The sequence below is a fragment of the Prosopis cineraria genome, unplaced genomic scaffold (assembly GCF_029017545.1).
Source record: "Prosopis cineraria cultivar Desert tree isolate PC_DT_omini unplaced genomic scaffold, ASM2901754v1 PC10, whole genome shotgun sequence".
Lineage (NCBI taxonomy): Eukaryota > Viridiplantae > Streptophyta > Magnoliopsida > Fabales > Fabaceae > Prosopis > Prosopis cineraria.
In genome coordinates, this window is record NW_026555341.1 from 37,813,520 (window position 1) to 37,940,382 (window position 126,863).

The 126,863-nt window shown below is 32.6% G+C and overlaps 15 protein-coding genes and 1 pseudogene across 27 annotated transcripts; 6 read left to right on the plus strand and 10 right to left on the minus strand.

Annotated features, from left to right (window-relative positions):
• Positions 1-960: 960 nt before the first annotated feature.
• Positions 961-2,543, minus strand: LOC129323192 (photosystem I reaction center subunit psaK, chloroplastic). The gene is made up of 3 exons (XM_054969792.1): positions 2,385-2,543; positions 2,178-2,255; positions 961-1,247 (listed from the first exon to the last, which is right to left on the minus strand). The coding sequence occupies exons 1-3, from the start codon at positions 2,463-2,465 to the stop codon at positions 1,032-1,034; spliced, it is 375 nt and encodes a 124-aa protein (XP_054825767.1). The 5' UTR covers positions 2,466-2,543; the 3' UTR covers positions 961-1,031.
• A 15,511-nt stretch (positions 2,544-18,054) lies between these two features.
• Positions 18,055-21,582, plus strand: LOC129321207 (B3 domain-containing protein REM16-like). Its single transcript, XM_054966892.1, has 4 exons — positions 18,055-18,325; positions 19,644-20,136; positions 20,398-20,576; positions 21,072-21,582. The coding sequence occupies exons 1-4, from the start codon at positions 18,215-18,217 to the stop codon at positions 21,324-21,326; spliced, it is 1,038 nt and encodes a 345-aa protein (XP_054822867.1). The 5' UTR covers positions 18,055-18,214; the 3' UTR covers positions 21,327-21,582.
• Positions 21,583-22,516: 934 nt separating this feature from the next.
• Positions 22,517-25,792, minus strand: LOC129322995 (vacuolar iron transporter 1). Its single transcript, XM_054969487.1, has 4 exons — positions 25,341-25,792; positions 24,896-24,981; positions 24,661-24,775; positions 22,517-23,046 (listed from the first exon to the last, which is right to left on the minus strand). Exons 1-4 carry the CDS (start codon positions 25,589-25,591, stop codon positions 22,749-22,751), a joined length of 750 nt encoding a protein of 249 aa, XP_054825462.1. The 5' UTR covers positions 25,592-25,792; the 3' UTR covers positions 22,517-22,748.
• A 1,875-nt stretch (positions 25,793-27,667) lies between these two features.
• Positions 27,668-30,844, plus strand: LOC129284356 (uncharacterized). Of its 3 annotated transcripts, XM_054919810.1 has the most exons (7): positions 27,669-28,444; positions 29,197-29,283; positions 29,437-29,481; positions 29,611-29,706; positions 29,830-29,931; positions 30,198-30,352; positions 30,438-30,844. In XM_054919810.1, exons 1-7 carry the CDS (start codon positions 27,878-27,880, stop codon positions 30,517-30,519), a joined length of 1,134 nt encoding a protein of 377 aa, XP_054775785.1. In that variant the 5' UTR covers positions 27,669-27,877; the 3' UTR covers positions 30,520-30,844. The 3 variants fall into 3 exon arrangements, with proteins under 3 accessions (XP_054775786.1, XP_054775787.1, XP_054775785.1); XM_054919811.1 differs by lacking the exon at positions 29,830-29,931 and having other exon boundaries at positions 27,668-28,444; XM_054919812.1 differs by lacking the exons at positions 29,611-29,706; positions 29,830-29,931 and having other exon boundaries at positions 27,668-28,444.
• Positions 30,845-32,046: 1,202 nt separating this feature from the next.
• LOC129322658 (uncharacterized) lies at positions 32,047-35,131 on the minus strand. Of its 2 annotated transcripts, XM_054968976.1 has the most exons (7): positions 34,980-35,104; positions 34,726-34,834; positions 33,680-33,730; positions 33,557-33,575; positions 32,869-32,946; positions 32,674-32,778; positions 32,047-32,445 (listed from the first exon to the last, which is right to left on the minus strand). In XM_054968976.1, exons 3-7 carry the CDS (start codon positions 33,682-33,684, stop codon positions 32,329-32,331), a joined length of 324 nt encoding a protein of 107 aa, XP_054824951.1. In that variant the 5' UTR covers positions 33,685-33,730; positions 34,726-34,834; positions 34,980-35,104; the 3' UTR covers positions 32,047-32,328. The 2 variants fall into 2 exon arrangements, with proteins under 2 accessions (XP_054824951.1, XP_054824950.1); XM_054968975.1 differs by lacking the exon at positions 34,726-34,834 and having other exon boundaries at positions 34,980-35,131.
• On the minus strand, positions 34,742-34,829 carry LOC129284695 (small nucleolar RNA Z159/U59; annotated as a pseudogene).
• An 8,577-nt stretch (positions 35,132-43,708) lies between the features above and the next one.
• On the plus strand, positions 43,709-48,393 carry LOC129323222 (cyclin-SDS). 2 transcript variants are annotated; one of them, XM_054969831.1, is made up of 7 exons: positions 43,709-44,857; positions 45,122-45,292; positions 46,535-46,701; positions 46,916-47,044; positions 47,190-47,367; positions 47,786-47,830; positions 48,006-48,393. In XM_054969831.1, the coding sequence occupies exons 1-7, from the start codon at positions 43,778-43,780 to the stop codon at positions 48,033-48,035; spliced, it is 1,800 nt and encodes a 599-aa protein (XP_054825806.1). In that variant the 5' UTR covers positions 43,709-43,777; the 3' UTR covers positions 48,036-48,393. The 2 variants fall into 2 exon arrangements, 1 of the variants encoding a protein (XP_054825806.1); XR_008596387.1 differs by having other exon boundaries at positions 47,190-47,830.
• Positions 48,394-49,192: 799 nt separating this feature from the next.
• LOC129321418 (binding partner of ACD11 1-like) lies at positions 49,193-54,877 on the minus strand. The gene is made up of 6 exons (XM_054967179.1): positions 54,744-54,877; positions 53,287-53,370; positions 52,746-52,849; positions 51,966-52,041; positions 50,750-50,833; positions 49,193-49,941 (listed from the first exon to the last, which is right to left on the minus strand). The coding sequence occupies exons 1-6, from the start codon at positions 54,747-54,749 to the stop codon at positions 49,393-49,395; spliced, it is 903 nt and encodes a 300-aa protein (XP_054823154.1). The 5' UTR covers positions 54,750-54,877; the 3' UTR covers positions 49,193-49,392.
• A 1,880-nt stretch (positions 54,878-56,757) lies between these two features.
• On the minus strand, positions 56,758-59,841 carry LOC129321264 (uncharacterized). Of its 2 annotated transcripts, XM_054966979.1 has the most exons (5): positions 59,777-59,841; positions 58,923-59,680; positions 58,209-58,527; positions 57,147-57,205; positions 56,758-57,059 (listed from the first exon to the last, which is right to left on the minus strand). In XM_054966979.1, exons 2-5 carry the CDS (start codon positions 59,227-59,229, stop codon positions 57,025-57,027), a joined length of 720 nt encoding a protein of 239 aa, XP_054822954.1. In that variant the 5' UTR covers positions 59,230-59,680; positions 59,777-59,841; the 3' UTR covers positions 56,758-57,024. The 2 variants fall into 2 exon arrangements, with proteins under 2 accessions (XP_054822954.1, XP_054822953.1); XM_054966978.1 differs by lacking the exon at positions 59,777-59,841 and having other exon boundaries at positions 58,923-59,693.
• Positions 59,842-60,557: 716 nt separating this feature from the next.
• LOC129322784 (mitochondrial import receptor subunit TOM40-1-like) lies at positions 60,558-65,212 on the minus strand. Its single transcript, XM_054969164.1, has 11 exons — positions 64,875-65,212; positions 64,610-64,691; positions 64,426-64,525; positions 64,255-64,350; positions 64,032-64,082; positions 63,767-63,832; positions 62,577-62,678; positions 62,099-62,167; positions 61,938-62,021; positions 61,122-61,217; positions 60,558-60,985 (listed from the first exon to the last, which is right to left on the minus strand). Exons 1-11 carry the CDS (start codon positions 65,005-65,007, stop codon positions 60,929-60,931), a joined length of 936 nt encoding a protein of 311 aa, XP_054825139.1. The 5' UTR covers positions 65,008-65,212; the 3' UTR covers positions 60,558-60,928.
• A 4,512-nt stretch (positions 65,213-69,724) lies between these two features.
• LOC129322627 (clathrin coat assembly protein AP180-like) lies at positions 69,725-71,002 on the plus strand. The gene has a single exon (XM_054968915.1). The coding sequence runs from the start codon at positions 69,725-69,727 to the stop codon at positions 71,000-71,002; it is 1,278 nt and encodes a 425-aa protein (XP_054824890.1).
• A 720-nt stretch (positions 71,003-71,722) lies between these two features.
• Positions 71,723-76,056, minus strand: LOC129321887 (receptor protein kinase TMK1-like). Of its 2 annotated transcripts, none has more exons than XM_054967835.1 (2): positions 73,609-76,056; positions 71,723-72,916 (listed from the first exon to the last, which is right to left on the minus strand). In XM_054967835.1, exons 1-2 carry the CDS (start codon positions 75,818-75,820, stop codon positions 72,438-72,440), a joined length of 2,691 nt encoding a protein of 896 aa, XP_054823810.1. In that variant the 5' UTR covers positions 75,821-76,056; the 3' UTR covers positions 71,723-72,437. The 2 variants fall into 2 exon arrangements, with proteins under 2 accessions (XP_054823810.1, XP_054823811.1); XM_054967836.1 differs by having other exon boundaries at positions 72,737-72,879.
• An 8,176-nt stretch (positions 76,057-84,232) lies between these two features.
• On the minus strand, positions 84,233-88,831 carry LOC129321905 (receptor protein kinase TMK1-like). 4 transcript variants are annotated; one of them, XM_054967870.1, is made up of 3 exons: positions 88,730-88,831; positions 86,194-88,312; positions 84,233-85,239 (listed from the first exon to the last, which is right to left on the minus strand). In XM_054967870.1, the coding sequence occupies exons 1-3, from the start codon at positions 88,772-88,774 to the stop codon at positions 84,773-84,775; spliced, it is 2,631 nt and encodes an 876-aa protein (XP_054823845.1). In that variant the 5' UTR covers positions 88,775-88,831; the 3' UTR covers positions 84,233-84,772. The 4 variants fall into 4 exon arrangements, with proteins under 4 accessions (XP_054823845.1, XP_054823846.1, XP_054823847.1 ...); XM_054967871.1 differs by having other exon boundaries at positions 86,194-87,219; positions 87,304-88,755; XM_054967872.1 differs by having other exon boundaries at positions 86,194-86,892; positions 87,019-88,755.
• Positions 88,832-90,858: 2,027 nt separating this feature from the next.
• On the plus strand, positions 90,859-93,219 carry LOC129322141 (60S ribosomal protein L7-2). Its single transcript, XM_054968223.1, has 7 exons — positions 90,859-90,978; positions 91,543-91,719; positions 91,816-91,913; positions 91,993-92,050; positions 92,433-92,512; positions 92,591-92,693; positions 92,794-93,219. The coding sequence occupies exons 2-7, from the start codon at positions 91,543-91,545 to the stop codon at positions 93,007-93,009; spliced, it is 732 nt and encodes a 243-aa protein (XP_054824198.1). The 5' UTR covers positions 90,859-90,978; the 3' UTR covers positions 93,010-93,219.
• A 263-nt stretch (positions 93,220-93,482) lies between these two features.
• Positions 93,483-103,272, plus strand: LOC129322140 (geranylgeranyl transferase type-2 subunit beta 1). Of its 4 annotated transcripts, XM_054968220.1 has the most exons (11): positions 93,483-93,833; positions 93,917-93,974; positions 100,113-100,178; positions 100,323-100,473; positions 100,570-100,676; positions 100,831-100,937; positions 101,034-101,182; positions 101,860-101,993; positions 102,085-102,183; positions 102,298-102,373; positions 102,843-103,272. In XM_054968220.1, exons 3-11 carry the CDS (start codon positions 100,125-100,127, stop codon positions 102,935-102,937), a joined length of 972 nt encoding a protein of 323 aa, XP_054824195.1. In that variant the 5' UTR covers positions 93,483-93,833; positions 93,917-93,974; positions 100,113-100,124; the 3' UTR covers positions 102,938-103,272. The 4 variants fall into 4 exon arrangements, with proteins under 4 accessions (XP_054824195.1, XP_054824196.1, XP_054824194.1 ...); XM_054968221.1 differs by lacking the exons at positions 93,483-93,833; positions 93,917-93,974 and adding an exon at positions 98,200-98,506 and having other exon boundaries at positions 101,878-101,993; XM_054968219.1 differs by lacking the exons at positions 93,483-93,833; positions 93,917-93,974 and adding an exon at positions 98,202-98,506.
• Positions 103,273-105,076: 1,804 nt separating this feature from the next.
• Positions 105,077-115,489, minus strand: LOC129322210 (phragmoplastin DRP1C). Its single transcript, XM_054968370.1, has 16 exons — positions 115,096-115,489; positions 114,910-114,973; positions 114,420-114,524; positions 113,696-113,797; positions 113,103-113,153; positions 112,932-112,993; positions 112,303-112,393; positions 112,118-112,182; positions 111,798-111,992; positions 111,540-111,659; positions 111,378-111,448; positions 110,622-110,847; positions 109,870-109,920; positions 107,460-107,691; positions 106,930-107,069; positions 105,077-105,467 (listed from the first exon to the last, which is right to left on the minus strand). Exons 1-16 carry the CDS (start codon positions 115,225-115,227, stop codon positions 105,342-105,344), a joined length of 1,833 nt encoding a protein of 610 aa, XP_054824345.1. The 5' UTR covers positions 115,228-115,489; the 3' UTR covers positions 105,077-105,341.
• Between the last annotated feature and the right edge of the window lie 11,374 nt (positions 115,490-126,863).

Genomic DNA, 126,863 nt, shown 5'->3' on the forward strand with positions numbered 1-126,863 from the left:
TTTGATAAAAGTTCATTTGATAAAAATCAATTTAATAAAAGTTAGTTGTTGTAATGAAATTTGTATTTTGATATATTTTTTTAAAAGTTAGTTTGCTACACTAAAAATTATTTGGTTTGTGATATTAAAATGTGTTTTTAAATGTACAATTATTAAAAAAGACATTAATTTATGACGATTTATAACTTTTATTATACAAATATAATATATTTAAAATATTTAAAAAATGTGATAAATATTTTAAATAACATAAATTTTAATCTATAATGTTAAAAATTTGATCTCTAATTTTTTATATTTTTTTAATTTATAATTTTAAAAAATATGATAAAGATTTGTATTTTTTATTATACATTAATGTTAAAAATTAATATAATTAATTATTTAATTTAAAATGCTAAAATCAGATACTTAATTATTATTATTGAAATAATAATTATTTTTTAATAAATTAATAATTTTTTAAATAAAAAATAAGAGATTAAATTTAAAGTAGTATGATTAAATAACATTTTATTTTTTAATTTATTTTTTAAAAATTTTAAATAATTATATTTTAAAAATATATTTTTAATTACTGTTTGAATATACTTTTAAAATATATTTTTTTATAAAATATTTTATTTAAATAATTTTTAATTTTATAAAAATAAAATTTTATTTTTTGAATGTAAAAAGTAAGAAAATCAAACGGATCCTATGTAATACCCCGCAAAATTCATATCAAGCGTTTAATACCCTATTTGGTGCATTGAATTGACTCTTCTATACGTTCTCTAGAGAGAGAATTCTGTACGTGGCCACCAGTTCTTGAGAATTATATTCATATTCTCAAAAATGGCGCTAAAAATGAATCCAATGCACTTCGGCTTGTTCTCTTCCTCTTCACATCAAAATAATTTTTACTGTTTAGATTTTAAATTTCTACGACGTTGGGACAGGTTGAGACGATGATCAAAGTAACGAGGAAATGAAGAGTAGATTAAGAGATGGATTAGAAAGAAAAGTATATTGCGATGTTTACAGAGCACCTATGTTTTTGAGACCAAGAACACGCCGACGCCGATGATGTGGCCGACGGTGCCGCAGGCCAAGGTGTCGGCGAGGGTGAAACCAGCAGGGTCGCCGGTCTGCAAGCCGGAGTCCCTGACTTCAAGCTTGAGCCCCGCCGTGGCCTTCCTGTTTGCCGACGGAGCCAACCCGAACCTTCCGGCAAACAACATCAAGGTTGTTGACGCCACCATAATCTGCTCATCCACATTCACACACACACACACAACAATCTCATCATTGTCCACCCTTTCTCAACCATTCATCTACGAATTTGTAATTATAAAGAAAGGAAAAATTAAATTCCAATATTAATTATACTCAACCTTGAAATTTTGAAATTTCAGACTACGGTAGCTCATCATACTCAGCTGGATTTAAATTTTATTTTCAATACTTACATTTCATCAGTTATTTTTAAATTTTTCAATAGTTATCTTGTATGTTCTTAATACTCATTCTTCACGTTTATTTTCAATACTTAACAATAAAAAATAAATGTTGAAAATATAAAAATGAGTACTCATTCCGTTAAAAAATATAAGGTATTTTTTTTAAGGATTAGATGTTTAAAAATATAAGACATTTTTAATTTTTAATCTTTCGATGTATAATTATGATTTTTTTTTAAATGACCATAATGACTTTGTATTTATTGTAGGATGTTTAATAGAATTAAATATAAAAAGATAAGATTAATTTAAAAATAAATAATTATTTTTAGTAAAATTTGATTAAAAATATTTTATATTTTTATATTTTTTAACAGAATAGTATTAAAAACGTTTAGGATAACTAGTGAAGAATTCAGCATCGAAAATGATAAAACTAGCGTTGAAAATATGCAAGGGAAAAATATATACACTTAACTTTATAAATTTAAATCAAGACATAATTATCTTTTATAGATTATTTAATTTCTAACAAATTTTTGTAATTAATAATATTAACATAATAAAATTCACATGGGTCGATTTGATAGGAAAAAATTAGAAGACTATGGTTAAAATTAGAAGTACGGGATGAGTGGTTTAAAAAAAGAAAAATTCAGTGAAAAAGCTTTTAATTGCTCTTTTTAAAAAGATAAAAATTTCAGTATCCTTTCCTGGAGAGCACTAAAGAAATACCAGATTTGTGGGGGAACCAATGAAATCACAGCGAGCTCCCAAAGCTCCTTGCCCCTTCCTCCTCATGGGCACAGCAACCTGCAAAATGAACATGTTTCTTCATTCTTTACCCAAACCTGAAAATCAAATTCCTTATAGCTCACGAACAAGTGGATACAATTACATCAGAAACGCAGAGAAAGTGAAGATCAGAGGACGGAGACGAACCAGGTTGTGAACCGGAGCAGCAGAGACTTGGGGTCTGAGGCCACTGAATTGAGGGAGGGAAGTCATGACGGAGGTGGCCATTTCTGGAATCTCTAGAGATCAAATCTTTGCGATGAGGGATCTGTTCGGTTGCTGATATAACAACCCACTCATTTTTATTCTCGACGCAGCCACATGACACATTTGTGGCTTCAGAGCCTGTCACCGTTTGGATAGACGGAGATACTGCGCTCTGACGTGGCCCTGTTTCATTGGACTTCTCGAATGGATAAGATCTTGGGCTGCCGTCCCTGCGTTTCTCGATTACAAGCTAGCAAGTTCAGTGGACATGTCAGCACTATCTGGCTTTCCTTCATATTTCAAATCCCACGTTAAATCGCATGCTCTTACCCTAAAGTTTAAAAATATAAAATATTTTTTAGTAATCATATATTTAAAAATATAAAATATTTTTAAATTTTTTGAAACATAATTACTATTTTTTTTAAAATATTTCTATTGATAATGATTTTTTTTATTGTGAAATGTTTAATATGAGTAAATATAAAAAGATATGGTTAGTTTGAAAGCAGGTAATTACTTTATTAAAAAGTAATATTTAATTAAAAATATTTTATATTTTTCCTTGAACAGAGGGAGTATTTTTTAGTTAGAAAAATAAAATAACTGATCTATGTACTCCTACCATGTTTTAGTATTAATCCATGTAATTTTGTCCTATAAGTCTTTTAAGTTTTATTAATCTGTAATATTAGTCCTTATTATTATTGATGAAGTCAAATTTACTTATAGTTATATGGATATAACTACATCTAACCATATTAATCTTTTTGATCTATTTTTAATGTCTGGACGACATTTAATTTTTTTTTTTCCTTACAATGCTTTTTTACTGTCTCAAAGAAACCAAGCCAAATTTTAAATTACAATTTCTTTCATATAATATTGCTTAACTATCCCAAAAGTTAAAATTTAAATTTAGTATTTTTTTTATACAAATGAAATTTAGAATTATTTGACTTGTTTGTTTAAAAAAATCGTGGTAATAAATAGTCTTTTAAATGTGAAATAATTTGTTTTCGTAACGCTTCGATCCGTAGCCATGAGGTCCGTGACACAACTTTTTTTGACAAGCCATGACACAAGTTTATGGCAAGAGTTGTGTATTTAATTTTATATATTTATATTTAATTAAATAAATATAGGTAAATTTTAATGTATTAATAATGTTAGTATTAAGAATTTGTTAAAAAATAAATAATTGATTAAAAAATATAAATGTCTTAATTTAACTATTAAAAGCAAGTAATTTAAATATATAAGACTAAACAGATAAATTTTTCTCGTAGCTTTATTAGCTTGTGAACATGCAAAGCATTGGTGAGAATTATCTGTTTTTGAGTAAATGGTAGTAACATGATCCTACCCCTTGAAGAAAGAGGTTAATGGATTAAATCACCGCGTAACCTTGGAATCTATCATTTGGGTATATTCATTGGGATATCTGTACTACAAGTTGTAACAAATTTGTTGGCTTTGAGGAGTTAGCTGAGAGCATTTCTCTACTAAAACTGTGTCTTCAGGGCAGTCATGGACGTGATCTTGCTCTCTCAAACTGAACAAAAAGAATTGAAGTAATAGGAGGAGCGCTTTGTGAAGTTAAACACTAATGCTTTTGTTTGAAGTGACAGGAGGGTGAAGGGGTCATGAATTTCTGTTATACTCTTTCCACACTATAATGTAAGTTATTAATAACTAAATTATGCTTTTAAAAAAATTGATTAGAATCTTGATTTTCTAAAAAATTTTATATCTTTTCACTTATACTCTTGAGTATAATAAATATGATATTAATTATTCAATTAAGTAAGGTGTAATTAGAAAAAATATATAATATCTATTCAAAATCTTATATTTTGAATCAAATAAAGCATATAGAAAACTTATATTATAGTTTAGAAGGAGTAATTTATAATAACAGTTAAAAGGAGGAACTCAAGTGATGACTTTCAATATTTTACAAAATTTATTAGTATTTTTAATGTAATTGAAAGTCATTTATTTGAATTGATTAGCAAAAATATGATTGAGTGGATGCTTATGTATGAGAATGGGCATGGAAATGTGATTGCAAGTTAGTGGATTAGTTTTATCATTAATTTTGAGTTTTTATACATGTAAGGAGGCCCAATTAATGGGCCTAAAGATGAAAATTTCATGTCCCAAGTCCAAGGAAGTAAATCTAAAAAGTAAATCTAAAAAGAAAATCTAAATAGGTCATATTTGCTGCAGCAAAAACACATTTCACTGCAGTGAAGTACAATTTTAATAAAATGTATAGTTTTGATCTTCAGCAAACTTTTAGGGTTGAAGACCTCATTTTTTTACTATTACTCGCTTCCAACAGCTACAGAGCATCTAAGTAGAGGAAAAAGAGTTAAAAGAGGGTTGGAGAAGCTTGGGTTTAGTGAAAAATTAAGTGTTTCGCTCAAGATTGCTTCGATTAAGCTTTTTTTCTCCTTCTTCTCTTTAATTTACTATATATATATATATATTGCTAATTTTTGCTGTCACTAGAACCATGTATGGCTGATTTTCTCTTAATATAGGGTAGCTATGAACTAATTCTTAAATTAGAGCATGTTTGAACAACTTATTTAGGTTTAATATTAGTTTTGTTTACTTAATCTTGTGCTTATTTATCTACTTAATACTTGACCATAATTGAGTGTAAAATTAGGGGTTTAGATTTTGCTTTAGGAGAGAAAAATTTAGATTAGATCATTAGCTTGAGTAACGTGAGATTATAATTATTTCTAATTTTCTAATAGTATAGGAATATACCTATTGGACCCATATAATCACATTAGAGTGAGTTTGTGCCTTTTTTCCTCTTGATTATTTGTATTAGAAATAGCATATTAATTCAAGAAAGGGGTAATTAATTGGAAGATAATTATCCTATTAATACTCTAGATTAACAAATTAATATTTAATAAATTTATTTGGGTCATTACATGATCTATGATTTGAAAAGGGAATTAGCCACCTTAGGTTGTCTTGATTAGCTATGGTTGTTGAAACTTTAATTGTAGTGCAATTTTATAACTTCAATTTTTATTTTGCATTATCAAATTTAAATTTTGCTTTGCTCAACTTAAATGAAAATGAAATTTTTTTGCTAAGTCGCTATTTTACTTGATTTCTCGTGAAATCAACGTTAACATACCAACATATTGCATATTAACTCGTACACTTATAGTAAAACATATTTATGTGCATCAAGTTTTTGGCACTATTGTTGAATAATCTAGGCAATTGGTGATTAAAAATATAGGACCTTGAGTAATTTTAGCTGAGCATTTATTTTGATATCTTATTTTCTCTTGTTCGTGCAGTTAGATCTTTGATCTACTTCTTTTTTATTATGCAAGTTGAAAAAGACACTTATGAGAACAAGTAGTCTTAAAGAAATCTTGAAAATCACTTAACCTCAAACTGGTAAAAATGTTACGAAAGAAGAAATGGGTGAGGATGAGAATGATAGGCCTTGTGTTAATGGTTTCTTGGATAGACAAGCTAGAGGATATTAGTATAGGATTAAAATGCCTGACTTCCAAACAAACAACTTTGAGATTAAGCAAACCATACTTAAGATAATTGAGATGAATGGCCAATTTGTACAAAATCTAGATAAGGACCCTAATAGACATTTGGTCAACTTTTTTGATATTTGTGACTCTTTTAAATAGAATGGAGTTCTTTAAGATGTTATTTGTCCCTGTAACACCCTCAAATTTACAAACCGTTTTTTCGCAAATTATTAAAACCATTATCATGGTAGAAAATTTTCTTACCATGAAACATCCAAGACATAACACAAGTCTTAAATATCCAAAAAGGCAATTAAAACCATGAGGGACAGACATAATCCTCATGGCATGATATTCAAATCAGATCATAAATCAAGAGGGACAGACATAATCCTCTTGGTCATATAAATACTTTTAATTAAAAGGATTAGAGTTTACATGCTTCACAAAGAAGATATGTCCTAAGTTGGCACAAGATACATTGTATAATCCAAAATAAGAGGCAACGTAAAAGATGGTGTCTCATACACCATAGTTACACCTCTGGTGCTTTCTCGGCCGGACTCGATCCTGTAAAAATATTAACCACAGGGAATGAGACTTAAAAGTCCCAGTAACCAAAAATTAATATGTAATAATGCATGCGGTTGTAACTAATCATGCGATTGCTAAGTGGGTACACAAAATATTTAACCGAACAATATTTTCAAACAAACCGAACAAGTATTTAATTTGCATGACTGCACCTTATATCCTCCTTTCGCCATGCTCGGACGCCAAATCACCCGGCCAAAGGTGAGTTGGACCAAGCAACACGCACTCATTGGGTCTAATGAGGGCTTACCATGTGGTAATAATTAACCGAACAGAAATTTCCATTAACACCATACATTAAAATACCCTGACAAGTCATGCATCATTCAAATATCTGAATAGGAATATATCCGAACAATAATATCTCATTATGATAAACAAAAATAAATTTTTAACCCACTTGGCAATAATTTCAAACAAGTATATATAGTATTTATTTTCAATAAATTCATAATTTTTCTAAATAATAAAACAATACATAACCATTCACAAACACACCCATCACAACATATTAATAATGGTTACCTTGTGTCTTGAATAACAAGTTCCCCTTCACAACTCCTTTTTCACCACTATCTTTGTCAATATAATCTACATAATTATTTCACAATACTATATATTAATTTTACATTAAAATAAATAACTCTAATTTAAAGAGTTAGAAAGTCTTAGATCTATAATCTATATTAACACTAATTTAAGATTTATACCTCATTTAACTTTTCAAATTCTTTTCTAAAATTCTCGTACCCTAATAAACTATTTTTTTATCCTCAAATCACTTCTAGTATCACAATTTCATCCTTTTATATTCTAAAAATTCATCCAAAAATAAATTAAAAATTTTAGAATTATCCTGAAGCCTCAAATCACCTTTTTATAACCTCAAAAATACCTATTTATACTTAAATAAATATTTAATAATCATAGGTTTATCCCTACATCTCAGATTCCACATAAATTCAACCATATAGATCTAGATTTTAACTCAAAAATTTTTAAACATGAGTTTTAACCTCAAGAAAATATTTTATAATATTTATTATATCCCTAAGAGTTTTAACCTATATTTTTAATCCATCATATCATCAGATTAACTATCCTATAGAAAAATTCTAATCAAAATATTTACTCTATCCTACAAAATAATCATATCACTAGAAAGCTAATATTATTTAGAAAATAACTATAAAATTAATTTTGTAATTAAATAAATTTTAAATGCTAATCTAAATAGGAAAGTTAGAACATACCTAAAGAAAAAGAAAATAATCCTCCCTTGCGAGAAAACGCAGAGCAACGTGAGAGGAAGAGAGAAAAATAATATAAAAATGGAATTGTGAGTCCCAAAATTATATTAAAAAAATTATATGTCTGAATTTAATTATTCAAACCTTTGGGCTATAAGTTACAATTTCCTCTATATTGCATCTTAGCCTCTCATACTTTCTAATGCACACACCCCCTCCTTTTTATACATGAAGGCACCTCATCTCTTCCTTCATCTAACCAATATGAGACTTAGAAACAACAACCTTCCACCCTTTTTTTTTATTCCTTCTACTTTCTCTTTTTTTTAACACACACATAAAAAAAATTATTTATGTATTATCTCTTAACTAAATATTGCTTATGTGGTTTTAAATTTAAATTTTTAAATTCATAATTAAATACCTAACCATAATATTATTTTTAAATAACCTCAAATAATATAAATTCCTATTATTATCATTTTTTTTTCAAAACCTAAATTTTACAATTTCTTTATTATATAAAAATCAGGATGTTACAGTCCACACCTCTTCCCTTACTATCTACATGAAAAAGCTAAAAATTGGCTCAACAACTTAAAAGAGGGTAGTGTTTCATCATGGGATGAATTAGAAGGAAGGTTCAAATCTAGATTCTTTCTGCATAAAAAAATGGTTGATGCTAGAGCCAACATTATCAACTTCAATCAATAGTTTGGGAATACTTGTATGAAGCTTGGGAAAGATTCAAGCAACTAGTTAAGAAAAGTCCTAGGCATAATCAAGAGATATGGGTTTTGATTCAAGTTTTCAATAGCTGATTGATACCTAAGTCCAAGTTTGAAATGAATGCAATCATAAATAGTAAGATTATGAAGCAACCAGTGAACTATGATTGGAATTGTTTGGATGATCTTCCTGCTGATTACATCTAAAACAATAGTGAGAGGAGACTTGGGAGACTACTCGATAGAGTTGCTGATAAGTCTTTATCTTCCTAAGTTATTGCTATGCTTCAAACCCTTAGTAAGAGATTTGATCACCTAGAAGCACGAGTTGATCAATTCAATGGTAGGTGTATAGGAGTTCATGCTATATATACCTTATTGAAATGCACATGTTACTAAAAAATGCCCTTTCTCTTAACAAATAAAGATAGTGGACTATGTTGGAAATTATTATGGTAACAATTATATCAATCACTACTTAAACGCTTACAATGTTGGGTGGCATCACAATCATAATTTCTGTTGGAAGAATGATACATCTCTCAACCAAGTATCTATTTCTAGTGCAAGGTCAACTAATCCTCTTGGTTTCTCACAAATTGAAAGGCAATCTATTCCTATCTAACAGCTTAAAGTTGATTTAGAGGATATGCTAGCCAAATTGATGATTGCATAGATGAATAATTAGGAGCAAGCAAACATTAATACAAGGTTTGACTCATCTCTAAAAAATATAGAAACTTAAATTGGCTAGTTAACTATTGCTGTAAATGCCTCAAGACAAGGTGACTTTCCAAGTGACACAACTCAAAATCCAAGACAAGAAGGCAAGAACCTATAGAAGAATGCAAAGCCATCATGATAAAGAATGAAAAAAGTTAGTAAATAACCCATCAAAACTTTAAGTTGTTGAAAAGAAAGGAGAAAATGAAATAATGGATGTTGAAAAAAAAGGATGAAGTCAAGGCTTATCTCATGATGTCAAGAGTGGTGAAAATTTTTCTCAAAAGAAGAATGACAACAAAGAAGAAGTTCACATAGGAGGTGGAAAAAGAAAGAAATAAAGTGTAATGGAAATAGAGAAAGAGGTGAAATTAAAGCCACTATTTGTTCTTACTTTACCTTTTCTTTAAAGATTTGTTAAGAAGAAGATTGATAAAGAATATGCTAAATTTTTAGAAGTGTTGAAGTAGTTGAATGTCAATATTCCATTTGTAGAGATGCTTGAGAATATGTCAAGCCATGCAAACTTTATGAAGGATGTATTATCTAAGAAGAAAAGATTCTATAAATTTGAAATAACACTTACTGAAAATTGTTCTTCCATGATAAAGCAAAAGATTTCACCAAAGGCTCCAGATCCAGGACAATTCATAATTCCATGTGATGTTGGAGATATTTTTAATGGTAATGCACTTTGTGACCTAGGAGCAAGTGTAAATTTGATGCCACTTTTTATGTACAAGTAACTAGGTATTGGGATTGCTAAATCCACTATTGTTATTTTAAAACTAGCAAATCAATCCTTACAATATCTAGTAGAGGTTCTTGCAGATGTCTTGGTGAAGATAGATAACTCAATGATCATGATAGATTTCATTATAGTTAATTTTAAGGAGGATAAGGAAGTTCTACTAATTTTTTGTCATACTGCTTAGCAACAGCAAGAACTATTGTAGATGTTTGTAAAAGACAAATTACTATAAGAGTATTGGGAGAAGATGTCAAATTCAACATTCTTAAAGAAGCAAAGGGAAGAAATAAAAAAGAGAGTAAAGAATGATAATACACAAGAAGGAGAACAAATTTGTTCAGGAAGCCTTGCAAATACAATGGTGTCTAGCTAGAATGAATGGAATCCACCTTGATAATTTGATAAAGTTTGGCTGAGGACTATAAACCAAGTGTTTTTTTTTGGGAGGCAACCTAAGTTTTAATTTCCTTTTACTTGTGTTCTTGGCTTGTTTGTTTTCTTTATCTTTGGTTTGAGCTTCTTTTATTTAGTGTGTTTGTAGATTGCAGAGTTCCTGAAGAATTTGGAAGCTCAAAGTCAAGTTTTAAAATTAAAGAACAAGTGAACAACATTTCAAGGAAGTATCCTTTCTTTATGCTCTATCGTTGATAATTTCTATGTATTTTTACATACTCAATGCCTTTTGTTGATGAGTGATTGGATTGAAAGTTATCGATTAAATGTTAGAAGGTGTGGAAGAGGGTATGGTATAATGGTTGTGTTGATTGGGAAGTGTTTAGTCTATTTTCTTGGTGCGTATTTGCTTTGTTTGCGTATCTTTCTAAGGTTGTGATTACTTGTGCTCTTTGTTATGTTTGCCCTAGTGAAAGAAGATTTTGCTCTAGCAAAAAGTCTCTCTGTCTTCCAACAAAATTCTAAAGAGCACCTTTGCCACGGTGAAAATGTTTCATTGACTTTCCACCAAAATTTCATATAGCACTTTTGTTGCAATGAAACTTTATTTTGCTAAAGCGAAGGGTGATTTTGTGAAATGCTTGCCTAACTTCCAAAGACTACCTTTGCTGCAGCGAAAAGTAAAAAAAAATCTTAAAAAAATTTATGATTAATACAAGTGTAATAATAATAAATTTATAAGTAATTTTAAAAAAATTGAAAAAAAATTACTTCAAAAATATTTTGTCTTCTTTATTTTAATTACTTTGAAATTAAAAAAATTGAAAATTAATTATTTTTGTGTGTGTTTTTTCCCATACATTTAACATAAAAAAATATTTTTTTCTTTTTACTGCTTGCACCTTTCTTGTTTTTAATTTTATCCTAGAGATTTGCTCTTCTCTTGTTTCTTTAGCCATCAATTACTCCTTCCCTTACTAGTTACTCAACTTTATTTTGTCCTTCCTTCTTCGTCACCAGAGCCACTACCAAAGCTCCTCATTGCCTTAGTCCACTACCATTTTCATCAAGCCTTTGTTCACCGTCACCCTTATTCACTACCCTCCAATATTTGCTACTTTGTTTCATCTTGCCCTTGTTTACCATAGCTTCTTTTTGGCCAAGCACCATGTTCTCTTGCACAGCCATCATTCACCCATAGCTTTACGAATTTGGTCGCATCTCCACCATACCATTAAAGAATGGCTAAGAAAGGGTAGATATCAAAGAAATTCAATTAAATATCATCAAATGAAAGTTAAGCCATTTAAGTGAAGCAACAATTGGATTCCATGAAAGAAATAATAAGAAGAGTGGAAGAGAATTAATGTACTAGACTTTGAGCTTCAAGCTCTATCATTGGCTCCTTCTCCTGCTACTTTTGTTATTGACTTGAACTTCTATTCTGATGAAATTTTGACTTTTCTCTTGTTGTTAGATTTTTTTCCTTTTTCTTTAACTGTTTAGTTTAGCTCTTATTCTTTTGGATTATAATTGATAATTCAAAACTTATTACTTGCTGGTCTGTATCTAAATCCTTTGTCTCTAACTTCTCCATTTTTTTATTTGACATTATTAGAAGGTACTATATTCTCTTAAGGATACGTCACTCCCTTCTCTCTATTAGAGTCTTTATATCTATCAACTTGCCACGTTTGCTAATTAGAAGAGTTTCAGCGTCCTTCTCTCCTTGTTTTTCCATTTTTAAACATTAGGGACAATGTTTAATTTAAGTATGGGGGAGGAGTACTTGCTTTCATATCTGCTATTTTTCTTGCCCTTAATTTGTTTTTTCTTTTTCTAATAGGAGTTAATTGTACATAGTTTAAAAAATTATTGAAAAAATTTGAAAATTTTGAAAATCTCATAAACATTTTGTTTTAGTCATCTTATTATTTTTCTTCTTTTTGAATGTGGCTAAAGTTTGATTGATTTGAGCTTGAAAGAATTAAATTTGATTAAAAGTCAATGCTACCTTCTTAGAATTTTTGTAAATAGAAAATTGATTAAGTTTGGATAATTAACTATAGTTTATCCAAAAAGCTTGTAAAAATTTTGAGTTTAAATGTTCATTTCTTTTAAGAAGGAGTATATTTATTGTAATTCCATCTTTAAAATTTGTTTTGAATCTTTATCGAGACCTATAATGGCTATTTGCATATACAAAAATAATTTAGGCATTCATTTTTGAAGTTAGTTTGACCAAATACTCATCCCTTTTCACAATAAATCCATTGTTTCACCCATTTGAGCCTTAACCTTATTTTAAAATAAAAAAAATATAAGCCCTTGTTAAGTTTTATCCATTTTTCTTTCATTCTTTGTCTTTCCATTGCCTACTATAGAAAGTTCTAAGTGTTAAAATCTAGGAAATGAAGTGAAGGAATTATGATTTAGTTTTGAAATAAAAAAAAAGAGTACAAGAGAAGAAAAGCAAGAAAGTTTGAGGAACAAAAGTAATGAACACAAAAAGAAAAAAAAAGAAGCCTCATTTTGAAAAAAAGAAAAGAAAACAAAATTTGTGATTTTTGTGGATGTGTAAATAATTGTGGTGAATTTGTTATTTTGTAATACGATTTTTCTTGAAATTTCTTGATCATTAACTAGCAATAGTTGATTGAAGGCCGACCGCTGTTGAGTAATCAAGAAATAATTTTGTTGAAATTGTTTATTAAATAATTTGTATTTTAATATTTATAGGTAAATATTCAAGATTTACAACTCAAATTTTTTACATTTATAAATTGACATCTTATAATATTAATAGGTTAATATTTATGATTCAAGCTCGTAGATCAAAAAGTTAAATTTCACATATTTACAAGTTAAATATCTTAATTTATAAGTTAGAACTTTGATTTGTAAATATTAAAGTATTAACATTACAAGAGGTTTGCTTGTAAATGCAAGAAGTTTTATTTGTGAACCTTGAATATTTACTAGTTAATATGTGATATTTACGGAGGTAAGCTAGACTCAATTGAGGCCAATCCGACTTTATAAAAAAATTTATACAACCAAGCTTGACCATAACATTTGGGTATTGTGCTTATTTGGGCAACTTGAATTGTTAATTTTTTAACTTTTAAAAATAAATTTTAATTTTTTAATTTTAAATTAATTTTTATCATCAAAACATATATTTTTTGGATATTTAAAAATGTGAAAAACTCATTTTTTTAAAAAAATTTTTGATTTTAAAGTTTAAAATTAATATTAAAGTATATTTTAAATATTATTTTAAGATATTTTATATGTTAGAAATAATAAAAATATAAAAATATTAATTTTTTTTTGAAAAATGTATATAACAATATACTTTGTTATACTCAAACACTTGGTCTCTTAGTATAAAATGAATGAAAACTTAAATAAGTAATTATTTAATACATTAAATACTTCATCTATTAAAAAATATAAGATATTTTTTGAGGAGTTAGATATTAAAATATGTAAGAAATTTTTAATCTTTTAAAGTGTAATTAAAAAAATGTCTATACTAAATAAATTACTTTATATGTATTTTAGGGTTAAACATCCTATTAAATAAGAGTAGATATGAAAAGATATGGTTAGTTTAAAAATAATTAATTACTTTATTAAAAGGTGAGATTTAATTAAAAATACCTCATATTTTTTAATAGAGAGAGTATTAAAAAAAATTCAAAGTGTTATTTAGGTGCTTGGGTGAAGTTCAAACCTAATTGGGCTTAGCCTAAAATTTTTCTCACATAAATTACCAACTTTAATAATATTTAACTTGCAAATATTAAGTGTTAATATTTTATTAAAAGTACTTTTTTACTATTCAGCATCAGCTTGATGGTCTATCAATATTAGTCAAGTGAAAGTCCAATGCCATTTGCATCATTTTATATGATAAATTAATGAAAAAATATCAACCAAATATCATTGAGGAAAATTTATATCAGTTAAGAATTAATAAATTTTAAAATTATACTACAATCCTTTAGTTCTTGATTGATATTAATTTTTTTACTTAAAATGACCAAATTATTCTTAAAGTTTAAAATAATAAAAAAAAACACCCTCACTATTCGAGCCCTTGCTAGAGATGAGGTTGTTAGAGCCCTTATCGCTGGTGAGTCACCAGAGCTCTAATGCTGATGACACTTTTAATTAAGGGTGATAATTGGCAAAGGAGTAAGGTACAATTCTACCCTTAAGCTATTCTCAAAGGAGCAATATTGTCTTTAAAGTAATTAAATCGAAACAATGTTGTTCTCGCCATTTAAACGTCCGTTACTATAGTTAATGAAATCCACTTTTCATGAGTTAAGATATAATTTTGCCCTTAAACTATTATCAAAAAAGCAATATTACCCTTACTATTTAAAAATTATAAAATTATAATAAAATTAAATAAGATTATATTAAATATATATATATAATAAACATAAGAAAAAAATTTATAGTATGTTAATAAAATATCATAAATTAATAAGATTATAAATTATAATTTTATAACTTATCAAATATAAGTGAATCTTGGTTAAGTTAATATGAGTAGACTTAAAAGTATCTATATTTGTACCCTATAATTATCGATCGGAGTCATCATTAACGCTAGATTTGAACCAAAAAACTATTTTCATGATTAAGCTGAATTGACCAAGAGTTAAGCTACTATTAAGCAAAAAACTAAAGTTGAATTGAGAACCGTAGCTGTTTTTAGAAAACTAGATGGTTTTAAACATAATATTAAAAAATTTTAATTTTTTAAAAAATAAAAAAAATTAAAAATTAAATCCTACTAAAAGCTAACTTTATTTTTAAATAATTCACATGTATAAAATATGATTTGAGATCATTTTTTATACAGATATCGATAGTTATAATTGTAAATAAAAATAGTTTTGAGTCTACTAATATCTAATTTAATCAATATTCATTTATATTTGATAAAGTATAAAATTATAATTTATATTTCTCTTATATTTATTTTATATATACATTTATATTTTATTTATTATAAATTTATATTTATATATACATTTAGTATTATTTTATTTAATATTATTTTAATTTTATTTTTATTCAAATTTATGATTTTTAAAATGTGAGGGCAATATTGCTCCTTTAGGAATAGTTTAGAGAAAAAATTACATCTTAACTTATGAAAAGTGGGTCCTACTAGCTACGGTAATAGACGTTTAAAAGGTGGGGGTAACATTGCTCCGATTTAATTAATTTAGGGGCAATATTGTTTCGATAAATAGTTTAAAGGTAACATTGTTTCTCTGAAGATAGTTTAGAGAAAAAATTATACCTTAACCTATTAGTAAATTAAAGGTAGTCAAGGGAGAATTTGATTTCTTGACTCTTGGCACTATCTAAAAAGCTTGGTGGAAGTTATTTGTAAAAAACTTGGTGGCCTAGTTATTTGTTCACCAAACTCATTTAATTATAGGGTTAAGATTTAATTTTATTTTTGTACTTATTTTTTAAGAGTGTTGGGCACCCTATACTTTTAGTTGGAATAATTTTATCTCTAAACTATTTTTTAAGGAACAAAAAACTTCATTATTAATGAACTGTTAACTTTTTCATTATATGTTGACGTAGCATGTGCGTGGAGCCCACACACAATAACATGCAAGACTTTGACCCTGTCCTTTAGTGCTAATTTATTCCTAAACTCTTTTTCAAGAGTGCTAAACACTCTAAAGTCTTTTTCTAAGAGCGTTGAGCACTTTAGCGTTTTGTTAAAATAAAATTTAATAAATATTATTAAAATATTAAGTATTTTAATATTTAATAATTTAAATATTACTATTTAAAGCATTGCACCACCCAATTTAGTATTTTACAATTTCGTATTTAAAATAAAAGGAATGAACCTTCAAATTAATGGAGAAATTTTTGCTTCTCATTTCTCTATTTTTTCTTGTTAAATAGTTTTTTTATGGCACATTAATGGAATAAATGCTATTTTTCAAATTAACATTTTTATTGTCATTTTGTGGGTCCTAATTGTCATATTTTTGACTTTACTCCTAACATTGCAACATATAGAGACTATTTAATTTGGACAGTAAAATATTTTGAAGGAAAATCATTAGTTGACCCAAAAATTAATAAAATTAATTAATATTAAAAATATAAATAAGTTTTGACAAGCACAAAAAGTGTAACAATTTGGACACTATCTCAAAAAAAAGATCGAAGATCGATATATAAAAAATAAAAATTTATATATAAATTTATAAAATGTTAATTTGAGTTGTTAATATTTAAAAAGTAATTTATAAATTTGGAATGAATATTTATGAATAATAATATTTAAATTATTAAATATGAAAATATTTAATATTTTGACAGTATTTATTAAATTTTATTTTAATAAGATTTTTAGGTACCTAATGCTTTTAGAAAAATATTTTAAAGTGCTCAACACTCATAAAAAATGAGTTCAAGGACAAATTAGCATAAAAGGATACGATCAGAGTCTTACATATCACTGTGCATAGGCCCCTCGCACATGCCACGTCAGCATATAATAACAGAGTTAATAGTTCTTTAATAGAGGGGGTTTTTTGTTCGTTGAAAAAATAGTTCAAGGATAAAATTGCTTCACTTAAGAATATCGGGTGCCCAGTGCTAAAATTCAACCTTAACCTTTTAATTATATATAACAACAACAAAAAAAGCAATAACCCAAACTTCTAAACCATTTTTATGTTCTAATATAATGGTGTGTTATTAATTTTAGAACAACAGTTGTTATTTTTTTAATACTATTTATTAATGTGACATTGACAATCACAAGTTAGGAGTCATAAAACTTTATGTATTTTATTTGTTAAAAGTTTGAATGTATTATTGTTAATCACAAATGGGTTATTGTCAAAATTTAAATGAATACTTGTTGATAAAGGACTAACAAGTACAATTAAGCCCATCCTATCAGAATTCTAACTTGTAAGAACCCAAATGGATTGTTATTAATTTTGAATGAGTTATTGTCAAAATCTAAATAAATATTTATTGATAAAGAATTAACGCATTTACAATTATGCCAATCACATTTGTCTTTATAATTTGTTAAAACCTGAATCAATTGTTGTTAGCTTTGATTAAGTTGTTGTTAAAAAAAATACAAATGAATACTTGTTGACAAAGAACTAACATATATAATTATACACATCTTATTTGTTTTTCTAACTTGTTAAAGCCCGAATGAATTGTTATTAATTTTAAATGTATTATTGTTAAAATTTAAATAGATACTTAATATTAATAATTGAAAACATAGATCTAAACAATGCATTTGGTAGTAGTTTAGTAGTTATAGTTATAACAATAGGAGTGACTTTTTTTTTTTTTTCAATTTAAACTTCAGTGATAAGCTGATCATTTCACATAAGTGTTAATATTAGTTAAAAATTAATGGACTGTAATGCAATTTTAAATTTTATTAATCTTTAATTAAAATAAATTTCTTCTAAGTATATTTGGTTGATATTTTTCCTGCATTACTTACAAAGTTTTTACAAATTCATGGGACTTGTTTGGAAACAAGTTTCTTCTTGGCACCTATTGGCTATTTGTAATTTTTACAATAAACATTCGATCCGTTTTACCTCACGTGGAATGTGCCTGTCTGTGCCCCTCGCTCCCTCCCTCAAGCCTTCTCTCTCTTCCGTTTCTCGGGGTCGGGGCGTTCAAGTTGCAGCAACTCTCGAACTCCTTCCCCACCCTGTTTGTCCTTAATCTCTGCGTTTCGCTTTCTGTTGAAATGGCACAAACCAGCCGAAGCTCTAGATCTTGGGTCGATGGTATTTACTGGAACCATTTCAAATTCACGCATTTTGCCCATCGTCTCCCTCCCGGTTTTGATCAACACCTTGTAAGTCCCTAGTCTTCCTCCTCTTTTCCCTCTTTTTGTGGATCACCTTCTTCCGAAATTATCTGGTGATGATACAATTTTGACTACTGGCTTCCTATAACTTCTCCTGATACCAACTTGCAAGTATTTCGGAGTTAACTCCTCTCTCTTAGCCCTTAAATTCCTTGCATTGCTTCAGAGTACATCGAAGGTCTTTTCACTTTCTTGGTTCTGTAGTCCTTTCTTGTATCTCTTTTCTGATTATAAAGTTATGAACTGTAGATCAGCTGTTATAGTTCCTACAAATCCTCCGATTGCAACCACAAGTGATCACTGCTTTTGTTTCATTTAGTACTCTGAAATAAGTCGAATATTCAGTCATTCCGTTTTTTCCCCACATCAAGGAAGTATTTGTCAACTTTTTTGGGTTCCACCCGTTTGCATGAACCCTAATTTTCTCACTTTAGAGAGGGGAAAAGCGAGAAGGACTTTAGAAGGGAACAAGAGAGAGAAAAAGCAACGAGTAATTGGGTAGAAATGAACCGAAGATGTGTGAATTGAAAATTATTTGGTCCTCGCACTACGACGATATGCCTATGAAGATGTCTAATGACCACTACTCAGCCAATTACTTGCCTTACATGTTACCAAAAAAATTATGTACCGTGTTTCATTAGGAAAAGTTCTTGCATGCTACATAGTGTTTGTGCAGGAGATTGAATCTGTACTTATGTACTTGAGTCACATATGTATGGATTGGATCTATTTAGTCGCGTGTGCAAACACATTATGGCATGTAAGAATTGCTGGAGTAGTCAATCAATGCGCTTGAAAGCTAACTGATATTCAACGTTTCTCAGTCAAAGTTCTGCATTGGAAACTTTTATTCGAGAAAAGAGGGGAAAATTCCATCACTAGCCCTTCAATTTTCTAGCATCCCTCTCATGGACCGATTGCCTATTCAATGTCACTCTTGCATTTTGTTACCATGGCCAAGCTAATACACTATCATTATGGTAGCTACTTGCTGGCTGATAGCTACCTTTATCGAAATCAACCTCCATTGCATAATCACTAGACAAAACGTGACCTTCTCTAGTTCCTAGTTCTTGTCTCTTTAGGAGCCTGCTGTTAGAATCTTGAAGGTTATTATATTGTTATTAACGAATGTGATCAGTTTCTTCTGATCTCTGTGTTGGATATCTATCATTGAGGTTCAATTTGATTTAACAACCTTTGTAATCAGACATATCAAATATATGCTGCCAATATTTCGCTGCAGCACATGGTTTCTCCTATTCTTTTGATGTTATCAAGCTTTTTTGAGTTTATACTGCAGGCACTTCCCAAAAGGTTTTCAGATAGCTTGAAAAGGAAATTGCCAGATAATGTGACACTTAAAGGTCCTGGTGGTGCTGAGTGGACTGTCAGATTGTCAACTAGAGATGACGTATTGCACTTCACAGATGGCTGGCAACAATTTGCGCAAGATCACTTTTTGGAAGAGAGTGATCTCCTGATCTTCAAGTACAATGGTGAATCACAGTTTGATGTTCTAATATTTGACCAGAAGAACTTATGTGAGAAGGTAGCTTCTTATTTTGTTCGGGACAGTGGGCTTACAAATAAGAGAAACAAAGATAACTGTTTGGAAGAAGAAAATATCCCTTCTGATAGCAAAGTAAAAGTGGCTTCGCCTAAGAAATCTGCACATGGTAAAAGTAAAAAGACTCGGAAAGCTACTGTGGAACGCACCCCTGCCCAGCAAACTAAGCGGAGAGGAAGATCTAACCGATCTGATGCTCATGCTGGAGAAATTGACTGGCTTCCTGGTAAATTTATACTTACTCTGAGGCCAACTTTTAAGTCTTTGAAAGCCATTTGATTTGAGAAAACAGGTCTTTTCTAGAATTTGACTTTCCATGTTAGAAGTCCATTTCTCATGCCACAATTTTATTAAAAGGAAGTAGTTAATCTTATGTGAAATAAACACCCAAAAATATATATATATATATATATGGCTGCTGCTTTGTGGAAATGGAGCCTTATTTTGGTCATGTTAATGCTGTTTAACGACAATGAATTATGATTAGATGTTGAACCTGCATCCACGAGCAGAAATAAGATGGTTGAAGTAGTAGATGCTTCAAGCAGAAGGGCTATGATAGATAATGCGAAGAAGAATACCCTCCAATTGGCTCAAGCGGCATGCACCCCAGATGGCTTCTATGTAGTCATGCGACCCTCGCACGTATACAGGAGATTCTATGTGGTAAACTTTGTTTTTTATTCTCTCTTCCCTAGTTGAATGTCCTCTCCAATTGTTCTCTGGCTTCCTTTAGCTTTATATATAACCTTAATGAATTTGGGTCTTTCCCAAATCTTGAGAAATTGACAGCTCAATTTCTGAGAGAGATGCTGTGTGTTTGTGACCCTGTGGAATGGCTGATACCATTTAATTGGAAGACCCCACAACGTATTTGGGTTTGACACGCATCTTTCTCAATGCAGTTACGAATTTTTCAAGAAATTGACAGGATCCAAATCTTTTCAATTATTTTCTATTTGCTAGAATATGGATCTTTTAGAGTTTCTTTCCTCTTGGGTTTGAGAGATAAGAGAGAAGGAAAATAATATTATATACTCTCAACTTTTATGTTACTTTCTTTCCACATTATTCAGGAACTTTACAACAAGAACCCTAGAGGATTTTTGCCCGTGTTTATCTTGGCTTTACCTGTATTTTTTGCTCTTTGTTGCTTATTAGACAATCCCTACCAAGTGGATGACAGAGCATTTTCCTCTACAATCTGAAGATGTGATATTACGTGTGGGAGAGAGCGAATGGCTTGCTAAATATACCTTTGAAGCCACTCGTCACACCGGTGGACTGGCCAGTGGGTGGAAACAGTTTGCTGTGGACAATAACCTGCAAGAATTTGATGTTTGTGTGTTTAACCTAGCAGGGTTAGGCAAGAAGCCACTGACCCTGGAAGTGAAAATATTTAGAGTTGATGTGTAGGGAATTCTGGAGGAGAAAACTAACAGGTCGCCCAAGCATATACAAAGTCCATGCCTCAATGAAAGATATGTAACATAATTCTGTTGTCTAAATATGCGTAGTTCTGCGTGTGTGTGTGAGGGAGGGAGAGAAGCTAATTTGTAGTGATTTGGCCGCAGGCTATGTTTCACGTTTTGCGTGATAGTTTTGGATAAAATGCGGTCTCCCCAGATGTAATTTATCCATTAAATGATCTAGCAGCACTTGTTTATTCTTACCTTTCTTTTTCCCGTTTAGACTTACCAGAGCTCATAATGGAAGACATTAATCATGGGGGCTAGGTTTAGTGCAAGAATAGTCTTTTAAAACGTCACGAATCAAAAGCAAAGATGGTTCCTTTTCCTTTTTAGATCTTTCTACGTTCTAACAAAGAATGTTTATGTTCTGTAATAATATATATATATATATATATTATCTTATGTTCTATTTGTATATTAAAACAAGTTACAAGTTAGCTTTTCATAAAAAAAAAAAAGGTGGGTTTCAGGGGGATAGCATGCACATCTTTACATGAATCTCTAAAGAAATTGGGGGGTTTCGAATCTTCTCAATAATTTTCTATTTATTAGAACACAAGTGTTTAAAAAGCCTTTCTTTCAGAGTTTGAAGAGATTAGAGAGAGAATAATTGAGTAGAAGGAGGCAGTAGGTTCCATGGATACTTTTACATTGTCTTAGTACGTTCTGTCTATTACATTCTGCAGGAGAACTATTCTTTTGTCGGAGGCCTACTTTTTTTTTTTTCCTTGAGTGAATGAAGCCTACTTTTTTTTTGACTTTCAGCAACTTTTCAACTAAGTAGTAAGTAGCTTAGGATGCTTTGGCTGACGACTCTTGTAAAGATTAATTGGACCTCTCGCTGCTGCCGCAGCTAATTAAAATTTAAAAGTCACTTTATCCCTCTAGACACAAAACCTTGTCTTTATTTTTGTTGATAAGGTCTCGAAGCTTTCTTTTTTTTGTTCAAAAAGCTTGCCTCATTTACCTCTTCAAAAAGTATTACCTGTACAACTCATTTATAGATAAAAAAAAAAAAACGTGTACAACTTATTTTATTCTATTATACCGCCTCTCTATTGATGTTTATATAGGTATATTTTAACGATTAAGGTTTGAATACCATATTACTCAACCTGTCATGAACCCATATAATTAATTATAATTTAAAAATATTTCGATTCTAATATGACAGCACACAGTAAAGGTTCCCGACCAAGTTCAAGCTTAGCTTCCATCAACTTCAACGAACACTTCACAAACACATTGAAAAAACAATTATCGTGCAATTCACAGGGCTGTAACAAATGCTAGATTGCAGAATCCTAATTCGAATCTAAAAACACAAAAAAAAGGGGTTAAACTGAGAGAGCAAAAGAGCAATAATCTAAGGGTGGATGACCTTAGCCATGGCAAAGGCAGCTGCGGAGGCGATGGCGCCGATGAAAGCAGTTTGGAGTGCACTTTTGAAGGGTTTGTTACCAGTGAAGTGTCCCTTGGCATAGCCAAAGATAAGCAAAGCAAACAAAGTAACAACAACGGAGGCCACAACTGCATCTGTAGCTTTTGGAATGAACATGTAAGGCACAAGAGGCACAAGTCCTCCTAATATGTATGCTACAGCAATAGTCGCTGCACTATGTAGTGCTCTCCTTGGATCTGGTTTCTCTAGCCCTAGCTCAAACCTGTCAAACAAGTCACTTTATTTATTCTGCATCCATGTTTACAAAATGCAGTATGTATCTCTGTATTGTGGAACTTCACAGAAGTTTCATGAGGAATATTGGATTGTAAAGCTTTGTGTGTACATAACCAAGAGAATAATGCAAAGAAATAAAAGTATAGGCGAAGTGTAAACATAAACATCATGTATTTATTAACCAAACCCGGAAGTTCCAAATCTGAGGAAATCCTGTCTAGCCTTGATGAATAAGTAAGCTGTTGATTATACTATTTTACACTACATTCGCCCATTGGCATGGTCACATCCTTAAAATGATTATTATGCAGCTGTCTCAAGTTCATTCAATATTTCACATCAGATCCAATGGTAAAATGACGCGGACAATATTGTCACGAATTGCCCTGGCCTACATTTGTCAAGGAATAAAATTTAGATTAAAAGCTGTTAAGTTTAGTGTTCAAGTTGAATAAATATAAGATAAAAAGATAACACTTACGTATTCTAATAATTAAAAAATAACCTCCCATCAAGAAATATATTACTTTTAAATTTCATTGTACGGCTACAGTTTTCTTCCATAATAATACATATACGATGCAGAAACAAATGACAATAAACGGATGTAAACTGGCACGAAAATTGAAACAGATGGCCCTCATGAAAGTCACAATTAAAAATTGTCTAAATATTAGTATTGTTGCTAAAATTACAATGCAGTTGTATTCAAAATAAAGTTCTACAAGATAACAATATCTGAAAATAATTCTCTTAATTCAAATAAATGTTTCAGAAAAAGAGTAGTAAATCACTTGCTATTTGCTAATTGACTAACCATATCTTCGAGTACAATATTTGGTTAAATTGTAAACAAATAGCTTAACTTTTCAAAACTGAAATAATTTAGTTTTCTTTTATGAAGATGCGTCCAAAATCTGTGCAGCAAAGAAGCGAGATAGTGATGACCTATCCATGTGCAATCCATGAACCAGTGTGTAAGAGAATTAAGTTGTCACTGTTTGAAAATTGGAACCACCGATTTTGTCTGTAATGGACCACACGCATGAACCGGACTCTGGACCTTTAACTCTTTGTCCACTTTCGAAAAGTTGGATCCCCACTCAAAAAGCCTACTCAACTCGCTATCTATTCTCGTGGATGCCTTACCACTTAAACTTTTTGAAGAACTCACTTTTTATTTTTATAATTTATAATTTGTTACTCTATCTTCCCCTAAATATATTTTACATATTCATAATTTATGTCTTTAATCCTACTCTGTCTTTCAATCTCTCAGAAAATACAAAGAGACAATATGAGAGAATCTTGATTCATGCTGCGGCATTCTCATACTATAGACACAATCCAGATGATTCTGAAGAGAGCAGGAAAAAGCTATTATACTATGGACACCATCCACAAATATTTAAATTGATTTTTTTAAAAAATATTTTCTCTCAATTCATATGGTATGCATGCACCCAAAAATGCTAAATATTAATTTAAAACTGTCAATCTTGACAGCAAACATATTTTTCAAAAAAAAAAAAAACCAAGAGGGAAAAGACAAAAAGTTCAAAGAAGGAAAAGAGAAACATAAATGAGATTGTGAACTTACTTCATCATGAAATCTAGCCATGCTTGCGGCTTCTTTCTAAGAGCATTAACCACAGGTGCATATTCGTGTGGTTCAATTCCATATTGTGCAAGTATTTCCGCTACCTCAGCCGCTTCTAAATTTCCCAAATAAATGAAAGATGATTCCAGAAAAAATTTAATAAATTCAGTTTCTCAACAATTTTCTATTCTTTTCTATTCCTTAGAGTTTCTAAAAATTGAGGGAAAAGAATTACCAGTATCAGGTACAGTGACGATTTCTTCTTGCTCCCTCCTTAATTCTCTCGCGTAATGATCAGCTTCACTCTTTGCCGCAAGATAACTGTGCAATCCATAACTAATTTGATCAACTAAATATAGCAAACTTAGTAACTTGTTTAGTTGCAGAGAAAATTTTAGAAATTGATATGTTCTCCAGTTTGTTTTTTTTTTTGGGAATAACTTTCTCCATTTTTTTTAATAACTGTTCTTCAGTTTGCATAAACTTTACTGTTTCACAAAACTGAGCGACTAACAGACTCTGAACATTCGAGTTTTAATTACATCTCATACACAGCCCAGAATTTTTCATTTCATTTTCTCTTCGAACCATGGAAGCGTGAATGTTCTGAGTCAATTTCAGAATGCGAATCGGAGATAGAAAAAGAAAAGGAAAATAAAAGACGGGAAGGAGTCAAGTACCCGCCGAGACCCATGGAGATGGCGCCGGCGGCGACTTCGGCGATGCCGGCGGTGAGGACTATGGAGGAGGAGGCATTGGCGCCAGAAAGGCCCGCGGCGAGAGCGAAAGGAACCGTGAGGCCGTCAGAAACGCCGATGATGATGTCACGGACGATCTCGCCGGCGGTGAAGTGCTTCTCCGTGTGGTGCTTGAGGAGCCTCTGTTTCTCAGGCTCTAAATGCGTTGGTTCTCCGGTGCCACTGCCGGCCATGCTCCGAATCAAATGGAATGAAATGAATGGGCGTCGCTTGACAGTGTTCAATCTTCAATTCTATTCGTATGAGACGAAACAGGCAACGAAATGACGAGATTGTGATGTTGCCCCCATCCCACGGTGCGGTTATGGTAAGGCGCACATAGGTATTCAGTGTTTTATAATTCCAATGTCCAAAGCGCAAGTGCACGTTCAGAGTTGCGTTGCAGACGAGGGAACTTCTAGAGTCAAGATATATTTACGCCAGAAGACATTTAAGTTTAAATTTTGTATGTTTTACTTTTTTTTTTTATTAAAAAATATAAAATATTTTTAATTAAATGCTACCTTAATGAAATAATTATTTCTTTTTAAATTAATTTTATTTTTTATATTCATTTTTATATATAATTTAAAATAAAAATAAAAATAAAATAATTTATTTAATATGAATATTTTAAAAAGAATAATTATATTTTAAAACATTAAAAATATTTTATATTTTTTAAAATTCACTCTCACAAAAAAATGCTTTAAATTTTTTTTAATTGAGGGAGTACATATTTTATAATCTGAGAAGCATAGTAAAATTTAACTATCATTACATTATTTACTATAAGTATAAATTGTGAAAACTTATGCATTTTCTCTAAATCAACTTACTCAAAAAAAAAATACACTTTAAAAAAATAAAAATGTCTTATATTTTTTAAAATTTATTTTCACAAAAAAAATTTCTTAAATTTTTTTAATGGAGAGAGTATATTTTATAATTTGAGAAATATGGTGAAATTCACTATATTAAAAATTATAACTATCTGTTTGCACCTAAATTATAAATTTAGAGGCTCAAACCCAACTCAACTTAATTAATTTTAAAATAATTATATAAAAAAATTATTTATGAAACTCTAACCATTAAGTTAAGACCATCCATCATCTATGATGAATGAAGTGCTTCCTAAATTTAAGGAAAGTAGCGATCATGGAGTTTGAACACCAAGCCAAGATCATCTATAAATAGAGGAGCTCTCTCTCAACAATTATCATCAGCATCAACAAACTATCAATCTCAGACTCTGTGTCTGTTGCTTTATTTTATTTTTTTTTTTTGTCATGTAGTTTTAATTTTTATTTTTCTGTTTTAGTCTTTATTTTTCTGTTGGCCAGTATAGCCCGCCACTTTTTTCTTTTAATTAATGTATCTCTACTTCTCTACATTTATATTAATTTTTTTTTATTTCGCATTCTCACATCTAGGTAAACTTTAATAAGAAAGCTCAAGTTTGATTAAAAGTCAATTTTTTTTTTTTAAGATTCTACATCTCTGGCATCCATCACAATTCATACCTGATTGATTGTTTTGTACGAACACTATCACTATGCTATTCACTACAAGTATAAATTGTGAAAAATTGTGCATTTTTATCAACCTACTCCTTCCTTCCTTATTTATAGGATTGATAAAAAATTAATTTTGATTCTACTTTTAAAACACTTTACCATTTTTCATTTTATATTTGTAGAATTGGTTGTGATTTTTTGTGGCTTAGTATGAGAATCAGCGGTGTTACGTTGGGGCGAGCCTAGTGAAGCGCGCGTGTGTGCGTGTATGTTTTTTTTTTTTTTTGGCACGCTAGTGAAGCGTTGATGCAATTCGGTGTTGCGAGCGGTCAATGTTCTATTGTTGCCGGTGGTGGCTTTGAATGTTCTCTTAGGATAGTAGTTTTTTTTTTTTTTTGCTTTTTAATGAACTAAAAGGGATGGGATTAACAAAGTGGTTCCAAAAACCCCATCCTCTGTTTCCATTTCCTATGTATTTACCAGAGTTTCTATGCCTTTTCCAATGAATGAGGGTGGTGCGACTGGCTTTCTATATCGTAATATGGGTTTTGGGTTTTATATATTTACAAAAAAGTTTTTGAAACATTATATCATCACTATCCCTAGTTTAATATGCATTCTTTGATAATCACCAAAAAAATTCATTAATATTAACATATACTTTGAACTTGAATGTGGAGTACTACCGATATTAGTATTAACTAAATTACTATATTACCATAAGTTCATATTAACATTTTTTTAAATTTCATTTCACTTTCGTATCTGTGAAGTTCAATTGAGTCGACCATTGTCTTTCAGGCAGCAAAGTGCCGCCACCGTCGTCTTCCGTCTTCCGAGACCGAAAGCGCATCAGCTTCCAACTTCTGAACTCCATTACACTCTTCCTCCTCCTTCTCTCTCTAAAACCTTTCCCATTATTTTCTCTCTCTGCTGCTTCTTACCATTCACTCTCCTTCAATGGCCGCATTTTCCTTTCCTAAATCCACTAACTTCTTTTCCACAGCCACCATTCTCACCCAACCTAAACCCACATTCGCCTCCTCCACCAAGGTCCGCATGTCCCTTCAAGAAAACGGGCCCTCCATGGCCGTCGTCGGTGTCACTGGCGCCGTTGGGCATGAGTTCCTCTCGGTCCTTTCAGACCGCAATTTCCCTTACCGCTCCATCAAGATGCTCGCGTCCAAGCGCTCCGCTGGCCGTCGACTCACATTCGAAGAAAGAGAGCATGTAATCGAGGAGTTGACTCCACAAAGCTTCGACGGCGTTGATATTGCTCTGTTCAGTGCTGGTGGGTCAATCAGCAGAGAGTTCGGTCCCATTGCGGTCGAACGAGGGACGATTGTGGTGGATAATAGCTCAGCATTTCGTATGGACGAGAATGTACCACTTGTGATTCCAGAAGTGAATCCCGAGGCCATGGATCATATTAAGCTTGGAATGGGTACGGGGGCTCTTATAGCTAACCCCAATTGCTCCACCATTATTTGCTTAGTGGCTGCTACACCTCTTCATCGACGGGCTAAGGTACGGAGAATCCACTAACTTTTAGTTTTAGTTTTTTTAAAAGGAATGATCTTGTTAACATTGTTGGTGTCTGGTACTCGATTGCACATTTGTCCTGAAGTGGGAGAATGAATCCACAAAGTACATTCCCTTTTTTGAGCATCCTGTAGTATAGATTATAGAAAAACAAAGGACTAAAATTAAGGAGCTATATTTTTTACCAGCCAAAATGGTATTTAAGCTTTCAAAATCACTTGACTTGTACTTTCAAAATCATTTGTCTGCTGGTTTGTTTTTTTCCGTGGAACACGCATATAGATTTCTCAGTTAATGCATCCCGATTTCTGAAGTGCTGTTGGTTTTTATGCTTTTATTGTGCGACTCTAGTTATTAGTTGCCAAGTTATTAATTTGCTGTGCCTACAGTCTTACAAAACGTGTTTTGCCTCCTTAAAAGGTTTTCAAATGTCATTGATAATATTCTCCTATAGTTATTATAATCAAGGCTATCATTTTTAGAATACAGTTAGATTGGATGCGGCATTGGCATGTACATTGATAGTTTGATGAATGGTCATTTTTACTTTTATATGTGTTCGGCCATCGAATTTTTTTTCATCTAGTGTTTCAGGTACTATTAAAAGTCTATAGAATTCAATAGGAGTTTAGATGTCCTATCTATAATATGTCGCCTGGTTATGCATAAATCATGAGTTGCATGCTTTAGATGGTCTTGATACTGATTCATCTTTCAACCGTGACATAACATTACAGGTATTACGTATGGTTGTTAGCACATACCAAGCTGCTAGTGGTGCTGGTGCCGCTGCAATGGAAGAGCTTGAGCTGCAAACTCGTGAGGTTCAATATATGTGTTTTTTACTGACAAAAAAAAAAAAAAAAAACGTCTTTCGTTATCTTATTTCAAGTTGTGCCATTAAGATATTGAGAGGAGAAATGAATTTTCTTATCTTAAGTAGTGAATTGATAGTTCTTCAATTTTTGTTATCTCAGGTATTGGAAGGGAGACCACCAACTTGTAAAATATTTAAGCAACAGGTTTCTCTTTTTCTCTGTTTTGTGTGTGTGTGTGTGTGTGTTTTAGGTTACATAACAGGTTTGCTCTTTTCTGAATGTTTATCAAAGCTCGAGGACTGCTTCCTAATAATAATATTGCGTATTGTGCAGTATGCTTTTAATTTGTTCTCCCATAATGCATCTGTCCTCTCAAATGGATACAATGAAGAGGAAATGAAGATGGTAAAGGAGACAAGGAAAATATGGGTAAGTTAAAATCAACCTTTATATCGCGTTGATCAGTTTATTTCAAATTGGAATGCCTCTATAATTGTTTCACCTTTAGACGTTAAGGGGGGGTTTATTTTTATAATTCTTCTGTATCTGCAGAACGACAAGGATGTTAAAATAACTGCGACATGTATACGAGTTCCTGTTATGCGAGCCCATGCTGAGAGTGTGAACCTTCAATTTGAGAAACCCCTTGACGAGGTAATGCTTATCAGGTTATAGGACATTATATTGCAGCCAAATAGTAGCTTGTAGCATCATTTATCACCCCAGTTGCTGGAAGTCAATAAGGTCTTGCTTAGTTTCGGAAACAATGTGTTTTACTGTTATTGAGTCTTTGGATATTGCCACTAAGGGACTAGGAATGTGAAATATCGACTTTTTGGTGAATCAAGCTGCATTTCTGAAATTAGTAATTGATTTTGGGAGCTCGAGCATCACAGTTAGTCTGGTTTTCATTTCTTCAGGACACAGCAAGAGATATTCTGAAGAATGCTGCAGGTGTAGCGGTGATTGATGACCGTGAATCAAATCATTTTCCAACTCCTTTGGAAGTTTCAAGCAAAGATGACGTTGCCGTTGGCAGGATTCGCTGTGACATGTCTCAAGATGGGAATCTAGGGTAAAACATAGAAACATCTTCCAATTAGCATTTCACTTATATTATGAACATTTCACATCAGTGTTGGGTGTATACATTCACACAGGCTGGACATGTTTGTTTGCGGGGATCAAATTCGCAAGGGAGCTGCACTTAATGCAATCCAGATTGCTGAGATGTTACTATGAGTTCACATATTTCAAGGATGAGATTCTTACTGGTCACTTTTCCTCTGAGCGAATCATTTTTCAATCTCATAGTCTGCTTCCTTCAATGATATTTTCTAGCCTGAAGGCCTATAATCGTGTAAAAGAATTATCTTGTGAGTAAAGGCCTAATCTTTTCATTTTGTCTCTAGGAGGATCACTGAAATCATACTGGGGAAGTATTCTTTTCTTATGTATCCTAGGATTGAATTAAATTATACGCATCATAACTTCATCTTTCATGCAAACATTGCATTATATTAGGTAGTCTTTTACATTAAATAATTTATTTTTTTCTTTCCCATCTCTTTTCGTCTATAACTCATGAAGAGCCTTCCACTTTCAGCAACGTCAATAGTCTTGTGGTCTGACTAAAGATTGTGGGGATCTAGGTTAGTTCTTTCAGTTGAAATTGTTTATTTTCTTTTCTATGCTAAATAATTGATTATTGAAGCTGGAAAAAAAAACAGAGAGAGACTTGGAAGCAAGTATATTAGTATATGTATACATGTCATCAAGCGCCTCTGAAGTATTAAGAACTTGACGTGTTTGATGCCCCCGGAAAAAAAAAAAAAAAAAAAAAGGCGGTAGACATGGTCTCCAATTGATGTTTGTGCGATTCACGTCGTTTCTTTCACCTCGGCATCACGCCACCACTGGCTCAAGGACAATGATGAGGAAGGATGAACAACTCTATTTTTTAATGAGATCATAATTAGTTTCACCGCATACATGTTTGTTTCTACGTACACATAGTATTAGAATTTACCTATTCCTTATCAATATAATAATTTTGAAGTTATTACTTATTGTGCAGTGTTACTCATTCAAAATTAAATTAAAATTGATTCATTTAGTTTTCACCAAAAAACTAATGGTAATTTTTTCTTTTCAATATTTTTATAAATGACTGTTAAACTAACACAATTTATATCGCTGACTACTAATGTTTTTAATATTGCAAATATTTAGCATCCCCAAAATCTTTTAAAAATCTGTTATATTTTAAATTTTCAATTTGTTCTCCTACCTTTAATTTTGGCATTCAATAGATATTATTTTTTTAATATATATAAACTATGACGAATTAGAACAAAAATCTCACCATTCTTTCTCCAAAATTGTTGATTTTTTTCTTACGCAAATGAAATAAAATTTTACCAGCCCATTGGATGAAATTCAAATTGAATTTCATTTAGCGAAATATGAGAACTTCTCTTCGCAAGCATCGAAACAAAAAGCGTCTTCATTTTCATAATTGGAGTTAGTGGTTATATTATCTTGCCACATAAGTTGGACAATGAAGAGCTAACCATGATACAATAAACATCCAATCGAAAGAGCGGGTTGGGTTTTTTTTTTTTTGGGGGGGGGGGTTCCAACAAAGAGAGAAGTCCTGCACGGTGTATAAATTCTCTAAATCTTGTCATTAGAGTTCAGAGAAGAGATTAATGAATCACCCCACCCCTGAAAACTAGCAACCCAATGCACATTCTGTGTGTACATCACTTTCTCTTCAAACTCTAAAATTTTTAAAATAAAATAAACTCGGATATCCTTACACCAGTTTGTTGTGTGATTTTTTTGGCTTCCATCAAAATACATCACCCCTGTCCTAGCTAAGATCTGAATATCTCAACAAATTTAAAGGGTAGCAGGCTAGTCAACAAGATCATATTAATTGTCCAGGTTGCAAAAAGGGTGTAGGTCAAAAATAGAAGTAAAAGGGTAAAATATTACAGACAAACCACTTCGACAAGTTAATGTCAGTACCAACAAAGTGATCGGAGTTTACTTGGGGTTCCTGAGAACAATGATGACAGAATCTCCTCTAAGGAACATTTTACTGATGAACCTATCCTTGTTAACTGGTTGGGCTTTCTTCTTTCCTTTACCAGTCTTTGGCACCTGGATGGAATAAATAAGGAATGGTTGAGATATTTATAAGCACAAGCAAAAGATTAATAAATCCATTGCAATATAGCATCACCAAGTGCAGTAGGATAATACATGCTATGGGCGATTTTTTATATTCTAAATTGAGAGCTTCAATTCGCCCCTATATTGGGGACCTACGTTCTAAGGAAAAAAAAAAAAAAAAAGACACAAGAAACCAATGAAAAAGGGAAAACATACTTCAGTCCACATTTCCCGAACATTTTCGAGAACCATGTTGCAGTGCCTATCAAAAGCCCTAACACGACCAAGAAGCTTTCTATTGTTGCGACAGTTGATCAGCACCTACATGAGCCAGGATATTTCAATAAAATTTTAAACCGCATTAGTCCAAATGTCATGGGCACCACAGTGCTATAATAGAACAAACAGTACCTGTGTGTTATTCTTAACACTCATCATTAGCACAGATAGCGGTCCGGTGTTAAATTCCTCTTCTTCATTCTTACCACCCTGTAAAAACCAAGGATGATTACGAGTTAAATCAAATTTTCTAGAATCCCTAAAATGTACAAGTCAAGAGTACTATATTAACAATGTCAGACCTTCAGTTTGACTGCAAATTAAAAAAAGAAAAATCATAAAACTATTATTTCATTCAAGCCAACAGAGTTTAACCCATTATTATCTGATATCTGATATCAATAGAAAACAAAATCACTTTAATTAGCATTTAGCAAAAACTAAGCTGATCAGCAATTGTAGAGAAAGATTAATAGATTAATAAAGTAGTACCAAAGAGGCCCTTCAAAGACATGTTTATGCATCATTCAAAGATTTGCAGAATAATGAAAAACGTCTTTACCCACCCAAAACCCCATACTGCCCCACCCACGAACTCCAAAAGATAAAGAAATTAAAAGAAAAAAGACAGAAGAAATTGATTTCCATCACATAAAATTTAAAACTCCAGACTTCAACGTCCAAAAAGTGCTTATAAGAAAATAAACCATTGATCTAGAACGCAGAAGATGAAGAACAGGGAAAACAAACATTTAGTCCTACGATACATCAAGGGAAACTTCAAGCAGTATACACAGCTTAAAGCAAAAAATTAACTTACATCTTCCTCCATTGGTCGGCTGAAAAGAGATACAGGGAAAATAGAATTATGTTAGTGATTAACTAAGAATATCAAAATATAAAATAATATTAATCAAGATGACCAATTGAAACTGAAGTCTACCTCATTTTGGATGGAAGTGACCCTTGCAAACTTCTTCAACTATAATAGGAACTGTCCAGACAGAGGAACAAGTCAGCTAAATAAATTAAAAAAACAAAATAAGAAAATTAAAAAAATCAGATCAATTGTGAAGAATAAGGAGTAAATATCAGTTGCACATGGCGTAAATATCAGAATTGAAAAATATTGCATATTGGTTTACATTCTGTATATGTAGTAACAAGACTAGTCATGTAATGAGGAAAGGCTGAGAAGGTGAACTTGTTCTGATAATTAATTAGTAAAAAATTTTAGAGAATATGCAACAAAGCGAAGAGATGAGGCTGAAAATACTTCAAATCAGATATAAAAGATCTAATCACAATTAAGCAAATAAATCTTAAGCTTGCTTAGTTATAAGGATTTCCGAAGAGTAGGGGGAAAGAGCAAGAAGCACCCTCAAATCAGTTCTCCATAAATTTTCCGCATTGGCAAATCAGCAACAAGAAAATTGCCTTTTAATAATTATGAGAAGCATTTTGCTCACGTCAATTTTAGTGGGTTTTAAGGATGAAAGGGGTTACAAAAGTGTAAGTCCCAAAGTAGGGCCAAATAGAACGGCTAGGGGATCGTTAAAGAACAATACAGACTATGAAGACAACAAAAATCGCGGAAACAATTCCTATCCTACTGTGCAAAACATAATAATTGGACAGAATATTCACTTAGTTTAAGTAGAATTGTAGGTTACTCTCGCATCGAAAACCTAAGTGAGGGATCCAGGTCTAGGTCTTATACGCTCAGAACCAAAGGAAAAAATACATCACTTCAAACGAAGCAAAAACATGGATTAATCAGAGAAACATAGGTGTTTCTCAATGTCTATTCGTTTCAAGTCTCCAAAAGCATTCCCCATGGCTCAGAACTGAATCAGGAATTAAAATGAGAGATACAAGGGGTTTTCCAAGTAATTAACATCGTTCCAAATCTCCAGAAACATTCCTCAAGTATAGGACCAAAAATTAAGTAATTCATCTAAGAAACTTGGATGTTTCTCGGGAAAGCACAGGCGATTTCCAGTATGTCTCCTCAGTTCAGGTCTCCAGAAGCTTTCTCCATGAATTATTCATCAGGAGAACAAAGTTTACTGAATTTGATCCTCGTCCGAGACAAAAGCTTGAAATTCCACAACACACAAAACCCAGATTCAAATCGAAATGAAAAATTAAACACGCCCAAACGGAAGAAACGCAAATTCTAACAGAAAAAACGCGATAAAAAGAGAAACAAAAACATCTAAATGATGCACATAGTTGCATACCTTAATTCACTGGCCCAAGAAGACCTCAATGTTGAAAGCTGCTCTCTTGCGAAGGCTAAGGCGGAAACACACAACAGATTTTGTAGTCTTAATCCCTAAACCCCAAAGCTCTGTGCGTGTGTGTGTGTTTTCTTTTTCTTTTTCTTTTTTTTTTAACTTTTAAAACCCTAGTAAGTCGGGTTGGTCCATTTCACTTTCGGCCCAAATTCAGTTTCATTCTTCTGGCCTAATTTTCCTTTTTTTTTAACATACAAAGATAGACGAAGGCCTGGGAAAAAGCTCAAGTGAATATTATAGGTTTGTCAGCTTAATAGTAGGCTATACATCCTAAAGTGGGTTCATGTAAAGATAAATGTCATTGAGCCTGTGGCGAGCTTCTTTGACTAGGAGGTCAATCACTTGCAGAGTAACACAGTTGGAATATGCAATCTCCACATCTCAATTTGAAAAAATTAGCTTATGCACCTTGGAAATCTCTGAGCATAGGGGATGTTCTATGCCGCCTCCTACTCTGAGTAAACAAATAGCCTCTAAAGAATCTGTATGGCACTTGACTCTATCCAAATGGTAATGTTTGCATAGCATCAAACCAGAATTGAGTGTAAGAAGTTCTATAGTCGTAGGAGAAAAATAGCCCAATCTCTTTTGAAAGGATGTAATCCAATTATCATGACAATCTTTAATAACTCCTCCATAGGTTGCGAAGCCTTATTGGTTGACAGATCCATTCAGGTCCAGTTTAAAGTATCCGATTAGAGGGGGGTACCAATAGTCTTATGTTTGCTTGAGACTCTGAAAGATTTTGTGCTTCATTCTGTTGTTCTCCACTGCTTCAAAAAGAACATGCGAGATGTTGTGGGAGAGTTCAGTTGCCCTGTATCTTTGGCCTTCTGTCACACCTTTGCATCAATTCTTCCAAAGAGTCCAGCAAGTTGTGCAAAAGGTATTTAGCTAGTCTTGAGTTATGTTTGCGTAGCGACCCAAATTAGTTAAGGTACTTTATATCAGTCAAACCTGCAAATTAGAAGAAGAAAAGAAATTATGGACAAGTATTAATTTGATGGATTCGCTCCTATATTTTTCCAAGCTAATTGGGAAACTATAGGAGACGTAATGTGCAATTTTGTTACCGGGGTATTCCAAGGAAAGTTAGTGATGGAAGAAGCAAACAAACCACTTATATCTCTTATCCCTAAAAGAGATAAACCGGAGTTTGTGAGCCATTTTCGACCTATTTCTTTATGCTCTATCCATTATAAATGCATGACCAAGATTATTATCCACAGATTGAAAAGCTGTATGGACAGCTTCATCTCACCATTCCAAGCCAGTCCATTCCTGGTAGACAGATCTAAGATAACATAATCATAGGCCAAGAAATTATGCACTTCATGAAGAAAACTAGAAGGAAACAAGGCATCTTTGTGATAAAGATTGATCTTGAGAAAGCTTATGATCATATCAAGTGGGAGTTTCTACAACAAGTACTTATGGAGGCTTGTATGAATTTTGATTTTATTCATCTAATTTTGAATTGTATAACTACAGTTTCATACAATGTTTTATGTAACGAGGCATAATATGAATTTTTCTCCCCTCAAAAAAATCTCCGCCAAGGAGATCTGAACTCACCTTTTTTATTCGTACTTTGTATGGATAGACTATCACATCTAATTAGTGTTGCTATTGATTGTGGTCAATGGCTACCTATTAATATTACAAAGCAAGGGCCCTATATTTCACATCTAATATTTGCAGATGATTTTCTCCTTTTTGGTGAAGCTTTAAAACAACAAGTCAATGTAATGATGTTGTGTCTCAAGGACTTTTATGCAGCTTTGGGGGCAAGAGTTAACAAGGGAAAATCTTCCCTCTTCTTCTCCAAAAATGTGAAATCAAAATTGGGAGGAAAACTAAAAAGTATTGCTGGAATGCAAATTTCTGTTGATATAGGGAGATACCTTGGTTTGCCCTTATCAAAATAAAAATGTTCTACTCAGAAGTTTTAATACATAGTTGATAGAGTTAGATATAAACTAGCAGGTTGGAAATCTAACTATCTATTTACTATAAGATGAGCTATTCTTGCCAAGTTTGTGTTAATTGCTATTCCCATGTACCCAATGCAAGTCTCAAGTGTGCTAACCAAGATTTGTAATGAGATCGATAAGCTTCAATAAGACTCTAAGTATCAACTCATGGGAATTTCACCCTCTTAGTTGGAATAGAATAATGCAACCCATGGCTTTTGGGGTCTCTGATTTAAGAATCTTCCATCAATGAATAGGGCTTATGGTACAAAGCTTACGTGGGAACTTGTTCAGGTAGCAAAGGTTTGTAGGTTGATTTATTGTAACAAAAATACATGTACCAATCAAAAGATGATCTTTTCAATGTGAATAAAGGAGATTCATAACTTTAGAAGTTTATATGCCACCAAAAAGATTTAGTGAAGGATGGCACAAGATGGCAAATCCAAAATGGTGAATATGTTGCTTTTTTGATCATTTTTGGCTATTTTTTGATAAAAAGATAAAGGATATGCTTTATTAGGCTATCTCTTTATTGTTCCCACTGACATTGTCTCTAAGCTTATTTCTGTTATGCCTCCTGCTTCTTTTGTTGGGTATGATGTCATGTCATGGTATGGAAAGGAAATGCTAGTGGTATCTTTACTTTAAAAGCTACTTTATGATTGAAGACCTCCCTCTAGATTTGTATAACCTTTGTTAAGAGTATTTGGAAATGGAAAAGGGCTAAAAGGATTCATCTATTCCTCCAGCTTACTTTTCATAATAGATTACCCATAAATGCATGGAGAGGTTCATAGACTAATTGTGCTTCTCTTTACTCTTGGTGTAATATTGAAGTGGAAGATGTACTGCATATTCTCCAAGATTGCTGCTATACTTGATTGGTTTGGTATAAACTTGTGCCAAGTAAGTACTATACACTTTTCCTTTCTTCATCTATGAGTGACTTTATTAGACATTTTGGTCTATTTCCTACTTGGGATTTATTTTGGGGGATGGTGTAACATTCCAAAAATTAACCTAAGGTTAATTAAGTTAATTTAAAGCAAATGAGTAATTTTGGAGGAATATTTAGATATAAATAATTTAGGAGATTATTATTGGATTTAATTTAGCATAAATCCAAATTCTAAATTATGATTTTTAGAAAATAGAATTATTATCATTATCATTAAAAGAGAAGAGGGATATGAATGAAAAAAAAATTGGGAACGGACTTCATCCATTTGTGTGTGTGTGTAATGTGTAATATTATATAAAAAAAAGAGGAAAAGGAGAAGGGATATAGACGTTGGGGTGTATGTGTAATGTGCAATATTATATTAAAAAAAGAGAAAAACGAGAAGGAATATAGACGTTGGTGTGTGTGTGTAGTGTGTAATATTATATAAAAAAAAAGGAGAAAGTAAAGGAGATGGGAAGCGGAAGAGTGGTGTGAATTATTGCCATGGGACCCACACCCATTTTAAAACACATAAGCCTTTTTCATTTCTCCTAATCCCTTCCTCATCTCTCCGTGCGCGCAACAGAGAAGTTCGAAAAAGAAAAGAAGAACAGAGCGAGAGCGTTGCCGGCGATAGGAACTATTTAGAAGGTAAAGCTTTATAATGGGATACTTCAGATAAGATTTTAAGTATTCTAATACTAAGATAAGTGTTCTAAATATTTTCTTAGTCATTTTTTTCCTGAGACTACAGATTTTAAGATTTTGAAAAATCTAGGGTTTGAAAGAGGGATGAATTTTTGGTGAGAAAATCTAGTTGTTGAGGTTGTTGGTAGTGTAATAAACATTCTAGAGTATTATTTTGTTGATAGAATTGAAATTTGAAGCATTTGAGTTTATCCATAGATCCCTATGGGTAAATTTTTGGTTAAATCTGAAAATATAAATTGATTTGTTGATATTTAGATAATTATTTGAGATGAAAAATAAATTATTATGGCTATAGAATAATGATTCTAGGCTTGAAATCAAGTTTATAATTTTTGGGTATTTTTGTGTGCGAATTTTTGGAATAAAAAGGGAAATTTTGATATTAGAAAATTATTTGAATTAAATTATTGTGAAGGAGACTATTGAACCAAGTAGATAGGTTCAAATACATGAAATTAAATTTTAGAACTCAAGAGGCTAAGACTAAGGTCTTAAAAATAAAATAAAATAAAATAAAATAAATACTTAGGCATTAGAGTATGAGTAAAAATTGTGTTAATAATATTATTGACACATTGGGATATGATCAATTGTAGATTAATTTTCTTTTGACACCATTCAAGCTTTGAAAAGTTTTGAAAATGTTGTAACTTGAGGGGTAACCTTTGACCTTTCAAAGGTTGAGGTAATCGAAAAAAATTTATTTTATACATTTGTATGTTAATTAATTAATTATGTTAGTGAAATAAAAGAATATATATATATATATATATATAAATTTGAAATAGTTATTTGTAATGCATGTGACTTTATTGAGACTTTATGACTTGTGAGTAATGAGATTAATGGTTGATGATTATGTGTACACTCTTGATTATAAGTTGTGGATTATGCACAGTAATGAAAGTTGATGAGCATGTGGGATAATTTTGAAATATATATATGAGTTTTTGAAATGCATTTTCTTATAAGCATGATCATATGGCGAGAGTTCGCCTTAGTGAAGGAGTTAGCGATTACACAAAATCCATATGGTACTTGGCTATTAACCAATAATCCTAGGGGTTATAACCGCTACTTACCTTGTAAGGTATTGTAGCATTGTTTTTATTAAGGGACTTGACCCTACTGGCCTACCTGGAGTTTTGGGTAGAGCTAGTTTTGGGTATGACACCCCATAGTGTGTGATTTGGGGGAAACCGTGTTAATAAGTGAGTAAGGTAACCCTGGCCCGGTAGCCCCTCATGATATGATTAAGGCTTTGGATAGTCTCATTACATGGACGATCCCTTCCGGTTGTTGACCCACGGATTTCATGTCATTGAAAATAAGAGGGAATATAAGGAAGAGATTGATCATGCATATTATTATTATCATGCCATTTGAGTGATTGATGGCTATGTTGAGAATATGATTATAATTGTGGAAATGAGAATATGTATTAATTTTGTGAATAATGTATATATAGCCATTTGTGTAAAGTTTGTACTTGACTTTATTCTTGAGATTATTCACATGAGTTAGATGTTAATGTGATTAACATGTTATTAATGTGATTGTTTACATAGTCACTTTGATAAACTTATTAACCACTTGCATTCATGATTAATTACCATGCAATTGTATAACTTAGATGTATCTTGGTTACTGAGTGATTGTACTCATCCCTCTCTTTTAACATATTACAGGAGCTAGCTCATCTGAGAAGAACAGAGGAAAAGAGCATTAGGCCAAGTGATAATGATCACTTCTGTAGGCCTCTCTCCTTTTATGTTGATATGTGTATTTAGTTTATGATATTGCCAATTAGGATAATATATTCTTGATCCACTTGCACTATGGGTTTTGTGTTGGATAGAAAGACATTTTGGGCCCTTGAGAATGTGTTTTGATGTTTGTGTTATAGTAATGGGCCAAAATATTTGTGCAAGTAAAAATAATTATTATCATGCTTCTGCATATGTTTAATTAAATGATATGAGTTCTTAAAATATTTTAAAGACTTGGAATCCCTTTGTATTAAATAGTTTGTGAAAAAAATATGTTAAAAATTAATTTAGGTTAATCTCGTAATGGACAATCTATTTGGGTTAGTTCTTGATTAACCATAGTTAGTGTGATAATTAAGTTCTAATTTAGGATGCCCTTTACAGGTGGCTATATGGAAATTGTGGAAATGGAAAAATAATTTCATTTTTCAACAAGGTATTCTTAAACTTCTTATTCCTACTGCTGTTTTATTAAATACTTGGAAACTCTATGTTTCAAAGGATGAGGCTGGGTTAACTACGGGGGATTTAAGTGGTACTCATGTACAGACTTGGCAACCTCCCCCTTGAGATTAGGTTAAAATCAATACTGATAGAGCTGTTTCTTCTTCTACGAACAAGGCAAGATGTGAAGAAGTTATGAAAGACCATGATGGTTTATGAATAGTAGGGCTTTCCCACCAACTTAGCTGTTGTAGCCCTTTTAAAGTTGAAGAATGGGCTATCTTAAGGAGCCTTAGACTAGTTTGGGATGTGGGCTTTAGGAGTATCATTGTGTAGTTTGATTCTAAAATGCTAGTGAAACTTATTAATGGGCAGCCTCAATGCTCGAGTATTGGAAGCTTAGTTCTTCTAGAAATATGCAATTTACTCCATTTTAATTGATGAGTGGAGGTAAAGCATGTGTCAAGGGTTCTAATGAAGTGGCTAACCTGCTAGCTAAACAGGGAATCTTCTCTTCTTCTCTTTATGATTTGGTGCCTTTATTTTTGAGAGACTTAGTGAGGAAAGAGAGTGGGATTTCATTCCCCTATTAATGTTTAATTTTCTAGTGTAATGGGCTTTGCCCTCTCTTTTACCAAAAAAAAAAAATTAGGCCATTTAATAATTTGTTGGGAAATTTATATTTAATGAAGGCTAATATGACTTTATGATTGTGTTAAAAGATGTTAAAAATTAGTTCTGATCTGTTAAAGCAGGCAATTTCTAAATTATGAATTTTGAAGGTTTTGAATTTATATTTTTTTTTGAAATAAATGTGAATAATAACTTTAAAAGTATTAGTAATGACGAAGAAAATATAGTAATTATATCATTCAAATTTATTTTCTAAAGTCCTTCATTACTTTATTGTGTGTGTGTGTGTGTAACCTGTCGAATTCAATGTATAGTAATTGAATAGTTCAATGTAAAAATAATAATAATAATAATACCATAAGTGGCCGGTGAACAAATATTATCATAAGTGGAACATTTCCTAATTTGGTTATGTGTGAGACGTAAGAATTTCATTTCTCAAACTATCAAACATTATTATTAGGAGCATGAATCTAGTGGGAAGTTACAATACAAACGGTGCCCACATCTACGGAGTACAATACACTGCATCCGTTCACAGGCTGGCCAGATGGTGCCTAGAAGGAGTGCACGGCTTCCATGTGACCCCATTTCTTAACAAAAATAAAAAAAATAATATACTCTATATTCCAAAAAAGAAAATAAAAAATATTTTATTCTCTTTTTCTAAAATATGTGAGGACAATGTTTCTTTCAGCACAAAATAGCAGTGCGTAACTCATGTTCTTTTTATGCATCATTTAAAATTCTTGCACAAAAATATAAAAATACAATTGATATACTCCCAAGTGATAGAAGCATGTCTTCAATCTATTTCAATAATTAAGTAAACGCCAAAAAGATTAAAAAAAAAAGAGTCCCTACATTTAATATTAATATGATTTTGTAATAAAAAATACTCTTAGACAAAATAATAATAATAATAATAATAAAGAGCTAACCACGAACCAAAAGGGATAAGGAGAGCTGTGACCGAGCGCGTAACATTTTGTGTTTCAATATGATTATTATCTTTGTATCATGGCCTGAGAGCTACAAATCATGCACGCTTACGGGGAGGGGAATACATGCGCAGACAGGTTGGCAAGAGGGAGTTACAGATCCTAAAACATACTATAATTTATAATTTCACAGGATATCATATCAAATATATTTATTTCATTTCATATGCATTTACACTTTCATTTTCACAAAATAGTAAATATGCAAGGAACTCATTTTAGCATAGATTTCTTTTTTAAACCAAATTTTAGCACCAATCCAAGTATCCAACATATATGAGGAAGAATAATATTTAAGATCCTTTTAAAAGAATTTATTGCAATAAAGATACATAAATTATGCGTAAGATATTGTTCAGTAAAAACATATATATGTTATGGTTAAAAATTAAGCTTTAACTTGTTAAATTTAAAAAAAACATTAAAAAAATATAAGTTAATATTTAACTTTTTAATAACATGTTTTTATAATATATTATTTAATGTAAAATTGATGGGTTTTTATTGTAAAAAATTCTTTTGAAAGGCCTTAAATCAAATGTCATTCTCCCAATATATTATTACGTCAGCTGTATCAGTTATCACAATACTGAACACTAGTTGATCATTTAAGTAAGACTATTTTTTTGGTGACTGACAAGGAAAACTGTACTACTTATTGTTAGCACTTTTAACTTTATAATAAAAAGAGCAGTCGGACTATTTAATTGCTAATGCATTTTTTTTAATTCAGGTGTTCATCCTCATTTCGAAAAGAAATCTTACTCTTTAAATTAAAGTACATTTAATTACCAATATTTTTTTGTTGTTCGATGGTATTTTTTATTAAAAATAATCTTATTTAAGATATAGTTGGATATTAAATATAAATATTTTTTAAATTTTTTAATAAAAATTTAAATTTTAATTCGTAACGGTGAAAAAAAATTGTGAATATTAATTGGGCTGTGGGGTATAGAACCGGATTATATTAAAAAAAAATTAAATAGTTAAGTCAATTGTCATCTTCCATATTCTGGCCAAAAAACAAAAATTCTCATCTTCCATAAATATAACTGGTCTTGATGTCTGAAAGTGATCATGGAAATTGCTTACGTGGGACCACCATATCATATAAATATCTCAGCCATGTACCCCACGCTTCACCGAAGTGAGCCTCAACTCTTGTAACCGTTCCTCTCTCCCCCCCCCCCCCCTCCCCGAACACACACCGAAGCATTCAACGCCACTAATTTGCTCTGCAATTCTCGGGAGCCAAACAGCAATGACAATTAGATCGAGCAGATTGAAGCGGAAACTGGAACTGGAACCCCCGCCTTGCATCAGGAAGAAGCTCCGGTCCAAGCTACATCGTCGGAGAAGATGCCAGATCTCTCCCGTCCTGCTTGGTTCTAAGAAATTCAAAGTTTCTGAGGAGAACGCCGGTTCAGTGGATTCGAGCCCTTGCTCTCGCGTTAATGGTGAAGAATCATGCAATTCGACCAGAGTATCGGTTGAGTTCGAGAGTAAAAGGAGGTCGGATTCGAGGAAGAATATAATCAACGAAGTTGGAGATCTTCGGAAGGGTAAATGCAACGAGTTCCGGAGGATTCGGAGATCTGAGAAGCAAAAGGATCGCGAGATGGAGGTATCTGAGTCTTCGTGTGTGGACTCGAATTCTGGTGTGGGTGAACAGAGGAGTCTGGTGTTGAAGTTTAGGAGTGGAACAGAATGCAAGAGTGTGAAAGAAACCGAAACAAATGAAGGTTCTGAAGCTTTTACGAAATCGGAGACTACTTGTGATCAGCAATGCTCTGCGGGAGATTCCAGATACGGCACCGCGAGTCTTCAATTCTCATCGGAGATAGCGCGAAACGATGTCGTTCCAGCAGGCTGTTGTGTTCTCGAGATGTTTGGAAAGGCAGGGGAGGAGACGTTCAGAGGAAAGGAAAACGGATCTTCGGAATTAGAGTTCTCTCAAGTTTCCGGATATCATCAAGCTAATGTGAACACAATCGAATTTAATGCGCAGTCGAGCATACAACAGGGTTCAAATCATATTGTCGATGATTCCAATCTAACTTGCACAGAGCAACTCTCGTACGGTGATGTATCAGAGTATTCTTCAAGTCAGGAGCCCGAATTTCCTGATCACTATTCAGATATCTTTCCTGAAAGCTCAGAACTAGAAATTTCGGATTACTTTACTGATTCTGGAAGTCAATTCTCAGAAGGCTCCGCTGCAGGAAATGTCTCGCCAACATTTTCTTTGTTTATTCAGTACAACAATGAGTTTTCGAGGTTGAAATCACCAGATTCTGGAATTGCTTTGCGCGTCGAGGATGATACCTCACATCAACCAGAAGTATGTTTTGTTTCTTAAGCACTGATTGGTGCTCAAATCTGTGGTCTGCAAAAGAAATGTAGAAATCAGGGCATGATTTCGGCTCCAGTAGCAGCGCATTTTTGTTTTTGTTTTTATAATAATCAGTCAAATCATTGTTTAATTTTCATAAAAGAAAGCACTGTTTGATTTTTCTTTTTTGGGTAAAAAAAAAAATCACTGTATGATTTATTTCGATTACATAATTATTCGGGATGCCCAGGTATTTGATAAATTTGATTTTAGTTCTTGAGGTTTGAAGATGCCGAGGTTGAAGACAGCTACCAAATGCTCAGAAAGAGAGAACGGAGGCAATTGTATTTGTGCAATTATGCAGAGAAGTACGGTTCCAATACCACCGAATACGGCAGTCTCGTTCTTCAGCAACGCTCGCAAATGGTCCACTGGATAGTTGAGGTTAGTCTAATTCGAAACCCTGCTAGCTTCAATTGTGAATTTCGCTGATGATGTCTCAAGTAACTAATTACCCCATGATTGACATAAAATAGAGAACCTTCTCTTGGCTAGCTATTAAGCTGTACATGTTTCATCTGACTGATAGAACACGTTCGAATAGTTAACGAAACGTGTGCAAAGCAAATTTAATTCTATTAGAGAGTAAATCCTCTCTACACGTTGACTCTTTGAAGACCATCTCTTACAACGAATTTTCAATCGTTAGATTTTTTAGGACGGTTGTGTTCCGGCGTACTTCAATTTTGGTGAGTGGTAACATGATGCATGCAGTACAATTTCCTCTTCTCGTATCCATCTTGGTAGTTTTGACTTTCGAGTTCTGCCAGGACGGCATTGCTTTGTTTAATTTTTCTGTTTAGGCTATCGGCATTGCTTCAAATTTCAGTTTTTCAATGCTTCGTTGAAGACTCGAAAGAGAACAAACGCAGAGGGAGGGCAGTTCCGTATCACTATTAGCACACTCAGCAACATGTACCATGTATGCATGGTATGGCAGGAGTTTTGCCGGGAGCACAGAAATGGCAGTTGTAACTCACTATAATATACAACAGTACAACTTGCTTCTTTTGTTAACCACAGGCTTTAAATTTTAATTTTAAATTTAAATTCAAGCAAAAGTTAGATATAATATAACATGATTTTTATAATAATTTAATTTAATTTAATTCGGGAAAAGTAAATAATTTAAATGATACAATGATTAGGGAACATTTTTTAATTTTTGAATAATCTAACATACTTGAATTACTTTTTGCAAAATACATTTATACTTCAGCAATTTTAACTAAAGCTTATTTTTAAATATAAATTAATTACCATGTGAACTAAAACAATTATCGAAGAGGCCATGTTTCGGCGCACTATAAATAATATTTCTTTAATAATTTATATATTTATTATTGTATAACTAATCTTCCCTACAAATAAATTGAAGATTCTTTTTAGATTTGCATGTGCAGCTGCTGCATTCACTTCAGTGGGGCTCTTTTATTTCTCGTTCATTACATACTAAAGATAAGAAAAGAAAGTTGGTCTGCGAACGCGAACCCTTTAGCGCTTAGATATGTCTTATTATTGCAACCGGTGTTTCTGAAGCTTGCGGCTGTAGAATCATTGGAATTTGAACTGCTTATTGACCTTGTCTAAAATTCTTGGAATGCTCAATTGGTTTCAAATGGGCAGCAATCTTGTCGAAAAGAGCTTCGGCAAGAGACGATGTTTCTTGGCGTCAGCCTTCTTGACCGGTTCCTGAGCAAAGGATACTTCAAAACCAAAAAGAACCTTCAAATTGTTGGAATAGCCTGCCTCACATTGGCCACGAGGATCGAAGAAAACCAACCTAATAACAGGTAAGGGATTTAACCTTTTCATTTCTTTGTTGGGGTCCTAGCTGTCAATGGGGTGACTGTGTGTTTTCATCTTAAGATTAAGAACTAGAGAAATATATTATTAGTTGGCTTAAACTGAAGTGAAGTCATATGTAATCGAATCCCTAGATTAGTAGGGTTCATTTTCATTTGATTATATGCCAACCTAACTTCAGTAATTTGTTGAGCCTTGTAGCGTACGGCAAAAGAATTTCTACGTAGGAAGCACCGTGTATAGTAGATGTGAAGTGGTCGCCATGGAATGGATGGTGCAAGAGGTGCTCAGTTTCCAGTGTTTTCAGCCCACCATCTACAATTTCTTATGGTATAATAGTTTTGCATTCTTTATCAGTACCTGTCTTATCTGATTTTTAAATTACGTTCTATGGCCGGTTTATATTAGTAGAGGATATATATGCGCGCAAAACCTTGAATTTATGTTTATTTCAGCCATGCATCATATATTACAGGTTCTACCTAAAAGCTGCTGAAGCTGATGCAAAAGTGGAGAAGAGGGTCATGTTCCTGGCAATGCTGGCACTGTCAGCAGAAGAGCAGATATGCTACTGGCCATCAACAGTTGCTGCTGCACTTGTAATCCTGGGTTGCTTAGACGTCAATGAAAATGCATCCCACAAAGTCATTGGGGTAATATTATCGCTGTCAGTGCAGAATACTGAGGCTCCAGCTGTTCTTAAATACATCAAGTCAACGGTTATAAATCTTTTTGACACTGCATTGCTTATTATCAATTCTGTGAGCAAGGCTAGATCTGCCTTAACCATTCTAGATTCATTTTGGTCCTTCCTTAATATTTTTGCACATAAATGTATATCAAATATAAAGTTTAGATTAAGCATACGTACTTGGTGAAATGTTCACAGAGGTGCATTTTCAGACTTCGAAGCCGAAATGTGATATCGTTTACATGGTTCAGATGCTAAACCCACCCCCCTCTCTCTTTTTTTTTCGTTTCAATGGATTATTCCATATATGTGCTTAGGCTTTCCAGTATGGGAACTGAATGGGAATAATCATGTTGGTAATTAATTTTTTGATTTTGCAGATCCACGTGAGATCAAAAGATGAGAATTTGCACAAATGCATTGAGGTATGAATGTTTGCCATTTATTAGTCAAACTTTATTCCATTGTTTTGTAGTCACAAACACCGGTGTATAATGAGAAAAGAAAGCACTATATCATAAATTTCATTTCAGTTTGTCTTCTTATTGATTTTGCATTGATAAATGAGAATGAATTTATTGTTATTTTTTATTGCAACAGAGACTGGAGTGGTTGTTGCGCTATCTATGATAATGATAGCACATTAGCTAACAAGGAGGACATTATCCTTACAATTTCTTTCTGTTCGTTGCGAATTATCGTTACAATTTTTTTTATTTGTCTAAACACAAATGCATCATAAAGGGAAGGTCATTTAAAGTAGCATTTCTTTGGCTTTGATGCCTGATCATGAATATTGAATAACTTCTTATTCTTTAACCTTTTTGAGAGGAATGCTTTTTTTTTTTTTGGGGACCGTGTAACTCTTGTAGTTGTAAGCATTCCGTAGTTATTAAGAGAGTTTTTGTTGTTACAAACAAGATATCCTTGGGTTTATGTGGTCAAAACCCAACATTGGGATAGAGATCACACATAGTTATTGTTGAGAATCGCGGAGCAATTGTGCAAATTTTTATCTTGTGTTATGATTCCTTCTTTCCTAAGGAAGAATTTTGTTTTGTTATATATTATAATAGTTTCCCTGATAAAAACAAATGGATAAAGAGAAATTAGAAGAAAAATTTGTCTTTATAACGTTTGATCAACATAAATCCAGATAATGAATTGTAAAATATTTCATAGTGATCACTGAATGGTTTGTTTGGGTGCATAATGTATTCATTCAAATGAATTCATTATGTTTGCAGACTCAATGAAATAATTGTAGAAATAATGTACCAAATATACACATTTGAGAATCTCAAGTTCATTCTTTTCTCTGCAACACAGTTTACTCTCCACCAAATGAAGCCTAAAGACAATTGACATGCTTTTTATCACATATTATCATAACTATTTGTGCCATCAATTTCCTTCTAATTTTCCATTCAAATAAAGTGACCAGCACCAAGAGTACAATATAAGAACCAGCAAATCAATTAACTACAAGATTTTGAAAGTCCCCCAAGTTTGACACGACGATTTCTCGTTTGTCCCTGGTACTAGTTACTGCAAGACATTATTATAGGAAGTTTGAAATGACTTTTGAAGGAACGACATTAGGGATGAAATAAGTATAAAGAATCATTTATTGAAATGTAATTGAGACCCACTTTTCAGTTTTGAGAGTTCAAGGGACTGTTTGTTAGTTATCCATAGGATGATATGATAATCTAATGCATAAAATGTAGTGCATTTTGTCTTGGAGATAAAATGTGTAGAGAAACTCAGGTGCTGTAAAATATTAATAAATAACAATTGATCTTATCCATTCAATATTGACCAATATTAAAGAATTAGGTCTTTCAAACGAGAAACAGCCTTTAGATCATAACAAGTTTGCAACAAAGTCAAATTGCAGCAACTGAATATTGAGTAGAGTGTAAGCATCCAAAAAATCAATCATACAATACTGATGAGAATGTGGAGAATTGGAAGTCAGTCCAAGTCACGCAACTGCTGGCTTGCTGTCATCGGCCGAATTAACAGGAACTACCGGTCGGCTCCCGGCCTCTTCTCTGATCTCTTCCTTTTCCTTATGAACAACCTCCTCCTTTTCCAGGTCAGCCTGTCCCACCTTGTCCTTTGTCATAGTGCCAACATCGCCAGCAGCCCTTGCAACAGCAGAGAAGGTTCTTGACAAATATGAAGCTCCACTAGAAACATAAGGATTACTCATGACAGCAGACACAGCACTACTGGCCTTTGGCCCAGCAACAGCAAGAGCAGACTTTGCCTTTTCAGAAACCTGAAACCTTTCATCCATCTCTCTCACCTTTTCATTCACCATAGCTGTTCCAATGCTTAGTTTGTCACTTAAACCTATTTTCTGGTCTATGGAAGCAACAGTGGCAGAAGCATTTGAGATCAAGTGATGGCGTTCGTCAAAGGATTTCGCCCTGTTGAGTGCATCCTTTCCTATAGTAACACTCTTGGCAAACACCAAATTAGCCACATCTTCAGCCTTCTTAAATACAGCAGCAGATTGCCTTTTATCCTGAAGGGACCATTACGCATTATAAGCTTTCATTAAAGGATTACAAGAATTTGATAATAATAGAAGCAAAAAATAACACACACTAGCTGAGAATTGAGATTCTCCATCTCGCTCAAGCTAAAGTTCTACAGCTTTCCTTCAAAGCTGCCCGATCACAAAAATGTGGGAGTGTATTTAAGCGCAAGGATATGGACTATGTTGAAGTATCTCCCTCAGCCCAATCCAATATCTCCAGTCCAGCCCATGTTCGCAAATCATCAAAATAATTTATTTTTATATTGAGTTTGTTCTAGAACTTTTTTCTGTTATAATATCTTGTATACGTGTCCTCATCCTAAAGGAACTTGCCATGTATATCTGGCACTGTACGGAGCTTGAATAATGAAATGAGAACTGAATTTCAGAATATATTTTTAGCGCTGCTTTTTCTATTTGTGGCTTGACATGGCACCTGGGCCAGGATAATATTTCAGAAATGAGAAATGATTTACAGAAATAATTTCTGGCTGGAACACATCTAGATAATTGCAAGGGAACGTGCGAAAAATTGATGTATTTTGTCTCAAGTTCAAGCTGATTTTGAGTTGTGGCATACATGGAAAATGTGTGTGTGTGTGTGTGTGTGTTTTTTTTTTTTTTTTAAAGGTGAAGGCATATAAACAATAAAGAGTAAAACATGTTTGGGTATTTAGACATGTCCATCATATTCAACTACACATATGGATGAAGAGTATCACAACAAAGCATGATAATACTCGACTACATGCAAAAAATATGACTAAATATGGGCTTATGATCAGGTACTTACAGGGGTTGCAGGAAGAGCTTCTTGTGGCGGCTGGTATTTCTCATCGAGTGTAATGCTGACGTAAAGATCCGCTATTTTGGCACCCTATTAAAAGTGAAAAATATAGTAAATATTTCTTTTTTTTATAAAAAGACAACTTAGAGTTAGATGTGTTCATGGGAAGGAATAGGACTGGAACACTCCGTCTCCTGTCCTGTTTCAAAAAAAAATTGAAATTGAATTTTTGTTTCATATCTCATGTCCTATCTCAAAAATCATTCTGTTTCATTAAGAATTGAGATGGGACTGGAATGAGATCGGGACGTTTTGCCATCCCAATAAATTGGATAATGTTAGAGAAAAGTTTGAATAATAATATTCATTAAAATTTTAAATCATATAATTTATTAAGTTTGAAATCAAAACAACACAAATATATAAATTACAACAATTTAAAATCAATTATTAAATTACATTAATCACAACTACTCATTATTATAGCAATTACAAGTGCTCTCTAATCTTTAAGCTATAAGAGCAGTAATAACATACAAGCCAAACACAACATTAAATTATTATTCTTCTACTTTAGTTGAAATGTGCTAAGCTAATTGCTCTTCCAAAAATAAAATAAGAAATACGATATAAATAAAAGTTATTAAATAAATAGATATAAAAATAAATTATATTAATATAATTATTATATTATAAAGAAAGATATCGCCCCATTGACTCTATGTCATTAAAATTATCAGTATAAAAAATTTTAGTTTTATATAAGAATTGCAAGTATTGAAATTATAATTGATATAATTAATATAAGTATAAATTATATTAATATAATTAATATATTTAATGTATATTTTTAAAATAAAAATAACATATATAATATTCGATGAGGGACGGGACGTCCCAATAGTAATCCTGTGTCCCGTCCCGTCCCAAAATCCTTTTCTGTCCCATCTTACAAAGTCTTGTCTTGATTGTTTTCAGGCCAAGACAAGACCTATCCTAATATAATCAGGACGATGCCAGACTAATCGAAACGGGTACAAATTGAACACACCTATTTAGAGTATCTATTTGTCTTTTTGCTTTTTCAGAAAAAAATAATAAATTTAGTAATTAGTAATTGACTATATAGATATCTTAGCATTACATTGATATAATGCATCAAACTACTGAGAGATAAACTTGTAAAACTATCAATGCAAACATTTTTTGCGAGGAAATATACTGTCAAAAGTGATGCTGTCTCAGCCCCCGGGGACTCCTTGAAGGTAACATAAGCAACCTGGGCGCTCTCATTTTCCCTGCAGACCATTAAACGGGTGTTTAGTATGCGGACAGATTTTATATTATCAGGAATTTGAAGTTTTGGAATGTCATATTCCCATGTACAGTAGGCAGACTGGAAAAAAAAGGGAGAAAGGCAAATAAGGACATTGTAAGAGCTTTAATAACAAATTAGAATTTTTAAACACACGTTCACAAATTTCATTACTTCTTCTACCATATTTTAGTACTAAAGTTTCTAATTTGTCACTAATGTTCTTACAAGATCTTTGCTTGTCATTCTCCCAAAAAAATATTTTGGGAACTTTGCTTTCCTTGCTCTTAAGGACACTAAAATCTTGGAAGAAGATTAGCCGTTGTCTCTACAATATATGAATTATGTAATGTCCAATGTATGTGTTTTGGTACAATAGCATCAAGATTCTTGGTCTGGTGTCATGATGTTACCCAAGATAACGACAGGCACAAGATGAAACCATTTTGTATGGTAAATCAACCCACCCAAAGCCATAGGGACCTCGTATCCCCGCACTTTTAGCTTTTAGTCTTATTAAATACTAACTTATCCTCATGAAAACTTTCAAATGTCATAACAAACCAAGAATATTGGAGACCGTATCTTTTAGTACCTTGGTATCATACATCATGGTATCAAAGCATGAGTGAATGTGGGAAAACAATGTACCAACTACAAACGACACTTCGACACAGCTGTTCTAACCTTTTCATCTCAACATGCCGAATATCACCTGAGGATGAAAAGAATTCTCTAACGTCCATTTCAGAGACAGCCAGTGATAGGTTGCTAACCTTGACTGTTTTTATCTACAACAAGTAGAAAAGAGGAATCAGCTTCGGAAATCTCCATTTGAGGAAACAAAAATCAGATGACTAGCTTTTAAATTTGTCATTAATTAGAATATAAACATGGGGAACACATAAGATTTGTTTTAAATTACAAACCTTGAAAATTAAACCGATGACCAAAATGTGGCATAGCCAGAGGACAAAAATGTCTATGGAAGTACACTGAAATTAGTCATGTTCGAGACATTTTGAGTCCCTTATGCCTACATGTATTTTAAATTTGAGATCTATCACTACTTTTACGACTTGGATGCTTTAATGGAGCAGTTATACTATCAAGGGCATGAAAATCTAAATTTCATTTCACGTTGAAATGCCTGCAATTGATTATTCAAACAAGTACAGCAAACAACTTAAAGCCAACCAATTTTATTGTATCAAAAAGTTTTCCTCACATTTGAAATATTGTTTGTCCAATTCGGTGTAGCTGTAGACTGAGGAATCGCTTCAACTTGTTGTTCAGTATGGTCTACTGGGGCCTGCACGTACAATTCTTAATTAGGCGCGCCTAGGGTGATATTCCATGAATCAGGGAAAGTAGTGACATGAGGAAAGAGTAATGGAATGCCAAAAGTAATCAAATTATATGAATGATGGAGAGGTTGGTTAGCAAGAAACAAAAGCAGTTGAGTGAATTCTGCCGTGCTTAAAAGTAAAGCGTGTACATGAAGAGTCAATAAGTCAAGGGAGATAAGTTATTCCTGAGGACAACCAACGAGTGAGTGTTCAACTGAAAAGCAGCAATGAAAATGACAAATAAATTTTTCATGATAAACTTCAAGAATATAAATGACTTAATATACTAGTGATCATCGCCCAAACTATGGAAGCCCCTCTTATTGAATTACTTCAACAAAAAGAAAGAATATCATGTATCAAGTATCTTCAATAGGCGAAATGCATAACTGCAACAGATGTAGGACCAAAGCTCATCGCTATCACTTGTTTTGAGGGCCAAATAATGCCATTTGATCCAAATGGACCATGGTCAAAGTGCATCATAAGTGAATACAGTATCATGAATTGACTATAGCCTAATAAGCTTGTGAAGGCTTTACTTCAGATGAGGTGAACCTTGAAACTTTAACTTCATCACAGTTAATAAACGTTTCTCAAGTCAGCAATTAAAATAAGAATAGCGCCACCTCAAAAATAAAAAGGTGTATTTGTGATATTTTTCTTTAAAAAATCATAAAAATACAAATGTTCATTATTTTGGAACATCAACATAGCCAAATGTCTTTTATTTTACACAGAAGCTAATTATCCAAAGAAAAATGAAAAATAAAATTGAAAAGTTAGAATATTATAAGGGATATTAAAAAAAGGTACATTAGAAACCTTTAGCCCAGACAAAATGTACGAACTTGGCAATCAGGGAATGAAAACAAATGGGATCAGTGTGCTTTGATATTTTATTTTGAAAGATACGGAAATAAGATATTGTAGAGTTTTAAATCTTTAACAACCAATCAATCCATATATCTATATATCTATCAGGTCACAACATTCATAAACCATCCAGAACTGCTCATTATACTCGTTCAATGCACAAACCCACATTCTAGTTTTTCTTATTTTGCATGCGCATCATACATGTTATTATATATGAAAATACATTACGTTAAGTGGTTGATTTGCACACGACACGAGCGCCACAAATAGCCAAAAAAAAAAAAAAAAGAAGAAGAAGAAGAGCGAAATATATAAACAAAAACCCATAATGGATCCGAAAGGAAGCAAGTTTCAGAGGACAATCTACAGAGCTTCAAAATTCACAGTAATTAAAAGGAAGAATGTGCGACGAACACAGCAGATCTAAGCGAAAGCACGTCGAAAACATGAAACTTACCGACATTTTGAGATCATGCAGTTTTTTCCAGAAACAAAGACCGTGACAGTGGCGGGAAATGACGCCACAGAGAGAAAATGAGAACGTTGGTGAGGAAGGAGGAGGGTGGGAGGAGGGTGTTGATTTAGAAGGAACGAAATGGTGAAGGTGTTCCCAATTTGATCAACGCATCATGATTCATTATTGGTTAGTTTTGGCCGTTGTTTGTGTGATTTTCCTTTCCGAGATTTCATTGGCTGTGCCCCTTGGCAATTTTTAAGATTTAAAAAAATAATTAAAATGTGATATTATTTATTTAAATATTATGCTAATTTACCAAAAGAAATAAAAAATAAACCTGTAATGTTCACGATTTATGCTATTTTCATAAAAACATGAAAATAATAATTTAAGCTGCCTACATATCTTTCGATTTAATTAATAATAAAACTCTAAGACTTTAAATTTACTTATATTAGAGATACTCCTATTTGAAATACCGTGAAACACTTGATGAAAACACCTTTTTTTTTAGAGAATTTAAATATTGATTCATCATATTATAAGAAATTAATTTCTTATATTAAATTAATATGAGATATTTTTAATTAAATTATACAAACTAATAAAAATTAATTATCAAATTAAAAGTATAATAACATTTTATTTTTGCTCTGATTATTGCAAATAAGAAATGAATCTCTTTTTTTAAAATAAATTCATGAAAATATTTATCTTTTTTTAATTTAATAAAATTATAATGATCCATTCATTGAAAAAATATGTTAACAATTTCTTATATTTAAAGATAAAAAAAATTTTAAAAAAATCTCTTGCATATAGGGATGCAGGAAGTATTAATTTTCATATTACTCGGTACATCATCAAGTATTTCTTTTCTTTTCTTTTTTTCAAATGTAGTAAATTGCTATGGTCAGTCTGCCAACCAAACTCTGTCATGCATTATGATCCAATTTAGAGTCGCGAAATTTTTTGTCGGTTTTTCCATCAGTATAACGAGCATTATAGGTGAATTTTGTATTTTGGTGATTTTAATGCGATAGGTTATTTAGGTACATTGCTTTTTCTTTTGTTTTGTTTTGTTTTGTTTTTTATTTTTTGTTTTTTTGTTACATAAGTCCACTGCTTTTTTATGTACGTGCGACAGCGGGGGTTTTCATTAACTTCACACCTTTTCGGTGTAAAAGAGTTTTTTGGTTGTTGGCTTTCTTATTTAAACAAAAATCGATTGTGGATCTTTTTTTCCTTTTTTTTTTTTTTTGGTAAACCACTGTGGATCCTCTTTGGTAATTGACGAGATTCCTTGAAGAGAAAGAACGAGCACAGAGGATGACTGCGATCTACACGTATGCAACATCCACGTGTGAGTCGCCTAATCCACTTGTTCAGTGGATGCCCTCCATTAATTAAGCAGAATTTTTCTACATTCACAGTCAAGGCTATTAGAACCTGTCGGAAGAATAATGAATAATTACGCAGATTAATTTTGTTGAAGTATGTGACTAAATTCCTTTTTATGTGTGAATGTATAAAAATATATTTTTTTAAAAAAAATAAAAGAATCACATTCAATACCCCTCAAAAAAAATTAATTACAAATAAAGACAAATGCAGAACAGATTTTTATTAAAATGAGAACATGACTTTTTTTTTTAAAATGAAACTTATTATTAATTTTTGTTTGTGATTAATTTTTTTGAAGGAGAACTGGGTGTGATTCTCCCTCAAAAAACCATAGTAAAAGTTACAAACTAATTGCTCATCATTTCTCGACAATTTAAAAAAAAAATTGGTGAAGATTATATAGACCTCATGATTCAAAGTGTCCCAACATCCAAATAGGATCCGTCATCATCATTGTCTTCATTTCTTCGAAATTAAAAAAAAATTGAAAAGAAATAGATGGAGAGGATCAAAATCCAAAATCAATATAAAAATCTCTTGTTCAATTGGTGGAATGCAAAGGCAAATTCACCATTCATACTGCATCAGGGCGATTTGAATTGGCAGGATGTCACCAAAAAGTTCATATTATTTACAATGAAATTGATTGAATCACATTTCAACATCCAAATAAATTGAGTTTCAAGTTCAAACCTGACATCAATACTTTTCCTCCTACATTTCTTATGCCACTTCAAAAGAACCTCGGTCAAACAATTCCCTCCAAAAATAAGTGTGCAGATCTCCTACTAAGTTTTACAGACACCTTCAGAACTGAGTGAACAGCAGCTTACTTCCTCAAAACTAAATCTTGCAATAAATTTATGATTAGCGTAATTTACTCCTTCCTCAAAATTATGGTTTTGACACCCCCTGAAAATTTCAGAACAGAAACAGAGAAGTTTCAGAAAAACAAGGAAGAAAGTAATCTCTTTTCCAGAGAAGTATTTTGCCACATACCTTCAACTTCTTCAAATTGGATTTCCTTTGGCAGGTCAGATGCTGCATGGTATTCGAAACTACAGAGAAATGGCAAAACTTCCTTTTAATGACGGATTAATGATCAGGAAAACTTCAAGAAAAATATGATTGTAAACAACTACAGTCAAAAGGAGCATGAAACAGTTTATTGAACTTGGTAAAAACCAATTTCAGCCCAGAAGTTACAGCACAGATTTGATAATTTGATTGTTAAAGTTCTAGCTATCTAATAATTACAGGAATAGTTGAAGTACTTGAGAATTGAAAGGGGTATGCAAGGGAAGGGAGATCTGACGAGCCTCGTTTTAGTGTGACATAAATTACATGCAGTATGAGACCAAAAATCCCATCAAGGGGATATCAGAAAAGTGCAGTCACACAGAATAAAGATCGGAAGAAAAAAAGAAAGAAAGAAATAACTGCCGAGATTTTCATGTTCAGCTGTAGTTAAGTCGCAAATAGTGAGCACAAAAATTACAAATGGAAGAATGAAGTCAATGAGCACAAGAATTACAAATGGAAGAATAAAAAGTCAATTAGCACAAAAAATTATAAATTTTTAGCAAGTCTGTAGATTATATCTGTCCGAGCCTCCAAGGACTACCACAAGATTATTCAACATACAACTGAATGCCAACAAGCCTATAGGAGCATTATAGACACTACTTTCCATATGTATATATATTTCAAAACTACATACTTAGAAGGGTCGACAAAATCAAACAATAGAGCTCTCTCCAACCCAAATGGCTCCTCAGGGAATTAAATTTAGATTTCAAGGAGATCACAAGATGAAAAAAATTCCATCCTTTCAATAATTTTGCCCAGTATCCTAAGCATTTTTTTATTTTTAGGGTAAAGTATTCTAAACATATTTATGTTAAAAAGAGACATGCACAGCTCGAATAAGCTGTTACTACTTCTTCCAAGCATCCAACGGATAAGGAAACAAATCACTTTAACATCATCAATACATTAAGGGACAAATCATTATTGTTTAAAAACAGGTGTCATAAAAGTGACGAGTGGCAGTTTCATTACCAATTGGAGAAACCCAACTTGAGTTCGTGATTAGAAGCCTTCTTGGTAGCTCTAACTAACACAGTCACAATTTCTGTCTTTCGCGTACTAGCCATAAGTAGATCATACTCTGTTGGAATTATTATTGCAAAAAAGTTGTCACTTAGAGCACTGAGATACATCTTCTCAACAGCTGCTAGGGTAATCCTTCTCCTAAGTGTACCGGACTCCGGGTCAACAATGTAAATGGCAAACTCGGTGATTAATAAAATACGGCGTTTCATGTTCCCTGAACCTGTTAACCTCAAAACCTTATCTGCAAATAGAACTTGCCTGTCTCCTGTGAAAAGAAAATGAAAAAAGAATTCGGAATTTCATGGATTGTTACCTCAAATCTTTCTCTCTCCCAACCCAGTCCCTCGTTTGATTATTTTAATGCATAAATATCTTTTCAAGTTGCTCTATGCATGTATGATGTGCATCATTCCCACTAGAATCCCTTTATCATTCCCTCATACACAAAAACTGGAAAGGAAAAAAAAAAATCATTGCGCATTGTAGTTTATAACGTTATTTAATGTGATTGAGTAATTTAAATAATGTTAAATTCACCTCAGCTTCCAGAAAGATGCTAGAGGATGACCAAATGAAATTCAAAACCTTTGTTAGTTTAAATTTTCTAGAGCATAACAATGTTTTCTGCGAAATAAGTAATTGCATTTATTTAGACCTAACCTTGTTTCTGCAAAATCTTCAATAACAGCGGGTGAGAAGACATGTCAATGTAGTCCCCTTTATAATCTGAGACAGAGGAGGCGGATCTTCGAAGCTTTAAACCCATGAACGGGTCTTCATCTTCGGCGTAGACATGGCTATTTGTAGGCTCAAGTCGCGCAGTTGCTTCCCGTTGATCGTCTTCGGGAATGTTGAGTTGAGGAGGGAAGGGATCATCAGACCCAACAACGTCGTCGTTTTTGGGACAAGGCTCGGACTTGCATTCTGAAATGGGAGCCTGTCTCTTCAACCTGAAACGTTCCATCATCTTGATGCCTTTTCTCGGGGATGTCGTGGCGAGCACCGAATTTGGCCAATGCTTTTGTGCATGGAAGTTGTAACGGACTCCTCCTGAGGCGGTCTTCAAATTCACAAGCTTCTTCTTCTTCAATCTTCACATTAATATCATCTTTTCAAAATTTTAAACAATTATTTTTAATATTTTCTAATTATCATCATACATTTAAAAATTACGAGTATCTACATATTCAACCCAAAAAAAAAAAAACCCGTTTGAACCAAACATTTTCGGAGGTTTGAGTACGATTGTGTTCGGCGGCGTTGCTGGTGGCTGGAAGAGCTTTGATCCTCCGTAGTCCGGACTAAACCTCCGACCGATACACGAGATGAAGGGTAAAACAAGCATTCAAATTTCAATCACTGATTAAAAGAAATGAGGCCGACGTCCCGAAGTGAAGTTCTCCAAGACGAGCCTAGTCCTAACAATTTGGGGAGCATATTCAATACAATCAGTGAAGGAAAAAGTTTTGCGACATTTCTTCTGTCATATATAAATGATGTTCAATAACATGCACCTTTTTTTCTGGTTTTTTTAAGATACTCTCATAACAGGCATGAAATTAATTTCTCAAAAAATCTGTGGGCCGATTTAAGGTTGTCCTCTCTCTCTCTCTCAAAAAAAAAATATATATATATATATATATGTTCTTCATACCCTTTCAAAAATCAAACTCTATTATTTATGTCACACCCCTTGGCCCTTGGTCAATATTATGCACTTCTATTTCCACGCTCTTATATTTTCTCCACTGACACGTAAGTCTGACATCAAAGATTCTATAGTTCTTTTTTTTTTTTATACACACATTTTTTTCAATATCTTGCAGGTTTTGTTTCACGTTCACGATGATTTTTTATAGACGCTAGAGCAATTTTTGCTAACTTTCTTTCATGGCATGCCATCACGTTTTAGCGATATTTAAGTTTCCTTTCCATGATTTGCAACATTTTTTCAGTGGACATGAGTACCCAATTTTCCCCTAAAATGTGCAACCATATCATGAGATTATGTCATGCGTAAAAATTTCAATTTTCCTGGATACACTTGCCTGATTTTTTTCAAAAGAAAAAGGTCTTTTTTTCTTCAGAAATTATAACCATGTTCTGAAATCTAGTGTCAAAATTCTAATTTTTCCAAATACACCTATTTGGTTTTCTCAAGAATTCCATTTTTGTTTGAAAGTATCTAACCAAGTAACCATATTCTGAAATCATTTGCATAGGTTAAAGGTTAAAGGAAATTTGGCCAGTTCACTATCAAACTTAGTTTTCATTTGATATATTGGTGCCCAGAAATACATATGCTGAAACCAGCTCCTTTTTACCAATTAACATTCTAAAGGGTCACAGTGATTCCACGCTTCTAAAGAATTTGAAATGAATCTCAATGCATTATTCCGATACCTCTACAGCCCCTTTAAGGGAATACAAGGCCAGAGTTCCAAATGAACATATTCCTTTCTCGGCACAGGTCCACGTAAAAAAATTATGACTCTCTAAATTTCTTCAGCGGCTTGCTGATCGCAAGTAATGTTTCCTGCCATTGAAATTTACTTTTCCTCCTTTTGCTTCGGTTTGATAAGAACAAAAAATCTACAGGGACAATGAAGTAACAAATGGCACTGAGGCGGCTGCAGCATTTAAAGACAAAACAGAGCTTCAAACATCTATTCCCCAACTGTCAAACCAAACCCAAATTTGTAGTCTTTTTTCTTGTGATCAAGCTGCAAAGAAAACACAAACTGTTAAGAGGAAACAAAAAAAAGAAAAACCAGAAGGGAGATTCCTACCTCCTCAACACACGCTAAGAAAACAGATTATTGGAATTACACTCATACAGGTGGAAGAAAACGCACTCACCTCTGCAGAAAGAATAAAATTCAGACCCATGTTTAAACGCTCCTCCAAAAATGCAGACACACAGCCATTGGAATCAATCTTTCCTCTTAGACGGCACTGCAACAGTCATAGCAAAAATTAAAGAGAATTACCAGAACAGAATCTTAGAAGTCAAGGCTCAAGAAAATTCACTTTTGTAAAAGAGACATCTTTACAAGGCAGAGTGATAAAGGTAACCTATTGTCATTTGCACACACAGACACAAGTTTACTGTAAGTATATTCTAAAGTTGTGACCCAATCTGCAAGCACAGTGAGTCAGGTGCATCTGAAAATCCTTTCGTTTCTTTCCTTATAATTGATTTCATTCTTATTCTTTTTTTTTTTAATTTCCCACTTTTCTTTCCAAGTGGAGAACTGGGAAGGCAGAGAGGGTGTAAATTACCCCACTTATCATCTCTCACTTTTTAGAAAGCATAAGATATATGGAAAATTGGAGCAAAGCAGCACCAACACATAACAATGGCAAAGATAGTATATTTCCTTTTATAAAATTATTTTACCAACACTTACTTTTGGTAATCCAACCCCATATGTTTTGAATAGGCAAAGCAAAAACAATTTGTTAATTAAAATGCAAGTTTTGCAGATAAATATTCGAACTGGAACATTCCAGACTTTTCAAAATTTAGTTCAGATCTCCCAATTTAACATGAAAAGCAATTATGAAGAAAAAGTTGTATTTTAGCCAATATGCTGAAAATAACCTCAACTCATTCATCAAACTGACGTTTAATTTCTAATAGCAAAAGTCCTGACTGAAAAGCCAAAAAGATACCTGTCTCAGGATGTAATCATAACCAAAGCTGGCAGTGACATCTTTTGACATGTGGTTATACATGAAGTCAGATGCTAGAGAAACCTGAAAGTATATTCTATATAAGAAATAAAGTTGGATTAACAATGACATAATACCGTAACATTATGCAATTGACTAACCTTCTGAGATACCTTCTGGACATAGCTTAAAGCAACCAAACCAGTACTAGCAACTTGCCCTGTTGCAACCTGCAAGCATATAGGATCCTCATAACATTTTAGGCACATTATCCTTTTACTTTTCACCAGAAAAATTAGGAGGCAGAAATCTTAGCATTATCTGGTGCAGAAGTCTAAAAAAGTAACAACTAGCAGGGTGACTTGTCAAATGACTAAAACGGCAAAATATAAATTGAAAACAAGCAATGAAATAAGAAATATGTAAGATAAGAAAATACAAAGAATAGGGGGCCAACAATGTAAATGACCATCAGTAAGTCATCACATCATTTTACCAATGTCATAGCAAGCAGCATGACCACCCAAAATATAAATTAATATAAGCAACTACACAAAATAGAGACATTTGATATAAGAAAATATAACAAGGGAATACGTGGATTATAATTAAAGAAAGACACATATTAAGCCACTGTACCATTTTATCAGTGTTGTAGCGAGCAGCATAACCGACACCAGACTTCCGATGCTGACCAGCCCAAAACACCTCCCCGCCCAAAGATAAATGGGGTGTAACACTCTGTAAAACAGTCATTGCATTCAGTAAAAAAAAAAAATCAGACCTATCCATTTATTGTACCACGCCACACCATGCATCCGGTAAAGTCAAGAAAGTGATGTTCAGGATTGACCACAATCAACATTAATACTACGCAATAGACTAAATACAACAACACAAAAGAAAATGCAACATGGAACAGTCAAAAAGAAGAAAAAATTATCCGTTATCATAAGCAACATTCATTTACTGAAGCAAAGCCAACAAATTAATACCAGGGGAAAAAAAAAAGACAGACTCCCATAACTTGTAGCATTCCCAACTGTCAGTAATGACAATTTAAAACTTCAAAAAGTTATGAAATTTACTTGATATACAAAACATCCAGAAGAGGAGATTCATTTAACTCACGAGCTTATTCTCAATTGCTTAAATTATGATAAGCAAATCTTTTTGTTAACAGCATCCAAGAATGCTACCGAGGAAAAAAAAGAAAAGAAGATAGATGTCCTTTCTTGATCTTCGAAAAATGTGTATTTTACAACACTAAAGATAACAAGTAGTTAAAGACTAATACGCAATAACAGAGACAATTTTAATCACTGATTTTAGTCAACTTTTGCTAGAAGTTTGCAAGCGTTTCATTCTTTTATCCACTAATAAACTGAAAAAGGGACATATCAATCATAACAAATAAATAAATAAATAAAGGGGGCGTGGACACAAATCAATCCAAACATTAATCATTTTTGGACAAAGGCAACCAAACGATATGTCAGATTTCTGTCCCCATTACTCTAAGTAGTAACCAAACCCAATCTTAGCCCCATGCACCAGAACACCTAAATAATTGATCATAATCCCTTCTTATTCAATTTCATTGTCAACAATATGCACTTAGAAATCCAATATTCTATACCAAAATGTGTAACGGATAATTGTCCTTCCTTCAGACTCTTGTTCTAATTTGGCCACCAAAAAAAAAAAAAAACTTGTTTCAAGATCAGGATAGGTCATTAGAATTGTGGATCACTTGCACAAAAATATTTCCAAAAAAGGATAACAAAAGGTACCAAAACTCTATTGCACATTGAAAGAAGATCCTGCACCTGAATATAACTGGCTCCAAATAAAGCTCCATTTCCAAGTTGCAATTGCGTTCTATAGTCTTTACCCTGCATGAAAAAACTCAAAGGCGTTAAAAACTGCTTGGACGTTAGTTTGTTCAAACTTCAAAGCAACCGTCTAGATTCTCCAATACAGCATGTAAAACAAAAGAGGAGATAATTTAAAGAGAACACGGAAAAAACCAAAACAGCTGTCAGAGTTGATCTAAAACGCACTGTCCCAAAAATCATGGTATGAGTAATTTACCTTATAATCAAAGTTGACCATTCCATGAGACATATGTGGCTCATTCGTAAGCTGTACAGGCAAAAGAGAAATAGAAAAGGTTATGCTAAGTAGAGCAGAAGGAGATATTATACAGTAAATCAGAGTGTCAGCACTCTGCACAACCTTGAGGATGCAAAAGCAAAACAATAGAAAAATTCGACAACACATAATTTCCATTTTCCCATAATTAAAACGGACATACCTGAGCATTTGCCTTTAATGTGAGATTTTCCGTCAAATCACACTTTACTCTTGCATTGAGCCTCCCATCCGTAAGTACTCTTCCAAAGAGCATCAGCTGCACGATACCATTCCATGAGATCACATTTTGAACAGAAATAACCATAAGCTAATTTTAAACGAGGTAAGTTACCTTAGGATCGATGAAGTTGGCACCAAATTCATAGTGAGCAGTAGGGATTTTAATGGTCTCCGAGGACTGAGAAGGAATCTCAGTAGGTCCCATGAACACACTGATTAAAAAACAAAATTAACTAACTACATAAATAGACAAGCATAATTCAAGAAACGCGAAACTTAAAAAACCAGATATTTACCTATGACTGAGGGAGAATTTCTGATTGAGCCCCTTGGTGAAATCAAAGCGCATTCCCTCAAAAAGCTCAGGTTTCAGAGACACTGCACCAAGTATACAAGAATGCGTTCCATCAACAGAAAATATATCTGAACTAAGCTTTTCCGGTCATCCTGGGACGGAACGCATATAAAATGGCAAATAACCAATTTTCTCAAAATCAACAATATTTAGCATAATATTCAGCAAAGAGAAACAACAAAAATCGAAGAGCAAAAGGAACTGACTGAGAGCTTCACGGTGGATTTCTTCGTAGGGAATCGGACAGGGAAGGTTCAAGTAATCCACTTTCTCTTCCACCTCCTTGGGGGGAATAGTGTCAGTCACAGTACCGGGAATTGGGGGAGCAATGGCCGCCATTGTTAGCACAATCAGAGCAGGAGAAAGCCGACCTGGAAGGAGCAAGCACTTGACACTCAAATCTCCCTCTAAGCTGAGAGATCGAAGATGTCTAAAACCCAAAAACTCGTGAAGTCCTCTAAAACCCTAGCGTTAAAGGCAACAACGGAAAGGGTTTGACTTGATACTTTGACAGAAATATAGTAAACACAAAAAGAATTGCAAGAGCGAGGTGATTAATGGCCCTGGGCGGAACTTTATTAATGAAACCTAGTCGTATTATGAGGTGTTTGACTGTTTGTCTTCGGTGCACACTGCGTAGCAAGGTGCCCAGTCTACGCACCGTTTCATTAATAAAAAAATCTAAGCCATCTAGTTTAATATGTACCGTCCAAATTTAAAATTTTTATTTAGTTTTAATTTTTAATAAAAACATTAATTTTGATCCTTGTACTTTGCTTAAATTTGATACGAGTTCCTATACTTTTTTTCAATATTTCATATCCTTATACTTTTCTTTGTTTGCAACATTAGTTCTTATATTTTCAAAAAGATAATACTGACATGTCAATTAATATAATTAATTTTATACTTGCATGTTAAATTGATGCTGACATTATATTTTAACGAGCAAAAATTTAAAAAAAAACTCACATCAAATGAAATAAAAAAGTTGACCTAGACTCTTTAAATTTTTACTTATTAAAAAATCAATATCAGCATCTTTATTTCATTTGATATTGGCTTTTTTTAATTTTTTTATTAAAAAATTTCATGTCAGCACTTTTATTTCCAAAGTTATGTTTTCCCTTACAAAAATTATAAAAAAATTAATATCAAATTAAATTATTCAAAGTAAATTTGTACCATCATAATAAATAGACTTATTAAGAAAAATATAAAATTTATTTTAAAAAAATAAAATTAAAAAGTAAATATTTAAATTTGTACTGTTATGATTAAATTCAAACAATCTAAATTTTTTTAAAAAATTGGTGAAAAGGACATTCTAGAAGGCAAATAGGTCCCAAGGACCAAATGTAATTGAAAAATCAAGACTAATATTTTATTCATTAAATAATTTAAATAAATGATCAAAATGCCCCTATGTGTTAATCAATTTTTTTTTTCACAAAGGCACAAAATCCGTTCGCTAGAGCTCTAGTCACCAGAGTTCTAGCAAGTGACAATGCGCTTGCCAAAGCCGAAAAGTGTTGCTAGAAAAAATCAACATCTCTTAATTACATGTAAATATGAAGGATTATATGTAAACTCAATAACTAAACGGTGCAAAGATTTTGACTTAAAGTGCAAGGGATTTGGCTTGGGTGCAAGGCTTCTGGCTTAAAGTTCAAAAGTTATGACTTGGATGTAATGCTTCTAGCTTGAGGTGTAAGAGTTATGGCTTGAGATGTAAGGCTTCTGACTTGAGTGTAAGGCTTTTGGCTTAGAATGTAAGACTTCTTGTAACGTCCTCAAATTTTAAACTAAATTGATTAAGCTTAAACTTGATTAAATTGAGTTTATTAGAGAGGTTCGAGTTGTGTGGCCAGAGAAGCCTAACAAATGTGTTTGATTGTATTTCTAGCCTTAAACATGGATATGAAAGATGTCGAGTCACCTGGAAATAGAAAAAGGAAGAAAATCTAAAGAGGAAGGCTTTGTGCCACGCCCAGTGGCATGTGGATCAGGCCATTGTGGCGCATGTGTGATAACACACTTGGGAAGGTGCTCTTTATGCCATGTTTCATGGCACATTGTGCGTCCACTGTGGCACATGGACACTTTTTTATAGAAATAAGTCTGTTCTGTAGCTTGCAAAAATGAGAGGAAAGGGAGAGATTTGCAAGAGCAACTGAAGAGTAGTGCTAGGGCCTGAACAAATAGATTATTGAAAGTATTTTAAAGCTCATAAACATTAAAAGTAAGCTTCCTACACTCAAATCTTCCTATTTTCTTTCATGAGAAGGTTGAAGGGGAGAGTTGAGAATTTTTTAGAGCACAAAGGAAGAGAGAATGGGAAGATGAACAGTGTCGAGAAGAGGAGAGAGGACACATGTAAAACAAAGAGGGGGAGGGGGAGAGTTGAGAATTTTTTAGAGCACAAAGGAAGAGAGAATGGGAAGATGAACAGTGCCGAGAAGAAGGAGAGAGGACACATGTAAATCAAAGAGGGGGAGGGGGAAAGTTGAGAATTTTTTAGAACACAAAGGAAGAGAGAATAAGAAGATGAATAATGCCGAGAGGAGGAGAGAGGACACATGTAAAACAAGAGGTGAAAGTAAAATTTAATGGTCAAACGTTGATCAATGTTAATAGTTGAATAAAACTGCATTATTTTTAAAATTTTTAGGATAATATTGCTCTAAATAAAAATTTAAAATACCAAGCATCATTCATGAAAAAGTTTTAGAATAAAAATGCTCTTTAACCTTTAAATTTATTTTTAATCAGCAAAATCTAGTTTAGTTTAATTAGTCTACTTCTATTATTGTCTACGCATTAGAAGCACTAGTACTAGTGTTATTCTCAAATTTGTTTTGAACAGTAAGAAATAAATAATTACAGCTGTGGAGCCACATGTAGTCCATGATATGTATGAGGCATGAGTTTTTATATTTTACAATTTGTACTCTTTTGTTTTCTTATAATTTGCACTTTTTTATTTTAAAATTTTAAATTTTAAATCTATTTTGATTTTACTTTCTAGCGTAGATTTAAAATTTAATTTTTAACTCAAAGTTTAGTGAATATTAGTTCATAATTTTACTATATTTAAATACCCATATTATTTATTGATCTTTTAAAAAAAACTTAATTTAACTAAATCAGACCAATGTCATCCTTTTTTCTAATACCAAAGAGACTAGTCAATAAAAAGATAATAAAAAATAAAGATTCAACAATTGAGTAAATTCATTAAATATCGTTTAATGATTCATTATATTTATAAGTCTCTGCAAATAAAAGTTGAATATAATTAAGAAAAAAAAGAAAAGATAAATAATAAATTTAGAAGAAATAGAAATATTTTTTTTGCATCAGAGATCTTGACTTGGCCGTCTACCTTAACCCAAACTCCTGGCTTCACAATTGAATAATTGGACCCTTGATGCATCTTCCTTGTGAGCCCAAAGTTGAATTGATTTATCAAGTTAATTTAGCAAGTCATATCAAAGGTGGTGAAGCAATATTCGGATTCTGGTTAGAAGGTGTGTTCATTGGTATCCTAACCTAAACCGGATTATTGTTAGTAAAAGAATACCGTGCATACGGTGTACAGTTAAACAAAAAAACAAAAAAACGAAAGAAAAAGGCAGGGGTGTAAATTTCAAAAGTACCAGTCCACCCATGAGGTGGAGGCTTAGCAGTAAATAAATAGCTTCGTTAATTGCTATGCGCAAAGACGACAAAGAACTACAGGGAAACTTCGGCACGCAACTGAGACTTTTGAAGATATGTCTTGTTGTTTTGTCTCCGTTCCTCGTACACTTCAGCCACATCCTCGTTGTTAACGAAACATATTTTCTCGTAGTCGTAGCCACGACGGGGCCTACAGCCATGCCAACATCACACCCTGGCCTGTTGTTAAAGTTTTCACGTTTCACTGTTTCAGGCCTCCCATTCCCAATCTAACATTTTGCTCAGGTCTTTAATGTAAGGTGATGATGATAAACTTCATGTTTATTAAAAATTTTAGTTATAATTTTAAAATTTTAAAACTATATTTTTTTAATTTTATTTTTCATTAATAAAATAAATAAATTTTTTTATCAGGAATTCAAACGACAATGAATAAAATAATAAATCATGGATAAAATTGAAAAACATTAATTACTTTAAATTTTTTTATATTAAGAATAAAAGAAGTTTTAAATTTTGTTTTATATTAAAAAACGAACAGAGTATATATTCTTTATGAAATAGAAGGTATAATTTTTTAATTATATTTATAACTCACATTATCAATTTTTTTATTATAATATTTCTTATTTTACTTTTAGAAGGTATAATTTTTTTAATCATATTTATAAGTTATATAATTAATTTTTTATCATAATATTTCCTATTTTACTTTTATTAATGGTGAGAAAACATATGTTTATGTATATTAATGTAAACAAAATAAAAAAATATTAAATTTTTAGTTAATGAACTGTAAGATTTTAATTAGTTCTCATCAAATATGTTAGGAGTAACTTACAAATTTAATAATTTTTATTAAATCCATTAATTATTAATTAATATGCAACTCCAAAGTGCCCTGAAGGATCGTGTAGGATGCACTGTAAACAATTATTAATTGCTTGCCAACTCATTGTTAAGGCAGAAAAGAGTTTCTTACCCATCATACATCTATAGTGAAAATGAAAATAAATATTTACTTTATTTAAAATATTTTTAAATTATATTTTATTTTTTAATAAAGTAGTTATTTACTTTTTAAACTAACTCTATCTTTTTATATTTATTTTTATTAAACATTATATAATAAATATAAAATCATATATTAAGAGAAGTACTTTTAAAAAAATATAATTACACTTTAAAATACTAAAAATATTTTATATTTTTTAACATTTAATATTTTATATTTTTAAATAAAAAAAGTATCATTAATTCATTTGAATAATATTTAAGATTCATGTATATTTGGTCAGGCAACAACCCCTCCTCCATCTTTCTCCCCTAGCTTCCTCATACTTGAGAAAGACTAGAGAGAGAGAAGACATACAACATGCAGAGGAAGCTCCGGCAAGTACGCACTGCTCTGAAAGAGCAAAGCTGCGTCAGCTACGCCAAGATCGCTTCAGCGACAGGGTTTTCCGATGTCAATCTCATCCTCATCAAAGCAACACCACCGGATGACTTCCCTCTCCGTGACAAATACATAAACGAGCTCTCGAAAATCTTCTCCTTCTCTCCTTCTTCCTTCCACTCCTTCTCCCTCAGCTTCACTCGTCGTTTCGCCGCCACGCGCAGCTGGCGTGTCGCCCTCAAGTGCCTCCTCCTACTTCACCGTTTGCTCCTGTCAGTCCCCGCCGACAGCCCCTTCGGGTATGAAATCCTCTGGTCACGTTCTAACGGTTTGCTTTCTCTCTACTCTTGTCGTTTTCGAGACGATTCGTCTTCGTGTTCTGCGGCGGAGTGTACTGTTTTTGTCAGATCCTACGCTCTGCTTCTTGACGAAGCCCTAGATTGTGTTTTCTTGGATGGCAAGAAATTATTCCATGAAGAACAAGAAGGTGAAGGCGAAGAAGAAGAAGAAAGTGATGGGACTGATAAATTCAAAGCGAAGATGAAAGAGATTGGTGACACACTTGAGATGTTACCACAGCTTCAGAGCATTATGGACAGAGTGATGGGCTGTGTTCCCATGGAAAAATTAACAACACAAAGCTCCATCGTTCGATCGGCCATGAAACAGATAATTCGAGACAGCTTTGCCTACTACACACAGTTCAGGAGAGAAATCGCAGTGGTTTTGGATAATCTTCTTCAAATGCCCTACATGAATTGCTTGGCTGCTTTTGCCATATACAAGAAAGCTTCTGTACAAACAAGCCAACTTTCTCAGTTCTATGATTGGTGTAAGTTTAAGGGATTGTGCGGTTTCTATGAGTACCCTGTGGTTGATAGAATCCCACTTATACAAATTCAAGCTCTGGAAACTTTCCTCAAAGGCATGTGGGAGCTAACCGAGTCGTCATCGTCACCGTCGTCATCGCTGACAACGCCTAGCTCTCCGCCCTCCTCATCGTCGGCGGGTTCTCCCTCCCGAGGAGATCAAAAGCTGGTAGCGAGAAGAGATGGTGGTGGTGATGTCGTCGTGAAAGGTCATAATAACAATAAGCTTGATGATGATAAAGAGGAGAAGCCATTGATTGATCTTGAAAACGATGCTATAAAAGAGAAGGATGATGACAGCTGGGAGGCATTGTTGGAATCTTCTATTATTAGTTTTTCTCATGATCAGTGTGACTTTTGCTTCTGGGGGGGTTCTAATAATATTTGATTGATTAAGAACCCTAACTTTGATGGGACGAACAATGGCCAAGGAGACGACGATGCAAGTGAATCATGGAAAAAGCAATTGTATCATCCTGTGGATTATAGGAACCCTTTTTCTCAGCCAAATTTGGACATGTTTTATTACTACATAAAACATATAGCTCGTGATGACGTGATTCACACTCCAATGTAATATGAAGGGAATTTTCTTTATTTTTTTAGTGAAAGGAGAGGCTGAGTGGATGAAATGTATTTGATGCATGATTAGAAGAAACCCCAATTACCCAACGGCTACTTAATTAGAAATAACCTCTTAGAAAAAAAAATTAATTTTATACATTTATGTATGTACAGTGATTAATTAATTAATTCTTGTTTAGTGCAAGATAACAAGGAGGGACTGGTGGTCATTGCTAAAGGGCCGAAGTCAAAAGATCAAAATTAGTGCAAAAGTCTTCGCGAGTTGGAGTTGATTACTTGAAATATTAATTTTGTGAAGTTTGAAAAATATAAGAGATCAATAATAAGTGATCGACACTCACTTGTACAGATTCGGTTGGGTAATTTGAAGCAGGAGTTGGTAGATATGAAGAGAATCGCCGAATGAATGAGAAATGAGACAAGAACATTGATTTTCACGATTGTAACATCCTATGAACTTTACCAAGGACAAGGAGTTACAACAAATAAATATGCATGTTTTCCTAAATCGATGCCCGCCCGAAAAACTAGAAGTATCTGAAACCATATGACTATCTAAATCTAATACATGTATTTCGAATCAGTAGATATGCCAAACTTTTAACATCTTTAAAACATTGGTCCTTGATAAAATCCATACATACCCTGCACCAGAGCTAATGTAAGTTTCCATGTAAGTAATTTGATCGTCCATGTGAAAACGTAGTTGATAATGTCAAAAATCAATATAAGCGTAAAACCACCTTGTATATCCTGCAAATTCCTCTTTGAGAGAGTGTAATACAAAAGTGTATTTATACGCACTTACAGAACATATATACCGTTTCTCTTCCCAGCCATCCATTATTTTCCTTCTTTCTTCCAAAGTTACAAAAATGAACTTGACGATCTGATAGCAATTGCACGTGCTGGTTGAAATCCTCAAATCCACGTCCTTTAATTTGTTGTGGCACGGTGTAGACTCAACCTGTATTTGGAGTGTCTACTTTTTTACTGCGTCCGAAATCTCAGCTTTTCATTTTAGCTAATGAACAGATCAGAAATTTCACCTAATTCCCCCCTAATAAAGGTTTGAGACTTTGGGCATTAGGGCGGCAGGGGAGAGTGCAGTAGACACCTCATCTGACTCAATATCATGTGAGGCCAATTATTCTCTCTATTCCTTCCTTGTTGGACTGCACAGTCACTAGAAAGAATATAATTCCAATCAAGCTCTCTCTAATAGTGAATTGGTACCATTATTTTGTGACAAATGATTGAGAACAAGATCCATCCACCATTGTACTGCTCTTTCCTTCCAAAGACTGCCACTTACTCAGTGCTTGAGGCAAAGTCATATCAAGATCAATGCCATACTTGCTATGATCATCATCTGAACTTGACTCAATGGGCTTCCATGCTGCCCGAACAAGAGGCGATAGTATGTTCACTACATAGCCCATGTCAGGACGTTGATGAGGCTCACTTGCACAGCAACGGCCAGCCAACTCTGACACAGTCCTAATGCTTGACATGGTCGCTTCATCGTCAGCATCAATGATTGGATCAATAACCTTTCTAAACGAGTCATTGTTCTGCATCATTCGTCTGAACCACATAACCAGGTGGAAGTCTTCCTCTGGTAAGCTATCGTCAAGCACTCTCCTTCCCGTTATCATCTCCATAAGAACTACTCCGAAACTGTACACATCAACTTTTGTAGTTACTCTCCCAGTTGCTGCATGAATAATAAATCATACCAACATTTTAGTACCTGCCTTGTCTAAAAGTCCATTATTATATACAGTGGCTTGTATAATCTCATATATAATGTAAAATCAATACATGAAAGACAGAAAGATTTCTTTCTATTCTCATTTTCCCTCTATTTTTAAATCCATACTAGAATATCCTTTTAATAAATCTATATTCACCCCCTCTCTCCCCATATATGATAATATGAACCTCCCTTGTTTGAATCTTTCATGAGAAGCAAGGTAATTTGAATTGCATAGAATTAGATTTTTAAGAGCTTGAGAGAAAGAACGAATTTAGTGTCAGGAAGATGTATTATTAAGGTTCATGATAATAAATTGAATTTGAATATATCTATAAAAGATGAATGCAATTTACTCAGACTTTAATCAACATGCTGTCATCTTCCATGCCTTCGTCCAGATGTTTCTAGGAAAAAGTATGGAAAACAAATGATGCTGAGATATAGAATCACAATCAATTAATGAATTTCTTTTTTGTTCAAGCCATAGATAATAAAATTTTAAAAGAATCAGAAAAATGACAAATGATAGTTTCACAAGGTTAACTGGAAAATGTATAATATTACATTTTAGCGAACAATGTCAAAGGGCCTATTTGATGAATTTTTGCAAGTAAGTTTCTAGTTTGATCCATAGATAAAAGCCTACCGACCTGCATACTCAGGTGCAAGATATCCGAAAGTTCCAGCAAGCCTAGTTTCAACTGAATTTCTTCCTTCAGGCGCAAGCCGGACTAATCCGAAGTCTGATACTTTAGCTCGCATATCATCTCCTAGAAGAATGTTGGATGGCTTAAGATCTCGATGAATAAAGCTATGTTGAGCCAAAGCATGCAGATACTCAACACCTCTGGCAACATCCAAGGCAATGTTTAGTCTTCTTGTCCAATCCAAAGGTTCCAATCCATTCTCTTTCCAGCTAAACAAATGCTTACTTAGAGCTCCCTGAGGCATGTATTCATACACAAGAAGCTTCTCGTTTCCATCCAAGCAATACCCCATAAGTGCCACCAAATGCTTGTGCCGAGCTTGTGTAAGTACTGCAATTTCAGCTTGGAATCCATTTAACCCTTTCTCCATCAACAATCCTGATTCCATTCTTTTCACTGCAATCTTTGTTCCATCATGCAGTTCACCTTTGTACACAGTGCCAAAACCACCCTTTCCTAGTATGTTTGCATTACTAAAATTGTTAGTGACTTCTTTTAGAACTTGAATTGGAATCACCATACCTTGGACATCACCTTGACTGGCAGCATCAGCACCAGCAGCATTAATCTTCATGACTTTTCCAATTCCACTATAATTACGAGGACGTATTAGCTTCGCTAGTAGACCTCCAAACTTGCCTGGATAATTATGTTTTTTAACAAACCTAAGCAACGCCAGAGTTGCTATAGCAAGTAGAATCGCTAGGCCAACCACAATGCCAACAATGAATGCAGTGAGTTTGCTATTCTCACGGTCACCACCATTACCTCCAGAATCTGAGTTCGGTGATTTAAGAGATTCTCTAAGATTAGGATTCCCATTTATTCTAAGATCCATATCTTTTTTACGAAAAGATGGTACATAACCTTCTAAATTGTTATTCGAAACATCTAGCTCTCGTAGATTGTCCATGGTAGCGAGCTCGTTTGGTATGGGACCAGTGAGTGAATTATTAGCAAGGAGCAATTTTGTGACAGAAGTAAGTGAGGCAAAATTAGGAGAAATAGTGCCTGACAAGCCCATGTTTTGAAAATTGATAATTGAAATGTTACCTTCAGAGCACACTATTCCTGTCCAACTACCATTACAGGGATCATTGCCCTTCCAATTTTCAGCCAATGTCACAGGACATCTCAAGGGTTCAACAACAGAGAGTAAAGCATTCACGAGGGGACTACATGGCTGATTTGGGACATTCGTGCAAAATTGGTTAATCCCAGACACATCAACAGCCACACCTGATTTGAATGTTGGAGTGGGACCTTGAAGGAAGTTGTTGGTCAAATTCACAACCTGTAAACTTGGGAGAGTCATGAGAGATGATGGGACAGCACAAGCCAATTGATTGTCCCTTAAACTCACATCAGACAACTGATCATGGTTTGACAAGTCTGGTATTGGACCAGTAAATGAATTACCATGTAGCCAAACTTGTTTTAAGGATGTCATGTACTGCAATACCTTAATTGTTCCACTGAGTTTATAATTACTGTTCTGTGTGTTCAATAAAAGTTCCTCGATTGAACTATTCACAAAGCTCGCAGGCAATCCACCTTCAAGACTATTAGAATTCAAGAGTAAAGAAACTAAACCTGGCATGGTACCTACAAATTCTGGGATTGTTCCAAACAAACTTGCATTTGAGGCTGCGAATGTTTGGAGTGCTACACAATCCTTAAGACTATGCGGAATAGACCATGGAAGAAACGGGTTATTTCCAATTCTTACTTCTTGTAACATTGTCATTCCCTTGAAAAAATCATTGGGGATGGAGCTGAAACTGTTATCGTGAACTACTAGTTTCTGCAATGTCTTGGATAGATATGGAATTGGACCCATGAGACGGTTCTGCGGGCACTCAAATCGTTGCAGCTCTGAGAGATTCTCGAGTTCTTTCGGAAGCGATCCTTGCAAATTCAAGTTCCCAATCTGAATGGAAATGACACGTTTCTCAGAGTTGCAACCCACACGTTGCCATTTGCAGACATTAATATTGTCCGTCCATCTGAGATTAGGTGGGGCATTGATCGCCTTCTTAAGAATGCTCATCACCGCTGCATCATTCTGAGACAAAGTCGAAATTGCCATTGACAGCACCAAAACAAGACAATAACTTGCGAAAGAAACCCCAAAACCAAGTTGGGGTTTCTCCATGTTATTTCCCAACTAAATCAGCTAATAGAAAGCGAAGGAAAATAAAAGCAGAGAAATAATCGTAGGGATTTTAAGGACGCCATTAGTGACCACATACAACACTGCATTTGATGAAGGGTGAAAAAATCCCCAAGAGAGAAGGATCAAATAGTTGCACGTGCTGTAACAGCCGATTCGTTGGTGGTTTTAGAATAAGTGGCATGCGAGGCATTTTGCAATGAGATTACAAAGGGAACTCCGCGCAAATGCAGCAATAATGCAACGTGATTTTGTTCAGAAACGGATTGCCATGATGGTGGTGTCCTCTTGAAAGATAATAAAAAGAAACTAAAAAAAAAAAAAAAACATGTGATGATGTATCTACATCTACAGTATCTTCAATCTATTTCTACATCTACCATCAATCCACAATAAATAAATAAATAAATATATATATATATATATATATATATATCAAGGGTCGCATTAAGAATTTACCGAACAGAATGTCAGCTTAACTCTAAATTTGATTCTTTTTTATAAAAAGAATTGAATTAAGTAATTTGTGATTTGATTTAGTCTAACTTGAAGCCTAACAGAATCGAACTGGTCTAATAAGACTAGGAGACTAGTCCCAACCTTATCTAGCATCTCACTTTTTTTTTCTTTTTCATTTATGAAAAGTAGCAATTTATTTTAATATGATAGTTTCAATTAACATAATAAAATTATTTATAATTATATAAAATTTATCACAACAATAATTATAAATCCATAATAATTTCCAACAACACAAAAAAGTATGTCAATTATAATCAAATTAAACAACCTTTAACATATCTAATGTAGTGACCAAAATAAAATAATAATAATAAAATTAAATTAATTAAATTATTATAAAATATTTAAAGTGTATTTTTATTATTTTTTGAGTAAAAAAAGGTTAAGGCGAATTGTGGTCTCGTGGACTTTATGTAAATTACATAACTAATAGGTCTTAAATTTCAATTTTCATGAGGCCAAGAGTGTCATTTTCATCTTTTAGCTTTTGCTCAAGGTAGAATTACAAAAATGCCATACTATTAAAATAAATAAAGGAAAGATAGAGAGACCGGAGAGCACGGCCTCTTCATTCTCCATTGGATTTTTTTCTAGAACTATCACGAGAGAGCGGAGGAGAGAGGAGCTGAACCAGAAAACACATGCCATCTCTGTCTCTTTCCTCCTCTTTCGTCTTCAACTTAGCCACTACACCCGCGAGCGTGTCGTTGCTGTCCTAGTTCATAGCTTCTTCCTTTTCCTCTGTTTCTCACCGCCGAACCCTTCTTGTTCCTTCTCCATTCTGTCTGACAGAGGGTGGCAAGCACGTGAAGATTCGAGCTGTTGTTGGAAGTCCTAGTATGTTTCTTCCACCCCTGCTTGCAGGATCATCCCCTTTTTCCTTCCACTGACTCTCGCTGCAGAATTTCTGCTTCTCTTGTTCGTTTGTGCTGCTACAAATTCTCTTCTCCCCTGTTCTGCGATTCCACGTGTTGGTCTGGGTGTGTACGTTGGAGTTTTGATCTTCCACTTCATTCTTTATTCTTCTGCAGCAGTGTTGATCATGTGAGTGTGGTTGAATCTTACTTCTTCTCCTTTTTTTTCCTGCTCTGTGCACGTGATGGTAAGAGGGAGGTTTGAAAATTTTTCTTCTTCCCTCTGTTTTAGTTGCAGCTTAGGAGTGGAGAAAATAAAGATGCATTTTCAAGTTAAAATTAAAGGTTAGGGAGTTCATTTGAGGTAAGTGCCTCACTTGAATTGCTGTAGTTATTGTAAGAGGAAAATGAGATCGATGTTCTTTAATATGAGATTGGTTAGTGGAAAGAAATTAAAGCTGGGAAGCATTATTAAATTTAAATAATGATGATTGACTTGATCTTTTAAGTTGAATTGAAATCAATATTAATTTTGTAAAATTTTTTAAAAATGAAATTAAAAGAGAAAGTAGGAGGAAATTATGGATTAAGGATTATGCCTGTGAGGTATTTGATAAAGTGTTTATTAGGAGAATTAGGCTTATGATAACAAGATATATGTGATAATTATTTTATTGTCAATTAGATAATAATTGGAGAAAAATTCTCTTAAATAGATGATGGAAGTTTGATTAGCTCGAATATTAATATTGAAAAATTTTGGAAAGGACAGTGAGGAAGAAAAGACTTGGTATTTGTTTAAACTTTAATAAATATAATAAGATATTCAATAAAATGTTTGAAAGAAAGAATCTTATTGAATGGTGGAAGATATATGATGATATTATTATTGATAATTAAAATTATTATAGGAGGCAGCTATTCTCCATAAAGAAAGTTAGAATTAGAGATATAGATGTTTTGAAAGAATGTTTCTTTACTTGGTAATTCAAGGACCAATTTGCTATTTAAATATTAATCTTTGGAATATCTATAAGTATTGAGAAAGGTTGAATTTAAGAATGTTTACATCATCATCATCAATCATTTTGAATTGATAGTGTTAAAATAATAATAATAATAAATAAAATCTATGGAAGAAACTAACTATGGTATTAACTTGGTATTAGGATTAACGAGTAATCATTGTGGCAAAAGGGACCAATTAGTAGTAAGTTATATATTCGAAAACTTTACAGGTAAGTGGATAGCATCCCAACTGATATTCCAGTAATATTTCTTTTACTGAAATATTATATTTTTTTTATAAATTTTTTTACAGCAACAATGTAATTATTGGATATTTTGTTGATTAAAGTACTTTATTTTTGTGAAGTTATCTCTACCAGATTTGATAATTTTAGTTTATCAGTAAATACAAGTTCGGATTCTAATTATGGGATTTTCATTCTGAAAATTATTGAATTGCTATGAAAAATGATTCATGCGAATTTGACTTTAAAATTTTTTTTGATTATTCAATAAATGCAAACATGAGTATTAGATATGAAATTTTATTCTGGCAAGTTTTAATGCTTAAAAGTATTCATGCGAGTTTGATTTTGAGATTGAGAATTATATCTTGAAAGTAATGATTTTCTCGCATGTTTGAAAATGATTTTGAAAAGGGACTTTATACAGAACACTAGTTGCTAACGATAGTTTCGCTAGCCCTTGGCGTGCCATGGTACACCTAGCTAGCAGAGTGTTTATAGGAGGTACTAGCCCCGTGCGATGGCCAATGCACGTGAAACGGAAGGATGGTTACTCGTGAGCATCATACTCGCGTTTGATTTTGTGGCTTTGAGCCGCATTTTGTTATCATTACCCTCGTGGATTGTGTGTCTATGTTTGATTCGTGGCTTTGGCTGCGTTTAATTACATACCCTCGTGGACTGTGTGTCCACGTTTGTTTTCGTGGCAAGAGCTGCATTTGGTTATTTGCCCTCATGAATTATATATCCATGTTTGTTAATTGTTCTAATAAGTCCCTATTATATGAATTTGATTAGTTGAAAATTTTACATTCCATTGGTTTTAAATAATAAATTATTTATAATTATTTATTCATTTTATTGTTTTATTACAATCAAGTGATAATATTATTTGATACGATATTTTAATGGTTCAAGATTTTTATTTAAAATTTTATAGAATTCTTTTATTTCAAAAGTCTACTAAATTGTTATGAAGATCGTTACCTTTTTAAATTGCATAATTATTTCAACTTTATTTTTATTCATGTGCAATTATTTATTGTTGGGACGTTATTCAGTAAAAAAATGTTTTAATCTCAAATCCATTAGTTGACACTGAACCTCCTGCCAATCATTAAGAGGCTTACCACTATGCTGAGTGACTATTTATTTTTTAAAAATGCCTTTCCTTTTGATGTAAATATTCAATTATATGTTCTATTTTAAAATTATATTTTAAGTGCTCCACATTAATCATAGGTAGGATGTTGATCTGTAAATTTATATCGATTGTCTATTGCGGAGGGGCAGTGCTCCATACTATTGATTTGCATATAAATAGTTGTTATAGAAATTTTAAGAGTTCTTATTTATGGGGAGGTTTTGCTAAAATCTTTACAAAAATTTTAGGAACCTTTTGTTTAAATAGGAAATGCTATTACGATTCCCAACCTTATTTCAAATGAATTAAGATTTTAAATTAAAATTTTCTTGATTAAGGCTTAAGGGATATGTGTTTGTGTATATATCCTGTGCCGGTCACATCTAATTTTGGGATGTGACATCTAAAGTCCATTACGTCAAGTTAACAACAAATTTCATCAATAATTAGAGAAGACTAAGATTAGTCTATGCTTAAATTTTACTCAATATTCATAACTTCACAAGTATAAAACATACAAAATGCTAATTATTATTATAAATTAACTTATTATAATAGTAATTAATAAATTAATTATAATTATATTAACTAAATTTATAGGATCGAATTAAGTAATCTAAATGTTCAATCTCTTGTTCAATTTAACCTAAAGAAATAGTTTGATTTTTTTATTTTAAAAAATTAATTTTTATTTAGATTGGATAAGACCATGTTTGTTTCAAGTTGGACCGGACCGAATTAGAGGAATTTTGTATAGCCCTCTCTACACCTACAATTTATCTACAATCTATAATATATTGTAAAAGCTGTGATGGTACTGTAGATTTACAGCACCCATGTGGCATTTTATTTTATTTTTACTTTTAAGTTGTTAATTTTTTTAATGTGATAGGGTGAAAAAAGATAAAAGATAATGTGGGCCATATAGTAAAAGAGGTATATGTGAGATCTACAAACAATGAATTCTTAATATGAAACTTATAATTAAAAATGAATAAAATATTTTGTCTATTTTTATCTTAATTAATGATACTCCTCCTCTATTTTTTGAAACTTATATCAATAATTTTAGTATGAATAGTTATAAAACCTTATAAAAAATAAATTTTTAATATGAAACTTATAATTAAAAATGAGTAAAATATTTTGTTTACTTTTTATCTTAATTAATGATATTCCTCCTATATTTTTTGAAACCTATATGAATATTTTTTTAGTATGGATAGTTATAAAATAAAGTCTTCTTCTATTTTTAGGATTTTATTTTCATCTACCTAACCATTAATTGACCATTAAGTCACTTATGTTGGATTAAAATATCTTTATTTGAATATAAATGTTGTCTAAAAATTATTTAAATTACCAAAAAATTATTTTTTTATTATTTAAATGTATTTATTTTGTAAATTTTTTTAAAAATTAAATATATAAATTGGCTAAAAAAATTTAAAGACATAGTTTATGGACTCAATGAGAAGAAAAATAAAGTAAAATAATTTTTAATAATTTGAAATAGTTGAATCAGTCTAAATAAACTCAAAAGATATAGGTGTCAAGACTCATGCTTGACTATAAATTTTTTATATGTTCAGATATTTTAAACTTGGTATAAATTGATACTCTAAGAGGAATGGAGATAATGTAAGATTTTAATAAATTCAATTTTTAAAAAATTAGAGTAGTGTGGTTAAAAAAAATGATATGTGGGACCTACCATTAAAAAAATGTAAGTGGGGGTCTACATCTGTAAATTTTAAAAATTTAACCAAGGTGTAAAACATAATAAAATTTTTATATTTTGAGAGATCATGTAGAATCCATGGAAAAAATTGATAATGAATATAAGATTTTTAATAAAAAAAATAAGTGTTAGATATGCAAAGAAATTATCATTGGTAAAAAGAACTTGATTGTAGGACCTATAATTTAATTAATAAAATTTATTCACATAGGATGAAAAACATTCGTCATATAAATTTTCACTTGTAAATGTTAAAATTTTAGATAAGGTATAAAAATTAATAATATTTTTATATTTTAAAAAATCATATAAGATATATAATAAAAATTATAAATAGATATAAGATTCTTAGTAAAAATAATAGGTGTTACATATGTGACAAAATTTATATGAGATAACACAATTTAGATAAAAATAATTTTTTATATATTTATTATTAACATTGGGTAACAAATCAAAATGATTTGTGTAAGCATATATATGATAAGTTTTTATTTATATTCTTCAAATGCATAAGGAATAAAATTTATTATTCTATTATTTATATGTAAAAGTTGATTATTATTTGAAAACCTATGAAAAATGTTGATGTAGTTATGTGCCTCAAGTCTGAGCAAAAAAAAGTATAGATTACAAATTAATTATATAATATTAATAAATTTATCTTCCATTGCACATAATTTTTTCTTAATAATCATTGTATTACTCGTAATGTTTGTACATATGATTGATAAATGGTACTAAAACATGAATTATATTATTTGATTGATTTAGACCTATTATAATTATGATTTATAAATAATATTATCACGTAAATTGTAATATGATTCATTATACTATATATTTTATTTTTCTTAAGGTAATACATGAACACATTTTGAAAAAAAAAAAGAAGCTAGATTATATTTCAAATTGCAAGAGGTGAGAAATTTTAAAAAATAATGATCTTTTTTAATATGTATAAGAATAGCATATTGCAAAATAGAAATTTTAGTCTCATATTTACTAAATGTGGGGATACCTTAAGAAACAAAAAAGAATAAGAAAAAGTTGTTCCTTAAATTTTAATTTACATGGGACAATACGTTCTAAAATAAAATAAGCTATTATTTATATTTTTAATATGTATGACTATAAAAAATTTAAAATAAAATTTTCCTTGGATTTTAATTTGCATAATTTGATAAATTATAAAGTAAAATATACTGGCATCCCTTTTGTTTTGTTAGAATTATAAAAAAAAATTTTTATTTTTAAAACTTATACTTTAGTCTCATTTTTAATACAATTAGGAATATTATGTTAAATATTTTAAAATATTTAATTTATTATTTTTATTTATGTTGAAAAAATTTAAATTATTAATTTACCCTTATAATCTATTTGTCTATCCTCTTGCTTCTTAATTTAAGGAACTTCAAACAATTTTTGGCCACAAACTTTTTTAACAATTAAGTATGACAATAATTTAAAAATATTTTACCAAAATTATAAAATTTAAATAAAATAAATGCAAATTATATTGACAAATCTATCTTTTTTCACTAAATTTTTTTTCTTGCATGTGCGCGTTTGAGATATTTTTTTGGCAAACTTACTCCCTTCATTAAAAAATTTAAGGCATTATTTAGAAATTATTTATTAAAAGTTGGATGTTAAAAAATATAAAATATTTTTTGTGTTTGAAGGTGTAATCATTGTCTTTTTTTAAAAAAAATATCCATAATAAATAAATTATTTTATATTTATTTTAGAGTAAAACACCCAATTGAAATAGTAAGCATGGAAATATGATATTATTTTTAAGACAAGTAACTACTTTATTGCATGTGATATTTGGATAAAAATACCTTATATTTTTTTAAAAAGATGGAGTGTGTATTTAATTTTTTTAAAAATACTAAATAAATTAGCTTGTGTGACTAATAAATTTAAAATAAAGATAGAAATTTAAAAGAATATATCAAGATTGGTATTTTAGTTCAATATATGTGACTTAACTATCAACTAATAATTGAATGAATGAAAATGAAAGCTTAAAAGTAGAAGACATATTTATATTTTATAATTTTTAACTATTGATTTTAAGAGGAATTTATATAGATTTTAAAAATAAAAAAAATCTTTATGATTAAGATAAAATAAACAGAAAAGTAATATATTTTACTTTAAGGATATTAAAATAATTTTTTAATATTCATTTTTATTTTTAGTCTTAAAAACTAAAACATTTTCAGGAAAATACTTAGATAAATTGAGTGCATCACATTATTTGTAATCTATCCAATAAAAATATGATATTTAGATGATATTAAATATAAATTAATCTTGATATTAATGATAGAAGAGAGAGAAAATATAAGAAATCAAATATACATTTTGTTATAAAAATAAAATCAATTAAAAAATGTTATACAAGATTTTATTTAAATATTTAGAGCACTTTAATTAGATAGACTATAAATGGGGTGATATATCAAGTCTATTTAACTATTTCTCAACATTTCCATATATCACACGGGGTATAAATCTAGTTAAAGTGAAAATGTGGAATCTTCTATTATTAATTTTTTCTCATGATCACAGTACTTCTGCTAATGGGGTTTTAATAATATTGGATTAATAAAAATCTTAATTTATATTTTTTTAGGTAAATTTTTTCAATATATCTCTTTATATTTAAAATTTTACTAGTTCTCAAAAAATACTTCAAGAATAAAAATACACCTTTGTCGTTGTTTTTTAATTGCTTATATGTTTTTTTAGTGAAAATTCTACCTTGCTCAGCAAGTTATGCTATCGTGAGCCAGGTTTTTTTTTTTTTTTTTCAATTGCTCAATGCTCATGAGTGTCCCAAGTTATGAGAAGCACTCACCGAGTGTCACCCACATCATTTCCTTGTATTTATTCTTTATTAGTCTCATCAAAACTAAATTAGGGAATTGGGTCATCTTTAATTATATCTTCTTTCAATATTTAATTTTATTCGTTCATTTAATTCTCTTTTCTAGAGTGTAATAACATAAAGCATGCATATAACTCACCGTTTCTCTTTTCATCCATCCATCCATTCTTTTCTTTCTTCTTCCTTTATTGCAGTGTGCTGCAGTAATATGGAGAAAAATAGACACATAATAGTAGAATTCAACTGACACATGCGCAGGACTCATCATGTGAGGCTCATCATTCTCACTCTCTCTTTTCTCTTGGATCAAGCAATCACAATTACAATAATTTGGAGTGTCTATAGCCTCTTAATACCCAAAATCTCAACCTTTCATTTTAACTAATGGTCAGAAAAATTTCATCTAATTCTTCCAAATGAAGTGTTGAGATTTTGAACATTAGGAAGGTAGCAGAAAGAGCAGTAGACACCCCATATCTGAAAGAATTCACTCTTTAATTGTGAATCCCATAACATTATTTTGTGACAAATGATTGAGAACCGGATCCTTCCACCATTGTGCTCTTTCCTTCCAAAGACTGCCACTTTCTGAGCGCTTGAGGCAAACTCAAATCCAACTCAAGGCCATACTTGCCATCATCGGAACCAGACTCAAGAGGCTTCCATGCTTGAACGAGAGGAGATAATACACTCACCACATGGCCCATGTTGGGACGTTGATGAGGGTCACTTGCACAGCAATGGCCAGCCAAGTCTGAAACAGTGCTAATGCTGGACATGGTTGCTTCATCATCAGCATCAATGGAAGGATCAATGACCTTTCGAAGTGAGCCATTGTTCTGCATCATTCGCCCGAACCACGTAACCAGGTGGATGTCTTCTTCCGGTAGGCTATCATCAAGCACTCTCCTTCCCGTTATCATCTCCATAAGAACTACTCCAAAACTGTACACATCAACCTTTGTAGTGACTCGCCCAGTTGCTGCATGAATAATAAATCATATAATTTTAGTGCCCTGGCTATAATTTTTCGTTATATATAGCTTCACAACTTCATTGACTAAGTGGCTTGCATATTTAGGGAAAATCACTCTCAAGTTACAAGAAATGTGAATACAAAAAAGTTTCATAAAATTATTCTGAAATCTTATATGTCCTATATTAAAGTTGTTAATTTGTTACATTAAAATTGTCAATTACTGCCGGATATAGTTGTTATTGGATTTATTCCGTTGACAATTGAGAAACTAAAATTAACAACTATTCAACAATAATTGACAATTGGAGTAAAGAACATAGAACTTCAAAGTAATGTAAGGATTTTTATTACTGCAAACTGTAATATATTTATTACCTATTCAATCTGCTACTGGTGCATGTGTTGACATGTACATTACATAAGTAATGAAACTGAATTTTTTTCACCATATGTATGAAAGCCAAAAAAAAAAAAGTTTGATACTAAAGACACTAACTCATATATTCAGGTAAAAATAATCAAAGAAAAACAAGCACAAATATCTTCCTTCGATTTTTAGCCATTCCGAAATATTACTCAATTTGAAAACCAACACATAGCCGCTCTCTCAATTAATGACTACCTTCTTTTTTCAGTTCAAATCTGTCTGCCCATTTTCTCGTTAGCGAAAATTTCACCTCAAACTAGTATAATTTTAAAGGAATAATTATGAATATTAAACCCAAACTCTATATAGAGGACTAATACTTAACTACATGACAAATAACGGTGTGCTGACATTTTCATTCTCAAGGTTAACTAGAAAATTGCATGTATAAAAAAAAATTGCTTTTACATATCTTAAAGTTGAAGGGTGTATTTTGCTTTCTGAGTTTAAAGGTTTCTGCAAATAACTCTTATTAAGTTGAAGGAAGATATAGATAACACAATTTTAGAAGAATCTTAAATCCAACTCACCTGCATACTCAGGTGCAAGATATCCAAAAGTTCCAGCAAGCCGAGTTTCAACTGAATGTCTTCCTTCAGGAGCAAGCCGGACTAATCCGAAGTCTGATACTTTAGCTCGCATATCATCCCCAAGAAGAATGTTGGATGGCTTAAGATCTCGATGAATAAAGCTTTGTTGAGCCAATGCATGAAGATACTCAACACCTCTAGCAACATCCAAGGCAATGCTTAGTCTTGTTGTCCAATCCAAAGGTTCCAATCCATTCTCTTTCCAGCTAAACAAATGCTTACTAAGTGCTCCTTGGGGCATGTATTCATACACAAGAAGCTTCTCATTACCATCCAAGCAATATCCCTGAAGTGCCACCAAATGTTTGTGTCGAGCTTGTGTAAGTACTGCAATTTCAGCTCTGAATTCACTCAGTCCCTTCTCCATTAACAATCCTGATTCCATTCTTTTCACTGCTATCTTTTTTCCATCATACAGTTCACCTTTGTACACAGTGCCAAAACCACCCTTTCCTAGTATGTTTGCATTATTGAAATTGTTAGTGACTTCTCTTAGAACTTGAATTGGAATTATCATACCTTGGACATTACCCTGACCAGTAGCACTAGCACCTACTGAAACATTAACATTCTTCGTGACTTTTCCACCTCCACCATTACGAGGACCAATTAGCTTTGCTATCAGACCTCCAAAGATGCCTGAATAATTACGCTTTTTAAAACGCCTAAAGAACACCAGAGATGCTATAGCAAGTAAAATTGCTAAGCCAACTACAATGCTGACAATGAGTGCAGTGAGTTTGTTAGACTCACGGCCACCATTACCTCCAGAATCTGAGCTAGATGATTTAAGAGGTTTTCCAAGATCAGGATTCCCATCTATTTTAAGATCCAAACCTTGTTGACGAAAAGATGGCACGTAACCACCTAAGTTGTTATTTGAAACATCTAGCTTTTCTAGGTTAGGCATGGTAGTGAGCTCCTTTGGTATTGGACCTGTGAGTGAATTATTAGCAAGAAGCAATTCTGTGACAGAAGCAAGGGAGGCAAAATTAGGGGAAATTGTGCCTGACAAGCCCATGTTTTGAAAATTTATGATTGAAATATTACCTCCAGCGCACACAATTCCTGTCCAACTACCATTACAGGGATCATTGCCCTTCCAATTATCAGCCAATTTCACAGGACATCCCAAGGGTTCAACAACAGAGACTAAAGCATTCACAAGAGGACTGCATGGCTGATTTGGGAAGTTTGTGCAGAACCGATTAATCCCAGACATATCAACAATCACACCTGATTTGAATACTGGGGTGGGGCCTTGAAGAAAATTGTTAGTCAAATTCACAACTTTTAAACTTGGGAGAGACATGAGAGATGATGGGACAGCGCAAGCCAATTGGTTGTCCCTTAAACTCACATCAGACAACTGATCATGGTTTGACAAGTCTGGTATTGGACCCGTAAATGAATTACTATGAAGCCAAACTTGTTTTAAGGATGTCATGTTCTGCAGCACATTAATCGTGCCATTAAGTTTATAATTACCGTTTTGTGCATTCAAGAAAAGTTCCTCCATTGAACTCTTCGCAAAGGTTGTAGGCAACCCACCTTCAAGACTGTTAAAATTCAGGAGTAAAGAAACTAAACCGGGCATGGTACCTAAAAAATCTGGGATTGTTCCAACCAAACTTGCATTTGTTGCTACAAATGTCTGGAGTGCTGCACAATCCTCAAGACTATCCGGGATAGACCATGGCGAAAATGGGTTATTTCCAATTCTTACTTCTTGTAACATTGTCATCCCCTTGAAGAAATCATTAGGGATGGAGCTGAACTTGTTATCTCGGATCACGAGTCTTTGCAAGTTTTTAGATAGATATGGAACTGGACCTGTGAGACCGTTCTGTGGACAGTCAAATCGTTGCAACTCTGAGAGGTTCTCAAGTTCTTTCGGAAGCGAACCTTGCAAATTCATGTTCCCGATCTGTATGGAAATCACACGTTTTCCAGAGTTGCAATCCACATGTTGCCATTTGCAGATGTCAGTGTCTGTCCATCTGAGACTAGGTGGGGCATTGATCGCCTTTTTAAGAATGTTCATCACCACGGCATCATTCTGAGACAAAGCCAAAGTTGCCACAGACAACATCAAAACAAGGTGATAAATTATGAAAGAAACCCCAAAACTGAGTTGGGGTTTCTCCATGTCATTTCCCGGGTAAATCAGCCTAACTAGAAAGTGAAGGAAAATGAAAGAAAGAGAATTAATGGTATGGGTTTAAGGATGCCATCAACAACCACATTACTATACTCTCCAAGAGATCAGAAAACAGCGCTTGTTTCGTGGGAAATAATTGGGTTCGCTTTTCGTTGGAGCTAGGAAGGATCGAAATGTGGGACACAGCATACGACGACGACGAAGAATTGGAGAGGGAGAGAAAAAGATAGGAATGACTATGAATTGTTGTTTGGGGAAGGAGAAAATGGTGGAGCACAGAACAGAACATAATCATGAATGTGTAATAACTAATACCTGATTATTCTTTGGTGGTTTTTGAATAAGTGGCTTGCGAGGCATTTTACAGTCAGTTTACGGGGGGAACTCCGCGTAAGCGTAGCAATGCAACGTGATTTGTTCAGAACGGATCGCGCCATTGTAGGGGACGATACAGTCAGAGTCATGTGTATAAAAAGGTCAAGCGTTAATTAACTTGATGTGTGTCTCATTTTAATTATTTGGAGCCATAACTAAAGTTTAATTACTAAAATAAAGTTTTTTGGTGTCAAAGAAAATTCCGTTTAATAATCATAAATAAAAAAATCAGAATTACAATGCATAACAATAATATATACTCTTTTGATCCTATATATTAATCACTTTCTAAAAATATAATTTAGTTTACATTATAAATCACTAATTGATAAAGTTTTTTTGTTTTAAATTAAAATTTTTAAATTATTTTTGAAAATTAATAAAAAAAAGATAAAAAAAATAATATTATATTATGTGTTTACTTTTTACTTTTTATTTAAGGATTATATTTGAAATTTCATTTATTTTTATTTCTCGTACTTTTGTTATATTAGTATTGATGAAATTAGTAAAAATGACTTATAAATAAGATCAGAGGGAGTATAATACATTTATTATATTTTTGTTCACAATTATTATTATTATTATTATTATTATTATTATTATTATTATTATTATTATTATTTCTTCTAAGTAAAAGCATAGAAGTCATACCTTCGTTAATTTATCCCATGTCCGCATATATTTATTTTGAGGATTACAATTAAGTTAATTCCCTTTCTCTTGGCTAACTAGTTTAAGTTCAACAATACAAGTTATATACTTTTGAATTTGAATCCTCCTGGTAAATTATAAATTTCTTTTTTAATATATTAATTATAAATTACTTTTAAATTTAAAGAAAAAAAAATCATTTTTTTATCCTTTTAGGCTTACTCATGTCATTCTATCCCCTCTCTCCCTCTGTTTTCTTTTAAGGTGTTCTATTTGCTCAATTGATAATATGATCCAAATTAGATGATACTCGCGTCGAATATTATTATTTAAAAATTAGGAATAATATAATTTTGAATCCCTAAATTTTCTTCCAACTAACCATTTAATTATGAATTTTTATTTAGTACAACTCAAGCTTCATAATTTATTTAGTTAAAAAATTGTAGAAATTGATTTGTACTGCATAAAAAATTTATAATGAATAAATTGTTTCAAGTCAATAAACTTTAAAGATTAAGGGAATATTTGAAATTATTTTTATTTTATTATTTTGAGAACTCATTTTTTGTAAAACATGTTTTGAGAATAAAAAAATAATAAAAAATAGGGAATTGTTTGTTTTCAGTTTTTAAAAACTATTTTTTGTTTTTAAAAACATAAAAATTTAAAAATTTCTTTGGATAAGTATTTTTTATTTAGTTGTTTTTAAAACTATTTTTATTTTTCTTTTTAAAAACAAAAAATAGAAACAATTTTAAGTTGTTTTTGTTTTGTTTTTCTTGTTTTTAAAAATACACTATATTTTATTATTAAAAATTATAGTCATCTTAATCAATTTTTATTTTTAATCACTATCATTAACTGTTTATAACCATCACTATCAGTTTGTCTTTTAATTGACATAACTCAAGAGATTTTTATTTTATTTTGTTTTAAAAATAATTTTGAAAACTATATTACAAAGTAGTTTTTAAAAACAAAAATTAAGAACAGAAACCAAACAAGCCCTAGATATTTTTTTTTTCTTCTCTCTTATTCTCTAAAATAATAATCTTAGAATACCTAAAAGATATTTCTATTTTTCTATTTTTTAAAATAATATTTTATTTTTATTCTTTAAAATACTTTCTGAAAATACATTTTCAAATAAATTTTTTTTATCCTTTTATTCTAGAGAAAAGAAAAATATTTTTAAAATAGGCTATCTAATAAGCCCTAAGTTATTTTTAATTAAAGTTTTGGACTAAATTTATAATTAAAAAAATGTTCAGCTGTGTTTTTTCCTAAAAGATACCTTCAAAGTATCACTCTACATTAAACATAATGGGCCCATAGCAATAGTTGTCATATGTCTTGGTTTTGGGCTCAAAAATTAGATCCGCATCCAATTTAACCTACAAAAGGGCATAGATTTGTGGACCAAGAAAAATGCATAACTGAGGAACCTTACAAAAACCCGATGCATCCTCCTCATTCACTTGTCGCTCCTAAACCCTAGCCTCTGCGCCTGACTTCACGTTTGAACAGACTCGGTGAGTAGCCTGCAAATTATACTCTTTTCGAGCTTCCGTGATCCATTGACGATCCGCTCTTTGCCTCATTCTACTCTCTAGATACCGAGTTTATGTGTTTCGTCAATTAATTGCATTACGCTGTTACATTGTAAATTTGATTTCTCGCTTGGTCATTAAGAGAGATTTCACTTTCGAAGGAACGGTGAATATTTTGGTGAACAAGTTTTTCTTTCTTTTACGTAGCTTGAACGAGTAAATCGGCATTGTTAACACTTGTTTTGTTTGTTTTCTACCTTCATTATATGGGTTCTATCTATTATTTTGATCCGCTTTCAGCGAGTTTAGGGGAAGTTAGATGGTTCTACAAGTTTTTTAGAGTAGGGGACCAATGTAACTATTATTTTCCGTTTTTGGTCTGAAACAAATTGAGTATCGCCTCGTTAAGACCACTGAAATTTTCTGAATAATCTTGTCCGAGTCTGATAGTGTCTGCTTTATTTTCCCATATGATAAGCGTTTTAGCCTGAATCGCCCTCATTATCTCATTGTAATCACACTTCGTATATTTATTTTCTTTCATAGATGGGTGAGGAGGTTAAGGCTATTGTTCCAGAGTCTGTCTTGAAGAAGCGGAAGAGGGAAGAGGAATGGGCACTGGCCAAAAAACAGGATGTTGAAGCTGCTAAGAAGAAGAGAGCAGAGAGCCGTAAGTTGATTTTCAACAGAGCTAAGCTGTACGCCAAGGAGTATCAGGAACAAGTAAATATCGCTAGTCCTTTATTCTTGGTTGATTGTCCTAATTTATGGTGGTGCCTGATTTTTCCCCTTACTTTCATCATAAATTTGGTTGTTTAGGAGAAGGAATTAATTAGATTGAAACGTGAGGCCAAGCTTAAGGGTGGATTTTATGTTGATCCAGAAGCTAAACTTCTATTTATTATTCGTATTCGAGGGTATGTGTTTCATTCATAATGGATCTCAAGTTCCTATGTATTCTGCTTCTTCTTACACAAATAAACTATGATTTTTCAGTATCAATGCCATGCATCCAAAGACTAGGAAGATCTTGCAGCTCTTGCGTTTGAGACAGGTACTATGATCGTCTTAGAATGAGAAATTGATTTTTCCATTACTCAATTTTATGTTTTCGTTTCACCACAAGTTTTAGTGGAAGCATAGTTTGAACAAGTAAAAATACTTGTTGTAATGGGGAAGTGGTTGGCTGTCTGTCTATGTGATCGATCAATTGGACATGTTTTGGCTGTGTGATGCTGCATTTAGTTAACATCTAGATTTCAAAATCCATGCCTGAGGGAATCCTTAATTAAGCTATTGAAGACAATAGGAGAATCTTGAAATCATGTATTCTGTTGGTACTAAGATTATAATATCATGTCTAGGGAATTTTACTTACAGTTAAATCGATAATGTATAAAGCCAGTGCAGTCATCCTTATTTGACTTCTGCAACAGATCTTCAATGGTGTATTCCTTAAAGTTAACAAAGCCACGATGAACATGCTGCATAGAGTCGAACCTTATGTGACTTATGGGTATGGAAATTTCCTCTGATTTACGTTTGCTTGTGATGTTGTTTATGTTCTATAACAGTAAACCTCGTCTTGTTTCAGATACCCAAATCTTAAGAGTGTTAGAGAACTTGTTTACAAGAGGGGTTATGGTAAGGTCAACAAGCAGAGAATTGCTTTAACTGACAACTCCATCATTGAGCAGGTTTGTTTGTTTTTTTAGCTGTGAGCGAACCTATAAAATGTGAAACTAATGAGTAATGACTGCATGGTGCTACTTGCTGTGATGATCACTCACTCCTTAGGCGCTGGGCAAGCATGGAATCATCTGCACTGAGGATCTTATCCATGAGATCATGACAGTGGGCCCCCACTTTAAGGAGGCCAACAACTTCCTTTGGCCATTTAAGCTCAAGGCACCTTTAGGCGGACTGAAGAAGAAGAGAAACCATTATGTTGAAGGAGGCGATGCTGGAAACAGAGAGAATTACATAAATGAGCTCATCAGGAGAATGAACTAGATTGGATTGTATCAGCCTTCGGTTTTGGACTTGTGGCTTTGGAACAACTTTAAACACCAATTTTCTTCTCGCAAGTTTTGAAAACGAGGATGATAAATGATATTCCCAGGTTCAATTTGATATTTGTTTTTCATTCCCATGTGAGAATGATGAAGCGCCTTTCAAAATATTGTTATGAACATTTTGCGATGTCAAGTTTTATGTTCATTATTTGGGTAGTCTCGTGGAGCAATTTGATATTTTATGATGCTAGAAATGACAAGGGCTCGCAAGAAGATTAATAAAAAACGTTTTTTTAAAAAAAATTAATACGAAAACATGAAAGGAATAATGAATTTAAGAATTTAGTTGCGAAGAGATTTTATCGTGCAGTATTCTTATGAGATTTTTTTTTTTATACTGTCATTCTCTCCATTAACATTACGACCATATTAGTGCGATGAGCTGGAATGAAATGGGTATGGGAGTGACAATGACTCAATTCATTAGCTCATTAAGAAGAAGGGTTGGATTTTGAAGGCTACTTATTTAAATCTGTTTTTATGAGAATTTGAGTTTAAAAAGTTACTTTTTAAAAAATTAAGTTTTAGAGTCCAGCCTCAATAGATTTTAAAGATGGGCTCAAACCGGGGTCGCCTTTCCAATCTGGTTTCTTTTGACCTTTTCAAAACCCACCGTGTGGACTCATGACTGTAGAGGAAACCTCAGCTGCAACTCTGCAGGCTTGCGATTCCTCTTCATCTCAGCCTCGCCTCTCTCTCAGCACGATCTTTGCGTCTCCTTCATCTGCAATCCGCTTTCTTTTCCGGCGATTCTCTTCTAAGGTATTTTCTGGGTTTTTTTTCTCCCTGTTGTTTGGTTTTTATGAGAAAGCTTTGTGTTTTGATCAAAATTTATGATTTGATAGGTTTGAAATCGATAGCATTGTGGGGCTTTCTCAATAATCCAAAGGGCGGAATATTAAGGTAGCGATGGATTCCACTTGGTTTTTCTGCTTCTTTTGTTGAATTTGTTTTGACCTTCACAGGGTATTTTCCATATTCAAAGGCTGGGTTTTCTTTATTTATTGATAATCCGTTTCTTGTTTAATGCTAAGCTTAATCATATTTATAAATTACGTTATTAAATTTTTATTATAAATTTTTTTATCTTTTATTAAATGTGAAAGAAAAAATATATTAAAATGTCTATATTTAATAGAAATAAAATTAAAAATTTATTAAATTTTAAAATAAAATTAATAAATTTTAAAGTTTTTTTATATTGATAAAACATTTAAAAGTGATCATTATTTAAGAAATCTTGATGGGTTTCGTTTTGAAATCGCTATTCTTACCGTTCTGTTATTGATATTGCCAATTGTGATCTGAGCAAAAGATATTTGGTGGAAGCTTCTTTTCATTTCTTAAGAGGTGTGTTACTTGAGCTAAGGAGGGATTCAACTGGAAAAAATGTTGAAAGCCAACAACTGGAAAACAATTTATAATGTTTAATTTTATTTAAATTTTTTAAAAATTATAAGAATCTTAATTTGTTTTATTTTAATTAATTTATAATATTTAATTTTATTCAAACCTTATATTTAGCTAGAGGGAAGAGAATGGCCTCCACCTTATCAAACAAGAGGAGGGGCTCTCCCTCGTCCCATCCAAACAAGGGGAGGGGCTCTCCCTCATCCCATCCAAGGAGGGGATCCCTTGGAGGGAAGGAAATGGCCTCTACCTTATCAAATAAGGGGAGAGGAGCTTTCCCTCCTCCCATCCAAACAAGGGGAGGGGCTCTCCCTCGTCCCATCCAAGGTCCCCCTCCCCCTCCCCCTTAAATCAAATAAAATTAAAAAGTTCACAACAGTCTTGAAAAAGGGGTAAAATATGAAAAGAGTTAAAGTAATTTAAAGTAAAAAAATGAGTAAAAATATCAATAATGTTATTAAGATTGTGCAAAAGTAAACAAATAAGTAATTTTTCCTAACACTATTAGTTTTTAATATTAAATGCTAACTATTCTTATCATGTGTCAATCGTTGCTGTGGTGGATTTAAAATAAGGCAAAAATACCCATAAATTCATTAATCAGAAGCATTCAATAGTCTAAAATAAGAAAAAGAGCAGGAATATCCATAATATTATTTTAATAGGCATAATAGTGATTAATTTGTCAAAATTCATGTCACGTATTTTCTTTCTATCCCCACATATCTCACTTTTCTTCCTTTCTCTCTCTCCACTCATTTTTCTTATTTGCAAAATTTAAGATTCAATATAGTGAAATAGGTTGTACAGAATGAAGAGGCTGTGGCTCACTATAAAAAACAAAGAACACACACGCTTTATGAAGGAGATTGTCTATGACACTTTCTTGACCACACACACTTCTTATACCACTTATCTTAAGAATATTAGCATAACCTTAAACAATTTTGTTTATGATGAGGTTCAAAATCCTCAAATGGTTTTTAATATTGCTACAAAAAAGTAGAGCCGAAAATTCGGGCAGGCCGGGCTTATTCGGGCTCGGCCTGAATAGGCTGGGCCCGAATAAGCCCGAACCTGAACAGGTCCGACTCCTAGAAAAGCCCGAATAGTCAAGTCCGGCCCGAATTCTTTCGGGTTTCGAGCGGCCCGAATACCCGAATTTAATTTTTAAAATTATTTTTAATTATTTTTTTACTTTGAAATTAATTATTTTATTTTATAAAAAAATATAAAATATATTTTTTTAATACTTAAATGATATCTAGGACTCAAATATATGATATTTTAGTATAAAATGATCTAAAACTTAAAGAATTAATTAATATTTATTATATTATGTATGTTTTTTAAAAATATAATTTTTTTATTCGGGTATTCGGGCCTATTTGGGCCAGCCCGAATAGGCCCGAACATAAAAAAATACCTTTTTTTTAAGCCCGGCTCTAAAATTTTTTGGGCCAATTCGGGCTAGCCCGTCGGGCTTGGCCCGAATTACCGACTCTACAAAAAAGTGAGCAATTTAATTTATTGTTCGGTCAGAATGATATTGTCTTACATGGCATTCATACAATGACCAATCAATCTTTGTGTAATTCTACTTGAGAATAACTTTTGTCCATGTTAGTGAAAAAATAGTCGACTTTTACTTATGTCAGCTAAACAGTTAGCATTTAAGGAATTTGATAAATTGATCACTATTGCACTTACAAAAGTAGCATTATGGGTATTTTTATCTTTTTTCTCACTTTAAGTTACTTGATGGTACTGGGCGACGATTTTATGAATATTTTTGCTCCCTCATTTTAGTTCCGTCAGTAAAAATTAACATATGACTAACATAATCAGCATTTAATATTGAAAATTAATGATGTCAGGGCAAATTAATTATTTGATCATTTTTACACTAATTTTAATAATATTATAAGTATTTTTAACTTTTTTTTTTAAACTTTAAACTATTGAACGTTTCTTGTCAATCATGGAAAAAATCGGGTGTAAGGGCTTGAATCCACATGAATCGAGCCGGCCGTTTCTGAGTTCTAACAATCAGAAGAGGTTCATTCGAAATGAAGTTTGCAGTTTAAAATGTCTGTTAAAAATTTATGTTGACAACAAATATTATCCTCTTCTCTTCTTTCCTTCCTCGCCTTCTCCATCGACGGCATAAATAGCTCCCACGGCGAATTGCACCTCCCAGCCAGATAGTTCCGTCGCTGTCACCTCAAATCGCACAGCCTTTAGCTTCTAATTTTTGGTCTCTCGCTGAGCAACATGGGAGAAGCAACCACTAGATCTGGTTTGAGATCTCTAGATTTGGTTAAGTGCCAATTCTCAAAAATATTAAAAGGACAATACGACTTCTGTGGCACATTTGGCACATTAAGGATAGCCAATTCAGTGCAAATCTATTGTTGGGACAGGAAGCAATGTGAATACCAATGTTATGAAAATGAAACCTGAACCAATTAATGAATTTGTTCACTGTTTAATAATCAGATTGTGGTCTAATCAATTATGAATAAATTAATATATTTTAAATATTATATGTTCAAAATAAAAAGAAATAATCATATATAGTAATAAAAATAAATATTTAAATTTCAAACAAAATAATATATAATAAAAAAAGATAACGTCTATCAATATTATATCATTTTCATCCAAAATATGTATACTTATTTTATAATTTATAATTTTAAAATACACTCACATAATTCATACTCCCTCCGTTAAAAAATATAAGACATTTTTTGAGAAATTGAATGTTAAAAAATGTAAAATATTTTTAATTTTTTGAGGTGTAATCATTATTTTTTTTAAAATGCCCCTATTGATAGTAATTTTATATTTATTATAGAGTGTTTAATAGGGATAAATATGAAAATATATGATTAGTTTGAAAGTAGGTAACTACTTTATTAAGAGGTGAGATTCAATTAAAAATACTTTATATTTTTGAACGGATGGAGTATATATTTTTTATATTTTTATATTTCATAATGCTTATTAGATATAAATATATATAAATTATATTTTAAAAATATAAATTAAAAGATTTTAAAAAACATATCCAGTTCAACTGGATTTTAATTTTCTAATTTTTTGCTGTGAGTGAACGGAAATGAAATCAATCTTGATTTAATTGAAAATATAATTTTTAGTTCTCTATAATTTTATTTGTTATCCCTATAATTTTTTTTCTAATGTTTCTGTAAGGACTAAAAATATTAAAGAAATGAAAACTATAAGATCTTGAAAAGTAAAGGTCATTCAATCTTTCTAAAACTAAAAATATTGAAAACATTAGGAAAAAACTATACAACTAAAAATAAAATTCAATAAAATTATAAAACCATTGAGATAAATTAAAGTCGGTAATTTGGGTTAAACTCGAAATAACTTTAAAAAAGTTAAAGTCAAGTTTGAATTTATGAGTTTTTTTAAAAAGATAAAATATAATTTGATTCGAATAAGTTTGATTGTTGGAATTTTAAGTTTATATGTATGTGGAATTAATGATTTTGGTCAAGTTCAATGGATCAATCCGACCAAGAAAAGTTTGTGCCGTATTTGACTATGTAGTTTTTTTTTTTTTTGAAAGTAAAATATTTTAAACTCAATTTAATTGAATCCGATTTAAATTGAGACTCAAATAAATTTGGCCCGGTTGAATTACCGGATTTAATGATAATGATAGATGATAGATGACAATGCTAAATACTGCTCAAAACCGACGGCTTCGCTCCGGCCTATGCATTCCTCCACGGGACCAACAGCTTCCTCTGCTTTTGGTACCCTACCCTCGCCACTTGGGAGCGCACTTTACCACTGCGATCGATCCGATAAACTAAATAGGACGCTCATAGAAAATGAATTAATTTTATAACCCCAACAAAACACACTCGCCTCACTGGTCTTGTGGAGTAGAAGAGTCCTATTTCCATTTTGTTAGGCAGTACACACTTGGTCGAGCTCGCCGTCCACCGCTGTCAGTGGTTGTTCTCCGGCAACTAATAAACTAGGTACGAGATTGAATTGTTCAATCTGGCTCTGAATCTAGATTTGAATTTGTTCCATGCGTCATCATCTGTTCATCGTCAACCCTGCGTCGGACGCCGTCGCACTGTTTTTGTTTTAATTTTTTTTTCATTTTAATTGATTGGAAGATCATAAATTGCAAGAATGTTATCATTGTTATTCTTCAGTGGCTTGGAGAAGTTGCCTGAATCAATTGTCTTACCAAGGCGTCTTCTTTAAAGCATCTGAAACAAAAATTAAAAATATGATATCAACTCTGCATATTTCAAAGATGTCAGTGAAGCAGTGCCCCCACTGGGTGTAATATAGGTCGGCCTATGGCCAAGCCTGACTTGTGTGAGGTGTGAGAATAGGAGAGACCGCAAGGCATCTGGCATATATTGTGCGGGAGAGACTCTAGCCTCTTAAAAGCTAGAAGATCTCTGTGGGTTTGTTTTCTGTATTTTTCCCCCCTTTATTTGCTATGACTGGTTAGTATTACTTGAGGTTTAACCTTCGTTCATCCCTGGCTCTGGATTGAGGTTAAACTGAACTATAATTCACAAACAGTACAAATACAGCCTTGGTTCCATCATGCGCGAAGTTTTAATGACGAATTATTCTGCCCAAATTGGTCTTTTGGGTATGCTGAAAATTTTCTTTGTATCTTGTGTTAGTGTTTAAAATTCATGCTGCCCCCACTTTAATTTTCAGTACTGATAATTCAGCATACAGTCATCCTTATTTTGGCATGTTGGGTTATGCAAGGCAGGGAATAGGATTAGATAGTCATCTATAGTTTTCATGCATAAACTTGAATCTTGTTAAATCCTTGATGATTATTGACACGAGTCTTGGCTGAATTCACACTCTTTTTGCTTCCAGATTCTAGTTTGAGAATTATATAATATGGTGAATATAATTTATTGAAATATTATTGGTTAGCAATAGGTGTTGTGAGGTGCCTAATATATTGCCCCGCACTCAACTAACTCCCGGGCCCACATATGCTTTTTGTAGACTATCTATTGCCCTCAGAAAATGTTTTTCCAAAATTTTCACTTCTATAATAATTAAAATTTTAATGTTGAATATCAATGTTCTTTTTTTTCCTTTTTTGTGCCATTTGGGTCACACCCATGGTTTCAGATGTGCCACTTGGTTTTACTGTTGACACAGCTCAGGTTAATGATTATTGTGTTATATTGTTTTATTGGAGTTTAATGTGTTTTTGTTTGGTCAGATGAATAAATATTGAATAATTAATCAATTGGATGATGTGCTGGCTCATTAGCCAGCTGGCATGGATACAAACACAGAACAAGCAGCCTGTTTATTAATGGCCTGGCCCAGACTGGCTGGTTTGAGATGGCCTGTTTTGACGATATTACTTGCTATGTAACTTTGATGAATTTATGGAAATGTATTAGAGCTACAAATAGATCATTCAGTGCAGGGTATTTGCCTGTCAGCAAAACATAAATATCTACAATAGTAGTGGTATCAGAATCTTGTCATACCTTCTCACATGTTTCTTATAAAATAAGGAACTTATGGGTTTAATGAAGCACTGTAATCTCTGATTTGATCATTCTTAATTTGTTGGTGCAGTTTACTTGGAAGATGGGGGAGCTGGTGGCTGAGAAACATGTTCAATATGTTTTAGCTGCTGAAAAGGTGCGCTTCCTATTTATGCATTATAACTGAAGAAAATATGTAATCTTGAGTGGCTGGCTACTTTCAAACTTACTTTATGCTTAAGATCTTAATGTCTTACGAGTTATCAATTTTCCTCTATCCTTTTCGTTTCTGAGTTCTCAGAGGAAAGACGACTTTGAGTCTGTGTTGATGGAGCATCTAAGAATGAATGGGGCATACTGGGGACTGACTACCCTTGATCTTCTGGGAAAGCTAGACACTGTGGATGTAAATGAGGTTGTTTCATGGGTCATGAGTTGTCAACATGAGTCAGGTTTATTAAAATTTATTTGATCTCTTACTTTCTTGGTTCAGGTTTTTTTTTTTTTTGACACATTTTACATTTGATGAGATGCTTGGTGATATTTAGGGGGATTTAGTGGTAACGTTGGACATGACCCGCACATTCTGTATACGCTAAGTGCTGTTCAGGTTTTGGCTCTCTTCAACAAGCTTGACATTATTGATGTGGATAAGGTGACAAAATGTATCCTCTAGCATATAAATTGTTAGACTCTTGAGTTGCTTTGCATTCTCAAATCCTTTGTTGTGCAGACGAACGTTTGTTTCTTGTAAAGTATTTGATGCACAATATTTCAAGTCACCATCAGTGAAATATTTCTTTGGCCAGAAAGCATGTTGGATCCTATGTTTCTTAACAATTATGTTAGATATTGTTAACCTGCAAAATGAAGATGGATCCTTTTCAGGGGATATTTGGGGTGAAGTTGATACACGGTAATTTACCCATCCCAATTTGATGATACCTTGAAAGGTTGAGCCTTTTTTGTGTGTTTTGTCTTCCTGATTTAAGTTTATGAAATTCTGTCTCAGGTTCTCATATATTGCTATTAATTGTCTATCAATATTACATCATTTGGATAAAATTAATGTGGAGAAGGCCATGAAATACATTTTAAGCTGCAAAAATATGGACGGTGGTTTTGGTTGTACACCTGGTGGGGAATCTCATGCTGGGCAAAGTATGTAACATGTCAGTTATTACTTTTATTTGAATATCCTGATTTGTGCTCAATTCTTTCCTTGGTGCTTTTCATAGGCTTTGGCATGGTCTGATTAATGATTGGTTATAGTGTTATGCAAATATTAGACATATTACTGTGATTAGCGGGGGCGCAAAGCTCTTAGATACGTTGTTTGTAGTATTACAGTATTACTTCTGATGTAATTTATGTACTCTAGCCAAGCCTTCAATGGAATAGTATCATTATAATGAATGAATTAGAGTCTTGACAAACAAGTGATTTTCAGATATTTTAAAGATTTTATGAAAAACAGAAATTATTTTGTGTTCGGTTACAATCTTAAAAAGATTATTTATTATTTAAGAATTCTCAGATTTAGATTTTATGATATTTTTGTGTGTATTTTTATGAACATTCTCTTTTATTTACTGTTTGTTATTTTCAAAAGAAAATTAGGGCAACTCCTCAAAATAATAAGAAATATGTTATCCTTTTTTTTTTTTTCCAGATTCTGATTATTTTTAAAGTTTAAGCAAATATCCTGGAATCCTATTATTTCTCAAAAGCTATTATTCTTTTTTAAAAATGATTTTTTTCATGAAGAAAACTGAAATAAATGTCCCTTAAAATGAGTTGTAGATTTGAAGCTCAGTATGATATCTGCCTTCTGTCAGTCTTCTGTTGTGTTGCAGCTCTTGCTATAACGGGTTCACTGGATCTTGTTGACAAGGACCTACTCGGTTGGTGGTTATGTGAGCGACAAGTAAAATCTGGAGGTTTAAATGGCCGTCCTGAGAAACTACCTGATGTGAGTAAACCTCCTAAAAGTTGGATGCATCACTATAAGTGCCCCTGTGGACATTTTTTTATTCCTCTGACGTGCTTTTGGATCATGTCAGGTTTGCTATTCATGGTGGGTTCTTTCTAGCTTGATCATGATTGATAGGGTTCATTGGATTAATAAGGAGAAGCTTATAAAGTTTATCTTAGACTGCCAGGTTATTATAGCTTAGTTGCCTTATTGTGATTATAAATCAGTATGTTCCTGATTGTTATCTGGAAGTATTAATTTCAGTATAGTTTCTCTAAAGTATTCTTTGTTGAATTTGAAGGACACCGAAAATGGAGGAATTTCAGACAGACCTGATGATGCTGTGGATATTTTCCATACATATTTTGGGGTGGCGGGTAATTCACCTCCACTTTTCTGTATCTATCTTGTGTTCGTCCCTTGAGTTATTTGAGATAATATTCATTATTTTTCCTGCGGGGAAATATTGTTGTTTGGGCTTTTTGCCATTACTGGTATGGGATCTTCCCCACTTCTCCAATGTTGTGTGTTGAGATTTTCCGATGTATGGGGGTATTGATGACCACTAACTTAGATCCTCAACTTCACTAACTATGCATATTCTCAACTTTCTGCTGTAGTTCGTTTACTTTTTCATTTTTGTTATTTTGGTTTTTAATTCTAGCATGCTCTGAAAGGGATCAAACCCAAATTCTTTTTCTTTTTTTCTTACCTTCAACCCAAATTCTTCAAGAGATACTTCCTCTTCTTGCCAATTGTTCATTTTCTTATTCACCGGCTTTTTGTAATTCCTTTTCATTGAAAAGCTTGCTTAGGATGCTCAAGTTGTTCTGTTTGTTCTTGCAGGACTTTCACTACTTGAATATCCAGGAGTGAAACCAATAGATCCAGCTTATGCTTTGCCTGTTGATGTTGTAAACCGAATTATCTTTAGTAAATAAGAGCTTGTATTACAACACTTTCTGGTGAAGACAAAATTCTGCCACCCTCAAGGGCTAGACCGGTTTGTTTAGACCATGAATCTTTTAGAGATAGTGCCATGACCATCTGGATTGAATGATGAAACTAAATTTCTTAATTGTATACCTAAACGAGGAGCTTTAGTTAATCTCCCTTTTTTTTTTGGGGGGTGGTACAAAGGTCATAGCTGGACTGTACAAAGGGAAAATTTAGTTAATTGCACTAAGCTTGTTTCTCCTATTGTATTGGCTCTTAGCCAGAAGCAAATTTTTACACCCAAAGTGGGGGTTATATAAAATCATGATTTCCACTTCCATATGATGATTTTGTTGAACAAGCTAGTCCTTGCAATTGTTAGCTTTGGGACGTGTGATCTAAAGTTACAATCTGATCAAGCATGATAAGATTTTGAACTTCAATTAATTCATGAGTGGGCAATCCGAATAGAAGAGTGTTCACATTGTATAAGATTCAATGCGTACGTGAAGGCACTGGTTTAATGCACAAAAAATTCTTGATGTGTAGATTTTCTCTTGCCGTGCTTGCTTTATTACTTACTACCTTTTACCAATTATTTTCTCAAGTTAGTCTTACCATTTTAGTATCTTCTTATGTCGATCCATTGGAGTGAGATTGATGAAGTCACGGCTATTGCTTATTGAAGTCTAGTTCACTAACTGAACATTAAACATACTCTAAATAGTGTAATTTTCAAAAACTATGGTCTTGGTTTATTTTATTCTCATTTATCATTTTTAAAAACTATGTTGCAAACTAATTTTAGAACTTGTTTTTTTCAAATAAAACAAAAGAAAAATGTATTTCTTTATATTAATTTAAAAACAGTTTGAGTTAAAAAAAAAACTCATTTAAAAAATAAAAGCGATGGCCAATGAGGGCAATTGACCATGATGGGTGATGGCCAATGGTAATGACAAAGGGTGATGACCGGTGGTGCTGATGGGGATGATCGGAGGGATCACTGATGATTGCTGGTGGCAACAAATGATGGTGGGTGGCAACAGACAATAACAATGTAGGTTGGTGCTTGGTAGTGATAACTTTTAATAACTAAATGTAGTACGTTTTAAGATTAAAAAAAGAAAACAAAAATATTTTTTTAGATATTTCTATATTTTATTTGTAAAAAAATAAAATGAGAAAAGTTTATAAAACAATTTAATAATCATATATATACCAACCTCAAATTCACTACCATATTTTTTCCCAGTTTATTTTTAATACCTGTATTTTTTTTTCAACAGAACTGTCTCATATTTTAACGTATTAATTTATTTATAACTATAACAAAGCCATATTGTCCAATTTTAAAATAAGGATTAACTTAGATCCTACATTTTAGCAAGAATTATGGATTTATGAAATTAAGAATTGCAACAACATTCAGTTTTGTAGTACTCCCTTGTATCTCGCTAAGGCCTGACCAGAATCACAGCAACGTTCAGCCATATAAAAAACTAAACTAACATTGAAATCAGATCTGACAACCCACTCTCTCATCCCTCGCAAACGATTAAAAAAGAAAAAAAGGAGCTCCCTCACCTTGCCTGCATTGCGACCATCGTATTCAACGAAACCAGAGGACTAATGATATGTATGTCTTTGGACTCTATTATTCTTTTACTGTCAACTCTTCATGCATTTCTGCTTAACGTTTGCAGTAACCAGAATTCTGATAAATGTATTTTTCATTATAAGTTAGATAAATTGCATATTAACATTAGTCATTTTCATTTTTACCGGGAAAAAGAAAAAAGAAAACCTAGTCATTTTCATGAGTGATGCGATTCATGGCATGATGCTGCACAAAATTAGCCCAAACTCGTGAGAAACGGGTAACTGAATCGATTCTTTTAATTGTGTGAAAACACTAGTTCGATATAAAATATTTAATTAGATAATCAAATTGAAAGCACGGTGGCATTTTGAAGACTAGTTTACTCCAACCTTCAAGAGTAGGATAAAGTTGATATCTAGGTCATGAGGTCTATGCTACTTTAAAAGATAAATATTGATACTTAGAATTCTAGGTCATGACAATGCAGAACAGTGAAACACGAGTGACTTGTTAAAAAAATAAAAATTGCAAATAATAAACATGGTAGAGAAAATCACACAGAACCAACTCGTTGGTTCCACAAGATCGCAACACTATACTTTGAAGTATCTTTATACAAGCAAGGGCAGAGGAATTATATGCAAGCACAAATACGACTTGCAGCAGCCATAGACTGTTCTGTTTTTGGATTACAAACAGAAAATAATAATGATGATAGTAAAAAAAAAAAAATTGAAGTCTATGGGTGACACATCTTTCTCATAGGGTAGATGAGAGAAAAAAAAAAAATTAGGCCTTTATAATCATTATTTCCAAGCTACAGCATCGATATCATCCCTCGCCTGTTTGTACAATTCAAGCCTCTTAGCTATTTGTGTTCTCCTTTCCATAAGTGCTGGGTCTTCATCCAGCATGGCCCCCAATTGCTCCTTCTGCAAGATAACGACACAACATGATATTATGGACCATAAAATGTTCTTGTTATGGTAGAAGGACAGAGAGAGAGAGAAGAGAGAGAGGGAGGTAGAAGAGAAAGAGAAACAGAGAAAGAGTAGGCTGAATAATACTTCTCAATTGAAAATAAGCATAGCATACACATATCTAGGCTAAGCCTTGTTTATACCAATATGCCAAACGGTCATAACTCCCAACCCCCGCTAACCCTCTTGATTATTTATGACTTACATATCAGATTTCGCCACATAAACTTCCATCAAATATCATGCCTGCAATCAGAAAAAATGTCTGGCACTACGCCTGTCTATCTTGATTAAACAATACTAGTAAGTTAAGCAACCAGCTTCACCTGTCATTGTTATGATAGCCTAATTATTCACTAAGTAGCCTAGAAAGTGATGGATCGGAAAGCAAACTGAGCTACTGTTTTCAGTTTCAGGCTTCCTTTAGATAAGGAAGAAAAAAGGGGTAGAGAATATAGGAAGAAAAACTTCCATATACTTAATACTTCCATATCCATATGAACGGTTTGGGTCTTGCAAGCGTCCAGAACACTCGTGAAAAATGAATCTAAAGGAGAGCATAACTTGAGAGCCATGTGAACTTATTTCCGATCAGGGATAATTTCACTTCTAAAAAACCGTTAAGTAAAGGCCCATGAAGACCCTGCTACAAGAGCCTGTGTTCAGACGTGCTGATAACTTGATTGATGTGTGAACTTATTTGCAGCCAAGGATTATACTTCACTTCAACAAATCTGTCGATCAAAGGCCTATAAATAGTTTTTAATATAATCTTGTTAGAACCTCATTCGAAAGCCTTTGGGTTCAGGTATGAACAAAATCCTCTCAACTTCATTTTAATTGCCAAATGGAGGCAGTAAGATGACTTCACTCAATCGTAGTTACTTCACATGCATTCCTAGATCAATCGTAGGCATAGGAACAAAAGAAAAGGGAAATTATATTAAGTGGACATGGCAGATATAAGAGTTTGCCAACACTCCAACATATAGAAGAAGCAAAAAGATCCAAACTACCTGAAAATTTAAAAAAAAAAAAAGGTATAGGGTGGAACAGTCACAATCACTACAAAAAGATGAAATTATGGTTATCCCCAACTTTTAGGCATGTATCCTTTCTCATTCTTGTCTGAATAAATTCAAAAGTTTAATCTAACAATTTAGTGACGTATGATTCATTATGTTTAACATCTTAAAACATAAACCCCATGGTTTGCACCACAATCAAGGTCAACGAGACCAGGGAATCCAATAAGTTTTCTGTGGACACTACACAATGAAAGCCTTGTAAATTAGGTACAGTATTGCCAACAATGAAACTCGATTTTTTCTTGACCATGTAAAACTGATTTAGAGAAGGAAGTAGAGTTTATGTATAAATGCACACACATTAACTAGGGGATATCATATCGTACCTCTTTCTTTCCAACTTGAACATAAAAGTGGTTAAGCAATGATCTCTTAGCCTCCCTTACTTGGCAATAAACCACAGCCTTTGGTATGGAATTTCTTAGGGTATCACAAACCATGTTGATGTAGGCGCTAACATTTGATCCTGAAACAAGGAACAAAGTAAATTTACTGAACCAAAAATCTATTCCTCCCCAACAACAACAATAATCCTTATCCCATTGTGATTATCTGTGATGGGGTTAGCTACATGAATTACATGACACCATTGTACTCTATCGACAACCAAACCTTTAGGCATCTTGTTAGCCTAAAGTCGGGTTCAACAACTTCCATGTCAATAAAATCATGAATTTAAATCCAAGCTCAGCAAGACCCTAGAGCAACAGAATTTCAAAGCACCAAATTCTTAAATTTATAGGATAAAGAGCTCAAGAAAAATACATTATAGATAACAGGAGATATTCCAAGTCCTAAATTACTTAATATAAACATGTGATGCACTTGAAGAGAAGGCTTGTGGGAAATGGCATACCAATCCTCCTGAGGTGATTATCTGTGAAACTCTCCTGGCCATTCCGATTACTATTAGGATTTTTTTCTGGTTCAAGATGATGAATCTTCCGGAAAAATTCTGCTGTTAAATAGCTAGACTCCATATCAACCAGCCGCAGAACTGTCTTCCTACTTTCTTCTCGAAATCTTTCCAATGCTTCATTGGCTGCAGCTGCTATGTCAGATTGAAGTGTTGGAAATCTTCTTAATTCCTGCATACCAAAAAGAAATTATCGTAAAATTATAATCCCTTGTGGCATCTTTATGTCCAATATATGTGTTATATGGTTCTGTTTATGAGAAGAATACCCTTGTCAGAGTGATGCGAAATAGAACAAACAGTATGCACAGGTAACATAGCAAAACTATCGATAGGGACATCTGGGTGCATTTCAAGAAGGGGGAAAAACTAAAAGTCCACTATGAACCCAGACGAGGATGAATTCTGCTCCAAACAGCTCATTCTCATGCCAACTATTAATTTTGAACATGGATGATCACAAAAAATAAAGTCGAATGAGAGACTTGAAAACTGATGTTGATGAAATAATTTTTTATTTATTAATTTCTTCTTCTACATGAATAATTTGAAATTTTAAGGGAACAGTAGTTTAAGCTTCTTAAAATATAGGACAGCACGGTTATGTTTCACTTTGAATTATATCACAAACTAGAGCAAACTCCATGCATTTGATGAAATCTGAACTCCGCTACATTATTCATAGCATATAAAGAATGCAGCCTCCTATAACTTTTACAGAAAGATTGATGGATAGTTCAAGACATTACAATTTGAAAGTGACGTACATATTTATGCCTGTACCCACTGTTTTGAAAACCGGACCGGACCGGCTGGTCGGACCGGTCGGACCGTCGACCGGTCTGGTTTCCGGTCTGGTTCAAAGGAAAAAACCGTTTTCAGAGTTGAGCCGGGTTGAGCCGTTTCGAACCGGCGGTCGGACCGGGAACCGGATCCGGTTTTCAAAAACCGGACTGTTCAAAAAAAAACTTTTTTTTTTATTTTTTATCAAATTTTTTTAAAAAAATGACTAATTTTTTTAATCATTTGATATTATAGTGTATCATATAGCTTGTTAAGTCATAATAAACTTAAAATATTTAAGTTTTTTAAGTTAAATAGCAATTTTATATGTATTTCTTATATTTAAATTATTATATACATATATAATTTTTTTTAATTTAATTATTACGTCACCGATTGGTCCAACCGGTTGAACCATGCGAACCGTGAACCGTTGACTTTTCCGGTTCAATGTCCGGTCCGGTTCTGAAAACACTGCCTGTACCTGTTTGGTGAATATCTATTATGTTTAAGCATTTTTTAAGCTTGACATATCAAAGTTTCCATGTCATGTCATGGCGGTCCTTTAGAGGCATTTTAAGTTAAGATGTCAAAAAGAAATTGACTGAGTTTGACAGATCTAAATCTAATTTTATAAAGCAAAAGTCAATAAAACTTTATAAAGGCACCATCCACAAGCCAACCCAGAAATTTTTTTCCTCAGAACTTCAATAAACAAACATTATTCAGTAAATATCACCTCAAACATTTCAAGTGTTTAATGTTTATTGAGCTCAAATAAGCTTCTATTTTATCCTAGTTCACCAGATTATAGGCTTAGTCATCACAAATCAATCATTATACAAACAGGTAGTATGGACATGTCATCCCCTAACACAATTAGTTACCAAAATTAAAATATTCAATGTCAATGGCGAACTAATGTCTTTGCCCTCGCATTGTAGACAAACAACACCAAGCATGTTTTGCTATCTCAATGAACAACGTCCATCGTGCATCTCTTGACAGTATTTCAGGTATGATACTTTTTCAGAATAGGAGAACGAATCTCATTGATAAATAAAAGTGAACAACAATATTCACCTCATGTTACAAAACAATATCATTAAGTTGCACTATTTTCTACTTAAATTCATATTCTCTCTGTTCCAACAACTGGGGACAGAAAGTTCTTTGAAAGAAGAAAGAAGGGATTGTGAAAGAAGGAAGAAGGGATGCCTCATTCCATTAAGCAAGAACCCCATGTCCTTATTGACTTAAAGTTGGTTTAATAAAACACTGCTCTTCCCTGACATTAGCCTAACCAAGACCCTCAACTAAGCCAAGAAAAGGCTGCACTGCAAAGTAGAATACTCATACTAGAGTGTCGTTGTTTTCCCCCTCAATTTCTTCCTTTATTTAAGCCAAAAAGTTCATTAAATATTCTCAGAAGAATAAGAAAATATTTAATGACATCTGACAAAGATAACATTAAACGCTGCATAACATGGTCATTCATTCAACATGTGCATTTATGAAAATCATAGGATAATCTGAAAGAGTAGTATCATCTCAAGGCACTGCTTACCTCAGTTTCAGCAATTGACTTCCGTACAAGTTCCTTTAAAACAAAATGAACCTGAGGAAGAGCGAGGAAAATCAAATCACTACTATATGGAGGGAATTAGGCCAGAGAAATGGATAACACAAAATGATGAAACAAATTGAGGGAAAACATTTCTTACAGTATCTTTTTTTTTTTTTGGGACTTTCACTTTGAGCATGAAAAGGGGGATGGACAAAATCACGCATTAAAAAGTGAAAATATGTGATAAATTGAAACCTAACAGAAGCACCTATGAAGGAATCTAAAGGTTTCAAAATATATGGATTTTGAGGTCCAGAATAAATGGGATAAATTTGCTTCTTGGGAAATGATCTGCAGTCAGTCTGTCACACCTTGTCATGAATAGATGAGATTGTATATGGTTCTTAAGGTATTTTGGATAGATGAGATTGTATGTCCATGAATATTTAGCTAATGAGATGGTTCTCACTTAGAATAACTTTCCTTGCCGTTTGAAATGCTTCAAAAATACCTTCTCATAACTTAGAAATTAGATAAAGAAACCCTTTGAATGGTATATTTGAAATAGTAACAAATTAATAAATTTATAGATTCATATATTTATAGATTATGGATTGTTATATAACACGTAATCAAGTGTATTTAGTGCATATTAATATTTGGCGACTCAATTAGGTAACAAAGCAAGAGAATGGAATGCATTTGTTGTAGTCACATCAAGCAAATACAAAATAGAGTTTGAAAAAGATTACAGCATCGACTGAGGCTTCAGCTGGGCCTTTGAAGTAGCTGATAGATCCATCTATAAGTCTTCTATATCCTTGTTCTGGAGCAATCAGATGGGGCTGATAACCATCAGCTTCCGTAACAACTCTCTGGACATTTTTTAAGGAAAGATGACGATCAAATGGGAGCTTTTTTAAAGCAGCCGGTAATTGATTGTCAAAAACTCCATATATCCGGTCACCACCAGGACGCCTGAGAATAGCAGTTGGTTATACATCAATTCTCCAAAAATAGTAAATATTAAGAAAAAAAAAAGATTAATTGTCAGATTGAGATGTTCCTGAACTTCAAACCAATGCTAAAACCTGGCACTAAACTCCATCCAGATGTTCCTTAAACACTTCATAAAAGAATGCACAATGCATCTCTTATTTTACCCCACACAAGAAACACAATGTTTCACCAGGAAACACAAGGTAATTAATGTTCAAACACTTGTATGTACATGGACATGGAACATGGGATATTTAAGACAAAGGAAACTTCTGAACAGAAGAGAGCTCTGTCCTATATACTATAATGAATCCTTGTGCAGGCTGCTTGAGTGTTGGACATTTGCTTGATCTCACAACAGCATGAATATCCATCAGATGCATTTGCTTGGTAAAAATATGTGTTATAACAAGGTTCTTGAGCAAAAATTCCGTTCCATGTCACTCTACTATGAAGGAATCAACATTAAATAGCTTTCAAAAATCAGTCCACTTAAACTTGATACTTACCCTCCATCCAGGTGTTCCTTAAATACTTTATCAAATGCACGACACATCTCTAAAATAGTATACAGCTGGGCCTGTAAAAACAAGCAGCACAATTTTGTATGAACAGGAATCAAATAATTTCAAATATAAGGAAACAAATTTCAGCATAAACTCAGTTCTTACCCCTGAGTCAACAGCGATAGGCCTTCCAATACGATCCAACTCTGCATTAAGCTCATCAATGGTTTTATTTATTAAGGAAATGATGCTAGGTATTTTCTGCCTGATAACTTGCTCCAGATGCTGAATAGATGAAAATCAGTGAAGGCAAGAAAAGGAAATTTCTTATCATATATAAATTTCAAATCCATAAAAAAATAACTGCACCACAACCCCAATGTTAAACAGAAAAAAATGAAAACAAGTCATCAAACAAAAAACCTGCGATAGTAGCTTAGCAAGGTATTCTGCACCCATTTTATGTGCCAAATGTCCATATTCAGGGCTTGTCTCAAAATATTCACGTTCCTTCTTACGAGCAACAATCATGTCAACATTTCTATTTATGTCAGCTTGTGAACGGTTCACAATTCCAACCCAAGGATGCTGCAACCTGTATTGCCTTCCTTCAAGAACCTTCAAGATTAAAGTAAGAAAATGAATTGCATTTCAACTTAGTGATAAACTTCAGGTTATGATAAATTACAAATTAAAAACATCAAAATATTGAAAATAACTGATCAGTTGTAAGGAATTCATACATCAACAGCATTAGTTCCTTTATCCATAAGGTCAAGTTTAGTCAACACTCCAAATGTTCTTTCACCTGATACAAAAATATTGAAACTAATTTTATAAATGAATGTTGTCTGAAAAAAAGAAAGTCATTCATCGATGGAAACACAACATAGACCCTGGAAATTCCTTCCTGACATAACAAGCATACCTGAAGGATCAACTTCTCTTGCAAGTTTTATAGCATCTGAAGTGGCAACATCTTGATTTGCAGGAGTAATAGCCAGTATAATGCAGTTTGGCTTCATAACCAGCAAGTTCAATCAGATTATATTGAAAAGGTGAACAATAAGAATTAATGTATGCTGATCTAGAGTGGTAAATTTAGAACCAATTTAAACAACTAAGAAAATAAGTAATCGCTTGCACATCCAACCAAATTACCCACTTTATTCAATTGTGTTGAGAATAAGAGGGATGGGGCTTGTACTACACATACTAACCTTCTATAATTAACTTGATTGAAATATATCATAGACACAGGATGCCTGGTTAAGAAACTAACCCTCTAGTATTATTTTTTATTTCTCAATAGAAATCAATCTTCCTCCTTTAAAGACGTTCATTTGGTCACACTTTTACTTCATTATCTCATGCTCATTTACTAAAAATAGTTTTTAGTTTAATCTTGATTCTGACTGCAATTCAAAATATAATTCTTCAGTCCAGAGATGACACGATATCACTAGGACACTAGACAGAGCTTATTGAGTTGTGCAATAACATTTTTAATCATATCTGATTACTTCATTGTGCCATTTATACCAAGTGCGAAATTACCTTCTCAACATAAGATCGAACCATGTTTTCAATATCTTCAACAATACTGTCTGGTTGTCCCTCTGTAAAAGAAGCCAAAATCCCATCATCCATTAGATAGTCTAGTGATTCCTATGGGGGGGGGCGCCACTTGATTTGCCTATATATACTAGGACATATGTTCAAATTTACCTACTGCAACCTTGGTCAGTCCAGGAAGATCAATGAGTGTTAAGTTTACAACTGCATAAAGAGCCATGAGGGCCTTATTAGTGAAGGAGAAACAGTAAGCATTTCTCATCCCAACAATGAGGGTGTAGCATAAAAGGAAATACATAGTGTTGTTCTACGGCTAATGAAAATCTTGAGTCATGTTTAGAAAAATTTTGTATGCTGTTAAAGCAATGTAATAAAATATTCAGAGAAAAAAGATTAACAAACAGATCGGAAGCCAACTGCCAACTATATCAAAGCGTTCCATTTGAACAAATTAGTACTACAGCTTGGTGAACAATCATACTTAATATTATAGATCCTCATAATGTCTTTTCCTCCAGAATTTGAGATCAGATAGAATTTTTACAAAATAAAAATTGCAGAAATTGATGGCAGTTAAAATTTTAAATACGGTTAAGGTCCACAATAAAATGATCACCTTAGCATACAAATTAATTGATTGGTGGGTGATATTACTTTGTAGAATAATCTGATAGAAAAGGGCAAGAGAACATACTATTGCTAGCATTGCATTTATAATATTATCAGGGGCTAGTGCCGTTACCAACCATGAGGAGAATATATGCTGAGGTGAATTGGAATGTTAGAAATTTGCTTTGACTTTCCAGTAACACGATCCGTTTCATCCGCAATTTCTTTTCTCACAGCAGCTGCATTGACAGGGAAACAAAATCCACAATCAAATATTTACAGTTCCAAGCTTTATTACAGTTAACAGTTAAAATTTCATTACATATTTACTGCTATAAGCTTCATTGTTGATAACAGTTGAAATTTCAACAAAAAAGAAACCACTAATTATTTGTAAAAATCAATTGCCTCTCAATTTTCCTTTTCTTTTTCCAGCAAACATGTTTTCCATTTTGAAATTAAAAAAAAAAAAGTTAATATCATCGCCTCCACAATCATTGCCATTCTTTTCCAAAGGGCATAGTTAATGTCAGCCTATCAAGTCTTACGATCTGTAACATTTGTTTTAAATGAGATTAATTTTGAATATGGCAAATCATTGAAAGCTTGATCAGAATGGCACAGTATATTACGCATGTGTCACTAAATCTATCACTGTCTATGGGAGGTTGAAAGCTACATTAAACTCAATTGAAAATAAGTTTGAAGCTATTGACACTAACTAGTTTTTCCCTAGACCAGGATTGATCCTAACTAATTTGAGATACGCAAGTTATTGAGCAAGATGATATCTCAATTCTCATCATTGATGCATATCTTATTTGGACAGAAATCAAAAGGTTAGTAAGAAACTGCACATACCAAAGTCAGTGAATCTCTTTCTTGGGGCATGAAGAAATTCAGCATATTCCGCCCCACCATCTGTCTTATGAAGTTGTAGCACTAGTGGCCTCCGTGTGACAATACCTTACGATAAAGAAAGTCGATGTCTCTCAAAAATTGCAAAATTGTTACGTACAAGAAAGGTAAGTAAATGATACTTTACATTTACAACAGCAGCCAGGTATCTGTGACACCAAAAAGAAAAAAACTTCTTGCAATGTACGGGACAAGGCAAGAAAGGAAGGCAAAAAGTACTAACAAATTTTGCACAGTCTCTTTCGTATAAGCTCAACCTAGCCATTTCAGACTTGGAATCAACTTTCAGTTTGTACAAGAAACCAAAATTGTTACTGCCAAGCAGGGCAGCAACATACTCGTTCCTTCAAATATTTCCTCAATTATACTGTTGATGATATGTATAAATAACGAATAAAAGCACGACATACTGAAGATTAACTCTTGGCATTACCAGATCCACGAGGCAGAAAATCTCTTCCCACCACACTTTCCAAGACTGATGATTTCCCTGAACTCTGATTTTCACAAGACCCCAGAACAAAATCAAATCATCCATTTTCAAAACCTTGTAGAGCAATCTCACAAGATTTGATATTTTAAAAGAAAAAAAGAAAGAACTTGAAGACTCGGTACATACCTGGCCACCGACCACAGCAACCGAGGGAAGAGCCTCCCAGAGGGACAAACCCTCGCCACCATGGTCACCCAAGACAGTGCAAGCTCGTTGAATCTTATTGATAAGCCCGATCAAGCTCGTCATGGTCGCCATTTTGGATTTTCAGATATGAATAGTCACAGCTTATACGTCAGGAAATAAATGAAGATCTAAATGGATTAAATGAAGCCAAGAAAAAAACGAGATCTGATAAGAGAGTGCTAGATCTAAGAAAAGGTTTACAGATCGATGCAGAAAGCACGTCAAGAGAGGCGGGGAAGAACGGGGATGGAAAGGAAAAGACAGAAGACAGAAGAAGAAACCAAACAGAAGGAAAGTAAAAACGGTTGTTGGGAAAGGATCGTCACACCACGGTTCACAAGTTTCAGTTTGTGCTCGTAAATTTTGTTTGGAAGGTTCCATCACATAGGAGGAGATTAGTTTTGACATCGTTTTTTAAAGGATAAAATAGTAAATTTGGTTACAAATTATTTTTTGAAGAGTATTTAGTTGCTTAAATTATTAGATGGTGTAAAATAAATTACAAACTTTTAAAAATAGAGCATCCAATAGCCTACTATTAATTTTAACTAACAAAAGTTATATAGAGCCCACAATAACATGTGGCACGACATGTCAATATAGTAAAAGTATAAATTTAGTCACGAGTTATTTTTTGAAAAGCATTAGATAGTTTATATTATAAAAAAGAGACCATCCAGCACTTTTCTTTCAATTTTGACCAAACATCGTTTATTTTCATACTTATGAGGCCTATAAAACATTAATTTTTTTACTTTCGTTCTCAATCTCAACTTGAGAATAAGAGGTTTAAATAGTTATTATCTAAAAACATTTACGAAGATGAGCTAACAAAATAGAAAAAATAATTTGTAATTAAATTAAGCTAGAATCAAACTTCTCTCATACGTAATAAAATCAAGTTTTTATTTCATTGGTATTGTCTTTGTAAATGTTTTCAGACAAAAACTCAATAAACCTCTTTTTCTAGAGTTTATATTGAGAATGAAGGCAAAAAAATTAGAGAGATTAATGCTTTGTGGGCTTTATAAGTATGAAAATAAACATTGTTTGATCAAAATTGATAAGAATGTGCTAAATGGTTTGTTTTTTTATAGTAAAGCTACCCAATGCTCCTCGACAAATAGTTCGTGGCTAAATTTACACTTTTATCATGTTAATGCATTGTACCACGTGTCATTGTAAGCCCCACATAACATCTTTTAGCTGAAGTTAACGATAGGTTATTAGATGCTTTATTTTTAAAAGTTCGTGATTTATTTTGCCCCATCTGATAGTTTAGGTTACCAAATGCTCTTCAAAAATAGTTTGTAGTTAAATTTACTACTTTGCCCCTTTTTAAAATTAACACATTCTTTAGTTTTAAAAATTTTTATTACTAAAAAAGAAAAAGAAAATCGGAATCTAAAACTTTCATATGACAATTTAATAATATATTATTTTAAAGGTTAGATATAATTTTAGACGAAATTATTAGATGGAGCTAGCGCACCATATTATTCATAATATATTTAATAAAAATATAATATTTAGATTATATTAAATATAAAATGATGATGACATTAATGGTAAGTGAGAAAAAAAAAAGAAATAAATTAAACAAGCATTTTAATATAAAAAATAAATTTATTAAAAATAATTATGCATAAAATTTGATTTGATAAAATTGATGTAATTTTAATGGATGAACCATGGATAACATGATGCACTAGTTCATCTAAGAATTTATCATAATTTTAGATTTTAGATTATAAATTAAAATTATACCTCATATATTTTACAATCTTGAACCTTCTTAATTTGTTAGGTTAATCCATATAAACTTTTATTTTTTTGTCCAAAAAAGTGAAATTTTATTTAATATTAAAATTTTTAGCCAACCATTTAATAAACATATTTTGGCACTTTTCTCTTGCTTATTATTAGTATTATTATTATTTTTGTTACAATTGGTAAGCCTAAGCTTGAAAGATAAAATTACAACTAGAGAAACTCAAACATGAGAAGAAGATGCTCCTCTGCAATGATTCCTACAAATTAATCATCCTTGATCTTCCCTAATAAAATCAACACAATTCCTTAGAATGAATGGTACCAAATTTAGAGGTTAGAATTAGGGCAAGCCCAACTTTTAAGGACTCAAATTCTAAAACTCAGTTATTCAAAATTTAACTTAATTTTGAAACCTGGCCTTTATTTATAAGGCTCGAGGCTAGGCCCTTGAGTCATATTTTCCTAAAAAAAATCCAACATTTTAATTTAATCAGAATATTTTAAAATTCAACATAAAATAAATTAAATTCTCACATAAGATTTGACAAAAATTTAAAATTTTAAATTTAAGATAAAGGTTAAAATCTTTATCAATGTAAATCTAAATTCTCCTCATCATCTTCTAAAAATAAAATATTAGATCCCTCAATGCAGGTCTACTTGTTAAGATGGGGGTAGAGATTTAATGTTAATTATCTCTGCAACTTATTCTTCATCTCTACAATAAATATTAACTAAATTGTGTTACCATTAGCCAAATATAAATGTATGTATGTGTATATATATAAGATAACCGGCTTATCAATGTTTGAAGGGCAGCCCAGGCTTGAGTTTTTTTTCACAGGACTTGTTAAGGTTAGGCTCTCAAACTCGATTACTTTAAAAAATTTAATTTTTAAAACTCGAACATTTATTTAAACAGAGCTTTTAGTCCTAATTCTTATTCCCAACTCTACTAAACTTGTCTCGCAAGCTTGACCATGCCATTGTTTAGCCATAAAATCTACACTTACTGATATTCGTAAAAGTGTAACATAAAGTCAGATTCAGCTTGATAAAGATATGGTCTCTAGTCATGAAGATCAGCTCCCGTAGAGGGAGATCTGGTCTACTTTTTCTCATTAGTAGATTAAAAGTATTAATAGAGTCAGTATAGATCAGCACCTCTCCACAAGCAACTTGCTCCATCGCCTCAAGTCCTATTTTGATAACAAAAATTTCAGCCTCCGTGATCGAGGTCAAACCAAGATTTTTATGGAAACTAATTATTGAATCGCCACACCAGAGAAACAAAAGAAAAAAAGTGTGCACGTTACCCAAGAGAGAGCTTCTCACTCTTGTCGAACACCCTTCTATGGCTCTGAGAAAATGGCAGTTAAACAAACATTAACTTCTCTTGCTTATTTATGTTCTTGTTTTTCATCACTTTTTTCTTATTTATTATTTTCAACTCACAATAACTTTAAGTATTCTCCTGACGAAGCCTACTTTTTATATTTATAAAAAAATTATTTGAAGTTAAACTTTTTAGTATGACTCTTGTCTGGTTGTCTTCTCTTGTTACTTCATTATTCAATATTTTTATAATTTTCAATTTATTTTTATTTTTATAGAGACGTGCTTATACGTTTTTCTAAAAAAATGTTTTAACAGCTTAAATCAAATATAATTAAATTTGAATGTTAGTATGTTATTTTTTATTGCACTATTTGACAGTTGCATTTGAAGGTGCGCTGCTGGACGCAAATTCAATGCCACAGGGATAAAAAATAGTTATTAACTATGATATTGTTTCTGCAAATTGACATTCATGTACATGTTTATGTGTTATCTGGTAAACTTGTTTCTCTTCAAAAAACAAAAAAACAAAAATCTTATTATCTAAATTGACTATTATTATTATTACTACTGCTGCTACTACTACTATTATTGTTTTTGTTATAGTTGGCAAGCCTGAGATTGAAAGATGAAATTACAACTAGAGAAACTCAAACATGAGAAGAAGATGCTCCTCTGCACTGATTCCTACAAATTAATCATCCTTGATTTTCTCTAATAAAATCAATACAACCCCTGACAATGAATGGTACTAGAATTTAGAGGCAAGAATCAAGGTAGGCCTAACCTTTAAAGAGTTCAAATCCTAAAACTTAATTATCTAAAATTTGACTTAATTTTGAAGTCTGGCCCTTATTTATAGGGCTAGGTCTTTAAGTCCTCTTTTTCTAAAAAAAATTCAACATTCTAATTTAAATAAAATATTTTAAAATTCAACATAAAATAAATTAAAGTCTTACATAAAATTCAACAAAGATTTAAAATTTTAAATTTAAGATGAAGATTAAAATTTTTATCAATATAAATCTAAATTCTCCTTATCATCATCTAAAAATAAAATATTAGATCCCTCAATTTAGCTCTACTTGTTGAAGATGGAGGTAGAGATTTGATGTTAATTATCTCTGCAACTTATTCTTTATCATCTATAATAAATATTAACTAAATTGTTTTATTATCAATCAAATATATGTATATATGTGTATATATATAAAATAATTGAATTATCAAAGCTTGAAGGGCCATTTGGGTTCGAGCCCTCTTCACAGGACTTATCAGGACTAGGTTCTCAAATCTAATTACTTTAAAAAAATTAATTTTTAAAACCTGAACTCTTATTTAAACAAGACCTTCAGGTCCGATCGTTATTCTTGGCTCTACCAAAATTGTCTTGCAAGCTTGACCATGCCCCTGTTTAGCCATAAAATCTGCACTTAATGATATCTCTAGAAGTGTAACATAAAGTCACATTTAGCTTGATAAAGATATAATCTCTAGTTATGAATATCAGAGGGTGATTTGGTCTACTTTCTCTCATCAGTAGATTAAAAGCATTAATAGAGTCAGTATAGATCTCCACAAGCAAGTTGCTCCACCTCCTCAAATCCTATTTTGATAGCAGAAATTTCAGCCTCCATGATCAAGGTTAAACCAAGACTTCTATGGAAATCAATTACCCAATTGCCATACCTAAAAAACAAAAGAAACAGTGTGCACGTTACCCAAGAGAGCTTCTCACTCTTGTTTACCACCCTTCTATGGCTTTGAGAAAATGGCAGTTAAACAAACATTAACTTCTCTTGCTTGTTTGTGTTCTTGTTTTTCATCACTTTTTTTCTTATTTATTATTTTCAACTCACAATAACTCTAAGTATTCTTCTGACAAAGCCTATTTTTTATATTTATAAAAAAATTATTTGAAATTTTAGTTAAACTTTTTAGTATGACTCTTGTCTAGTCGCCTTCTCTTGTTACTTCATTATTCAATATTTTTATAATTTTTAATTTATTTTTATTTTTATAGAGACGTGCTTATACCTTTTTCTAAAAAAATGTTTTAACAGCTTAAATCAAATATAATTAAATTTGAATGTTAGTATGTTATTTTTTATTGCACTATTTGACAGTTGCATTTGAAGGTGCGCTGCTGGACGCAAAATCAACGACACAGGGATAAAAAATAGTTATTAACTATGATATTGTTTCTGCAAATTGACATTCATGTACATGTTTATGTGTTATCTGGTAAACTTGTTTCTCTTCAAAAACAAAAAAAAAAAAAAAACAAACAAAAGTCTTACATTTCATTAAGTGATATGGTCAATGGCTTTTTGTTCATAAAATATAACATTTCATTTTCCTCAGCTTGTTCCCCGCTGTCACCTGCCAACACACTTTACATACAATTTTAAAAGGAAAAAATAAATAAATAAAGGGAGGGTGAGAGTGAAAATCATGTCAATAACGAAGGGAATTACAGCAAACAATCAAGGTCCAGGTGTTCATTGGGTTTGTTAGCCTCTTGGATCCAGTTCTGAACATCGGATTGATTGGCATGTTTACACATGCATCTTTTTTTTTTTTAATTTTTTCTATTATTTAGATAATGATTTCATGGGCTTTTTATATGTTTTTTATAACAAACTAATAAAGAAACATATAATTATTATGTATTTATATTTTTTAAAAAAATTCATTTTTAATCCTAAAATTATTATTATTATAAAAATAATAAAATTATTTTTCAAATAAATATATCTTGGATGAAAGTAATTATATTTTTATTTTCTATCAAGCCTCTCTCCTCTGGATCCTCTCTATAACCTCTCTCAATAGTCAATAGACCCCTTCATATACACTCCCATCTATCCATTTAATTAGTCATTTGGCTTTATGGTTGGATGGATATTGCTAATTATAACATTTTTTGGGCCAAAACTAATTATGACATTAAAATAAATATATTATTTATTATCAACACTTAAATATTTTTGAAAATAAATTCACAATGTTTATTTATGATAATCATTAAGTAAATATTATCAATCTAACACCATTAAACCAAATAAATAAAAAAAATTAAGTGCGGATAAATGTAAATGTATTGAGGAATGATAGAAATAGAATTCGAATCCCTCACCCTCAATTCAAATATTATCGGCCCGGTTTGCCAGAAGTTTCCACTGGTTTGGGCCAAAAGGGGATATAGCCCATTTAAGTAGAATTGTCTTTTTCTGGGCCAATTTATGTTGAATTGTCGAAGCAAAGGGCTTCAAGTTTGATCCATGTTTCATTAAAAAAAAATTTGCGTTATGTTTTGCTAACTGAATTTGTCTCAGAGCTCAGTTTCTTTAGATCCTGTTCTTTATGTTCTAAACGTTCATCTGTGTGTCTTCCTGGTTCTAGTGGGCTTAACGAAGTTCTTCTTTTAGAGCTGCTCAAGTGTTTATTATATATATTTATGTCTATTCCATGTACTTCTGGTAATAGAAACAGAGGAGGAAAAACATACCTTGAGTCGTTAATTCACACGTACGTATGCGGGAATAAAGTTACACTAGTTGAACTTCATTCGGGTACACAACAAACGCACTCTCTGAGAGAAAAATCTTGTAAGGAGAAAAATGAGATTGATGAAAAACCGAGAGCGTTCTGTTTTTCTCTTCACACAGAGAATCCAAAATCTGAACCGATTGAAACAGCACCCATAACTACCTCTTATGGGAATGTGCGGCAGTTTCTCCAACCGCCTATGTTTCAAATTCAAAGGTTAGAGAATATTATATTTTAAAGCCCTGAGTAAATCGCATTTTGAACTCAAACATTTTTCATAATTCTCATAAAAGCCCCATTCCTTAATTTGGGCTTTTATATGGGCTTGATCTACTAAGGGTGGATAACCCAACATCTCCCACTCACACTTGGTGGAGAAGATAATGTCAGTTCCATCTCTTTCTCTTTCCTCTCTTCATACTAGGTGCTTTGCCGTGACCGCATAGGCTTGATGTCTTCATTTCAGTTATTTGTATTAGGGAATCCTATTAAGGACCAGCACAAATAACTTTAAAGTTGATTTTATTCTAGATTAAATTCGTGCCTTAATGTCTTAGATTTACCAATATACACTTTTTCTTATCATGACTAATCTGATCCCTCTTAAGTCAGTCTAAGACTCAGATAGTTTTTCTTATATGCATAGTATCCACACTTATGAATTCACAAATTATTTCATAAGGGACATGTCTTGAATACGAGCATAGATGTGTATATTTAAGATAATCTTCCTTTTGCCCATATACCACTTTGATAGGAAACAGTCGCTTTCCTAACATAAAACCTTTAGGTTGCATCAATCATGACCATAGGGTGCATGTTAAAGTAGCAAATACTGTAACATATCTCTATAATAATGTCAAAGTCAAAGGACATCAATGAAAGAATTTTTTTCCTTTCTAGGACTCACACAGCAATGAAGCAGGGATTTATTCACTTGCTTCCTATTGCAATTCTTAAGCACATGTGGTATGAAACACATGTTATGGTGTTACTCTTGCTTGTAAGAGTATACGTCGTTTTCATTTATTATTAGCACCATAAAAATATAAGTTTAGATATTCATTGTATCTAAACCCAAATTCTTCTTTTCTATTGATCTCACATGACATCAATTTAGAAGAATTTGTTGTTTGGCTATAGGTATCATGGATATGGGGATCCATGTATCCATGATTCAATCCAAGTATGCTTACGGATCTCATCTCAACTTGCTCTTTGATTGAGGTGACATATGATTTGTGTTCTTTTCTATCAAATCAACATTTTTGTTGTCTTGTTGGTGAACACTAATGTCGCATCTTTGATTTCAATATCAAAGGTAGTTGCTCGTGTGAGAGAGTCAACCTTATCAACCTGTACGACATACTAGACATTGTATGATCTCAATTGTACACATGTAGAAGTAATGAAAAAAAAAATTATTAATATAACCAATATATTACATCAAGTCAGTCTAGCCATGCGAAGAGTCCTTACATGTTTCTTAAATATCTCTTTGGCTATGGGTTTTGTTAGGGGATCTGCTATCATACATTTTGTGGAAATGTATTGAACAGTAATAACCTTTTGCGCTATATAATCTCTTACAAAATTGTACTTAATGTCTATGTGTTTGGTTTTGCTATGATATTTAGGATCTTTAATATAGGCTATGGCTGCAGTATTGTCACAATGAATTAAGATTGGATTTGTACTTTCATTTCCAAACCCAAGATGTTCTATAAATCTTTTAAGCCATATAGCCTCTTGCACTGCTGCAGTACATGCTACAAATTCAGCTTCCATAGAGTGTAGGGCAATGCATGTCTATTTCTTGCTACTCCAACAAATGGCCCCATTGTTTAGCAAGAAAGTGTAGCTTGAAGTTGATCTTTGTTCATCTTCATCTTTGCCTAAATCTACATCGAAGTATCCTGTCAGGCATAGATCACTCCCTTGATAACACAGCGCATAGTCAACAGTACCCTTTAAGTATCTTAAGATCCTCTTTATAGCTTTCCAATGTCCTTCTCCAGGTTTGGATTGGTAGCGACTCACAAGTCCTACGGCATAACAAATATCTGGTCTTGTACACATCATTGCATACATTAAACTTCAAACTGTACTGGCATATGGAACTCTTTCCATTTTTCTTTTAGCTATCTTAGTTTTAGGACCCATATCAGGACTAAGCTTCACACCTGAAGCTACTGGGGTATCCATAGGTTTATAATCTTTCATATTAAAACGCTCAAGAATTTTCTTTATATAAGTCTCTTATGATATATAAAGAAGCTTCTTAGAGCGATTTCTTTAGATTTTAACTCTAAGAATATATTCTACTTCACCCATGTCTTTCATTTCAAAATTTGATAAAAGCCATTCTTTAATAGCGATTATCGAATCCAGACTATTTCCAGCTAGTAAAATATCATCCACATAAAGAGATAATATTACAAAGTTTCCATTGAACCTCTTGATGTAAACACAGTGATCTTCCTCAATCGTTTGGAAGTCATATGAGGTTATTGCTCTGTGAAACCTCAAATACCACTGTCTGGATGATTATTTTAGTCCATAAATTGATCTACTTAATTTACATACTTTATTTTCTTTTCCTTTTTCAATAAAACCTGATGGTTGTTGCATATAAATTTCTTCATCCAGATCACCATTAAGAAAAGCAGTCTTTACATCCATCTGGTGCAACTCTAAGTCCAGACTATTTACTATTGCCAGAATCAATCTAATAGAATTGAAGTGTGCAACAGGAGAAAATGTATCCTCATAATCTATTCCCTCTTGTTGTGTATACCCTTTTACTACTAAGCGAGCCTTGTATTTATCAATTGATCCATCCACTTTTCTTTGGATTTTGAGAACCCACTTGTTCCCAATAGCCTTTCGGCCACGTGGTAAATCAACTAATTTCCATACTTTGTTAGTCCTCATGGAATTCATTTCTTCATCCATTGCTTTCTTCCACTTATCCTTAGCAGGTCCTGATAAAGCTTTATTTATAGAACGTGGCTCATCATCATCTAGAGGAATTACTATCAATGCTTCATCCTCAATTTGGAAGCGTCTTTTTGGCACACTTTCTCTATTACTTTTTCAAAGTGGGGTCTCTTATGGATTTTGATTCTTTTTAGGTCTTCTGAAAGACCTTTTAGAGCTGCCACTTAAATTAGCATTTTGCGATGATTCAGGCCTTTCTATAAGTTCTATATTATGTTGCTCTCGTGTCTCATAAAGAGATATTGTTCAATCAATTTCTCCCCTGCTAGGAAACTCATTTTCTAAAAATGTGATATTCCTAGATTCAAATTCAGTTACAGTTCCATCATCATTTTCACCAATGAAAACATAACCCTTTGATTGCTCAGAGTATCTTATAAAGATACATTTCTTTCCTCTTGGACCTAACTTTCTATATTCATAAGAATCATCATGAACATATGCAGATGACTCCCATAGTCTTAAGATATTTAAATCTGGTTTGCATTTTGTCCATAACTCATAGGGTGTGGAAGTAACTGATCTTGAGGGCACATGATTAAGTATGAAGGCTACAGTTAGTAAAGTGTCCCCCCAATACGAGATTAGAAGATTTACTTGTGCCATCATTGACCTAACCATGTCTAGAAGAGTCCTATTTCTTCTTTCAGCAACTCCATTCTGTTATGGAGTGCCAAGAATAGTTAGTTGTCTAATTATTCCCTTTTCTTCACAAAGTTCTTTAAATTGATCAGACAAGTATTCACGTCCTCGGTCAGTTTGTAATGCTTTAATTTTATTGTCCATTTGATTTTCAACCTCATTAATTTATCGTCTAAAGCACTCAAGAGCTTCAGACTTTTGTGATATCAAATAGACATGACCAAAATGTGAAAAATCATCAATAAAGGTAATAAAATACCAAGCTTCGTGTTTTTCCCTTATACTTATAGGACCATATATATCAGAATGGATTAATTGTAATGGATTTTCAGCCCTAACACCTTTACCAAAAGGTTTTCTTGTTGCTTTACCAGCTAGATAATTTTCACATAAGGACATTTCCATATTTGTAATTGCACCTAGCATTCCTTTTTTAGCTAGCTTAATCATTTTATTTTGATTAATATGCCCCAGTCTAGCATGCCAAATATTCATATCTACATTATTGGAAGAGGTGGTAAAGCAATCATAAAAATGAACTTGGTCAACAATATCCATTATAAAGAACCTATTTGAAAGAAAAGCACAACCATAAAAAGTTAAATTGTACATAATGTCAATAATCTTGTCATGAAAATTAATTACAAACCTAAATTCTAAAAGGCAATCAATTGAAATTAAGTTCCGTCGGATGTTCGGTACATGTAAAACATCCTGGAGAATTAAGGTTTTTCCACCTCGCAAGATCAACTTGCAAGTTCCTATGCCTTTTACCTCGATCCTCACATTGTTGTCAACGTAAAGCTACTTGCTTTGATTCGGCAACTGACGGTGCTCTATGAAGGATCCACAATCCTTGCTTATGTGGTCTGTGGAGCCTGAGTCTACAATCCAAGAAGAGGAAACAATTTTCGTTAGAAAAACATTACTGAAAACATAAGAAAAATGTGAATTCACATAATTCACAAGTACTTAATCACGTCCACTTTACTTAGGACAGTCCTTTGCAAAATGGCCCATCTTTTGACAGGCGAAACATTTGACCTTTTTAAGGTTAATTCTCTTTTTGCCACTCTTCTTGTCCTTTTTCTTGAAAGGTTGTTTGTCCTTCTTTACTCTAGGGCCATTCTTATTACCCTTCTTATGTTGTTTCTTGCCTCTCTTAGGCTTAGAATTTGAAGGACCACCTTCCTCGACAAGGTAAATTTGTCCAGATGACTTGTAAGCCTCCAGAGTTCAGCCTCTAGCTCCAGATGTTCAACCACATCGTTAAAGTTAACGATATTTTCATTGTGGGTTAAGTTAACTTTCATATGTTCCCAACTGTGTGGGAGTGATCTGATTACAGCTTGTACTTGCTGTTCGTCAGAAAGATTGTGCCCAACTTCTTTAAGTTCACAGAT

Coding starts and splice junctions, on each gene's coding strand:
- LOC129322210 (XM_054968370.1), bottom strand. CDS start 115,227: ATGGCGACCATGACGAGCTTGATCGGGCTTATCAATAAGATTCAACGA. Junction 112,994..113,102: donor ACTGACCAAGGTTGCAGTAG/GTAAATTTGAAC, acceptor CTTCTTTTACAG/AGGGACAACCAGACAGTATT. Junction 109,921..110,621: donor CTGAAGCCTCAGTCGATGCT/GTAATCTTTTTC, acceptor GCTCTTCCTCAG/GTTCATTTTGTTTTAAAGGA.
- LOC129323222 (XM_054969831.1), top strand. CDS start 43,778: ATGACAATTAGATCGAGCAGATTGAAGCGGAAACTGGAACTGGAACCC. Junction 44,858..45,121: donor ATACCTCACATCAACCAGAA/GTATGTTTTGTT, acceptor ATTTGATTTTAG/TTCTTGAGGTTTGAAGATGC. Junction 46,702..46,915: donor GAAAACCAACCTAATAACAG/GTAAGGGATTTA, acceptor TGAGCCTTGTAG/CGTACGGCAAAAGAATTTCT.
- LOC129321207 (XM_054966892.1), top strand. CDS start 18,215: ATGGCACAAACCAGCCGAAGCTCTAGATCTTGGGTCGATGGTATTTAC. Junction 20,137..20,397: donor AGAAATTGACTGGCTTCCTG/GTAAATTTATAC, acceptor AATTATGATTAG/ATGTTGAACCTGCATCCACG. Junction 20,577..21,071: donor TATACAGGAGATTCTATGTG/GTAAACTTTGTT, acceptor GTTGCTTATTAG/ACAATCCCTACCAAGTGGAT.
- LOC129322141 (XM_054968223.1), top strand. CDS start 91,543: ATGGGTGAGGAGGTTAAGGCTATTGTTCCAGAGTCTGTCTTGAAGAAG. Junction 91,914..91,992: donor TTTATTATTCGTATTCGAGG/GTATGTGTTTCA, acceptor ATGATTTTTCAG/TATCAATGCCATGCATCCAA. Junction 92,051..92,432: donor AGCTCTTGCGTTTGAGACAG/GTACTATGATCG, acceptor CTTCTGCAACAG/ATCTTCAATGGTGTATTCCT.
- LOC129322140 (XM_054968220.1), top strand. CDS start 100,125: ATGGGGGAGCTGGTGGCTGAGAAACATGTTCAATATGTTTTAGCTGCT. Junction 100,179..100,322: donor ATGTTTTAGCTGCTGAAAAG/GTGCGCTTCCTA, acceptor CTGAGTTCTCAG/AGGAAAGACGACTTTGAGTC. Junction 100,938..101,033: donor TGGGGTGAAGTTGATACACG/GTAATTTACCCA, acceptor ATTCTGTCTCAG/GTTCTCATATATTGCTATTA.
- LOC129322658 (XM_054968975.1), bottom strand. Junction 32,779..32,868: donor GTGTTAAGAATAACACACAG/GTACTGTTTGTT, acceptor TGGCTCATGTAG/GTGCTGATCAACTGTCGCAA. Junction 32,446..32,673: donor TTCGGGAAATGTGGACTGAA/GTATGTTTTCCC, acceptor TATTCCATCCAG/GTGCCAAAGACTGGTAAAGG.
- LOC129321887 (XM_054967835.1), bottom strand. CDS start 75,820: ATGGAGAAACCCCAACTTGGTTTTGGGGTTTCTTTCGCAAGTTATTGT. Junction 72,917..73,608: donor TCTTGCACCTGAGTATGCAG/GTCGGTAGGCTT, acceptor TTATTCATGCAG/CAACTGGGAGAGTAACTACA.
- LOC129322627 (XM_054968915.1), top strand. CDS start 69,725: ATGCAGAGGAAGCTCCGGCAAGTACGCACTGCTCTGAAAGAGCAAAGC.
- LOC129323192 (XM_054969792.1), bottom strand. CDS start 2,465: ATGGCCACCTCCGTCATGACTTCCCTCCCTCAATTCAGTGGCCTCAGA. Junction 2,256..2,384: donor CTGCTCCGGTTCACAACCTG/GTTCGTCTCCGT, acceptor TTCATTTTGCAG/GTTGCTGTGCCCATGAGGAG. Junction 1,248..2,177: donor TTGGTTCCCCCACAAATCTG/GTATTTCTTTAG, acceptor GTGGATGAGCAG/ATTATGGTGGCGTCAACAAC.
- LOC129321905 (XM_054967869.1), bottom strand. CDS start 88,402: ATGGAGAAACCCCAACTCAGTTTTGGGGTTTCTTTCATAATTTATCAC. Junction 85,240..86,193: donor TCTTGCACCTGAGTATGCAG/GTGAGTTGGATT, acceptor TTATTCATGCAG/CAACTGGGCGAGTCACTACA.
- LOC129284356 (XM_054919810.1), top strand. CDS start 27,878: ATGGCCGCATTTTCCTTTCCTAAATCCACTAACTTCTTTTCCACAGCC. Junction 29,482..29,610: donor GTAAAATATTTAAGCAACAG/GTTTCTCTTTTT, acceptor CGTATTGTGCAG/TATGCTTTTAATTTGTTCTC. Junction 29,707..29,829: donor AGGAGACAAGGAAAATATGG/GTAAGTTAAAAT, acceptor CTGTATCTGCAG/AACGACAAGGATGTTAAAAT.
- LOC129322784 (XM_054969164.1), bottom strand. CDS start 65,007: ATGGCGGCCATTGCTCCCCCAATTCCCGGTACTGTGACTGACACTATT. Junction 62,679..63,766: donor TTGGAGCCAGTTATATTCAG/GTGCAGGATCTT, acceptor ACTGTTTTACAG/AGTGTTACACCCCATTTATC. Junction 62,168..62,576: donor GCTACAACACTGATAAAATG/GTACAGTGGCTT, acceptor ATATGCTTGCAG/GTTGCAACAGGGCAAGTTGC.
- LOC129321264 (XM_054966979.1), bottom strand. CDS start 59,229: ATGATGGAACGTTTCAGGTTGAAGAGACAGGCTCCCATTTCAGAATGC. Junction 57,206..58,208: donor AAGTTGGGTTTCTCCAATTG/GTAATGAAACTG, acceptor ATTTCTCTGTAG/TTTCGAATACCATGCAGCAT. Junction 57,060..57,146: donor CCAATTTGAAGAAGTTGAAG/GTATGTGGCAAA, acceptor TGAAATTTTCAG/GGGGTGTCAAAACCATAATT.
- LOC129321418 (XM_054967179.1), bottom strand. Junction 52,850..53,286: donor GGACAAACAATATTTCAAAT/GTGAGGAAAACT, acceptor TACTTGTTGTAG/ATAAAAACAGTCAAGGTTAG. Junction 49,942..50,749: donor AAGCTCTTCCTGCAACCCCT/GTAAGTACCTGA, acceptor TGGTCCCTTCAG/GATAAAAGGCAATCTGCTGC.
- LOC129322995 (XM_054969487.1), bottom strand. CDS start 25,591: ATGGCCGGCAGTGGCACCGGAGAACCAACGCATTTAGAGCCTGAGAAA. Junction 24,982..25,340: donor ATCTCCATGGGTCTCGGCGG/GTACTTGACTCC, acceptor TGGATTGCACAG/TTATCTTGCGGCAAAGAGTG. Junction 24,776..24,895: donor CGTCACTGTACCTGATACTG/GTAATTCTTTTC, acceptor TGGGAAATTTAG/AAGCGGCTGAGGTAGCGGAA.